Source organism: Ascaphus truei, chromosome 2 (genome assembly GCF_040206685.1).
Source record: "Ascaphus truei isolate aAscTru1 chromosome 2, aAscTru1.hap1, whole genome shotgun sequence".
Lineage (NCBI taxonomy): Eukaryota > Metazoa > Chordata > Amphibia > Anura > Ascaphidae > Ascaphus > Ascaphus truei.
The window spans coordinates 56,342,600-56,486,778 of NC_134484.1; the positions used below are offsets into that span (position 1 = coordinate 56,342,600).

General features: G+C 44.1%; 1 protein-coding gene across 1 annotated transcript; it reads right to left on the reverse strand.

The window, feature by feature from the left end:
• Window positions 1-40,288: 40,288 nt before the first annotated feature.
• TRHR (thyrotropin releasing hormone receptor) lies at window positions 40,289-100,831 on the reverse strand. Its single transcript, XM_075582458.1, has 3 exons — window positions 100,397-100,831; window positions 98,937-99,805; window positions 40,289-45,622 (listed from the first exon to the last, which is right to left on the reverse strand). The coding sequence occupies exons 2-3, from the start codon at window positions 99,723-99,725 to the stop codon at window positions 45,197-45,199; spliced, it is 1,215 nt and encodes a 404-aa protein (XP_075438573.1). The 5' UTR covers window positions 99,726-99,805; window positions 100,397-100,831; the 3' UTR covers window positions 40,289-45,196.
• Between the last annotated feature and the right edge of the window lie 43,348 nt (window positions 100,832-144,179).

Genomic DNA, 144,179 nt, shown 5'->3' on the forward strand with positions numbered 1-144,179 from the left:
TGATTTATCTCAGGTATTAAAATCTAGACCAATGATGGTATGTCGCCGGGCTAGAAGCATAAAAGATAGGGTGGTCCACAGCCATTATCAGACTCCAACAACTAGGACTTGGCTGGGACCTAAGCCTTCTGGGACCTATACATGCGGTCGCAGTAAAGTATGTGCTTTCATCAAAGTAAACAAAGAATTTAAGGACTCAGAAAATAAGGTCACCTACAGTATACAACAAATTCTTTTATTAATTGCCTTACGACTGGGGTGGTGTACCTTATTATCTGTAGGTGTGGGCTTCAGTACGTAGGTGAGACCCATAGAGCTTTTAAAACACGCATACTTGAGAATTTGGGCTCTATTCGTAACTTACAAGATACTCCTGTGGCGAGACATGTCAATAACATGCACAAAGGGGACATAACCACCTTATGGTTTTTGGGCATTGCACATGTCCCTTGGGGCCCACGAAAGGGCAACTGGGACCGCAAGCTATTGCAATGTGAGTTCAAATGGATTCACACGTTAAATACGTTATTTCCTCATGGACTTAATGAGGGTTTTGCGGTCTCATCATTTCTTTAAAATTATTTTATTTAATGATTATTTCTCTTATTGTCATTTGGGATTAGTGGGGTTCTGGTATACAGTCTGAATTTAATATCTAGAAGGGTTCGTTTTGACTGGATATAGGCGGACCCGAAAGTGTAGTACATTCCTACACCAATACATAATCTCCACTGGCCCCCCTTTTCAAATTGTTTATTATTATTTAATTATTTTTCTTATGAAAATTATATTTATTTTTATTATTTATTTCCTCATTTATTATTCATTTTGAATTATTATCCTTCAGTTTTTATTTAGTGTATCTTATTGTTTACATATTTATTTGGTTGTGAATCCAGGTGCTACTCATTTTCCCTAGTTTGCATTACTCATGATCTATCATGTTATCGCCTTGTTTGTTCTCTATTTGTTTTCATACATTGAACATTACTTTGCCAAAATTATCTTTGTTTATGTTTGGTGAGTGTTTTGTTGTTGCTTATCCAGGCTACATAAAAGCTATATACTATGTTTAGAACATTTGTGTGGAGGAGAGTACACCCCTACCCTCTACATATTTCAGTGCAACCACTGGCTGCCGATTGACCAATGGGCTTAGCCCTCCGGGTATTTAAATGCCACACTCCCACTCGGCATTACACCCCCTTCCCCTGAGAAGAAGCGCGTTGATCTCGCAAAACGATACACATGTAACCTAATATACCCACCTTATGCTGCCGTCATGGTGGTTACCAACTCAGGTATTACTTATTAATGGTTCTCCTGGGTATGCTTCAATTTGAGCTTTGTGGAACTGTTCTGTGTTGCTATATTTATCTGCATTGTAGTTAGGTGAAGCTACTTAGCATTGCTGGTATATTTTGGACACTGCCTCCCTATATATGTATGGGGTACTTAATATAGGGTCATACTAGCACCTCATCACCTTATTTTCCATTTCGCCCACTTGGGGATCTTTTTAGTTTATAGTATATTAGTTGTTATTTTATGCATTTTGTCATATTCTAGCATGTATTAAAATTGCATATTTCTGTGTTGTGTTTGAGTTTTGGTTGTGTGGGTATTCCCATTGGTCTGCTATATTTTGATATCAGTGGTACTAGTTATTATACTCGTACTTTATGTATATTATATTACCATCTCTAATGAGTGCAACTTCTAGGGACTTTTAGTGACAATCTCTGGTCACTTATCTGTGCTGCTTTTGTTTAAAGCTCACAATTATTTTCTCCTTCTCAAGAAAAATAAAATGTCACTTTAATTTTTTTGTTTTCCGTTGGATTTCTAAGTTCGATTCATAATGCGCATGCGTGTGGAGCCAGGAAATGGAAATTTCTATACCAGCAGCCAAATCATGAAACCGTTGTCTTTGTGTTCTCATGGCTTGAGGGAGGTGTTGATAGTAGTCTCATGCCTGCCTTGTGGGGTTGGGGGGGTGGTGAGATGCAACTTAATTGGTCTGTTTTAGAGTACTGCATGGATGATCGTGAAGGATTAATAAAGAACTGTTGGAACTGTTTTAAAATGTATAAAAGTTATCACTCCCAGAGACCATGTTTGTGTGTGTGTAATATTTTGATAAACAGTATGAAAAGCAGACCAAGCCTTGCAAAAGTTGAAAGTATTGAATAGAATTCACCCCCCTCTCAATTTATGTTATTAATATTTATTTTTGGGGTTTCTTTCCCGAATTAATTACACATGCAAAGTTCAATTATACTGCAAAATGCAACATCATTGATAAAATTAAAATGTTGTGATTTTAACAATGTAAAAATTGATTGACTATGAAAACATTGGATCATATAAGGTTTTGTTTAAAGCTCACAATTATTCTCTCCTTCTGAAGAAAAATAAAATGTCACTTTAATTTTTTTTCCACGTTGGATTTCTAAGTCAGATTCACAATGCACATGCATGTAGGACCAGGGAATGGAAATTTTTATAACTGTTACAATTGATTAAATATGAACAAAATGCATCACATAATGTTTTCCATTAACCAGGAAGTGGAATAAAAGCAAGAACCATCTCGTGAAATTTTAATTGAATCGATCACATACTACTGTACATTGCATAGTGTGTTGTCCAAAATAATAGCGTGGCAAAGTTTTAAAAGCCTGAAGCTGTTAATACTGACTGTGAAAAAGTAAAAAAGGCAACGTTTAAAAAAAGCGATATTAGAGTTCCATCGAACTTCATCGTTATATTTTGACACTCGATTTCAAAGTTTTTTTCTGGAAAAAAAAATTATGGTATAAATTCCAGTAGTGCACACGCGTCAAGTAACGCTCTAGTGTGCACGTGTACAAGCATTGATATGGCAGTCATACACTTCTGTAGTGTCATTGGCAATTAAAGTTAATACTGTATAGTACATTATATTATAAACTTTGCCAACCGGGTGGAGATGAGCCAATGTCAAAGGTGTATTGTGCGTACAAGCTGGGGTCACTCATGTAGTCTGCATTATAGTTGACAGGTGCCTGCTGAAGCTGGTAATCAGGTGGGGCCAGGTAGCAAAGATTGCGGTTCACCAGGTTTTCAGTGACGGTCGGCACGTTATTGGAATAGTATTGGTAAGCCGGTGTTGGTACATTGCAGGGTCGGGAAGTACGAATCTTAAATGGATTAAACCCGACCATTCTCCTTTTGAAGTTGCCATGAGCAAACATACCGGCAAAAGCTGGGAGCACAGACCAATAACCTCTTGTAATTCCCAGAGGAGGGGCTGTGCGAAAAAAAGCAATCATCATTAGTTAAAGTTTGCCTTATCAAATGCTTCCACCCATGATGGTTCAGTGAAAATTTGAAAAAATCATTGTTCTCAATGATATAATCATATATCTCTGCTAAAGTAGCCTTCTTATCTGTTCCAGCATTAATTGCAGAAAATATTAAATATGCATAACTACAGTTTGGTTTAGTATAAGGACTTGACATGATGTTCAGTGTGCATATGTCTATTCAGCAATTGTGCGGGCATAGCAATTGAGAATAATGTACACAACATTGTGTTGAGATATTGAAATTATGAAAACGCCTACATTTGATAACGTCTTCAGCGACCAAGGTCAATTTACAATAGATCACTGTTGTAGACACTGTTTTTATCTGGTTTTTAAACACCTGCAAATTGACTACAATACATAACTGTGCTATCCACTGGATAGTTCAAAAGGAATTCACTTTTGCCATCTGGCGGATACGCGAAGAACTGCACCCAAACAAATCAGAATCCAGGTAAATCATGCAAATTAACAACGGTAAACACAGGTGTAATTGTGATTGGCAGCGTTCACGGCAGCGCTCACGGAAGAATAACGAGTGAATCCCGCGTAGAATACAGCAGACTTTACAAAAACGACTCCGAGACATGACCGGATAACGGCCGTTGCATCTGTAATTAAATAAATTATACAGATGTAGCAGCCATTGTTACTTCTGCTGGAGCATTGCAATGATACACCCACAACACGCATCAGCAATTATAAGTGGATTAGACACATACAAAAAAAAGCTATGGGGCTACTGCACCATTGCTTCCGCTGGCACATGTCAGCAGGTGCAATATTGCCGGCTACATCTGTAAGGGGTAATAACAATTTTTCTCTCCGACAATTAACTTGTAACATGATTATTTTATCCCATCTTTTTTTTTCTTCTTTTCTTCATGCCTGCCCTATAAAATGTATTTATCAGCTTTCACAATTTCTTATCTCATTCTGTGAACAGAATGAGTCTAACATACATATGAACTTGCTTTGCATTCCTTTTCTCCATTAGGAGACTTCATACACTTTCAAGCTTCATTTTCAAAAGAGGATCATGCTGTGAACATTTGGATTTCAACATAATGTAGAAATCAAGGGCAATTTAATCTTAGATAATGTACTTTATTATAGCTAGAGTAAATTATAGTTACATGCTGCACCTAACCCAGCTCAGTAGTAGGGACATGATTGTATTCATATTGAATATGTTCTTGATTGAGTTTATGGTTAATTGATTTGGCATGTATGGAGAATTTTACCTAGTACATAATGGGGTTTGAACAAAAAAGTAGTAGCATGTTGAAAGAGACACATGAAGAACTACAATTGAAGATAATTAGGTTTAGTGAAATTACTTTTTTTTTCTATTTAAGGGTAAAACAACAAGATATCACAAAGGGAATACTTATATTGAGATTATCAGTGATTCATATGTGATGGGCATAAATGGCAGTAGCACGTTTTATTTACAAATAGTCTACAAATGTCCACTTTTTAATTTTAAGGAATAAGAAATGTTTAAATAGTAAAATATGTTTGTGTTCTTAAGGCATATACATATCATACAGGTTAGAAAAAACCCTCTAAATAATATTACCCTCTTATTCAAAGCAGCAGCAAACAGCCACCCGCCTTCCCCCTCTACCACACAGTTGCCAGTAAATTGAACTTTTACATTTTACCAGGTCCTGGCACAAAAATAAATAAATATGGCTCCTGGGGGTCACCAATAGAAGGATGGAGCATCCTCTCCCCAGGACATCCCAGGTTCTTATTACAATAGCTGCCAGAGGCAAGCGTGACCGAGCATTATGTTGTTCTTACGGGCAAGTATTTTTACCAGGGAGAATTAATTGTTACCAGAAACTAGAGGGTCCCTGGAAACGGGAAGGAAATCCAGAGTAAGGTAATCACAAACCACCCTTAAAGCAGCAGGACAAGCTACCATTTTTTGGGGTGGGGGGGCGGGGTGTGGTATTTTTTTCTTCCTTTAATATGTGCATCAATAATATCCACACAGTGATAAGCAATTTGCTAAGTTGCCGATCGATCCGTTCTCTGGTGATTGATCGGTGAAGATTCAGCTCGGTGGTTCACGAAATGGCTGTCAGTCCAGCAGAAGAGGACAAAAGATGCAAAGTTCTAGATACAATTAGTGCACTGCTAGAGAGAGGGTAGGGCTCAACGGTGGTGTGCCAGAGCCTGTTTCAGAAGAGGAAGGGATGTGATTTTGTAAATGGTTGCTATAGAAACAAAAAATGCTTGGTACGTTATAATACAATAAAAAAACATTCAGAATAGTTTAAAACAATGCTACAAGTATTTCTCATAGTGCAGAACTGATTTATTTAAAAAAAAAATCACATATGTAGGTTATTGCTTGGTCTGCAGCTTTAATAAAAAAAAAAAGGAAGCTACTTTACTGTGTAAGGAAAATTAAACCATCCCAATCAAGCCCTAAAGTTCTCCTCACTAGAACATTTAGAAACTTTAAACCACAACAGTTTCTGGATGACCTTACCAACTGCCCATGGTACAGAATTGACTTAATTCCCGACCCTGATTCTGCGCTCGACTATTTCCAATCCGAATTCTTAAAACACTGTGATACCCATGCTCCACTACGCAGAATAAGAGTATGGGGGCACACCTTCTATGGGTTACAACTGACTTTATAGCACTGAGCCAGTTCAGGGATGCCTTGTGGAAAAGCTTCAAAGTAACTAGCACTACCAAGGATCTCAATCACTACAGATGCCTGCAGAACATGTGCACAAGGCAAACAAGACACGCAAAAGCACAATATTACTCAGACAATCTTTTCCAGAATACATCAAACTGTAAGGAATCGGGGAGATACCTGCCGCATCTCAGATCCCCGCTCTCCTTACAGAGCACGCATGCACCCGCGGTTCTTCTACGTGTGCCACGGAGCATGGCCCTGCTCCCGGGCATGTTGCGCACCTCTCTCGCGTGCGGCGCGTACACATGACGGCGTGCGCCGCTCTCCAGCTGCGAGTCAAGACTATCTAATCCTTGTCTGTGTCCTGAACCCTTACCTGCTTTCGCAGAGGCCGTGTCTCCGCTCCGCCACCTACCTTATCTCACCAACAGGAAGTGACTTCAAGCATACTAAAGCAAGTGACGCCATCTTGCTTTCTGGCAAATCCTGCCTTCTTCCTCCTGCCCTCTTCCTCACTCTTGCTCTCATTACCAACAGCTGATGCTGCTCCTTATATAACAGGCAGTTGCTATCTGCCCTGTGTCATGCAATATACTACTCCAGTACTCTATGCCTCCTGTTCCTGTCATCGCATGCTGTGTCGTGCCTGGATTTCCACTGAGACTTCTACTTGCTCTCCTTTGGCTTTACAGAAGACTGGGACATTACTCTTTCTATTACTGAGGTATAGTTTACTGTTGCGGGTAGTGTAGGACCTGCTGAATAGGGTTTACCTTGACGTGGTAGCAGGCTTACAATACTTTGGCCAAACCATTTAACTAAAGAATCCTTACTTTGAATTTAGTATTGCTTTTCTCTTCAGTTACTGGCACTATGCCTTTAAGGAGGCTGGACGTCCTCCAGGAAGCAACCAACTATTGTAACCTTGTGCTCTTTACTCTGCTCTACCTTCTCTTCTTACCTGTGGCATCTCACACCCTTGCTGGTGCCAGAGAGTGCGCGCGTCTCCACTCTGCTAACAGAGAACACGCGCTCAAGCAGCTGGCACAGCTGTGTCACGGAGCCTAGCTCCACTCCTCCAAATGCGCCAAATGCTTCTCTTGCACGCAGCGCACACACGTGACAACGTGCACCCTTCCCCAGCTGCGCAGCAACTTTCTCCTATCTCGTGTCTCCTGCGGCTTTTCCACCTCGCTACCGGGTCCCCCTCCTTGTCTTGGCTTGTGCGTGGGAGCACAAGCATTACACAAACCCAGATAACTTCTGGAAGGTTATCAACAACATATTCCAGCCTTCTAACCATCAACAACCAAGTAATATCACTAAGGAGGATATTACTCTGACAAACCCACTTACATTGCAAATTAATCCAATTACTACTTTGTGGGGTGTGCTACTAACTTATTAGCGAAATGCAACACAAACCACAGACATGAATCTCATCCTGGGAGTTCCCATATAGCACCCCCTCCCAACACTGCTTACAATTTTCAATTTGTCCCAGTATCCGAAGAGGAGATCACACAAGCGCTCATCAAATTAAAACTAAGCAGCCAATGTGGACCTGATTTACTACAATCTAAGTTCCTAAGACTTGGTGCCCCAGCCATTGCCAAACCAATTGCTTCCATAGTCAACTCTATTCTGTCTGTAGGCTATATCCCTAAGACCTGGAAAACTGCCAGAGTTGTCCCAATCTTCAAAAGTCGGGACAAAAACAGTCTCAAACTACAGGCCAATCTCTCTTCTCTTAATACTTTCCAAAGTCATGGAAAAATGTGTTCACTCCCAATTAAGCAATTACTATACCAAGACAAATTTCCCAAGCCAATTCCAATCTGGCTTTCGCCCCAAACACTTCACCGTAACTACTTCTGCGACACACTTTATTCGAGCAAATGACCAGTTTGTACCTGGCAGAAACCTAGAATGCGCCGCTCCTCACCTCTGGCATGCCGTGTTGCGTTTGCCTTCCCAGCCACGGTTCATGCCTGGCTGACGGGGGCCTGATCTGTTAAATAATAATGATCAGGATTTAATAGGCTGCAATGCTTCGCGTGTCCACCAGATGGCATAAATTCATGAATTGTAATGCATGTATATATATATACTGTATAACAGTTGGTTTCAGGTCTGGGGACCCCCTGCTCCCCGAGATACAGCCCCCTTTATGAGGGGTTAATTGATATCTGAATGTACTTGCAATGTATTGGCTTGGTATTGGCTATGTCTTGTGTGGGCAAGAGAAGGAAGGAAGGCGCTGGCGACGGACACTTCGTATTGATGAGGTCAGTAGTACTTTATTTATTTGTATATGCTAGTTAATGTTTTTAATAATGGGCAATTAATCTATTATCTATATCTGGATAATAGTTATTTTTCACATTATTGTACTGTAGGTGTTGGGGGGGATGGTGTATTTATTGAATGTATAGGCCAGGTTTATTTTTTTTACATTCAGGGTTGATTCCGTGGTTCTGCGTGGGACCTCTGGAGACCACATCGGGTATTCTCGGGTATCCCAAGGGTATCAGGCTGGTGGTTCCACGGGTGACACATGTGGGGATGATGATGTGTGGTCCCACTTCTGTGGGGGCACCGCGGACCCGTAGTCTGCGGGGATGACGATGTGTGGTCCCACTTCTGTGGTGGCACCGCCGACCCGTAGGTGCGGGGATGATGATGTGTGGTCCCACTTCTGTGGGGGCACCGCGGACCCATAGTGAGCACCCGTGAGTTTCCCAGACCCCCGAGGGAACCACCCGAGGCCCCGCAGACACCTGTGGGTTTGACCCGGGGCTCCCAGACATCCTTGGGCCTACCATGGGGACCCAATTGTGGCCCACGGTGACCCAAGGAGACCACCTGGGGGCCATGGTGCTGGCAGGATCCACCAGCAGGCCTCCAGAACCTGTGTAAAAAGGGCTGCTGGTAAATTGTAGGTCTGTCCAGGTGCCCTGCCAGCCCACCGGGGACTAGCGTGGGGCTGCGTTATGAACCCTGTATGTAAAAGGATAAATCTTGTATTTATGGGGGGGCACAGGGGGTGGGTAATGTATTTAATAAATATAATGCTGTTTATTGTGGGTCATTGTACTGTTTTTATTGTGGGTACTGGGGGTGGGGTGTTTCCCAACGGTATGTGGGTAGGCCTCCCTTGTGGGTACTGACTGGGTGGTTAGGCCTCACGGGGGGGGGGTTAGTGTGGGAGGCATCCCGAGTGGTGGGTAAGGGTGGGTTAACCCCTTAATGACCATAGCGGTTAATAACCGCTATGGTGATTAAGGGGTTAGGGGACATTACTTTGTATGTTTTAATTTTTGTGTCTGTTTTGCAGAAGCGGAGGGGCCATGGCCAGGATGGGGGGGTAACGGTATGTGGGTAGGGGGTGAGGGTGGTTAGACCTCACAGTATGCACATTGGGACCCCCCCTCCCCTCCCCACATTTACATACACTGCACTCACAGCAATGCAGGGAGGGAGATTTAACAGAAACATCTCTCTGCCTTCAGTGTAATCTGTTTAAAGCCCCCTCCCCCCTAATGTATGTTTCTGTTAAATCTCTCTGCCTTCAGTGTAATCTGTTTAACAGAAACATTAGGGGGGAGGGGGCTTTAAGTCTCTCTGCCTTCAGTGTAATCTGTTTAACAGAAACATTAGGGGAGAGGGGGCTTTAAATCTCTCTGCCTTCAGTGTAATCTGTTTATAGGAAACATTAGGGGGGAGGGGGCTTTAAACAGATTACACTGAAGGCAGGGAGATACAGGGGATGTACTGTACTGTATGTTGTTTATTGCAATGCTTCAATGTGTGTATAATGTATAATGTTTTTTACAATTAGATAGATGTAATCCTTGGTATTGTAAGGGTTAGCTTTGGTTTTAAATTGTGTTTTCTGGTTGGTACTTACAGTATATATTGATTTTTGTTTACTTGATTGGTTAAAATAGTTGACTTGTTTGGAAGTGTTTGTATTTACTGGTACAGTAGCTTGCAATTATATTGTTAACATTCATTTGCAGAATGTATATGGTGCATAGATTTTATGCATCATTTATACAATGTAAATGCAATGTACTGTGTGGATTGGAATGTTATGTTTTATATTGTAAGATCAGTTAGGATTATATGTATACAAGCGATTACAAGCAGTACAATCGCTGAGTGCCTTGGTTGAGCGACTGAGGGGCAAGGAGGTGCGGATTGCCGTTTTCCTGCTGCTTCACTGGAGATTGCCAGTCCTTGACGTCACATCCGGCGTCGTCACTACCGGTTTCGGCACGACGGAGACGTCATTTCCGGTCATTGCCAGCAAGGAGAAACGGAAGGAGTGCACGGCATCCAGAACACCCTGCGAACCCCCAACACGTGGCTACCAGCTCACATTGGTCTAATGCGATTTTACATCTGCCATCCTGTGAGTGTTATCTAGATTTTAATCCACCGGAGCGGCACATCAGCTATTTGTCCTACCACCTTATTTTTAGTTATAATAAATTAACTTTTATCATTAGCTTTGCTTTAGTGTTGTTTGTCTACTTGTGTCTGTTTGTCTTGTCTCCTTGTGTCAGCCAGTTTGCAATTTTATGTCTGTATAATTTGTATAGCTGTGTTGCACTAAATATCTCTTCTTTTTTTCATTTCATGTTCCACTTCCCCTGCATGAAGTCCTAACGGAGCACCCAAAGATTTAGTGACTGTAGATCATCTTGGGACTGGGACTATTTCAACTGGACATCCAGGTTTCCATTATTTTTGGACTCATTAGGCGCCGGTATTTATTTTTGTTTATCCAAACTGAGCAGTTATCCCTCTGCTGCTTCTATTCTCCCGTGGTCTGCGGAGTTTGACCGGAACATACATATATAATAAGAAGCGCAAAAAGAGAAAACACAATGAGATCATTAAAACATTTATAAACTTGACTCGATAAAACTTACATAATAAAATAGGATCCTTGTAGACCCAAACATCCACAAAAGCGAAGCATAGAAATGGGTGTCCCACGCATTGAGAGCCCACAGATCTAAGTATGGAACAAAGTCCAATAGTATTGCTAGATGTTACAACTCTCAATGGATGGAGTCCGCACCCTCGTGCAAGCAGGAGGATGATTACATCTGCCCAAGCATACGTCGTCGCGCCTACTCTCAGCTGTGTGTTTGCATCACCTCTACGCATTTTGCGTCATATGACGCTTCTTCATGAGAAACGTGAAACGCGTAGAGGTGACGCCAACACGCAGCTGGGAGTAGGCGTGACAACGTATTCTTGGGATGCACATTGATACCCTGACATCTAAAACCTATGCCAAACTACATGTACTTTATTGGCACAAATCCTCCCTATGTCTGCTGGTCAGAAAGCGTATCGAACAGCAGATGCTAATGCCAATTATCGACTATGGGGACATAGTATATGGCTTGGCACCCCTAACCCACCTTATCAAACTTGACACCCTCTACAATTATATATCTTGTTTTGTTCTCCAAGGCAACTACAACACACATCACTGCGAAATGCTCAAAGAACTAGATTGGTCATCACTAGAGTCTAGGTGCAAAGTTCACTTTTCCTGTCTTGCCTTCAAATACTTTCTGGGCAAGCTACCCGTCTATCTGAACAAACTCCTCACCCCTACCACATGCAGCACTTATCATCTGAGATCTGACTCAAAAAGACTGTTCATGGTCCCAAGGCTAATCAAAGAAGCCCCTCCTTCTCTTACTGTACACCTCAAAACTGGAACAACCTACCGGAAACTCTCACAGCCACCACCAGTGTAAGTTCTTTCAAAACTAAAGCTGTCTCACATTTTAATCTGGTCTGTAACTGTTACATACGCCTATAATATATATTATCTGTAGCTGTGCATGCAATGTCTTGTATATAATGTACTGTATAACCCTACTCACTTATGTAACTGTATTTGTAACCATGCATTATTTGTCATCTCAATTCTATGCCCAGGACATACTTGAAATCGAGAGGTAACTCTCAATGTATTACTTCCTGGTAAAACATTTTATAAATAAATAAAATACAAGGCTACTAATCTCCTGTAGGCAATCTCTATACAATTCTTCCACTTTATTAATGCTACCTATCAGTGGGAAAAATGGGAAATGAGAAAAACAAGTTAGATGATAAATAAGAGGATTAAGAAAATCTAGAGGGTCATAGAGGTTCAATTTATATTTTCTCCGATAACAGAGCATATAAACTGATTTCATGTCTACTTTGTTTATTACTGCATGTTCTTTTCAATAATAATTTACCTTTTCTTATATATATATATATATATATGATTCTAGTATTCAACAAACAGGCACGCACGGTATATGTAATGCTTATATGTGGGAGCTAGGCATTGCATGAACAAACTGAAACATATTGTATATGCCTTTTTTGATTAAAATAATACAGTATATTCTGTAGACTACAGTTTATAGCACAAGGAAAAATTGCAAGACTTCTCCACAAGTCTGTTTGAGATGTCAACGACATGCTATAATTAAAGACGATGGGGCACAATTTATGTCTTTGCTGTGTTGGCTACTGCAATGTCCAGCATACTTACAAAAAAAAGTCTTACAGCATATGCCTTTGTTGTATAGTTTATGAAAGCTGTGACTTGTACAAAAGGCTCTTGTTCACATATACTGTAACCTGTCAGCACAGTGCTATTATTTCAAATTGGGCATGATAGGAAACTCAGAGCAGCAAAACGCTTTGCATTGGTTTGTGGTTAGTATTTAGATGAGTTTTTTGTTATTTAATAATTTTATTGTGGGATATATTGGTAGGTTGTCATTTGAAGTGTTAGTTCTCAGTTAAGCAAACTAGATAACTATGAAACAGTAGGTGGTTAAAGAATTGAAGTTTGTTTTGTCACAACTTGTGAAAAAAAAGTGATTTCCCTGATCTGAGTTAGTGTATCACATAACAATCTGTTCTGCCCCGTGTCTCATCTTAGAATTATTCTAATAAAGATAATAGAAAAGTTGGTAACTCACTGACTTTAGTGACTGTTTTGCTATTCTATGTAGCTGTTCTATGTACTGTAAGTTAACTTTTCTGCATGCTCTGAGATACTGTATCAATGCATTAAGTCAAGAAGAGACACAGCAGTGTTTCAAATTTAGCACTTAATTATTATGTTACACCTCTTTAACGTAACCAAAGCTCTTGTAATATATATATATATATACATATATATATATATATATATATATATATATATATATATATATATATATATATATATAGAGAGAGAGAGAGAGAGACACTTTATCCAAACCCAGCGCTTGTAAGATATATATATATATATATATATATATATATATATATATATATATATATATATATATATATATATATATATATATCTTACAAGCGTTGGGTTTGAATAAAGTGTCAATATATATATCTATAACGTATACCTTTTAACGTAACCAAAGCTCTTGTAATATATATATATATTACAAGAGCTTTGGTTACGTTAAAAGGTATACAATATAAATACATCTATATCTATATATTGACACTTTATCCAAAACCAGCGGTGAGACGAAGAAGACACAGCACTGCATGGTAAGGGGTTGAAAAAAGTTTTAGTATAACATATTCAAAAGCATAAGCAACGTGTCGGTCCACACAGGGACCTTTGTCAGGGTTATGTACAGTCATCAATTAATAGGAAAGAATCTTCAGGCTGTGAGTCCATGTTGATTAGTTCTACTTCTTATTTGTTTTTGTCAGTACGTTCTAGTGCGGCCACTATCACCTGCTGATATTTGAATGATATATATTTTACATTGGTATCACAACCTATGCATTTTGATAACTTATTGCTCTTAACGGCGTCAGCACACACCCTTCAACATTTGACTTTGGGGGGACTGACCTCAATGACTGAGTCTAGTAGATGGAAGCTATGCAGCCAATGTGAGCTCCAAAAATTAAATGATGATGTGAGGTCTTAGGCACTTCCTCTATATTATCTCATAATCAGTCATGCTAAGTACATTCATTCTAGCTCTATAAATTCTTCCTCCTTATCTGCAGGTCTTGGTCTATTTTCTTGAAGTGCAAGCATTGCCTTAGTGTCTGCGTATCAAAAGAGCAGAAACTGCAGCCATTACTTTAAAGAAAAAGTGCTGGAAAGGAGGGGTTCCTATAGTCTATAATAGGTCTTAGGAGTGCATAATTAGGAAGGGATTTGAAATTAAAAATAGCCGTTAATGCAACTCTAAATTGGATGCTAGTATAAAACAGATGAGATTTAACCTGTAAACACATTGAGCTCCTGTAAATAAATTAAGAATAGACATGCCTTCTCTCTTCCCATCAAATCAGACCATGGCTTCCCATTGAACAATATACTTGTCTAAGGATAAATGTATGGCTTATGAAGTTTAAAAAGAATAATGCAATAAGAAAGAAAGCAGTTATTAATTTGCAAAGATGCAGTTATTCATGGTAAGTATAATTGCCTCAAAGATGTAATCACATAATTAAGTGACAAAACCACTTAGGATTTCATTTTAGATTCAGCTAATTTAGATTTAGAAGTATAAAATGACCTTTTCTTCAATAATGACATGCTTTCAAAGAGTGACTTTTGCTATAAAAGGCAGATATCTAACATTTCCAAGTTTTCACTACTTATTAAAACTACTCAAATGTTTAGTGAGACCTTCTACTAAATCCATTATCACAATAAAATAATGAATATGTGCTCTTGTTTATACATCATTTTATAGTTATAGGTCTTGGAGGAATAGTAGGTTGTGGTACCTTTTGGGGGTCAAAATTAGGGTTATTCATACTGTAAATGGAATGTTAGTATACAGAGCTTTGGAATCCTCACAGTTCTTCTACTCAAGTGTACTCACAGCATTTATACATACTTGCGTATATACAGTGTTCATGAAGAAGAGAAAAAAGGAAAAAAGCACTCTACTGTATCACTCTCACAATTATGAATGTAAAATATAATATGACAACAATTTAGAAAAACTGTAAAAAGTGTATGTATGTATGTATATACAGTGGCGACAAAAGTGTGTGAACCCCTTAAGATTTTCAAAAATTCCAAATCTAAAATGTTATTAGATCTTAATCTAAGTCCTAATAATAGATCATGATAACCTGATCAAACAAATGACACAAAAACATGATACTTTTTCAACATTTATTTATCCACAAATAATTCAACATTCAATATCCATGTGTGCAAAAGTATATAACCTTTAGATTCAGTACCTGGTGGCACCCCCTTTAGCAGCAATTACTTCAACTAAGCCTTTCATGTAACTGCTGGCCAGTCTTTCACATCGGTTTTTAGGAATTTTTCCTCATTCCTCTTTACAGAACTACTTCAACTCAGTGACATTTGAGGGCTTCCTTGCATGGACAGCTCACTTCAGGTCCTGCCACAACATCTCAATTAGGGTTTTGATCCGGACTTTGAATAGGCCATTCTAAAACATGGACGTTCTTCTTCTATTTTTATTAAATAGAGTAAGGATATAACTGTGGTGTATTATTATTATTATTATTATTATTATTATTATTAATGATTTAGCAATATCAACGTAGGTTTATTTTTAAGATGAGTGGTTAGATAGCATTCAAATCATGTGTTTATTGCATTGATTATGTGTTAGTAATGGTGTATTTCTATGTATGTATATTGGAGTATGTTGTATTGTTGTCTTAACACTGATTGAATAGGTATGGTAGCCTATAATGTTATAATGCTATTAGGAGAATGAATGAATTCGGTTGGTGGGTTTTGTTCAGAGTTCTTGTATTTTAACTGGACGTCTATGCTGTCAATCATACCTCCTGACAAAGTGTCGTATGACGCGAAACGCGTAAAAAAAAAAAAAAAAAGAAGAGGTGACGTCATACGCAGCAGAGAGACAGCGTTATCACGTTCCTCTGGGCAGCTGTGTTTGTAACTTCCCTGTGGTGTTTGTAGCGCGAGGTGCAGGGGTGGATTTTTGTTATTGGAACCTAATGAACTTTTTTACCGGAACAACAAGCCTTTTTGGGATCTGGCATTAGTGGCAACACAGCGCTCTCATCTACCCCTCCTTCGAGCTCCCCCAGTGAAGTTTGGATTCATTGTGATCCGTTTTTATGTACGTGTTATTTCATGCATATTATAAATATTAATTATTTTTAAATATTTACTAATAGTGTGTTTTCTCTTCTCTTTTGCGCCCTACTATATGTGTACGTTCTTCTTCTGCAGCCTTTTTGTAGATCTGCTTGTATGTTTAGCATCATTGGCTTGCTTCAGGACCTACTTTCACTTCAGCTTTAACTCACAGACAGAAGGCCTGATATTTTCCTCTAGAATGTTCTGATACAAAGCAGAATTCATGGTTGTGTCAATGATGGCAAGCTGCCCACTTGCTGAGGCACCAAAGCAGCCCCAAACTATCACACTCCCACCACCATGCTTGATGGTTGGGATGAGGTTCTTCTGTTTGAAGGCAGTTTAGGTTTTCTCCAACATAACGTTTCTCATTGAGGCCAAAAGGTTCTACTGTTGACTCGTCTGTCCAGAGAACATTGTTCCAGAATTCATGTGGATCATCTATGTACTCTTTAGCGAACTTCTGATTGCAGCAAGGTTCTTTTTAGAAAGCAGTAGTTTCCTCCTGGCTATCCTTCGATGAACACCATTCTTGTTCAATGTTTTTCTGATAGTTGAGTTATGAAAACTCACATCAGCCAAGGTGAAAGTGGCCTACTGTAACGGAGTGCTCACCACAAATAGGACGTGACCACGAGGCCGAGGTGGGGATTAAATAAACCGACCCCCAGCCACGTGTGCGTGTCCGGAGTGCAGATTGGTCATCATTAGCCGGGTTGGGATTGGAGAGGTATGGATCATCGTAAGTACTTGCCGTGGTCAGGAGCGGAGATGGTCGGGGTCTAGGTACAAGCCAAGGTCAGACAAGGAATGAAACAAGAACTGCGGATACAAGGTACAAAACACAGATGCAGGGATTGCAGTAAACACTTCGTATGCAATGAAGGCTTATGCTCAGCCAATTTGCCAGAGGGCTGGCTGAGATTATAAAGGAGGTTAGACCAATGAGCTGCAGGCAGGTATAGGGTAGTACTGCCCACTAGGAAGCAGCTGCCCAATTGTAGACGGGGGCGGAGTTAGGTCGCAGGTGCAGGTGATCTGAGATCAGTGGGGATTAACCCCTCATGTGGTCCTCGTGACGTGGTGCGTCACTCGTCCACGTGGGGTGCGGGGACGGGGCCTAAGCCCGATCCTTCAGGTACTCCTGTGTGTGGCGGCTGGGTGCCTGTGGGTAGCCCCCTTGGTCTGCAGTGCATCGCCCGTGTCATCACGGGGGCGGGACCTAACGCCGATCTTAGACCTACAGATCCTTGGATGTTACACTGGGGTTCTTTGTGACTTCCTGGATTATTTGCTGATTTCTTCTTGGAGAGAATTTAGTAGGATTACTGCTCCTCTGTAGAGTGAATGTGGTCTTGAACTTTTCCCATTTGTCTGACAGTGGATTGGTGGAGCCCCAAATCCTTAGAAATAGTTTTGTAAACCTTTGAAGACTGATGAGCATCAAGAACTGCTTTTCTGAGGTCTTCAGAGTTTTATTTGGATTGTGGCAGAACATGAGTCCACACACCTACTGTATATGGTGAAGACTAAACTCACAATGTTTCTGATCTTTTTATAGGGTGGGGCCTCCAAAATCCACGTATTATGATCTACCTAATTATTTAAACACTATATAATTATTTAAACACCTGATTCTAATTATCCCCCTTAATGTAACTGATAAAACCAGGGTTTCACTTACTTTTTAACATACCCAGACTCTTAATTACTCATTGTTTGTGAAATCCATACATTATTTTGTTTTAAAATACATGGAATTGGTTAATAGAAACCCTTTTGGATATTTAAGAAAAGACTGATTTTGATTCAAGAAGGTTAGCATGGAAAAACTATGGAATTTCTGTAATTATCATTGCGGTTCACAAACTTTTTCTCGTATATATATATATATATATATATATGCAAATATAGCTGTATGCTCATCTGCATGTCTTAGGCAGGTCTGCAACCCCGCCTTTCCCCATTATCACCCAGCATACAGCACTTCCACTGCAGCAAGGGATTCTGGGAAATGACATGCAAATGAGCACACAGTGTCACTTTTTGCCTCAATAACCATTTTTAACATGGTTCCCTATAGGCTTAAGCTTGCTGCATGGTCACAGCTTTGAGCACAGCCAGGGTTAAGGTGCATACCCAGAAAACCACCCACAGACAGCTGTTTCGACCTTGATGGGTCTCATCAGTGTGGGGTTGATTTTACTGGGATGCAAGAGAGGCTTATGGGATAGGCCAAACCATAATACTGAGTTAAGTTATGGTGAGTAAAAAAAGTGACAAAAACCCTCCACAGGAAAGCAAATATGCAAATATAGCTGTATGCTCATCTGCATGTCTTAGGCAGGTCTGCAACCCCGCCTTTCCCCATTATCACCCAGCATACAGCACTTCCACTGCAGCAAGGGATTCTGGGAAATGACATGCAAATGAGCACACAGCCTATAGGGAACCATGTTAAAAATGGTTATTGAGGCAAAAAGTGACACTGTGTGCTCATTTGCATGTCATTTCCCAGAATCCCTTGCTGCAGTGGAAGTGCTGTATGCTGGGTGATAATGGGGAAAGGCGGGGTTGCAGACCTGCCTAAGACATGCAGATGAGCATACAGCTATATTTGCATATTTGCTTTCCTGTGGAGGGTTTTTGTCACTTTTTTTACTCACCATAACTTAACTCTATATATATATATATATATATATATATATATATATATATATATATATATATATATATATATATATATATATATGCAAATAGATTTTACCAGATGGGGGTCCGGGAAAAAACGACACAGCACACAGCCAGGGAAATCCAGAAATGTTGTATTCAATAAAAATACATGGCACTGCATCCAACGTTTCAGTCATCAAAATGTCACCTTCCTCAGGGACGTGCAGTGTGTAAATGCTAGTGAACCACCTTATATACCCACACCTTTCATGAAAACGGAAGATCAACTAACCCCCCTTATGCCTGCAGAACCGCAGGGAGACTGGCTCACGCGTGCGCAATGACTCACAAGTAGTCTGCGCTTTTTGCGTTCCAAAATTATAGAAGGGTGAAGAGGATCGAGCGGATAACTACCGCACATGCGCGAACCTGAAACGCAAGCGTTCCAACTGCTAAGGACCCGGATTGATAACGTCAGCAAGATGGATGCCTGGATACACAGAAATGATGAGAATGTAAACTCCACAAGGATTGCTAACAGCTGTTGGGGTTATCTAACAAGAGATACAGACTGGACATTGGCTAGAAGGACTGAATCAGCACATGAATTCCATCAGCACTAATTGAACAGGTTGCATTGTGGGGGTTTGGGGCACTATTTATATGTTGTTACAAGGGAATGTACTTATGGCATTGTCACTTGATAAAGACCACTATGGTCGAAACGTCGTGTTGGCTCAATAAATGAGTTTGATTTGCTAAACCCGTTGTGCCCTATGTTCCTTTGTTCATCTCTCCTCAACTCCCCAGCATGTCTCTCTTGTTTCCCCCCCAGCATGTCTCTCTCCTTTCCCCCCAGCACATTTTTCTCTCTCCTTCCCACACCGAATCTTTATCTCTTCCCCCCACATCATGTTTCTCTCCCCTCTCCCCCCCCCCCAGCATGTCTCTCTCTCCTCTCCCCCAGCATGTCTCTCTCTCCCGCCCTCCGAGCATGTCTCTCTCCCCCCCCAGCATTACTTTCTCTTCTCCCCCACCAACTGTCTTTTCTTACACTGCTCATTTCATTCTCTCTGTTCTACCCTCATGTATTTATCTTATTTCCCCCTCATGTGTTTTTTCCTCCCTCTTCTCTCACACATGCCATTCTCTTTATTTAATCCCCCATATATTTTCCCCTGTCATCCTCTCTCTAACAACCTGAGTTTTCCCAGCTTCTTTTTCTCTTTTCCTTTTCCATTCCCACTTATATCGTTATCTTCTCCCTCTCTCTGCCTCTCTCTCTCTCTGCCTCTCTCTCTCTTTGCCTCTCGCTCTTTGCCTCTCTCTCTGCCTCTTTCCCTCTCTCTCTCTCTGCTTCTCTCTCTCTCTGCCTCTCTCTCTCTTTGCCTCACTCTCTTTGCCTCACTCTCTTTGCCTCACTCGCTTTGCCGCTCACTCTCTCTTTGCCTCTCCTTCTTTCTCTCTGCCTCCCCCTTTCTTTGCCTCTCTCTCTTTACCCCTATCTCTCTTTGCCCCTCTTACTTATTTCTCTCGTACTTCATTTTCTCTTTCTGTCACTTATTTTGTGTCTTCTTCCCTTTCATGTCTGTTTTTACCCCTGTGATTTAACCCTTCCCCTGTCTGTCCCTCTCACCTTTCCCAGCCTGTCTCTCAGGCTGTAGCTCCAGCACATTGCTCAACTTGAGGCCCCGCCCACCTACAGAGGCTCTACAGAGGAGTGGGATCCCCCCTCTGTCCTTCCGGCTGTATCTCAGGGTCCTGCCCCCTGACCCAGGCCCCGCCCACCTGCAGAGGAAGGGATTTCCCTTCCTTCCTACTGCATCTCCCGCAATTTGCCACCGACAGGGTGGGGGGGGGGGGGGGGTGAGGAAGGGGTGGATAGGCCCCCCAAGAGCGCGGGCCCCCGGCTGCCCGGGCTATAGCTACGCCCCTGCCAGAGAGTCTTTCAAAATAGCAATACTACATTCCCCCCTCTTTTCTTTTTTCTATATGTAAAGCATGTACCAATGTATAATTCTACATTCTTACCTAAGCTGGCAATCGTTTGGTGCTTCTGTTATAAATCTGTCAACATCCTTATGGTGTGATTAACATAATGTGGGCTTCAGTCAGTGTAAATCAGCAGCTACAATATATCCTTATATTACTAAGGTAACATCTATTTTTCAGCTCAAACTGCTGGGAATATTGGCAACAAATTATCCCAAACAAGAAAGTGTTGCAAAGGTCATGCACGGCTAAATCCTGCTAAAGAAATCAAAGGATGCGTTAAACTAATTAAAAATGGCTGTAAGAGTTGAATAATAAAAAAGTGCTGTAAGTATTATCTAATACTACAGAACTGATTTATTTGAAAAATATATATATACATTTTTATGTTTTGCTGCTTTAAGCAGCATACAGTATTTATCAGAGACTGAGTACACCAGCTGCCTGGCAGCTTGCAGCATCCTCCACTCTCATCGGCACTTTAGAGCCCCACTCCGCGTAGTCCATTGCCTTGGTAATGTGGTTGGATGACTAGCTGTTGCTGTAATAAATCATTAGTGATCATCATTAGATATACATGTAAATGGTAAAAATGAGATAGGACACCCCGTACTTTCTATTTTTTCTACTTTATCTTCCCCAATTTCTATCCTCGCTTGTTTATGTAGCCCCCTGCAAACAGCACAGGCTATACCTATCTTTCTTCTGCTGTGGTAAGTCCTGTTAAGATCAGGCACCAGTAATTATCCTGGGTTTTCCCCCTTAATAGCCCTATCCTGAATGATAGACGCAGGCCTGGACTCTGCTGCAGGCGTGAGCACGAGGGGAGGTCTTGTTGACATCACGAGGGGCGGGGCTAGCTCTATATTTAGCAGCCAACTCCGGTGAGTAGTGAGTTCTTCGTTCGAGATTAGTCAGAGTCTGGAGTTGCCGGTTAGTTATGCCGGGAGTATGCAGTGCCGCTAACAGGCCATGAGTCAAGAAATCCTGCGGATCGGTCCGAGGATTTGGAGGAGCCTACAGTTTCCCCTGCGCAGAGTGCAAGGTGAAAGCAGAGCGGAAAGAATCAGCGTCCTTTAGTAGAGCTGATAGAGTTATAGACTTGGTGGACCAATGCCCTCACCCCACTGCCAGGGGTGATGGGGAGATTCCAAGACCCACGGCGAGGCTAACCTCGGGGGTGGGTCACGGGGTATTGAAGCCCTAGCTCAGACCATCCTGCCGGAAGAGTGACTTGGAGGGAAGGAGAGGAGGAATTATCTGGGCGAAGGCGAGCGGCGTATAACCCGTTCTGGCTATTGTGTTGCGGCTGTTGGAAGCCCTTATCGTTGGGATATTGTTGCTTTGTCAAATAAAGAGACTATTCTTCATCCGTAAAGACTGTGTGTGACTTGGAAAGTACTACCCTGGGACCCAAGGGGTTCTTCTATACCGGTCCTGTCCCATATTCCTGGGAGTATAGAAGATGGAGGCGCTGCACCACTAAGAGATCATGGAGGCTACCACCCCAGAAGCCCGGTCCTGGCTCCCCCACAACATCGCAGGAAGCTCAGGCCCTCCTGTTCCTCACAGGTACGCACCACACCACATGTAATCTGCCCTCATGCACCCTAGACACCACCGTAGAGTCTGGGGGAGGGGGGGAAGCAGGGTTACATTTAGATATTGCTTTCTTTTTACCATAAGCCAATACAACATTCAATATTTCTTATATAAAGTATTACATAGAAATAGTGTAGTAACATATTTAATTTTCTATATTCATTAGCAGGGTAAATCTCCACTCTGTATCAGGCAAAATAATAGCTTTTTTTTCTTCTTCTAGCAACCTACCAGTAACAATATGAAAGTTGTGCCCTTTAAATATGGTGAATAACAGAGAAAGCACGCGTCAAGTTAACATTCTGAAATCTCAACCTGTCTGCTCTGACATTAGTTTAATTAAAGTTAAAGATAATTGATGTGCTTAGCATGAACAAAAGAAAGCAAATACTGTACAACATTTGTCCATATTTTGTAGTCTTAATTTGTTAGATTTAAAAGAACATTAGAAATGTAGCGCTGTTTCCCCCACCCTAAGGGAGATGTGGTGGCTACTGAGTGTGTGGTTCGGCTTACAGGAGGCCTCACCTCCGCTGCTTGGAGCCTGGGGTGTACCTGATCCGTCTCGTGACAGCGCCTCCACCTATGAGGGATCCTAGCTATACTAAATAACTCTGTCACAGGACAATATACCCAGTAACACACACCAGAGTACAGTACACGGTATTTACTAGGCACTGACTTAGAACACACATATAATATGCAACAACACCTTACAAGACGTATATTGGTATACTACCCACACAGTATTCCTACAGTACTTGGGTGCAGGGGCACCAGTGTCCCGGTGTCCAGCCCACAATAGGCACTCCCATCCCAAATGTGTGTAACAGTGATATCCACAATCAGTGTTAACGTTGGTGCACTTGTAGAGTGGGTATACCTGCCGGGTGCTCCAACAACTGGTAACACCAATGGAAGACAAGGGGCCGTCTGGTCCCACGCAGTTGCCATCAGCGATGAGTCTGACTCCATGTGGGGTGGTATCCACCTTGAGGGTCCCACCATAACAGTCTCTTTATGCATTGGTGGTCTGGTCCCAGACAACAGGCTGCATCTGCTGCGCGGTGTCCATTGCGGTGTCCCTGACACCAATTAGATAATGGGGCAGTGTCCCTGTCTAAGGGCCTATCCCGGTAGCAGCCACAACCTAAAGGGGAGTTGGGGCCTAGCTGTGGCCTAAAAGGGAGTCTCTGGCCTAGTGCAGGGACCACAGACACCCTGCACATACACCCTTACCCTTCTGTGCCCCAGCTCTGACTGACTAGCGGGGTCCAAGCATGCCAAATGTATCAATGTTGTCCAGGGGGAAGGCTGCAGCCCTATTGGCTGTGCTGGCTCACATGCCCGGCAGCTCTGGTGCATTATGGGGCATGTAGTTCCCTTGCGGACCTCTGTTTGTAATGGCCGCCGCTTCAGGATGTCCACTGCGCATGAGCATGGTGAACCAACATGGCTGGCACAACTATTGGGCCACTGCACATGCGCTAGACGTACTGCGCATGCACACTCACTCACAACATGACGGCTCCCTGCAAAGGGAGCCACCACGGACCTTGGGTGACTCGCTCGTCTCTCCATACTCCCCACCTCACTCCTGTAGCCTTCCTGACCAGTTGCACTCTCCCCGGCCGCAGCGGGGGTAATCGGGGCCTACGGGGGAATCCAAGGTGAAGGGCGGGGGGACCAGGGGGACCCAGGCTACATAAATAATCTGACAGATAGATTTATGCTATTTGTCATAAGGTATGTATTCATTAATTTAAAATAGGAGAAATAAACAACATTAGAATGAAAAATCTATAGACATGTTTGAGTACGATTTTAAACCGAGTGTAATTATTTTTTATTAGCTTTTTTGTTTCTTCTTTTGGGTGGGCTCAAATGTCAAAAACCTTTTGTACCAGCACAGCAGTAGTTTTGGTCCCATACTTACTAAGTAATCTTTTGCCAGAAATCATCTTCTTGCGCTGGAAGACACCATACAGCCCATAGATTTTAATAGATTGTGAGATATCTTCCAGTGCTGGAAGATGCCTTATAGTAGAAGACTGCTTTTCAAATACTATGGCCCGTGTGTGTGTGTGTGTGTGTGTGTGTGTGTATGTATGTATGTATGTATGTATGAATGTATTTATGTATGTATGTATGTATGGTAGGGGAGACAGGTGAGAGATGCAGGAAGGCCGGACAACAGGAGGTTACAGTAGTCAAGACGGGAGAGAATGAGGTCGAGCAACAGAAGAAAAGGCGTATATTTGTGATATTGTGGAGGAAAAAGCGACAGGTTTTAGAAACACTCTGAATGTGAGAGGAGAATGTGAGAGAGGAGTCAAGTGTGAACCCTAGGCAGCATGCTTGGGCTACTAGGTGAATGATCATACTTCCAACAGTAATGTGGAAGGAGGTAGTAGGGCCAGGTTTGGGAAGAAGTATGAGGAGCTCTGTTTTTGCCATGTTAAGTTTAAGGCGGCGGAGGGCCATCCAGGATGATTTAGCAGAGAGACATTCATAAACTTTGGTTTGTACAGTAGGAGTAAGGTCGGGGGTTGAAAAGTAAATTTGTGTGTCGTCAGCATAGAGGTGATATTTAAACCCAAGAGATGTGATTAGGTCACCTAGAGAAAGTGTGTACAGAGAAAAGAGAAGAGGTCCCAGGACAGAGCCCTGGGATACCCCCATGGAGAGATCGATATAGAGGAGGAGGTGTTAGCAGAAGAGACACTGAAAGTACGATGGGAGAGGTAAGAGGAGATCCAGGATTGAGCTTTGTTATGAAAACCAAGAGTATGGAGAATGTGAAGGAGAAGAGGGTGGTCCATGGTGTCAAATGCTGCAGATAGGTCGAGTAATATGAGCAGAGTGTAATGACCTCTGTCTTTGGCAGCATGGAGGTAATTTGTTATTTTAGTGAGGGCTGTTTCAGTCGAGTGACCAGTGCGGAAGCCAGATTGTAGAGGGTTTAGGAGAGAATAGGTGTTGAGAAAATGGAGCAAGCGAGAGAATACAAGACTTTCAAGGAGTGAAAAGGCAAAAGACAGGAGGGAGACAGGTCCATAGTTAGAAAGACAGGTAGGGTCAAGCTTGCTGATTTTGAGTAATGGTATAACTGTTTCATGCTTGAAGGAGGATGCAAAGGTATCAAAGTAGAGGGAGAATTAAAAATGTGTGTGAGCGTAAGGATTATAGTAGGAGCAAGAGGTTTTAGGAGATGGGAGGGAATGGGGTCAAGAGGGCAAGTGGTAAAGAGAGAAGAGGAGATCAACAATGACACATCCTCCATTGAGACAGTGGAAAAAGATTCAAGGAAGACAGGAGGAGAGTTAGGAAGTGGTGTAGGATGGGAGGAGGAAACAGAGGGGATGTTCTGATGTATGGATTCCACCTTTTCCTTAAAATAGTCAGCAAAGTCCTGAGGTAAGATGGAGGAAGAAGAGGCAGCTGAGGGTGGTTTGAGTAGAGAGTCAAAGACAAAGAAGAGTCGCCGTGGGTTAGACTTGTGCGTGTTGATTAATGAAGAAAAGTAGGTTTGTTTAGCCTGAGAGAGGGCAGAGTTAAAACAGGATAGCATAAATTTGTAGTGAAGGAAGTCTGCGAGAGTGTGAGATTTCCTCCAGAGGCAATCAGAGGAACGAGTGGCGGAATGCAGCATGCACGTGTGGGAATTTACCCAGGGTCTGGGGTTAGAAAGGTGAGAGGCAGAGAGAAAGCGGGGCATATAGATCAAGAGAGGTGGCTAAAGCAGAATTGTAGTTCCTGACCAGGTTTTTAGAGTCTGTAGCAGAACTGAGAGAGGAGTGGGAGGAGAAGGAGGAGCGTAAAGTGGACTCAAAGGCTGGTAGGTTAATAGAGCACAGTTTTCTGTAGAACCGTGGGGTAGATGGAGGTGAGAAGGGGAGAATTGAGAGAGAGAATGAGATGAGGGAATGGTAAGAGAGGGGACAGGGGGAAATGCAGAAATCAGAGAGAGAAAGGTTTTTAGTGAAAACCAGGTCTAGGTAGTGGCCATCCTTGTTGGTGCTGGCTGCAGTCCACTGTTGAAGGCCAAAAGAAGAGGTTAGAGAGAGAAGGTGGGAAGCCCAAGGGAGAGAGGGGTCATCAATGTGGCAGTTGAAGTCCCCAAGGAGAAGAACAGGGGAGTCTGAGGAGAGAAAGAAAGAGAGCCAGGATTCAAAGTGAGAGAGAAAGGCAGAAGGGGGATGAGTAGAGGTAGGTGGGCGATAGATGACTGCCACGTGAACAGGGAGAGGATCGAAGATCTGGACAGTGTGCGCCTCAAAGGAGGGAAAAGCAAGAGAGGGAGGAGTAGGAAGGGTACGGTAACGGCAGAGAGAGGAGAGCAGGAGCCCCACGCCTCCACCCCTGCTATCAGGGCGCAAAGTGTGCGAGAAAGAAAGGCCACCATGAGCGGGCAGCTTCCAGAGCAGAGTCAGACTGAGTGAGCCAGGTCTCAGTTATAGCAAATATGAACAGAGAGTGAGAGAGAAAGAAGTCATGCACAGAGAGAAACTTGTTAGAAAGGGAGCGAGCATTCCAAATGGTACAGGCGAAAGGGAGAGAGGAGGGAGGGTGGCAGGGGATGGGTATGAGGTTGGAGGGGTTTACACCAGAAGGAGTAGAAGTTGCATTTGGCAGATGAGGGCGAGAGCATGTAGAAATAAGACAGGGACCAGGATTGGGAGAGATATCCCCAGAAACAAGGAAAAGCATGGATAGAAAGAGAATGTGTGAGGATGATTTGTAGGGGTGTAATTTAGTGCAGGAGATATTGCTGTTTAGTGTTAGAGGGCACAGGTAAGAAAGGAGTTCATGTGAACTGAGAAGTGGTGAAGGTAGGAGAGATGGAGATATATGAATAGAGTTAGAGACATAATGAGGCTGGTAGAAAGGAGTGCATAGTTTGAAAAGAAGCGAGGCCATAGCATATATAAATAGTAAAGCCAGCATCACAGCAATAGTAAAGTTCTGAGATGTGGAGTCTGGGATAGATAATATCCTCCTTTCCAGCGTAGTTCAAATTCAGGAATCAGGACCAGTAGGTGTTGTCCACTTGTTCACTTCTTTTGAACTTCCTTTTGGGGAAGGGATGTTACCCCTGCTCAGCTGATACTAATATTGGTATATGCTATACCCAGGATAGTACAATGGTAAGAACAGAGAGTAAAAGAACCTGGTAAACTGAAAGCACTCAAGTACCTATATGTATTGATTATATTATTAAAAAATATTTTTTATTAGTAATCGTAAACTAACAGGGTATAAATAGAAGCACAACGAGTGCTGAATAGTATAGGTCAGTAGTATAGATATACAAAACAAAGAGTGATGTTTCACCTACAGTAGGTAGTAATCAAGGGTGAATATCAGTCATAATGGACTGGCATCCGCTTGATTGTAACTAACTTAGTTTCTATATAGAGATGTGTTTTGCTTTGTTTGCACCACTCAAATTACATGATCATAGGAATGGCAAGTTCACGGGCATGATCTTACCCATATATTGCCGCTTGGGCAGCTAGGGTGATTTTACTCAATGCAAGAGAGTAATTAAAGTAATTTCCTGACCTTAGTGCCTGTACTACAATATAATTTAAAGAGTTGGTGGTGTGACAACAGTTAGTGTTCACTGTGGTCAACTTATAAAATTACCAATTGTTTAAAAGAGTGGAATTAATGGAGTCTCAGATCCCTAATACACTCGCACTCAGTCAGAATATGCTGGTCCATTGAATGTCTGATCAGGACATAAAAGTATGAACCACTATATAGTAAATGTTAGCTCGAATAGCTAGATGTTAGACTTGATAAGCATGGCTAGTTTTGTAGATCGTTACTGTCTGAGAGTTTGCGTCCCAGAACCACCTCCTAATGTAATTCTTGGTCTATTCCCACATGTCCTTCCTTAATAGAGTTAGGATATAGTTGTTGACATATTCATCAAATAGATAAATTGACATCTGCACTACAAAACAGAAAATATATTTTCAATCCTTGGTACAGAATAATAACCTTCTTATAGTAGCTGATTGCAAGGTATAGCCTTATTTCAGCAGTGTTAACTCGCTACAAAGTTTGTAGCTACAGTATTGGAAGAGAATATTTGTCTCAAGCTGTTTGAACTGCCAGCCGTTGCTTGCTACAGTGTATGCAGCTATTGCATTGAGAGCTGTCAGGTGTGAGACTGTCAGTTCTAACACACAAATACACTAAATATTTGAAATACTATAATCAATACATATAGGTACTCGAGTGCTTTCCGTTTACCTGGTTCTTTTACTCTCTGTTCTTACTATAATAAAAAAAAAGAGTTGTTAATTTTCTGAAATATGTACTGTATAAGCTGTTTAGTCAAGCATTTTTACACATATATTTTGTCACATCATTGCACAAATCTCTTGCATTCAAATTTGAAATGATTTTGGAGGCATCACAATTCATAAGAATAAGAAATATGGAAGAGTGCATATTTACATACTGCACCAAGCAGGCTTAATATAAAAATATACCATTTTATACTAGGTTTTCTTCATTTTATTTAGTGGAATAATGTGAAAAAGGGTCGTATTGTTTATGTATTGTTTCTATTTCACCCGTTCAAGCCCATGAGTGTAAGTGGGTTTAAAAACATTGCAAACCCCTTTGTGATGTTTTCATTGTTGTAGTTTTTAATACATTTGAAAAAGATAAGACCATAGGCTTTTGAACTGGACTAGTAATTACATACAAATACAAGCTAGCTTTTGCTGGGATATATTAACCATTTTCCAGACTTGTAAACTAAGTTTATTGTGCTGAAACCAACATTTATTAATATTTATTCATACAAAGCCCCATATAGAATACATAGAACAGTGAATAGAAAAAGAGGTTACAAATAGAGAAAACATTTGCAAAGAACCATATGCGTAAGGAACATTGGAAATTCACCATTGAATACAAAATCATTAATATATTAATCTTCAAAAGAAACAACAAATGGGAACATATTTTTTTTCTTGCAAATTGAGAAATAGACTTTGGTCAAAGTACTGGGAGATTCACAAATTACTTCGAGCATTCAACGCCCTTGAAGAGCAAATTGGGACCGATACATATTTCTGCTCTTATAGTTAATATAAAAATAGGGAAGAGAAAGAAAATAAGCAGCATGACACCTTTTATTGAACAAACAAAAGTTAACAGTGTACAAACTTTTAAACCTCGCCGCAGGGTTATTCCTCAGGTGTAAAAGTTGTACAGCAAGTCAGAAATGATATACAATGGGGAGTACAGTATGATGATTTGCAGTGTGAGTAGGGAAAGGAAAGGCAGTATTGGAAAATATGTTGTTTATAGTTATATGTGGAAAATGTCAAAAGGAGGATAGTCATGCATCCCTCCTTTGACAATTTACACACATACTGTAACTACAAACAACATACATACAGTATTTGTGTGTGTGTACACACACACATACATATATGTGTGTGTGTGTGTTTGTAGTTTTGTAGTTACAGTATGTGTGTAAATTGTCAAAGGATGGATACATGACTATCATCCTTTTGACATTTTACACATATAACTATAAACAACACACAAATATATATATATATATATCTATATATAGATATATATATATATATATATATATATATTGTTTATAGTTATATGTGTAAAATGTCAAAAGGAGGACTGCCAGGGACCCCTGCTGTGTTAATCCTATGGGTTATTAGTCAATGCAGAAATGCCTTAAACAAGCCCAGCACATACCCAGCACATACCCAGCACATACCCAGCACATACCCAGCACATACCCAGCACATACCCAAAATGTAACCGGGTAGTTTAAGGCAAGCTTTAGAATATTCGTGGTCTCGTTATATATATATATATATTTTAATGACATTTTATACTAATATTTTTCCCTTTCCTTGTTTCACATTAATAAGGGACAAAGGTGGCTGAAATATTTATTTATTTTTGCCTATAGTTATTTTTTGTTGTTAGTTTATAATAAAAAGTTAATTGACCAAAGTCACAAGCAAATGCCACTCAGAGTCAATTCAGAATATCCTGCTTTAGCTCTAACCCAATCAATTAATATTTTATATAAATATACCTTTGTAACAAGTAACCAGCAGAAAAGAGGAACAGTAAAGTCAAAAAACACATTTTCTTTACAATTCAAATCTACATGTAGAAAACAACAGTAGAAAAGGACAGTAGTTGAGCAGGAAGTAGTATTTTAATATAAATATCACAATGGTGTAATTTTCCAATATCCTTTTTAATGTTTAAAGCCGATTGTCATTGATAAAGTTTAGCTAGCATATTGGAGCACTATTCTCAGCACAATGGATGTGCTAGCAAGTGGCAGATAAAAGCATGTGGCTGTCATACTCTGTAATATAAAGGTACAGGAGGAAAGCAGATCGATTGCAGCTAATTACAAAGACAACATAAAAAAGAAAATAGGTCACTGTGAAAATTAAACATGCTTCAATTCTATAATGGAATCCAGAACTCAGAGACACCTGAGTATCTATATACATGAAATGATTTGACCCTATAGCATTTTGTGAAAAAATATAGTAAAGGAAGTGGTTATTTGTGAAAAGACACCGGTTCAGAGGACTTACAGCCCAAAATGTCAAGATGTTGCAGAGATAATTGCTTCTCTCGGTGCCACAGTTCTGACATCTATTGCCTTTTCTGACAGTTAGTCATGCAACTACTTCTCCACAGCTTTTAGAGCGTTTTCTTTTAATTGTCTTACTACAGTATTTGTGTGTAATTTCTATTTGGGAATAGAGACCCTGTTAGCAATTAGCATAGCATGAATGCTCACATACTGCTGTTCCTACTGAGGATTACAGTATACAGGGTTAACATAGCGTTACAGTTGGCCAGGTGTAAGAGTTTAATATATCACCCTAACCCTAACATATAACCCTAATACTAACCCCTGACCCTAGTCCAATTTAAAATTGCAGCCCAAACCTAATGCTATGTTACCGATGACTAGAGACGGGCGAAAATGTCAAAATCCGTTTCCCAGAATTTCCCGAGCTTTCCATTCAAAATCCGTTCCACGGTGTAAAACGCGTTGACGGATTGTTCCAGTTTCAATCCGTTTGGATTATTAAAAAACCACCATTGGATACAATCCGCTGGTGGATTTTAGCAATACAATCAGTGGATTCTGCAATTCGCTGGTGGATTTTAAGAATCCAATCTGCAGATTCAGCAATCTGCAGATTCAGCAATCTGCGCGCGGATTGGGGAATCCGCGGATTGGATTGTTAATGATGAAAACCAAATCCGGAAAAGGCGAATCGTCCTTTTTCAAATTGATCCGCAGACCAAAGGAACTGGCTGATCCACAGTGGATCCAAATCCGCCCCAAAAATTCACGCATCTCTACCGATGACTTATCTCTGAATAGAAGTTATGTAAACAATTACAATAATTGTGCAACCTTTAAAGCACTTTAAGATAAATAAAAGTTTTTTGGTGATGCAGTAATTGTGTTTTTGCATGCCATGGCCCACAATAACAGGAGCTATATCTGTGTATACTGTATGTATCCCCTCTTTGACACTTAACACTTGCACCTACCATTACTGTTGTAAATGAAACCTCATATGTTTTTGTACGTGTTAAGCATGTATTTAGTAATGTGTAAAAGAAGGGGTTAAAAAAGTGTACACTGGAAACTATGGGGGATATTTAGCAATCATGACAAGTGGAGCATTGCTCCAAAAGCAGGTGCAAATTGCATCATTTTGACTCTATCACTGCGTCACTGTATCAATGTGCTTTGCTCCACTTGTGCCAGTAAGTGTTTTTGAGAGGGGAGGACAAGATAGGAGGAAGGTAATATTAGAAAGGGAGTACAGTATTATAAAGAGGTATATCTGCACCTAAAACTGGTCTAGTTTTCTTTTTTCTTTGTATCAAAAACATTTGCCAAGTCCGAGATGGCTGCATCACATTTTACAAACAAGATTAACACGCTTCATGCACATGGTGCTGGGGGGATTATTTTTAAATTGCTGCTTGTTTTTGAGCAAATGGCTTATGTACGATAACAATAAACTTGCTATATCCATTCTTAACGTAATTTAATTAAATATTGAGAACAGGTGCCTGAAATATCCAATAGCTTTTTGATTCCTACAGTGACAAACTTGTGCTATCAATTTGTTTTTATTTATATGTTTTAAATATAAAAACCGGACTTTTCATGAATGTGCAGCAATACATTAATTTAATATGTATGTGAATTGTTAATAATTTTTTTTATTTCTAAAGTTGGTAAATATTTGAATGTTTTTTTTTTCATTTTTATATAGAATAACCAGTTTAAAAAAAAACCGTTATATATTAAGATTATATTCATATTAAGATAATTCAGTATTAGAACACTAAAAAACGAATTAATTTGTTATTTACGGTGCAACATGTATCCATCTATGCATCATTGTTTTATTATTTAGAAGAACTTCTCATGGAGAGAAAGATGCGTCGCACAGCACAAAAATAGATGAAGGCTGATGTGGGATAAAAATAAGCTTTATTTGCACAAGGTGCAAGCGAGTCCTCTTTACGCGTTTCGGCCTGGAAGGCCTTTGTCAAAAGAGTAATTCGCTTGCATCACAAGACATCCAGTTATACACCAGCAAACCTATGACAGCTGGGTCTAGAAGACTTACTTTATCTTTCACCAGCAGGACTATGCTATATTCTGAGCGCCTGGACGGTTAATCAGATGATTCACCCGTTTGTATTGTTTTATTATTTGTCAGCTTTTGTAAACATTAAATTGGTATAGAATAAAGATGTGCAAACTATTCATAAGCCTTATTGGTTCAGCAAGAAAGTCACCTTCAATACACAAGTCTTTAACAAGTTGCCCTAATGCTAAAAGTCAATGGACAACTCATGTTCAATTCATTTTGAATGAATTTCAATCCAACTGAAAAATAAAATAAATATAAAAGTCACTTAAACTGCTATTTCATCACATTATTTATTTATTTATTTTAAGCTGTTTTGCAGGTTTTTCAAACTGTTTGGGAATTTTGTTTGAAATTGCAACGAAGCAAATCTTGGAATGTTCACACGTCTCTGAAATAGAACCAGCCTGTATGCTGTATTTTGTAAGACTGTAGATTGTGTTAAAGCAGGAACAGAGGCTCTGGGAAATGACAATTCTAACAGAGGACCAGAAAACAGTTAGGGTTGCCAGGTTACAGATACTCAGCAATAGTGGATGGGTGGACGTTCAGAGATGGTGAGTTTTCCACGAAGCTACAGTAAGGAGCTGAAAAATTAGAACATCCTATAGTGCACAGAAAAGCTCACCTGTCTTTCCTTTATGTTTGAAAAATCATGTGTATTAGGCTATGTATAAACTATGACTTGTTGTATAACTACTTTTGCCTAATAAAAACGTTTGAAAAAATAAATAAAAATAAAGAGAAGCTCAGCAATTTAAACCAAGTCATATTACAATTTGCAGTCATTTTTTAGGCAATCAGAAAATAAATCTGAGACTTTTGAAAGGCAAACAGTTTCAGCTGTCACCGCAAAATACTAGGATCTATAGACACTGAGCAGAGCTTGTCATTGTACAATAATTTAAGTGCACAATGTGATAGATTGGCCCAAATAACCAAGGTTATATTGGAGTGGTGTCTCAACAAAACCGAAAGTGCAGTAAGACCCCTGAGAAATAATTGGAAAATATTTTATATGCTTAAATTACCATATTTCCCATGTGGCTCAGATGTGCTCAAAGGTGGAGTATAGATTAATCTATTTGGAGGTATATAATTTAGAGCCCTATTTCCCCAAACTAAGGGGGGTAAGAGGTCAGTTGCCGGTGCATTGCAGCAAATTGGAGCAAAAAGCACATGCAAATGAGATGTCAAACCATGCGATTATTATGCATAGATAGTTCTTAATGAATAAGGAAAAAAGCCAGAGGTTTCATTTTAGATTTGCAGTACAAACGATGCTGGGTCATCCCTTAAGGTTGCAGGTAAGGATATTTCACCAGCAACAAAGGAAAATGTTCTTTACCGTAAGTGCCGTTAAAATGTGGAATTCATTAACCATGGAGACTATGATGGCAGATACAATACTGTAGATATCTTTAAAAAAAAGGTTGGACATGTTTTTAGAAAAGAAAGGAATACAGGGATATTTATTTTTCCCCTTATAGGAGAGGATTGGATATTGTTTCACTGGGATCAATATACTGTACATACACATATAGGATAAGTATCTGTCGTCTAAAGTTTACAAATGTTGAACTCAATGGACATATGTCTTTTTTCAAGCTCATCTACTACTGAATGTAACTATGTAACTACGTAAGCTTCTAGAGCAGCGGTGCGCAAACTGGTGGGGCGCGCCCCCAGGGGGCCGGAGATTTTTTTAGGGGGGCGCAGTGGTTGCAGGGACCCTGCGCTCTTCCCCATGGCATTTCAATTAAATGCCGGGGGATCGCGTGAGGCCTCCGCAGCCCAGTACTTACCCAGATTCAGACGGCTACTGACGCGTCGCCATGGCAACGCAGCATCAAATGACACAGCAGTGTCATGTGAACCCACGGCGTCATTTGACACAGGGAACGGAGGTAAGGGGGGCGCGAGCACCGGGGGCAGCGGGCACAGGGGGGGGGGGGCAGCTGTAAAAGTTTGTGCGTCCCTGTTATAGAGGACCAACATGACAGTTCATCATAGATGAAATTATAGTGTGCAGAGCTTTCAAAATCTCTGCACTATAATGTATATCTACGTTGAACTCTTATGTTAGTCCACTAAAAGATAGAGGAGTACACAGTAATTACCAAGCTGTCAGGCATTTCATAAAGCTGGGGTTAAGGTGTGTGTATAGTATGTGCAAATTACACATACTTAACTGTCTTGGTAAGGAAACAGAAAGAAGAGGCAAGTAGAGCAGCTGCTTGACTAGGAATTTCTGGCTTGGTGGTGATTGTTAGTTAGAGCCTCTAACTAACAATCTACGAATTCGGGAAAGTTGTATCCAATAACTCCTTGTATCACCGAGCGACTCCCAGATGCTGCACTCGGGTTGGGGTGAAGGAAAAAGTATAGTAGAAGTAGCAAGGTAGTGAATACATGAATATAAGAGTACAGTAGCCCATTGCTGTTATCTCAAATGAATCTATAGAACATTCCTGGAAATGCAACTATTGTGTAGTCTCTATATGAGCATAAGATTTCAAACAATACTTTGCAAGTTTTGCCTACTAATTTTGACAAGTTTGTATGTTATTAAGAAATCATTCTCTAGAAAAGCATTCTGCTGGACCAATGTTTCACAGAATAAAACTGGAGAAAACAGTTGATTAATTATTCACAAACGATATACTGTATACACTAACGATACAGTAAATAAATAGATTTCAATGCATTCCTTATTTTCTCAGATAATCAATTTAGTAAAAGAGAGGTGAGACTTTTTTCCGCAGAAGTTCGTGAATCAGGCAAAATGTGCTGATTTTTTTAAACAATAATTTTGTGAAAATGGCAACCTTACCTAAATATTGACCAAACTTTAAAAATTAGTTAACTTTGCACATTGCAAATGAGCATCAGGTCACAGCACCTTTTATCTACTGCCATCTTTGCAAAATTCTAGCACAAGTCGCAACATTTTATGGTAATCTTGTGAAAATGTTGCATTTTGTGCGTTCCCAAGGAATGTGAACTTCTCAAAAATGTAGCACAAAATGCAAATTAAAGAAGAAAAACGCCCAAAATTTGTTTGTGACGCATGTTAGAAAACATTTGCACATCTCTGCTTAATAGTACGTTAAATATTACTTTCACTTAGTGGACCAATTGCTCGAGTAAAAATACAGCTATCAGGAACAGTAGCAATTTCTAGGTTGACTGTGTTCAGGTTCTGTACAGTATTCCCCTTGTCACTATTTTGACTGACATCCTATAGGAGTTAAACAGACATGCAGGCCACTTACTGTACTTAAACACAATCTCGAAAATATAATATTCAATGATTATTACCATAAATATTGTCTTCAAGATTCCATGTGACATTTATGTAAAATGTACAGTTCTGCAATTATTTTGAATAATTTAATTAGAAATGTTTTTCCAGGAACTAATACATTGAGAGTTACCTCTGGTTTTCAGGTATGTCCAGGACACAGAGGATTAATTCAATAATTATTAATTTCCTTATAGTAGTTCAAGATGGAAAACTACATTCAGTATGAATATTGAGTACTATCCAGGGCCGGTTCAAACATTAGGCCAACTAGGCAGCTGCCACTAGTTTGCTTAGTGAGGGGATTTCCCCTATCTCCAAGAGAAGGGCTGTTGCTAGGGGGCTGAGCAGTTTCTTCCATCCTCATTGGCTGCATTACCCAGCAGCAGAATGTCGGAGAGAGGGGTGGAAGAGAATGATGGATAGAGGGGGAGAGAGAATGACAGAGAGAAGGGGAGGGGGGGGGGGCTAGAGAATGATAGAGAGAAGGGGGGGGGAGATAATGACAGAGAGAGAGGGGAAAGAATGCGGGGAAGGGAGAGAGGGGGAGTGTGTATGAATTAATCTATTAGGTATAACATTTTAATTTTCAGTTAGATATAAAAGAAAATCTGAAAGTTACTGTGTGAGGGGGAAAGGCGGAAGGGGAGGGGGAAAGGGTGGGGGAAAGGGTGAGGGGGAAAAGGGGAAGGGCAAGCTGTAGGTTCGCCTAGGGTGCCAAATAGCCTTGCACAGACCCTGGTACGATCGCTTATCATCCTTGTATCATATGTTTAATATATTTAGCCATATCTTATTATATTTCTATGTATATTTTTGCTATCAAGTCATTTTCAGTGGCACTATATTTCTGTTACAGCTTTTTTCAGTACACACACCGTTGCAATCTGGTTGTTGAAATCTAGAGAGACACTAAAGCAGATTTGATGGGCTATATCTGCAATATGTATGTAGAATTCTAACTCTATAAAATACTTTTAAGGAACTCTCCTTCACAAAAAAGAAAGAATTTGATGGGCGCAAAATTCAAATTTTAAATGCGTTATATGACACTTTAAATGATTATACATGTAACACATATTCCCCCGCCCCTCCCAATCACAGATAGGGACCATGTGGGGAAATCTACATATGTTATCAGTGTGGTGCAATACCTGATAGGCTCACAGGAGGCCTGAACCTCTGCCACTGGGAGCCTGGGGTGTATCCTTTAACGTACTGCTTACAGCGCCTCCAACTGTGCAGGGATTCTAGTGTGTAGAATAACCCCTTACACAGGAACCACATACAGTAAGTACTTACACCAGGGCATGGATAAAACAGTTTACTATATGCACTCCAACATAACACATCATTACATAACATTGCATTGGCTGCAAGGGGCACCTATCCCCTTCGTAGGCCCTTGGCCTCTCTGCCCCCAATAGTAACCCAACCATACAGTGCCCACATTGATTGGGTGCTCGGCACCAGTGTCCCAGTGTCCTGGACCCCCACCCAGATGTGTGGCAGCGCTGCTCACGTGTGTATAGTTGGGGCACTTATAGATACCTGCCCGGGCACACGTCCGTGCCCGGGTGTAACGATCTTCAAAAAGGGTCTGACGCAGGAACAGGAATCCGCCTCTGCGGTGTCCCACCTCTGTGTGAGGTGTCTCCCTCGGGGAGCGTCTCACCCACAGAATGTTTCTCACGGTAGAGCCTGTCTGAGCCCAGACGCAGGCCGCGATCACCGCGTGCAACTGGCATCGGTGATATCACATAACACTGGGCATTATAGAAAGCAACCCCCCTCGCACTGAAGGGGCCTCTCTTGAAGCGGCCGGCGCAACTCCTGAAGCTACACTGCACAGACGCGAGCTTTCGCGCATGCGCGAACGCGTCCAATATGGCGGCGCCTGTCTGCAGATGCCGCCGGGAGCTCCCGGCAATGCGCTCACCCACGCAGCTCCCTGGCAAAGCACAGGGGTACCCGCTACTTCGCGCAGGTGAGGGACACTAGGGGGGACCCTGTTACATACTGTACACATAGCAATGCAATGGTATACACTCACAATAGCAATGCAATGGTATACACTCACAATAGCAATGCAATGGTATACACTCACAATAGCAATGCAATGGTATGCACTCACAATAGCAATGCAATGGTATACACTCACAATAGCAATGCAATGGTATGCACTCACAATAGCAATGCAATGGTATACACTCACAATAGCAATGCAATGGTATGCACTCACAATAGCAATGCAATGGTATGCACTCACAATAGCAATGCAATGGTATGCACTCACAATAGCAATGCAATGGTATACACTCACAATAGCAATGCAATGGTATACACTCACAATAGCAATGCAATGGTATGCACTCGCACAAACAAATAATAAAAAAATGCTAAAACTGAATGAATTCAGAAAATAATAATAAGGTATAATTGCCTGAAAGAGTCTCATCAGTTTTACTTCTCTTGCATCAGCTGTGGGCTGGATCTCCAAAAATGTGAGGGCAACGCTTTCCCTGGGTGTCTGCTGGGCTGTTCATCCTTGATGAAACCCCACTAAGTGGAGAAACATTGGAGGTAGCTGTAGCAGGCACAGATTGCGGCAAGTCTCTGTAATCCACTCTCTGCCTGCACCAAGTGAAGAGACATTGGGAGCTATACACACCGGCTGGATCATCAAGAAAGTCGCGTCACTTCCGGTCAGTGAGAGATTTAATTAGACTGAACAGCCCAGCAGACACATCTATGGGACACTTTTCTTGTAGTCTAAAACCAGATATTCATGGGACAGAATCATTGTTGGGTCATTATAAAGATGCTATAACTTAAATTCTACAGTTTATGTTTGCATACTTCTACCTATATGTAGCCCTGGTCTCCAGCGGCTCCTGGAGACCCCCCTCCTTTGGAGCAGCGCGGTAGCGGGTGCCGCCATTGCCAGTGACGGACCCGACGGCTGCTTCCAAGGGTGGGAGCTGGAGCAGGGAGCAGCGCGTCTCTTCCTGTATGCGGCCGGTGGCCGGGGACGCGATCGGGCCATTGCAAAGGCCGCGGTCACGTCGCTAGGGTCCCGGCGGCTCGCGGAGCAGGGCGCCGCCATTGCGAGGTGCGTTGCGCATGCGCAGGGGTTGGGAGCGCCGGAAGGCCCACAGATAGCTCGCGTATGCACAGATAGGAGCCCGCGAAACCCTAGCCTACAAGGGAAGCCTCAAGAGAGGGACTACGAGTCCCATGAGCCAAAGCATACCCCACGTGATGCCAGGGAGCCAATAGGGCTTAGGATCTCCCTGCAGAGAGGCTTACTTGTTACATTTTGCGCGCTGGAGAACGGCAGTTGGAGCTGGGGAGCTGTAGGGGAAGGAAGGGTGCAGGGAGCGAGTGACGCTCCTGCACCAAGTAAGGTCCACCATATCCCAGGTAAGCCCCAACTCCCCACCAGGTTAGTGGGTAATTGCTATGGGACGGCCCAAGATAGGGACCCTGCCCTTAGTGAGAGTGTGGTGCTGTCTTGTCAGAGTCACGGCGGTCAGTGCTGTGAGGTCTGACAAGAAGGCACAGGGTTTGTGCAGCACGGCTGCTGCACGCACCCAGATGGTTGCAGTGCGTTGCTGCAGGCGCTGGGAGTATTGATCAGTTAGAGTCAGGACCGGGAAGAGCTAGGGGAACGGAGTAGGCCAGTAACCTCTTAGGTCCCAGATAGGTCCTCACTCCCCAGTTTGTGGTGCTACAGGGACAGGCCCTAGGTTAGGGATCCTGTCACAGTAGCATTAGAGTTAGATAGAGACACAGTGGACGCTGCGTTTCCTGCTCAAGTCTGTGCCACAGAGACTCCAGGGTGGGATCGCCTTGGCGGATCCCGGACAACGAACCACAGGATCAGACGGAGATCACCAAGCGGTAGATCCGTTGTGAAGTCGTTGCAGGCCCGAGCACTGGAGTGCTCGGCAGGTAACTCTGATCTACACGTGCACCAACAGGCCTAGTAGTTTCCTTAGTGACTGCGCAGTCACACATATCCGCCCTCTATAGAGTGCTGGACATTGTGTGGGGGATTACTGGACACGGGGTGGGATCACCCGGTGAAGGTGGGAGAGTTATATGTGTCAGGTTACTCAGTGTCTCCGCTAGAGAGGGACACCCGATATTGTGTGTATGGTTATTGGTTCATATGCTCACCACTAAAGGTATTTGGTTATTATACATACAGTGTATGTGGTTATTGTATGTGTCCTGCGAGGAACAATTCCTGCTCTGCTAGGAACCATCGCAGGTGGAGGCGCTGCACCGAGTACAGGATTACTCTTGATATAATTGCCCCAGGTTCCCCGTGGCGGAAGCTCAGCCCTCCTTTGAGCCAAGCAGGTAAAGCACCACACCTGGTAACACTAAGTTACCTGCACCCACACTATATCTGCGATTGGGTGGGGTGGAATATCCGTTACATATAGTATAGTGACATAGATCTTAACGTTCTGATTGGAAATATTTCTCATCTACTGTAGCTTGGAATAGAGGTTTGGAAATGAATTAGCAGAAAGTCTCAGTATATTGTAAAGGCACATTCTAGTGCTGAAGAAGAGATCAACTTACAGAAGTTCAAATAAATGGGACTAAAATCTTCAATAGTACAGTGGTTTCACAGCAATTTGAATGAGACGTTAGTTGTCCCTGTGATTTTCTTTGTGATATTGTATAGTGTTAGACTTCACAGTTTGCCTTTTTTTTTTAAAATAACTATTCTGCTTGGCACAGTCTAAATTATATGTGTGGTTATAATGTTAAATAGATTTCACAGTGTACATTTTTCAAGACTATATTATAGTGAATTGAAGAATGCAACTACAGTATGGGCTAGCATTAGGAGTACAGCTAAGGTATACATTTGATAGCACAATTCTTTTAACTTATTTGTATTTTTTTTTGTTTGTTCTCTACAGTACTTCTATCATGCATGATTATTTTTTGTTGATGCTATGCATACTTCTGCCACTTGATATGCTTCCTCGACCTGACAGCATAGCTACTTCAGTAAGACGTCTATGCCCAGGGTGGATGGTTTGTTTTGCCTAGAACAAAGCACTGTTCCAATTCTCTCAACTCTGGTTCATAAGCTACGCTATACATGATGAAGGTTTATTATTTTTAGCATTATTAATATATATCTCAGTAGAAGGGGAAAGTGTTACACTCTGTGAAAGGTGCAATGTTTCCAATTGGTTAAAATTAAAATACTTTCTTCATAAATAGTGGGATATGTATAAAGCGTTGCTACAGTATAAAGGATTTTGAAGTAAATCAGGAGCACAGAAGAATAACAAGTTAATGCACCAGATAGGCATCTCTGGCAGCAAAAGATAATAAGAAGTAATTTTAAGAATTTATTGGTAATGAACAAGTAGCGAATAAAAAATTCAGAAAAATATGAACCCATTTCAGATGTGTGTTAAGGGTATGTCCAGATGTTACCATGTTCCAAGATGCCTTAATTGCTGATCAAATTATGGTGGAATCTCTCATAAAATGTATTAGGCTGGGGCCATAGAGGGGTTGTCAGTGCTGGACTGCACTGATGCTGAGGCTCGCCTGCTGAAATCTGCGCGATTTCATGCCCATGCAGGCGAGCCAGCGGGCGCGATCGGAGGCAGGGGGAGACTGAGGGAGGCGGGCAGTGACGTCGCTGGGCCAATCGCCCGCGACGCACCGACGTCAACGTCACGGCGCCGATGTCACGGCACCGTGACGTTGACGCTGCTCCGCGCTGATTGGATGTTTTCAGCCGACAGAGCTCTGAAAAACTTGGCTGTCGGCTGAAAAATCCAGCGCCTCAGCACGCCTGCGGACGCTCACGTGAGCCCCCTCTCAAGGCATCCTCATTGAGGATGCAGGGGCTCAGCGCTGAGCGTCCGCACGGCTCAGCACGGCCTGTCCTTCTATGGACTCGGCCTTATTCACATATTTAACGTTTTTCATCTTAGTATATCTTTCATCATAGTGCTTGAAATGTAGTCTCCATGACTTTAATGTCATGCTGTGTGTATGCATATATATATACTGTATACTGAGGGGAATAGATACATTGCGTGCGCTAGGAGCATGTGAGTCGGAGCTGGGGTAGGGTGTGTAGGTGCAGGAGTCCGTGACCTCTGCACTAGGCCAGAGACTCCCTTAGGCCCCAGCTAGGCCCCGAGTCCCCTCAGCTTGTGGTCGCTGCAGGGACAGGCCCAGTAGTTGGGGACATTGCCCCTGTAGCACCAGTGTGAGGGACACAGCCAGAAGGAAATATTGTTACTTTATTCTTTAAAAGCAGTAGTGTGCCACTCTCACACACCTACTTCCATCTTTCCTTTGTGGCGCTACCGGGTGCTGGAGTACCCGACAGGTATCATCAAGTGCACCAACTTTACACAGGGTGGTTGTGAGCAGCGCTGTCTCACACATTTGGGTGGGTTGCTACTTGTGGACACAGGGTCGTTGGGTGTCCAAAGGCCCCTCAGTACTTTGGGGGAATAATCCATCAGGTGTGGACATTGCGTTGGAGGACACTGTGAGGTTACGGCCGTGCGTGGCCTAGTTATTGGGGATGGTATATTGTTATTCTTCTTATGCATGCAGTACACTGTTGTTATTATTATCATCATCATCATATCATTATCCTCGTGTGTATTACAGCATGGGGTCCTGTAATGGGGTTATCCAACATAGTAGGATCCCATACAGGTGGAGGCGCTGTCACCAGATGGATCGGGCACACCCCAGGCTCCCAGCAGAAGAGGCTCAGGCCTCCTGTGAGTCGCTGGTAACGCACCACATACACCGTAGCCACCATATCTCTCAGGGGTGGGGGAAAGTGTGTTACACATATTAACTACATCATTAAGTGATTTAACTTTAATCTTGATTCACTTAACCACTGTGTACGATAGTTAAACTGAAGAAAATAAATGGCATTGTTCAATATCCCATAATGTAGATAAACCCAGCAAAAATAAATAAATAAACAAACAAAAAATTGATTAAAATGTAATGTTCTATAGTGTGCCCTATAAAATATCAAAAACATATAAGACTGTACTGTACATTTGCATCCAACCACAAGCAAAAGCTCAGTGAGACATACTGTACAATTCCACGTGAACTGTTACCCATATTCAACGAAGCAAATTACAAAAAGTTTTTCCTAGCATTTATGTATTACAGATCAATAAATCAATCTCATTTCACTGCTGAAATTCAGCACTGTGAAGTACAGTTGTAGAAGAAGAGCACGTTAAAAAAGTTCCTTACAAACATTTAAATAAATGCACAATATAAAACAAAAGTAACCATTTTCACTTGACTTTGAGAAAGCCACTCACAAGTGATCACCTATCACATGTACTGTATATACAGATATATATCCATTTAACTATCTCTATATATGTACAAAATATGCATACTTTTTTACATCTTACATATACAGTATATACAAACAAATCTAGTGTGAATAATGTTTAATGACATAATGTACAAGAGCACCTTCTAGTATGGAACATGATGCTGCTTGTACTGTACTGTCTAATCTCAGCAGTATTAGCACATGGAACACTGAGAAGACTATATGTATGTAACTCATTTTAGTCTACTGGGAAATATCTTCTTGGACACGAGTACAGTACTGTATATGTGAGTATCCTAGCTGGAGGTTCGGGTTGTTGCACATGATCTGGTTATATAAAATATTAAATCCACACTACTCCTAACATAATGAAAAGGATAGGAAATGGGAATCTATAAAGTATTATCCCTTTTTTTTCTTAAAGACTTTTATGACCCAATAATTATTTATGAGAAGACTGTGTACCTATTACAGGCATACCCCGGTTTAAGGACACTCACTTTAAGTACACTGGCGAGTAAGAACATATCGCCCAATAGACAAACGGCAGCTCACGCATGCGCCTCTCGGCACGTCCTGAACAGCAATACCGGCTCCCTACCTGTACCGAAGCTGTGCGCAAGCGGGGGGAGACTATAGAGCCTGTTACAAATGCGTTATTTACATCAGTTATGCACGTATATGACAATTGCAGTACAGTACATGCATCGATAAGTGAAAAAAAAGGTAGTGCTTCACTAAGTACATTTTCACTTTACATACATGCTCCGGTCCCATTGCGTACGTTAATGCGGGGTATGCCTGTATTTTGTTTGGCTAATTGATGTTTTTATTTACATTAAATCAAAATACATTATTTAATTAAAAACCTCCATTGTTTTAACACTGAACATGGGTTTGTATATTTCAGTTGCTTTAAGAAATAGCCTGAAAAAAAGCACCTTTAGATGCCATTATCATTTGTTTATTAACATCTCAATTATTTTAAATACCAGAAAAAACACAGTGCATTTGGACCATATTTACTAAGCACTCTTCTGCTATAAGATACCTTCTGGTTCTGTTATACCTTACATCCAAGTCAATAAGCTGTAAGGTGTCTTCCACCGCGAAAAGTGTTTTGTGACAGAAGATTGCTTTGTCAATATGTGCCTGTATCATCCAATGGAAGGATGTTTGTAGATCGTTTTCGTGTTTGTTACTTAACTATAATAGTTTTGTTCCCTAGTCTTTTATATTACGTTACCACTTTGGTCAACAGTTGTAGTACCTACCCAGCAAAGTGATTTCATTGACACTTACATTTTGTCACACTGTGTTTTGTATCAATTATTTAGCTATGATCTGCTGAATGTGACATCAGAGGGTAAACATGTATCATCAAAGGACATTTTTGTTTCAGACAAATATGTGTCTGTGACAGTAATGTCCTCCAGCTCAGTGCTAAAATGATCAGGACTTCCTCCGTTGGATGACTCTTTGATAGCACTGTAGTTAAGTGCCACACTGTAGTTGGTTGGTTTCTCTGACCGCTTCTTGCTGCACTTGCAGAGTTTTTGGAAAGCAGCTCTGAATTTCTGTGACATAAGATTGTAAATCACTGGGTTGATAGCACTGTTTAAGTAAATGCAAATTCTACAGAATAACAGGAACCAATTTTCAAGGTAAGGATGGGACAGGAAAGAATTCACAACAACCAGTGTTCTGTAGGGCATCCATAAAAAGGCAAACAGGATTACGACCACTGCCAACATTTTGGTGACCTGTGGAGAAAAAACAAAGATATACAATAAAAAAACAGCAAAGGCATTTCAAGAGCATTTGCTAGCCATGTTTCAGAAAGTATTACTCTGTGCATATTTCTCTCAATTGCTGTACAGTAGGTATGATTTACAGTTTGTTGAGTCACTTAATGTATATTTTTCCTGGTGGTCTTTTGATAATTTGTTCAAATACAGTAAATGGCCTGTAAGTCTTTACGTGTTCGTTCACATAAAAAAAGTTAAGGAATACATTGTTTCATTGGAAAAACAATATTTATTTCATAAAGTGGGCAATGCTAACTCTTAATACCCTGAAAATGCCACCCCCCTTTATTGTGAACCACTCATTTCCGAAGCCATTTATTGTCTTTTATAACTACAGTATGACAGATTGGTTTTGCCAAAACTTTAATGTGTAATATGGTCTATGGACTCTGAAGCATTGTACTTTTGTCCTTTTGTATGTGTCTATTATTCACAAAAACATAAAAGTTACCTAAAGTTGGAATTATGACATGTACTTTATATTTTCCATGTAGCTGTCTTGGAGATGATGACCCTATTACACAGTACTATCAATGTTTAGAGTTGATAGGATTCATGTCTTTGACCAGAAAAAGTAAAATAGAGTCATAATATCAAACATAATTAGCATCAAGCGCTATCTTTGGACATACACCTACAGTTCACGTACACCAATGTCTGAAATCATCAATTAATAGTACAGTTAAACTCATCAATACAACCTTTATATCCATATAATGTTAATAATATCCAGCTGACTTCTCAAAATGTCCTACAGTATAGACAAAATTTATTGTTGGACCATTTTGTATTAGGAATCAGTCTACAGTGTAATTCAAAGTACTTATAGTAGATTAGACTTGAGTTTGGGAAATATAATGAACATCTTTGAGTAGATAAACAAATATCAACACTTTTTAGGTAACAATAATGTAAAATAAATATAAATACATTTTTCTTTATTCATGTATTGTGTAAGGTAAGTTATACAGTACCCACATATCCGGAAATGCATCTTGTTTTGTTATTACAGAGGGGGAGTGGAATGACTAGAAGGTCATAATGTGTGCACCTTGCACTATACTAATGTGAAAGGAGGAAAAAACCTAAATGATATAACCTGTGTGATATAGGAACAAAAACTGCAATAAAGTGTATAAGTGGTGCTGGCAGGGAAAAGGTTAATGTTGATCAAAAAGATAAAGAAAAGCTCCCTGTACGCCGCACTAGAGATCACCTATATCTATGTTAAAACTTAATATTTATTAGTAAACAGTTAGAATTTGTTTATTGCAGCAGTAATGTGAACCAAAGTAATTAAAATAATGAAATAAAAACGGAGAGGTGAACTGTGTACCTAATAGAAATGACAGTGTAGAACAAAAACTACTATTGTCAATTAGAGTGTCCCACCAATATATAATTATACTAGAGGTGGTAGTGATTAAGCTACAATATTCTGTCATATGAAACCTACTCCTAGATGGTAGTGAGGGGTTTAACCTGAATTGATATGTACGCTTGGTTTGACAAGTAGATACAGTAATAGATCAGGTATACATACACATTTGTGCCAGACCGTCAGGTTCAATATTTAGTGAGCCTGTGGGTCTGTCATGGTGAGCAATAGCAGTTGATGCAAGATCACAAAGTATGTGTCTTGTACTGTGAACCATGAACCATAATAGTTAAGGAGTAGTCAGAGTGTTGTGCTTCCTAATGAAGTCTCCGAAACACTCTGAAAGGAATAGGCAACAGACCTCTCCGATATAGCCAGCGTACTAGGTGGTAACGCTTAGCTTGCCCTACATATGTTTCACCTTGTTATTAGAAAGCAAACTGTAGGTGTGAAGGATAGGTATCAGCCATTTGTGGATGTTACAATCCGAAAAACACCAACCTTCTCATCTCCTGTATCCTACAGTATGTTTCCACTTGCCCTTCTTATAGATCAGTGTTTCCCAATCTGTGCGCCGTGGCACCCTGGTGTGCCGTGGCTTGCCTAAAGGGGTACCGCGATTAGCCTCCCCACCATCCCTCCCCACCATCACTGCTTCATGCAGGCCGGGCCGCAGGGGATTGGCTGCAGGCAGAGAGGAAGCCGGGGGTGGGGCTTCCGCTTTGTGCAGAGCACACGGTGAGTGTGTGTGTCTGCCTCCCTGCTCCTGCCTCCTCTGTCTGCGTGGTGTCCCGTCCCCTTCTGCCCCGGGTGATAGGAGAAGGTAGGGGAGTGATAGGAGAAGGTGGGGGGGGAGGGAGAGAGGTGTGTACATTTGCCTGTCCAGTGACTGTGTGCAGGGAGCGCCTGCACGGATCGCATGCCTTTCCCCCCCACCCTCCCTCCCCCCAGTCACTCACATCCGTCGCTGTCTCTGCTCTCTACTGCTCTCCAATGTGTGTATCTGTGTGTGTGTTTGTGTGCAGGGAGCTGCCTGCACGGATCTCCTGCCTTTCCTCCCTCCCTGAGAGAGTGTCTGAGAGAGTGAGAGAGAGTGTGTCTGAGAGAGTGAGAGAGAGAGAGAGAGTGTGTCTGAGAGAGTGCGAGAGAGAGAGTGTGTCTGAGAGAGTGAGAGAGAGAGAGTGTGTCTGAGAGAGTGAGAGAGAGAGTGTCTGAGAGAGAGAGAGAGAGTGTGTCTGAGAGAGTGAGAGAGAGTGTGTCTGAGAGAGTGAGAGAGAGAGAGTGTGTCTGAGAGTGTGAGAGAGTCTGTCTGAGAGAGTGAGAGTGTCTGTCTGAGAGAGTGAGAGTGTCTGTCTGAGAGAGTGAGAGTGTCTGTCTGAGAGAGTGAGAGTGTCTGTCTGAGAGAGTGAGAGTGTCTGTCTGAGAGAGTGAGAGAGAGAGAGTGTGTCTGAGAGAGAGAGAGAGAGAGTGTGTGTGTCTGAGAGAGTGAGAGAGAGTGTGTGTGTGTCTGAGAGAGTGAGAGAGAGAGTGTGTCTGAGAGCGTGAGAGAGTCTGTCTGAGAGAGTGAGAGTGTCTGAGAGAGTGAGAGTGTCTGTCTGAGAGAGTGAGAGTGTCTGTCTGAGAGAGTTAGAGCATCTGTGAGAGAGAGTGAGAGTGTCTGTCTGAGAGAGTGAGAGTGTCTGTCTGAGAGAGTGAGAGTGTCTGTCTGAGAGAGTGAGAGTGTCTGTCTGAGGGAGTGAGAGTATCTGTCTGAGAGAGTGAGAGTGTCTGTCTGAGAGAGTGAGAGTGTCTGTCTGAGAGAGTGAGCGTGTCTGTCTGAGAGAGTGAGCGTGTCTGTCTGAGAGAGTGAGCGTGTCTGTCTGAGAGAGTGTGAGCGTCTGTCTGAGAGAGTGAGATTGTCTGTCTGAGAGAGTGAGAGTGTCTGTCTGAGAGAGTGAGAGTGTCTGTCTGAGAGAGTGAGAGTGTCTGTCTGAGAGAGTGAGAGTGTCTGTCTGAGAGAGTGAGAGTGTCTGTCTGAGAGAGTGAGAGTGTCTGTCTGAGAGAGTGAGAGTGTCTGTCTGAGAGAGTGAGAGTGTCTGTCTGAGAGCGTGAGAGTGTCTGTCTGAGAGAGTGAGAGAGAGTGTGTCTGAGAGAGTGAGAGAGAGAGTGTGTCTGAGAGTGTGAGAGAGTCTGTCTGAGAGAGTGAGAGTGTCTGAGAGAGTGAGAGTGTCTGAGAGAGTGAGAGTGTCTGTCTGAGAGAGTGAGAGTGTCTGTCTGAGAGAATTAGAGTGTCTGTCTGAGAGAGTGAGAGTGTCTGAGAGAGTGAGAGTGTCTGTCTGAGAGAGTGAGTGTCTGTCTGAGAGAGTGAGTGTCTGTCTGAGAGAGTGAGAGTGTCTGTCTGAGAGAGTGAGAGTGTCTGTCTGAGAGAGTGACAGAGAGAGTGTGTGTGTCTGAGAGAGTGAAAGAGAGTGTGTCTGAGAGAGTGAGAGAGAGAGTGTGTCTGAGAGAGTGAGAGAGAGTGTGTCTGAGAGAGTGAGAGAGAGAGTGTGTCTGAGAGCGTGCGAGAGTCTGTCTGAGAGAGTGAGAGTGTCTGAGAGAGTGAGAGTGTCTGTCTGAGAGAGTGAGAGTGTCTGTCTGAGAGAGTGAGAGTGTCTGTCTGAGAGAGTGAGAGAGAGAGTGTGTCTGAGAGAGAGAGAGAGAGAGAGTGTGTGTCTGAGAGAGTGAGAGAGAGTGTCTGAGAGAGTGTGTCTGAGAGTGTAAGAGAGTCTGTCTGAGAGAGTGAGAGTGTCTGAGAGAGTGAGAGTGTCTGTCTGAGAGAGTGAGAGTGTCTGTCTGAGAGAGTGAGTGTGTCTGTCTGAGAGAGTGAGTGTCTGTCTGAGAGAGTGAGAGTGTCTGTCTGAGAGAGTGAGTGTGTCTGTCTGAGAGAGTGAGTGTCTGTCTGAGAGAGTGAGTGTCTGTCTGAGAGAGTGAGAGTGTCTGTCTGAGAGAGTGAGAGTGTCTGTCTGAGAGAGTGAGAGTATCTGTCTGAGGGAGTGAGAGTGTCTGTCTGAGAGAGTGAGAGTGTCTGTTTGAGAGAGTGAGAGTGTCTGTCTGAGAGAGTGAGAGTGTCTGTCTGAGAGAGTGAGCGTGTCTGCCTGAGAGAGTGAGCGTGTCTGTCTGAGAGAGTGAGCGTGTCTGTCTGAGAGAGTGAGAGTGTCTGTCTGAGAGAGTGAGAGTGTCTGTCTGAGAGAGTGAGAGTGTCTGTCTGAGAGAGTGAGAGTGTCTGTCTGAGAGAGTGAGCGTGTCTGTCTGAGAGAGTGAGCGTGTCTGTCTGAGAGAGTGAGAGTGTCTGTCTGAGAGAGTGAGAGTGTCTGTCTGAGAGAGTGAGAGTGTCTGTCTGAGAGAGTGAGAGTGTCTGTCTGAGAGAGTGAGTGTCTGTCTGAGAGAGTGAGTGTCTGTCTGAGAGAGTGAGAGTGTCTGTCTGAGAGAGTGAGAGTGTCTGTCTGAGAGAGTGACAGAGAGAGTGTGTGTGTCTGAGAGAGTGAAAGAGAGTGTCTGAGAGAGTGAGAGAGAGAGTGTGTCTGAGAGAGTGAGAGAGAGTGTGTCTGAGAGAGTGAGAGAGAGAGTGTGTCTGAGAGCGTGCGAGAGTCTGTCTGAGAGAGTGAGAGTGTCTGAGAGAGTGAGAGTGTCTGTCTGAGAGAGTGAGAGTGTCTTTCTGAGAGAGTGAGAGTGTCTGTCTGAGAGAGTGAGAGAGAGAGAGTGTGTCTGAGAGAGAGAGAGAGAGAGAGTGTGTGTCTGAGAGAGTGAGAGAGAGTGTCTGAGAGAGTGTGTCTGAGAGTGTAAGAGAGTCTGTCTGAGAGAGTGAGAGTGTCTGAGAGAGTGAGAGTGTCTGTCTGAGAGAGTGAGAGTGTCTGTCTGAGAGAGTGAGTGTGTCTGTCTGAGAGAGTGAGTGTCTGTCTGAGAGAGTGAGAGTGTCTGTCTGAGAGAGTGAGTGTGTCTGTCTGAGAGAGTGAGTGTCTGTCTGAGAGAGTGAGTGTCTGTCTGAGAGAGTGAGAGTGTCTGTCTGAGAGAGTGAGAGTGTCTGTCTGAGAGAGTGAGAGTATCTGTCTGAGGGAGTGAGAGTGTCTGTCTGAGAGAGTGAGAGTGTCTGTTTGAGAGAGTGAGAGTGTCTGTCTGAGAGAGTGAGAGTGTCTGTCTGAGAGAGTGAGCGTGTCTGCCTGAGAGAGTGAGCGTGTCTGTCTGAGAGAGTGAGCGTGTCTGTCTGAGAGAGTGAGAGTGTCTGTCTGAGAGAGTGAGAGTGTCTGTCTGAGAGAGTGAGAGTGTCTGTCTGAGAGAGTGAGAGTGTCTGTCTGAGAGAGTGAGCGTGTCTGTCTGAGAGAGTGAGCGTGTCTGTCTGAGAGAGTGAGAGTGTCTGTCTGAGAGAGTGAGAGTGTCTGTCTGAGAGAGTGAGAGTGTCTGTCTGAGAGAGTGAGAGTGTCTGTCTGAGAGAGTGAGAGTGTCTGTCTGAGAGAGTGAGAGTGTCTGTCTGAGAGAGTGAGAGTGTCTGTCTGAGAGAGTGAAAGTGTCTGTCTGAGAGCGTGAGAGAATCTGTCTGAGAGAGTGAGAGTGTCTGAGAGAGTGAGAGTGTCTGAGAGAGTGAGAGTGTCTGTCTGAGAGAGTGAGAGTGTCTGTCTGAGAGAGTTAGAGTGTCTGTCTGAGAGAGTGAGAGTGTCTGTCTGAGAGAGTGAGAGTGTCTGTCTGAGAGAGTGAGTGTCTGTCTGAGAGAGTGAGTGTCTGTCTGAGAGAGTGAGAGTGTCTGTCTGAGAGAGTGAGAGTGTCTGTCTGAGAGATTGAGAGTGAGAGAGAGTGTGTGTGTGTGTCTGAGAGAGTGAGAGAGAGTGTGTCTGAGAGAGTGAGAGAGAGAGTGTGTCTGAGAGCGTGAGAGAGTCTGTCTGAGAGAGTGAGAGTGTCTGAGAGAGTGAGAGTGTCTGTCTGAGAGAGTTAGAGTGTCTGTCTGAGAGAGTGAGTGTGTCTGTCTGAGAGAGTTAGCGTGTCTGTCTGAGAGAGTGAGAGTGTCTATCTGAGAGAGTGAGAGTGTCTGTCTGAGAGAGTGAGAGTGTCTGTCTGAGAGAGTGAGAGTGTCTGTCTGAGAGAGTGAGAGTGTCTGTCTGAGAGAGTGAGTGTCTGTCTGAGAGAGTGAGAGTGTCTGTCTGAGAGAGTGAGAGTGTCTGTCTGAGAGAGTGAGAGTGTCTGTTTGAGAGAGTGAGAGTGTCTGTCTGAGAGAGTGAGAGTGTCTTTCTGAGAGAGTGAAAGTGTCTGTCTGAGAGAGTGAGAGTGTCTGTCTGTGAGAGAGAGTGTCCGTCTGTCTGTGAGAGAGAGTGTCCGTCTGTCTGTGAGAAAGTGTCCGTCTGTCTGTGAGAAAGTGTCCGTCTGAGAGAGGTCTGAGAGAGAGAGGTCTGAGAGAGAGAGAGAGAGAGAGAGAGAGAGGTCAGAGAGAGTGAGAGAGAGAGTGAGAGAGAGAGGTATGTGAGAGAGAGAGAGGAGTGAGAGAGAGAGGTATGTGAGAGAGAGAGAGGTCTGAGAGAGTGAGAGAGGTCTGAGAGAGTGAGAGAGGTCTGAGCGAGTGAGAGAGAGGTCTGAGCAAGTGAGAGAGAGAGGTCTGAGCAAGTGAGAGAGAGAGGTCTGAGAGAGTGAGAGAGATAGGTCTGAGAGAGTGAGAGAGAGAGGTCTGAGAGAGAGAGGTCTGAGAGAGAGAGGTCTGAGAGAGAGAGAGAGAGAGAGAGGTCTGAGAGAGAGAGAGAGGTCTGAGAGAGAGATCTAAGAGAGAGAGAGAGGTCTGAGAGAGAGGTCTGAGAGAGAGGTCTGAGAGAGAGAGAGAGAGAGGTCTGAGAGAGAGAGGGAGGTCTGAGAGAGAGAGGTCTGAGAGAGAGAGGTCTGAGAGAGAGAGAGGTCTGAGAGAGAGAGAGGTCTGAGAGAGAGGTCTGATATAGAGAGAGGTCTGAGAGATAGAGAGAGGTCTGAGAGAGAGAGAGAGAGAGGTCTGAGAGAGAGAGAGGTCTGAGAGAGAGAGGTCTGAGAGAGAGAGAGGTCTGAGAGAGAGAGAGGTCTGAGAGAGAGAGAGAGGTCTGAGAGAGAGAGAGACAGACAGAGAGAGAGAGAGAGAGAGAGGTCTGAGAGAGAGAGGTCTGGGAGAGAGAGAGGTCTGGGAGAGAGAGAGAGGTCTGGGAGAGAGAGAGAGGTCTGGGAGAGAGAGAGGTCTGAGAGAGAAAGAGGTCTGAGAGAGAGGTCTGAGAGAGAGAGAGGTCTGAGAGAGAGAGAGGTCTGAGAGAGAGAGTGAGGTCTGAGAGAGAGAGTGAGGTCTGAGAGAGAAAGTGAGGTCTGAGAGAGAGTGAGGTCTGAGAGAGAGAGTGAGGTCTGAGAGGGAGAGTGAGGTCTGAGAGAGAGAGTGAGGTCTGAGAGAGAGAGTGAGGTCTGAGAGAGTGAGGTCTGAGAGAGAGAGAGAGTGAGGTCTGAGAGAGAGAGAGAGAGTGAGGTTTGAGAGAGAGAGAGAGTGAGGTCTGAGAGAGAGAGAGTGAGGTCAGAGATTGAGAGTGTGTGAGTGTCTGAGAGAGACACCAACTGCGCACTGCAACTGTTAGGTATGTATATACACCTTTGTTTTTACTTTGGGCGCCGCGGAAAAATCCTGATCGCCTTGGGGAGCCTTGAACCGAAAAAGTTTGGGAACCACTGTTATAGATTGTTATTTCCTTGGGGCAGGGTCTCTTCGAACACAATAGATTGCAGGCCTAACCTTACATTTGCCCATAATCATATATTATCTCTAACTGTCCATGAAATGTTAGTAAATTGAATGTACAACCTCTGTTCATTTCATGTAGCCATGTATTGTCATCATAACTCTGTGCCCAGGACATACTTGAAAACGAGAGGTACAGTACTGTAACTCTCAATGTATTATTTCCTGGTCATTTTTAAAAAAAATTAATAAATAAAATACTATTTTATCCCATTTACAACCCATGTTTGTATAGAGAACAGTATTAACAACAAAAAGAAGCATATTAGGCAACGTATGTCTTTATTGAAGCTTGTTTGGCAGATTAGTGAGAGCTCACCTAAAGTACTGTGTTCAGTTTTGGAGGCCATACCTCCATCAGGACATCAAATAGACATGCAGAAGTGAGGAAAACCTCAAAAAAGGTGCTACAAAAACCTTGGACTGAAGCAATGAGCCAGGAGAGACAATCATGCATCCTTGAAGGCACACAGGGTGTCGAGAGTCCGTAAGCACGACTGAGGCTGCTGCAGGATATAAATCCAAATAATCCACAATATGCAGGGACAGACGGATAATCGGGAAAAGCCATCAAATAGACAGAAAGCAATTGTCCTTCATTGTGGCTTGACACTTAAACATCAGGTGTCAGCCATGAGCAAATCCTTATTCTTTCATCTTAAAGAATATAGCCAGGATTAAGAAATTGTCTCCTTCACAGTAAAACCCATATTTTGGGTTCTGCACGAACTTTATAAAGTCAATCAAAGTGAACTTAAGTGGTGAGACAGAATTGCATGGCTCCACGTGATTTTTTTAAATAACAAAATGTGTGAGAATTTTTTGCAGGTTTGCGAAGAAATAGAACATTTTGTGTGATAATTAACAGGCCATGCTTTGACACTTTCGCCCACCTCTACTGTTAACCCGTATTGATATTTTTCTTAATTTCTGTTGTATTAATGTATCTAATCATGTAAATTGCATTATTGTGAGAATTGAAGTTGTGTCTCTATTCAGCTTTGTTGTTGTCTGGTTACCCTTGAGAATTTAAAGATGGTCCCGGTTGCATATTCATTATCCATAAAGAAAGTTCCCTTGGTGTGACAAAATGCATAGGGCACTTTGAGAGAGCGAAGAGTTAAACTCTCTCAGTGCTCCCTAGTTTCAGGTTCAATGAACTCCTGATTGAGGGTTTAAAAGGCAGAAAGGAAATGCCTGTCAGTGTTCCTGCTCTAGCAAGAGTGCTGGGTCACAGGAGGATTAACTGTGACCAACTGGACCCCAAAAACCAGTGTAGCCAGGTCCCCCAGGCTCACCCTTATCTCCGCTGCAATGGGAGAATAAGGGAAGGTTGCAGAGTGTGCAGGGAGCGCTCCGGAGCACCGGAGGCTCCGCGGCGGCCCGAGCAATAGGGCGCCGCCATTTGAGTACTGGTGCATGCGCAGTGAGCCCGTTGGCGACAGCGACCGAGGAAAGGTTGTGCATGCGCAGTAGGAGTGTAGGAGCCCGCGAAGTATGGGCCAATTGCAGGGGGCGTAGCGCAGGGGACTACGAGTCCCAGGAGCCTCAGCGAGACCAGGTGACACCAGGGAGTCTATAGGCGACAGGATTTGCGGTAGGAAGAGTTAGGAGGTTGCGCAGGGGAGCACGTTAGTCAGAGAAGACTGGGAAGGGGAAGGAGAAGGAGCTCTGCATGTAGAGAGGCAAGTAGCCTCTACACTAGGCCTCATACCCCCGGCCCAGTTACCCCCTGAGTCAGAATTAGCGGAGTTTATACAGGGACAGGCCCTAGTCTAGGCACCTGTCACATTAGAGAGAGAGAGAGAGCAGTGTCCAGACCCAAAGACTGTCGCAGTACCATTACAGAGGTTTGGGATCAGACCTCTTCAGCAGCAGCAGCAGCAGGCAACCGGGTGGGATCGCCCCGGAAGGTGCCTCAGAAAGACCTACGTCGTCGGATCCTTTGCGATGTCTGTTTGCAGGTCCGAGCGCTGAAGCGCTCGGCAGGTAACATCCACAAGTGCACCAACTATAAATCAGTACATAAGTGGCTGCACAGTCACACACACATACCTTACTGTGGGGGTGGGGTCGTGGTGTGGGGGAATTGGACACGGTGTGGGTACACGGTGAGGGGTCGCGTCCTGCGAGATGCGTTAGTACTGTGTCTCGCCAAAGAGGGACACTTCATGAATGACATGCATGGTTATGGTTACCTTTAGTAAAGTCACTGTTTCTTTTATATGCTGTGTGCTTAATATTGCATTATTGTCCTGTGAGGAACCACTCCCGCTCTGCTGGGAGCCATCACAGGTGGAGGCGCTGCACTTGGTAAGAGATTATCGGTACACATATGTATTGCCCAGGGCTCTCCGTGGCAGAGGCTTAGGCCCTGCGAGCCAACAGGTTAGACAGCATTGGTAGCACACTGTATTCAGCAGGAAGCAGGGCAACATTTGGAGGCGCTGCTGAGATCAGACCTGGGGTGCCCCCGATTCCAAATTCATACAGCCCTCTGACCAGAATGACTCTCCCCTCGCGTCAGAGCGTGAGCGAATGGGCGCGGCAGATGCAGACGCCCGCCCGCCGTGTGGTGGCCGTGAATCAAGTCCCTATGGCCTTACCTTTAGAGACATTACAAACTACCCTAAGGCAACTACCAGGATTCTCTAAAGCCTGCCTGTTGGATGTCCTAATAGACAAGGACACCAAGTGGAATACTCTGCTTGTTGACTGTCGCAGAGACTTAGTTGTTTTGGAGCCAACCGCTCCCCAGTATCTACGGCTCCCCAATTCTCCACCAGGCGGAAGTCCCTTCGTCTACCCATTAAGGGACATACCCACCGATGTGCTTGGAGGAGCTTGTCATACACCCGTATCTGCCAACTACCCAGAAAGTGACGCAGGTAGTTGCCGGTCGGAATTCAGTTGTCCTGGTTCCAGTGCATCTGAAGAAGCAGGACTGTGTAGGGATATGTTGCAAAAACTTATCGAAAAGATAGGCCAGCTGGCCCCCCCACCACGCTTACCACCCTTAGTCGAAGCACTAACCCTGGCCTCGCACTCTCAAAATTACAGGAAACTGAAGGCCTTCTCTGGAACCCTGTCCATTCCGAAGGGGGTGGATGGGATAGAAATTTGGAAAGAACACACCTGGGGTGTAATGGAGGAATGGTCCTGCACCGACGCTGTCAAACGCCAACGCATCATGGAATGTTTGAGACCCCCAGGTTCTACTCTGGTCAGTATCCACAGGGACCAACATCCTGCCTTAACCTCCCGGATGATAGTGGCATTTTTGACAGAGGCCCATGGCGTGGCAGAAGATGATGGGGCCCTATGGGCCAAGTACCATGTAATCAACTAAAACGAAGGAGAGGACTTGTCAGCCTTTATTCACCGCGTGCAGATAGCGTTGGGACCTCTGCTTCACCACAAATTCATTGTGGCCTCTCAGATGGATGAGTACCTCCGTAAACAATACCTGCGGGGCTCCAGCCCCACTCACCCCATTGCTAACATGATTCGTGATAACCTCACCCGCGGGAGCCCCCCTCCGTTCACGGGGTTATTACAGCAAGTTAAGAACACGAGGCGCATCTATTGCTCCATTCTCCTCAGAAACAAAAAAGGGTCCTCCACCTCCAAGAATAAGGGAGCTGGTGAGGAAGAAGAATGGGACTGTGAGACTGTGTGTGGATTATAGGACGTTGAATAATCGCACGGTTCCCGATCAGTATAACCTTCCCCGCATAGAAGAGATCCTGAATGCCCTCAATGGGAGTCAATGGTACAGTGTTTTGGATGTGTGTGGGGTTCTATTAATTCACCCGTATGCCGCAGGGCATTTGTGGGGCACCCGCCACCTTCCTACGACTAATGGAAAAAACATTGGGCGACATGAATCTAAGAGAATGTTTGGTGTATATGGACGACATCATAGTCTTTGGGAGAACTTTGGAGGAACATGAGACAAGACTCTTGAAGGTACTTGACCGCCTCGCCAAAGAAGGACTCAAGTTGTCCTTGGACAAATGCCGTTTCGGTAGGACTTCAGTGACCTATGTGGGACATATCGTGTCCGCTGATGGAATAGCCACTGACTCAGCCAAAATAGAAGCTGTAGTAAACTGGCCGCGACCCGATAATGTTGTAGAACTGCGCTCTTTCCTGGGGTTTTGCCGATACTATCGTAGGTTTGTGGAGGGGTATTCCCATCGTGCCAAACCACTCAACAGTCTCCTTAAAATATATCCGGAGGACACTGGACGAAAAGCGACCTCTGCCTGGCAATCATTCGATGACAAGTGGATTCCTACATGTGAGCAGGCCTTCCTGGACCTAAAACAGACTTTGACGGCTGTCCTGGTGTTAGCCTATGCGGATCCAGAGCAACCCTATACACCACCAGTACACACTCAAGTGTACCGTTCCTGCTTATTTCCGATCGTTTCTATGCTATCAAAAACGGACAGGCATCCTAAGGACACCTATTGAAGGCCCCGGTTCCTGCACATGCGCGCTACACTCCGCACCACGCTACCACACGTGGAGGACAGGAGAGTGAACAGAGACAGCCCCAGCGCGCGGGTCTGATCTCTCAGAACTGAGATTACCCTTCATACTTCCTATGTGATGCCCTACTCCTGTGATAGACACCAGAATCGGGGATTATTAAAGAAATTTTATATGTAAGTTACTAATTTTATTATTTGTTGCTAATACAATATCTATCTCTCATCTTGGTGCGCTTTTGTGTTTTTTCTTGTTTTGCCTATATCCTACATGTGGACGCTAGTCTCAGCGGACTTGGTGCGGTGTTACATCAGAAGGACCCAGCGGGGCTTCGACATGTAGCTTACATCAGCCGCAGTCTGACAACAAGTGAACACAACTATTCGGTGCATAAGTTACAATTCCTCGCCTTAAAATGGCCTATAGTGGACAAGCTCCACGACTACCTCTATGGAGTTACTTTCGAAGTACGGACGGACAATAATCCCCTTACGTACATTATGACTTCGGCCAAACTGGATGTGGCTGGCCATCATTGGTTGGCAGCGCTTTTCAACTATAACTTTACCCTGAAGTACAAACCGAGCCCTTTGAATGTGGGAGCCGATGCTCTATCCAGAAGACCGGGGTTGGATGCCACCCCCGCCGATGACCAATGGGAAGAGATTCCTGGATTTGGGATGCGGGCCATGTGCTGTACTGCGGCCATCGTTGATGATCAAGTGGCGTTCTCCGAACTAAGAGTGGCGGACTCTCTAGGGTGTGCATCCAAAGCCATCCTGGCTGCGTACTGTGACCGCAGCGGAATGCACATTACTCCTGACAAGATTATATCCTGGAGAGATATGGTGCGGTACCAGGTTCGTAAATAGGCCCCTAGTGATGTGCGGGCATCCTTATGAGAGAAGCGGACAAGTTTGAAATACGGGATAATCTACTGTATAGAGTCGTGGATTACCATAATCACCCAAGTAGATGACAGCTGGTCCTCCCTAAGATGCTACAACATTTGGTACTAAGGTCATTACATGATGAGCATGGTCATCTCGGTATCGATAAAACTTTTGGACTCGTGAGAGATAGATTCTTCTGGCCAAAAATGAGAGAGGCAGTGGGCAGCCCAATGGGGCATCTGAAAAGCTCGGGCCCCATGGACTTAGTGTGTATGGACTTCCTGTGCATTGAGCCGGATAGCCGGGGAATATGTAACGTACTGGTCATCACAGATCATTATACTCGATACGCCCAAGCCTTTCCGACCAAGGACCAGAGAGCCATCACGGTAGCCAAGGTTCTTTGGGAGAAATACTTCATGCATTACGGCCTTCCCAACAGACTACATTCTGATCAAGGCAGAGACTTTGAGAGCAGATTAATACGGGAATCATTAAAGATTCTTAATATAACTAAATCACGGACCACTTCGTACCACCCTGAAGGAGATGCTCTGCCCAAGCGGTTCAATCGTACCTTACTGGACATGTTGAGGACCCTAACTGGGGTGCAAAAGACAGAGTGGAGCCGGCACGTAGAAACGTTGGTACACGCTTATAATTGCACTAGACACGAATCTACTGGATTCTCTCCTTACTTCCTGATGTTCGGGAGAGAAGCCCGGCTACCGGTGGATATACGGTTGAGGGTCTCCACGGACGGAGTTCACAATGCCAATCATTTCAAATGTGTTAAGCGGCTGCAGGAGAATTTGCAACGTGCCTATCAGCAAGCTGAGAGATCTATGGAAAAATTGAATGCTGGAAATAAGAGACGCTATGACCACAAGGTCAAACAACGGGACATTCAGCCCGGTGATGCTGTACTTCTCCGCAACTTGGGAGTACCGGGAAAACATAATCTAGCTGACCGATGGCGAGAGGGTATCTATGAAGTAGAGTCTCAGATGCCTGTCCTCCCGGTCTACCGTATCAAGACTCAGAGGGCCGGGTAAAGGTTTGGCATAGGAACCATTTGCTGCCTATCCCACAGGTGGGAGAGGATGAACCAGAGATATCCGCTTCTCCATTGGACGGGGAAACAAACCCGGGTGAGGGGGGCCTAGAGACTGATAATGATACTGTCTCTGAAGATTCCCAAGAGGGACCCTCTCAAAGGGGCCCTCGAACTCAACGAGCATCTCCCGGAGGAGCTGCGGGTAAAGGGCTCGGTAACCAAACATCTAATGCAGTGGTCCCCGAGAATTCATCTTTGGACCCACAGAGTCCATGTTTTGTGCCTTCCAATGACTGTACAGGGACTGTGATCCCCTCAAGGGAAGAGGCTGAGCCTCAGGACTATAGCAGTCATTCTCCCGAAGGAGTGACCGAAGAACAGCTCCGAAGGAGTCAGAGAGTCAGACAACCTCCAATGAGGATGACCTATGATCAGTTCGGGGCACCTCAATATGAGTCTCAGCAGTGGGCTCGCAGTAGGGTGAATCGGTTATCGTTATGTTCAGTGAGATGTACAATCTTATATAGAGTATGATATGTATCGTTATATGTATTTCATGCATTTTTATTATATAACCTGTGTGCATAGTTTGATCAGTTATTGTTATGATATTCCAAGCGGGTACGTTAGATTCCATGGGGGGGGGGAGGATGTAGCCAGGTCCCCCAGGCTCACCCTTATCTCCGCTGCAATGGGAGAATAAGGGAAGGTTGCAGAGTGTGCAGGGAGCGCTCCGGAGCACCGGAGGCTCCGCGGCGTCCCGAGCAATAGGGCATCGCCATTTTGAGTACTGGCGCATGCGCAGTGAGCCCGTTGACGATGGCAACTGAGGAAAGGTCGTGCATGCGCAGTAGGAGTGTAGGAGCCCGCAAAGTATAGGCCAATTGCAGGGGGCGTAGCGCAGGGGACTACGAGTCCCAGGAGCCTCAGCGAGACCAGGTGACACCAGGGAGCCTATAGGGCGACAGGATTTGTGGTAGGAATATTTTGGAGGTTGCGCAGGGGAGCACGTTAGTCAGAGAAGACTGGGAAGGAAAATGAGGTCTGCGTGTAGAGAGGTAAGTAGCCTCTACACTAGGCCTCATATCCCCGGCCCAGTTACCCCCTGAGTCAGAGTTAGCGGAGTTAATACAGGGACAGGCCCTAGTCTAGGCACCTGTCACATTAGAGAGAGAGAGAGAGAGCAGTGTCCAGACCCAAAGACTGTCGCAGTACCATTACAGAGGTTTGGAATCAGACCTCTTCAGCAGCAGCAGCAGCAGCAGCAGCAGGCAACCGGGTGGGATCGCCCCGGAAGGTGCCACAGAAAGACCTACGTCGTCGGATCCTTTGCGAAGTCTGTTTGCAGGTCCGAGCGCCGGAGCACTCGGCAGGTAACATCCACAAGTGCACCAACTATAAATCAGTACATAAGTGGCTGCGTAGTCACACACACATACCTTACTTTGGGGGTGGTGTGGGGGAATTGGACACGGTGTGGGTACACGGTGAGGGGTCGCGTCCTGCGAGATGCGTTAGTACTGTGTCTCGCCAAAGAGGGACACTTCATGAATGACATGCATGGTTATGGTTACCTTTAGTAAAGTCACTGTTTCTTTTATATGCTGTGTGTGTAGTATTGCATTATTGTCCTGTGAGGAACCACTCCCGCTCTGCTGGGAGCCATCACAGGTGGAGGCGGTGCACTTGGTAAGAGATTATCGGTACACATATGTATTGCCCAGGGCTCTCCGTGGCGGAGGCTTAGGCCCTGCGAGCCAACAGGTTAGACAGCATTGGTATTCAGCAGGAGGCAGGGCTACACCAGCAACAGGTCCAAGTCTGCAGGGACCAAGGCTTCTTGTTCAAAGAGTGATTTGCCTGGGTAACGCAGGTTCCCCAAAGCCCTGCACCACAGAGAAGCCTGCAAGATACAGGGCAGGAGTGGACTAGAGGAACCTCCTGAGAGCAGCAGGACTGCAACGCTAGCAACTAAAGATTGCGTGGAGAAACCGGAGACGCTGGACCAGCAGTTTCAGATAAGGACTTTTATATGGATCCCAGATATATCTTGTGTGTTCTTAGACTGGTAACTGGACTTTAGCCAGCCAGATGGTTAGTTAGGTCCCTGTCCTGTGTAGTACGTCTCAGAGAGTGTAGAGCGGGTTACAGGTACACAATAATGGCAGCAATAAAGGCAATTTGCCGTGCTCATGGAGATGGGGGAGATCCTGTACTACCCCAGAGGAATCACGGAGCAGAAGGGATGCAAACAGGCACACGGTCTTGCAAATCCAATTCCAACATTTCGACTGCATAAGCAGTCTTTGTCAAAGTAAGTGTAAATCTCACCAAGGTGGAGTAGGCTTTCTTTAATCTACCTATAGAAGTGCCAGCACTCACTGTCTATTAGTATAATGATCTACTAAATGCAGATGTCATCAAGATAAATGAATTTAATAACACTATAAACACGTGACTAGCTGACAAGCAGTGTGAACAACCCAAACGGGAATTCCCATAAGGGAAAGGACCGGTGCACTGCTTCTCACATAGAAAAAGTGTGGGATGTAATAATCAAAAGGGTTTATTTATAAAAACATGGACAAAAAAGTACTGATATACACTCTAACGCGTTTCACACGCAGGGTTTTGCTACACTTGAGAGTGTGCTATTTTTACTTTTATTTTTGATAACAAATGTAAACACAGATTTACGCCATGTGGCACGCGCCCTTTTTTCTTTTTCCAAATATACATAGATAAATATGTATATAATAATAATAGCATGTTCTTGTATAGCGCTGCTAGTTTTATGAACTGCTTTACAGAGACATTTTGCAGGCAGAGGTCCCTGCCCCATGGAGCTTACAATCTATGTTCAAGGAGCCGACACCGGGAATTTAACCAGCATCCCCTGCTTCAAACTCTCAGTTCCAGTCAGTGTCTTTACTCACTGAGCCACTCCCTCTCCCAAAGAGTTCTCTTGTGTCAGGGTAGTGACATGAAGCTGCGGTCTCGGTTTAAGCCACTGCTAAGTGTCCCGAACAAAGTGTAAATAAGCCTGTCACGGGAGACCAGTTTATTTACACCTTTTTACTGGGATCATTCATTGAGCAAAACAAGGTAGAGAAATAAATTGTAATTTATTCGGCATAAATTCGCTTACACACAATGAAACACAAAATACAGACGGAAAGACACACTTACTTTTGGGCTGGGGTTGAAAATAAGACTTTCCTAGGTGCAGGGAACTCTTTGGGAGAGTTTTACCGTGCCCGGGACTTAGCCCGGAATCTCTTGGAACCCAAATCGGCATAAAATTCCATATGCCACCGCTACGTTCTTTTCTGAGAACTTGGAATTTATATGCCACTCACCACCAATGAGAGAGCCAGAAAGTGCCATGTTAAGACAGCTGCAAGCAATAAAAATGCGGACGACAGAACACCATACAACCACTGCACTCCCACCTACTCACACATGCTGGTCAATGGGGAATGGCTTTATCTAACCAATCAGCACACTCGTGTCAGCTACCATGGGAACAATAAACAAAATAGCCACCGCGCATTGACACCGCACATAGCAAAATCGCCCTCCTGTAGCCTAGGCAACATAGACTACTGCGCATGTGCGGGGGCCGAAATGTAAACAAACCAACGGCACGACACTAGGATTTTATGTCCCAAGTCACCAGCAAAGACACAAGAGTAACTGTATAATATGGTTAAAACTCATGTCACCATACCCCACTCAAACCTCAAATTACCCATTCAAACACGAGCACTAGAAACATGTTCCTCATAAAGCAACCACTGTTAAATACATTACTAAGGACAGGGTGCTAAGTGAAGAGAGAAAACGGACCAGCATAACCCACAGGTGAGACAGGTGGAAATACATATAACAGAGGTGTGAAATAAAATCATGCACAGTGAAACATTAAAAACATAGATGAATCAGACAGCAGGAAGACATGCCATATTAGAGAAAAAAACATATCATAGGAAGCATCTCAACTTCAAGTCCTCATTGAGGCCACAGGGTGCAACAGTTCTCAGCTCAAAAATCAGCCTAGCCTCCTGTTGTAACAGGAGCTTGCCTCTATCCCCACCACGGGGATACTTGTAGCGCCTTCCTGATAGTAGAGCGATGGATTGCCATCCGCTCCTTCAACATCCTAATAGTCTTACCGATATAATATAACCCACAGGGGCATTTGCTAAAATAAACTACGTACTTTGACTCGCAGTTCAGCACTTGCTTGATTTTTATCGATACCCCACTGTGTAGATGATTGAATGTTGGGCCCTATTGTACAAACTGGCAGTGCGTACAGCCATGACATCGGTAGGGTTATGGTCAGCGCAAGAATGTCCAGGATAGATCTCAATATAAAAGACAATGAAATATGCAAAATAGTATAATACTTGACTGAAAACAGGGGATTATCCCCTGAACATGAAAGTAATCCACACCAATTGGGGGGTGACACTAAATATATATTAAACAGGTACTCACACGGCCATGTGTGAGCCACTTCACATAGATGGGGTCTTTAGGGTCATATATATAGACCCTCTCCTCTGTTGATCACCCAGTTGGACCAAGTAGGGGTATTTGTGAGTGGATGGCGTCACTCCCGTAGTCCCAAGTAAGGAAAATGGGCAAAGCCAGAGTGAATAATCAATGTAGTTTTAATGATAGCAGTAAAAAATAATAACACTCACACTTTAAAAATCACAGAACAGCTCCAGATCTCTGGGAAAGTCCTCTGCTCCACGGTGAGCTCTCGCAAGCGCGTCCAACTGCGGGACCGGTCGCCGAGGTCTCGTCTGAGGTACGGTGGTTGCTCGTGTACAAAATTACAAGCACCGGCAGGGAACTATGCATTTCGCCAAACTAATTGCTTCGTCAGGTTCCTGACATATTACACATTTTAAGCACATCATGGCCCTACTTTTATTTATTTTTTACCTTTTTAATGCAGCTGCACATATGAAGTACATATAGCCATGGCTGGTCCAGACTATCTATCTGCCTTCCTGTCATGTCATCCCTAGTAGCTTCAGGCAGTGACAGGCTACCATGTGGGGTTTACCCCCCCCCCCCACTCATGCAGCCTTCCTGAGTGGCAGGATGGAGGTGACACTGGGTCTGTGTTGCAGCCAATCATGGTGCAGATCCTATGCCCTCCCCATTTTGCATTAGGGAGGATGCCCTCCAAATTATAGAGAGAGTCCTTCCAAGCCGGGGAAGAGAGGAGTTCATCTCTGCCCCTCCTCGGTTTGGGACATGCCTACAGTCCCTCCTGGGGCTGTTTGCAGTCAAAGATCTAATAGAGCTCCAGGCCTCAACATTATCAGAAGGTCGGTACCCTCCAGAGATCTGATATCCATACTACACTACAAGGCATAAGCTGTAATGACATCTGCAGTGGTTGCCAGAATAAAGATCCCTTTTCAAATACTCCTGCCTGAGTAACAGTCAATTAGGTAGGAGTATGAAAGATATCCGTCATGGTGGGGACCGTCTTCAGGTTCAATTAAACGTACTGCGACTGGAGGTGCCGATGACACTAACTTGAGAGTCTGAGGATCACCAAAAGCCTGTCCTGTTCCCACAACATCGCGGAAGCTCATCTCTCCTGGACCCTCACAGGTAACCAGCACCACACAAACCTGTAGCCTAGGCAAGATCTCCCAGAGGTGGTGGTGGGGGGGGGGGGGGGTGAAACAGTGCTACATACATATGCTGAGTTTCCACTGCTTTTGCTGTGCCTTTCTGAAACTTGTTTAGGGAAACCGTCATAAAAATCTCTATATCTTTAATTAAACCTAAAAAGTGTGGGTAAAACCTTACATTTTGTGTCTGCTTAAACTCATGTTTAATGCTCCTTTTCCTAATTTTATATGCAACTTCCCATATGTTCCACACTGTAAGCACAATGTATAGTTGGTGCTATAACCAAATAAATAATCTCTATGTAACCCTTATCCCCCCCCCCCTAGACTCATCTGACATCTCTAGGGTGTGTGGGGGCGGATTACATGTACTGGGTGGTGCGTACCTGCGTGGAACAGGGGGGCCTGAGTCTCCCGCGGTGATGTGGGGGATCACAGGACCAGGCTTCTGGGGTGGTAGCCTCCATTCTCTTAGTGGTGGTGCAGCGCCTCCATCCTCTATACCTTCCCAGGGATGTGGGGTAGGACCCGTATAGAAGAATAGCCCCTGGTCCCAGGGTGGGTGCTCCAGAATCACACAACAGTCTTTAGTAAAAGGTAATGTCTCTCTTTATTGCTCCGAGCTGCTCCCGGCAGGAGCAGCAACAAGCAGCTGCAACAACAACAGCAATCTCCACAGCACACACGACCCTCCACTCTGTATAGGCCTTTCCTCCTCTCCTTCCCTCCAAGTGTGCACTCCGACAGGATGGACTGTGGTGGGGCCTCAATACCCCACTGCCCACCTCAGAGGGTATCCTCTGGGTGGGGGATGGATTCTCCCCATCACCCCCTCATCGGGGTGAGGGGCATTGGTCCACCTGAACTCGGCTCGCTCTCCAAATGTAATAGGCCAGAGTTCTCTCTCTCTCTTGCTTGCTCCCAAGACGGAGCTTGGTCTACTCCTCCAACTCCCAGGACAGAACAGCTCAAGAGCCGGATGAGAACCAACTGTCACTTACAGGAACTGGCTGCTAAATAGAGTCAGCCCCACCTCTCATGATGTCAGCAAGACCTCCCCTCTGTCTCACGCCTGCAGCAGAGTCAGGGGCCTGCATCTATCACTCAAGGTAGGGCATGAAGGGGGAAAACCCATGATTACTACTGGCGCCTGCCCTTAACAGGACTTACCACAGTAGGAGGAAGATATGTATAGCCTGTGCTGTTTACAGGGGGCTACATCTATATATCACACATGTGGCTATCCATTATCCTCAGTCTCAACCCCTTCATACCTCCAATATTTAGTTATTTTATTTATTTATAAAATGTTTTACCGGGAAGTAATACATTGAGAGTTACCTCTCGTTTTCAAGTATATTCTGGGCATAGAGTTAAGATGACAAATAATACATGGTTATAAATACAGTTACATAAGTGAACAGGGTATACATTATATACAAGACATAGCATACACAGTTAGAGATAATAAATATTATAAACGTATGTAGCAGTTACAGACCAGGTTAAAATGTGAGACAGCTTTAGTTTTGAAAGAATTTAGACTAGTGGCAGCTGTGAGAGTCTCTTGTGAGGTGCACGGGAAGAGGAGGAGGAGCCGCCGGAACCTTTGCTGAACCTTGTGACCATGAACAGTCTTTTGGAGTCTGATCTCAGATGATGTGTTTCATGTGGTGGGCGTGAGGAGCTTGTTCAGATAGACGAGTAGCTTGCCCAGAAAGTATTTGAAGGCAAGACAGGAAAGATTAAGTTTGCTCTTAGACTCAAGTGATGGCCAATCTACTGTAGTTCTTTGAACATTTCGCAGTGGTGAGTCTTGTGGTGTTGCATTGGAGAACAAAATGGCATATTGAATTGTAAATGGTATCAAGTTTCCAAAGGTGGGTTTGGGGTGCCGAGCCGTATACTATGTCCCCATAGTCGATAATTGGCATTAGCATCTGCTGTGCAATACACTTTCTGACTAGCAGACTTAGGGAGGATTTGTTCCTGTAAAGTACACCTAGTTTGGCATAGGTTTTGGATGTAAGGGTATCAATGTGCATCCCGATTGCAAAATATACCTTTCAAATAGAACACACTAGCTACCAGCACTCAAAGAATAGAATAAACAGAAAATCTGCTAATACACATTTGATATGCAAAATACTGTAGATCCTAACAAATGATTGCACACAATAGTAGATGTGGATACACTGATAAGTGAAGCTAAGTGAAGCTAAATCTAGCTACAGGTGTATATAGATAACTAAGGGGAAAAGATAAAAAGGAGGTAAAGGGATGGGGAAAACAAGGTGAAGGAAAGTAAAAAATAGGGAGGAGGGAAAAAGGGGGAAAAAGAGGGGAAAAATACAACGTAAAAAGGTAAGTGGAGGAGGGCAACGTTTCGGGGAGAACCCCTTCCTCTGGCCCATTCCCTATGATTTTCACGACCATAGGTACTTCCCTCTCCCTTACCCTAACCTCCAAAAACACCAAGGTTAACAACAAACACAAGCAGTAAACTGACTAAGTGACTAATCCCATGCCTAAATACTTGAGTAAATAAATGCAGTCAGACTACCATATATACAATGTAAATTCAGAGCAAGGCTGTTAGCAAATGATCAGTAATTAACAGTAGTTTAACATTGTAAGGTAATCTGCTCTCTCTTGGATGCAACAACAAGGGTAATGCTGTCAGCTGCAGTAGGCCTACTTTTCACATAGGTTTGTATGGTGTGGCTTCTGAGATATTTTGCACTGCATTCAGGGAGGCTTTTGGCAAACGGATGGTAACCATGCTCCTGCAGTACATACAAAAGGGGATGCAACAATCTCAGTAATGAAGGGATGTACTTCAGGGAGCACAGAAACTAATTGAGCACAATGTACATACTGTACATGCTTTTTGGTTGTCTCTGATAAGATCACAATGATGTTTTGGGTAAAAAAATTGGGCCAAGTTTTGTGTGGGGATGTAGCATTAAACTTTCTCCAGTGCTTGTGGGTGCAAAACTGTTTTATTAAGCATTCTGTAGTTACATTTAAAACAAATCTTCTTAGACAATTATCATGCAGTAATTATGCCTTAATAAAATGGCAGTTACTCATCTTACTCCCACATATATAAATACAAGTTTGTATAATTCTGAAGTGCTATAGAAAGAATATGATTGCACATTTCATCTTAATTATGGTCCCCCCATTCTGCGCGCACACACACACACACACACACACACACACACACACACACACACACACACACACACACACACACACACACACACACACACACACACACACACACACACACACACACACACACACACACACACACACACACACACACACAATGACTGACCCAAGGTGTTGGATTCACAACACACATCACTGCAAAATGCTCAAAGAACTAGATTGGTCATCACTTGAGTCTAGACGCAAAGTTCATCTTTCCTGTCTTGCCTTCAAATACTTTCTGGGCAAACTATCCACCTATCTGAACATGCTCCCCACCCCAAACACACGCAGCACTTATCATCTGAGATCTGACTCCAAAAGACTGTTCATGGTCCCAAGCTTCAACAAAGTATCCAGCCGCTCCTCCTTCTCTTGCTGCGCACCTCACACCTGGAACAATCTGCCGTAGACTCTCACATCCACCACCAGTCTAAATTCTTTCAAAACTAAGGCTGTCTCACATTTTAATCTAGTCTGTAACTGTTACATACGTCTATAATATATATTCTCTAACTGTGCATGCAATGTCTTGTATATAATGTATAACCTCTCTCACCCAGTGTTACTATGTATTTGTAACCCTGTATTTGACATCATAACTCTGTGCACAGGACACACTTGAAAAAGAGAGTTAACTCTCAATGTTTTACTTCCTGTTAAAAAAACATTTTATAAATAAATACATTTACAAAGGACATGTAATTACAGTATACAGTATATAGCCGGGTTTTTGTTTCAGTGCACGGACAGCTAGCCTTTGAAATTTTGATAAAAGAGACAATCTTTACTGGTGCACATAACAAAGCTTTGTACTTTGTACTTTGTACTAAATGAACTCAGAACAACTTTTCTTCACTGTTGAGTCAAACACTGAAAATTATGAATCATATTTAATGTGCACATGTAGATTGCAACCATTTTAGACATGCACATTAAATATGGTTTTACATAATCATTATATTTAATTAGGAAAATGTAAAAAGGAGAACATGGTGTTCAGTTCAGCAGCATAGTTATTCTTGTCATGAGAGAGTAATTAATGCACTTTAAATTATTTTAAAGTGTTTCCATTTTGAATGTTTCTGGTTCCATTAGTAATTCTGTCCATAGTTTTGTATAGTTCTTAGGTTTCAAAAATAAGTTAATATACTTCTATATTTTATTTTAGAATATCTTTTGTCTGTGTATTGTGTATTCATGCTCGGACTCTACATTGAACACAAAATGCTTTTAACCAGCTAATATTTTTCCTTTGCTAATTGTCGTAAAAGTAAAAGTATTATTAACCCTTTAGCTCATTTGAAATTGATAGCTCTGTGTGTTGATAATTTATATCCCTTTCCTGTAGTCAAGGAGAGGCAAACAATGGCAGGGGCGTACTTATTCGATAGTTAATTAACGAGATTATGCCACATCATCATAACTACTGTTAAAGGATGGGCCACTCTATGTAACAACCTAATTAATATAAGTCAAAGCCTCATTGGCTGAACCGCCGGCGGGGGCGTGGCCACGCCTCCGTCGCAAATGCCAATCTCAAACTCCCCTGCCTGCCTGAAAACCTGTCCGCTGGGAAAAGGTGCGCGACAAGGTAGGGACTGGGACCGGAGGAACTGGGTGGGCGGGGCATTGATCGCACAGGCGTGCGCTGTAGTAGTTAGTGGGACCGCAGCCTTAGGAGCCGCTTCCGTATGCGTGCGGAGGCGTGTGGAAATGCAGACGACAGGCAAGTTTAAATATATGCGCTGAGGGGAGCGGAGGAGCGGTCACGTGACAGCAAAAATCCAATGGGGATGAGGGACTAGCCCCGCCTCCCGCCCCACCTCTGCCACACCTTCACCCCGCCCCGAAAGCGCGCTCACTGCCTCACCTGTCAGGCCACAAAAAAGCACCAGCTTCTGCAGGCGAGGCAGAGCAGGAGCGCGGCCCGAGGCACCATGCCCGAGTCGTTAGGCCTCAGGCATGATCATCGCTTAGGCGCTGACCCGTGCTGAGGCGCGCTGCTGCTCAGCTCTGAGCCCCTGCAGCCGCAATGAGAGCGGCTTTAGCAGGGACTTGCGCACGCTTCCGCACGCCTGCGGAAGCGTGTCTTAAGAAATCTTTAGTTTCTTAGCTTGCCGGAGCGCAGGGCCGGTCATGTGAGCGGTTCGCCAAATGAGCCCCCAGACACGCCCCCGACGCGCCCCCGGACGGCGCGCTGTCTAAGGCGTGCGCGAGCCCCTACTACAGTGCACGCCTGTGCGATCAATGCCCCGCCCACCCAGTTCCTCCGGTCCCAGTCCCTACCTTGTCGCGCACCTTTCCCCAGCGGTGCGCGACAGGTTTTCAGGCAGGCAGGGGAGTTTGAGATTGGCATTTGCGACGGAGGCGTGGCCACGCCCCCGCCGGTGGTTTAGCCCATGAGGGTGAACCAGCCGCGGGACGTCATGACCACGCCCCCGCAAACCTACCACCACGGCCCCTCCAGTCGCAAACGTTCTCTCTCCCCTCAAACCGCAGATCGCGGTCTAGCGCTGTGCATGCACCGCCCCCCCGCCGGGCGCGTGCCACAGTGCTGACTGGGGACTCAGCCTAAAGCCGCACTGATTACAGATACAGGGGGTATAGAATGTCAATAGGAGAGTGTTCTGTCTTTTTTTTCCATTTTATTTCCTACTGAGTGCGAATAGCCGTGTGACTATTTGCACTCAACTGAAATAAGTGCAAATAGCCGAGCTGCTATGAACACTGTAATGTCAATAGGCTTCTATGCCTTTATTCACTAGAAAAGCATCAGAAAGTCTCATACCTCAGTGGTAATGGTCCAGGCCATTAACAGAGTGGACCAGGGTTTGATTCCTGGCTGGGATGTTTATTTTTTTCCCATTTTATTTCCTACTGAGTGCGAATAGCCGTGCGGCTATTTGCACTCAACTGTGAATAGCCGTGCGGCTATTTGCACTCAACTGAGAATATCCACTACCAAGAAAAGGTCCTGGCTCCCTGTTCTATTAGTGCTCAACACCTCAGCCCTGAGGTTCTAGCACCCTGAGATACAAGGTAACCACTGAGCATCACCTGCACACACAAGAAATCTCACTTTAGAAGATAGGGAAACACATTGGTGTGGTTCCTCTTCTGTTGGCCGGGGGTAGAGATGTTACAGCTGCAAAATATTTCTGTGTATGAAAATTGGAACTTGTACTGGTATGAAACAAACATAACATTTTTTTATAACTATAGATTTAAATAGGTTTTATATAGTACTAGCTGAGAACCCGGCGTTGCCCGGGCGAGGAAGGGCAGGGGGCATGGAGTGGAAGGGGGGTGGGGAGGAGGGGCGTGGAAGGGGGGTGGGGAGGAGGGGCGTGGAAGGGCGGGGGGGGGGGTTCATGGGGCGGGAGGGCAAAGGGCAGGGGGGCAAAGGGCAGGGAGGGGCAGGGGGCAAAGGGCAGGGAGGGGCAGGGGGGCAAAGGGCAGGGAGGAGCGGGGGGGCAAAGGGCAGGGAGGGGCGGGGGGCAAAGGGCAGGGAGGGGCAAAGGGCAGGGGGCAGGGAGGGGCGGGGGGCAAAGGGCAGGGGGGCAGGCAGGGGCGGGGGGGAGCAGGGGGGCAGGGAGGGGTGGGGAGGCAAAGGGCAGGGAGGGGCAAAGGGTGGGGGGGCAGGGAGGGTAGGGGGGCAGTGGGCAGCGGGAGTCAGGGACACATTAAATAACACATTCCCCTGCGTTTACTCACCTTGCACACGGCCGCGCTCCTCTTCGTCCGGGTACCGGCCGCCCTCCTCCTCAACCTTGGGCTCCACAGCGGAGAGGCTGAGACGCTCCGGTGAGGAGGTGGTGTGCCTTTCGCGGGGAGAGGCGGAGACAGCCGGAGGAGCGCCCTCGGGGACGGGGAGCGGCCTGTGTGAGGGGAGAGCCGCACAGTGCGTGCTCTGTGTGTGGGAGGGGGGGGGGTGAGCGGGTGGGGGGTGAGGGAGAGCGCCGGGTGAGGGAGTGGCCTATGGGTGGTGAGAGCCGTGGTGAGGTGAGAGTCCCCCGCTGTGTCCCGGGCGCCCGCTCCGCTCCCCCGCTGACTGTAGCGGCGCCAGGAGAGGGGGGAGGAAAAAGCGCGGGAGACCCGGGGAGAGGAGGAGGTGCGCGCGGGTCCCGATGAGTGGCGTGCACTGAGGCTGTGATGAGTTGGATTGCAGACTGATGTTCGGGGAGGAAGCGGCGGAGCCTCCGGGACCGGTGGGTAAGAGACCGGGAGATGTGCTGTTAACATTGTGAGCCCCACGTCCCGGGTTATACATGCTGCTAATGTATATAACACCCCCCCCCCCCTACCCCTAAGTAAGTGTGTGTGTGTGTGTTGGACCTTTGGCCCGTCACTCCGCCTCAGGCCAATGAGAGGTGTGCGGGGGCGGGCGGGCCAAGGGAGCCATCTCATTGGCCTGAGGCGGAGTGACGTGCCAAAGCTCCAATGCGATTGCCGCTAGGGACAGAGGACACGCAGACAGGCATACACTGCTTTCAGAAATATATAGTAGATTATTCAAACATGAAATACAGTTTAAAAAATCTATTAAAGGGCAAAATCACTAATTTTCCCATTTACCAAGTATTTCACTAAACTCCAGTATTGTAACTGTTACATACTGTAGGCCCATAGCATATACAATTGTGTGAAAAAGAAAGTACACACTTTGAATTCTACGGTTTTACATACTGCTGCAGCCGAGTTTATTCGAGCATTTGCCCGTTCTCGGCCGCAGCAGTAGCCTGGCGCGCGCCGGAGGGTGACGGGCGCGCGCCGAAGCAGCGGAAGAGCGCCCTCCGATCGGGGCGCTCTCCCTCCCGCTGCCGGGTCCGCCGGGTCCCCCGGAACCCCCTGCTGACGTCCCCCACATCGCGGGACACCAGGGCTCCCTCGGGGAGCCCTGGACGCGCGTGCAGGGGGCGCACGCTCCCGATGACGTGTGACCGCGCGTCGGTGACGCGCGGCACGCCGAGGGGCGGCCACTAGCAAGCCGGGAAATCTCCCGGCTTGCGGATCTGGCCGCAGTGCAATAAACTGTGTCGCCAGTGTATCAGGACATAATAACAATCATCTGTTCCTTAGCAGGTCTAATAATTAGGTAAATACAACCTCAGATGAACAACAACACATGACATATTACACTGTCATGATTTATTTATTTCAGGTGTGTGTTAACACAATGCCAAGGAGGAAAGACATCAGCAATTATCTTAGAGAAGCAATTGTTGCTGCCCATCAATCTGGGAAGGGTTATAAGGCCATTTCCAAACATTTTAAAGTCCATCATTCTACAGTGAGAAAGATTATTCAAAAGTGGAAAACATTCAAGACAGTTGCCAATCTTCCCATGAGTGGGCGTCCCAGCAAATTCACCCCAAGGTCAGACCTTTCAATGCTCAGAGAAATTGCAAAATACCCAAAAGTTATATCTCAGAATCTACAGGCCTCAGTTAGCATGTTAAATGTTAAAGTTCATGACAGTACAATTAGAAAAAGACTGAACAAGTATGGTTTGTTTGGAAGGGTTGCCAGGAGAAAGCATCTTCTCGCTAAAAAGAACATGGCAGCACGGCTTAGCTTTGCAAAGTTGCATCTAAATAAACCACAAGACTTCTGGAACAATGTCCTTTGGACAGACGAGACCAAAGTTGAGATGTTTGGACATAATGCACAGCGCCATGTTTGGTGAAAACCAAACACAGCATATCAGCACAAACATCTCATACCAACTGTCAACACCGTGGGGGAGGGGTGATGATTTGGGCTTGTTTTGCAGCCAGAGGACCTGGGAACCTTGCAGTCATTGAGTCGACCATGAACTCCTCTGTATACCAAAGTATTGTACAGTCAAATGTGAGGCCATCTGTCCGACAGCTAAAGCTTGGCCGAAATTGGATCATGCAACAGGACAATAATCCCAAGCACACCAGCAAATCTACAACAGAATGGCTGAAAAAGAAAAGAATCAAGGTGTTGCAATGGCCCTGTCAAAGTCCAGACTTCATCCCGATTGAAATGCTGTGGCTGGACCTTAAGAGATCTGTGCATAAACAAATGCTCACAAACCCTAATGAACTGAAGCAACGTTGTAAAGAAGAGTGGGCCAAAATTCCCCTGTAATAGGCATATGTTTTGATATATTAACCCTTTCACATAACATTAAGTAATAATCCCCGAAGAACAGGGCATTACTGGCCAATAATGCCCTGGGTGGAAGAGTTGAAGGCCTGAGGCGAAGCCGAGGGACTTTAACCCAGCCAGGGTATTATTGGCCAGTAATGCCCTGTTCTTCGGGGCTTATTACTATTATAGGCTAAATGTAGACTTTTTCAGAAAAAATTAGACAATTTTGAAAAGAAATATAAAACTCGGAACTACGCTGATGCACCTGTGTAGGATAAAGAAGTAAAGTAGCAAATAAGAGGGGAGAAAGGTGGAAGGGGTAAGTGGGGGGGGGGGGGAGAAGTGAGGTGAGGGGGGAGAAGAGTGGTGAGGGGGGGAGAAGAGTGGTGAGGGGGGGAGGAGAGGTGAGGGGAGGAGGAGAGGTGAGGGGGGAGAAGAGAGGTGAGGGGGAGGAGAGGTGAGGGGGCAAGGGAGGAGGAGAGGCAAGGGTGTGGGAGAAGAGATAGGTGAGTGGGGATTCAGGGAGATGGTGGAGGATGGGAGAGGTGGGGGGGAGCAAGGCGAGGGGGGGATCGAGGTGAGGTGGGAGCGAGGTGAGGGGGGAAGCAAGGTGAGGGGGGAAGCGAGGTGAGGGGGGAAGCAAACGCGATGAGAGAGAGGTGAGGGGGGAGGTGGGGGGGAGGGAAGTGAGGGGGGAGAGGTGAGGGAGAGGGGAGGGGCAGAGGTGAGGGGTTGAGGTGACGGGTAGGGGGGGTGTTGAGGGGGGAAAGAGATGAGAAGTAGGGGGGGAGAAGAGGGGAGGTATTGAGGGGGTTAAGGGATGAGAAGTGGGGGGGGTAGAAGAGGGTAGGGGGAGAGGTGGGTGAAGGGGAGAATGGGAAGAGAAGTGGGGATGGGGACAGTGATTTTAACTACAAACTAAAAAAAAAAAACAGATAAAAATGACCTTAGCAAAAGCTATGCAAGTGGTGGAGGAAATATTACTTTGTTGCAAGTAACAAAGTTACTACTGTATTTGGGACCCGCCAGCTTCTGACAGCAATAGCAGGGGAGGGAGGGGAGAGGAGGGAGGGGAGAGGAGGGAGGGGAGGGAGGGGAGAGGAGGGAGGGGAGGGAGGGGAGAGGAGGGAGGGGAGGGGAGGGAGGGGAGAGGAGGGAGGGGAGGGAGGGGAGAAGGGGAGAGGAGGGAGGGGAGGGAGGGGGAGGGAGAGAGTCTACATGTGCTGTGTGAGAGAACCTGCATGTGCTGTTTGTGAGAGCCTGCATGTGCTGTGTGAGAGTGCCTGCATGTGCTTTGTGAGAGAGCCTGCATGTGCTGTGTGAGAGTGCCTGCAAGTGCTGTGTGAGAGAGCCTGCATGTGCTGTGTGAGAGAGCCTGCATGTGCTGTGTGAGAGTGCCTGCAAGTGCTGTGTGAGAGAGCCAGTGTGAGAGTGCCTGCATGTGCTGTGTGGTAGAGCCTGTGTTGCCGTGCTGTGAGAGGAGAGGAACAGAGATGCCGCGCTCCCCCTGCATCTCTGAAAGCTGAGTTGGCAGGGTGCCAAAAATTCCGGGCATTACTGAATGAAAAATTCTAACCAATCAGAGGGCAGGGATTTCAGTAATGCCCGGATTTTTACTGCATTAGTCTATCATTCAAGTTATTGCTGCTAAAGGTGGTTCTACGAGCTATTGAATCATAAGGTATACTTCGTTTTTCACACATGGCGTCTCCATTTTGGCTTTATTTAAAAAAAATAATAATGGCACGGTGTAATATGTCATGTGTTGTTGTTTATCTGAGGTTGTATTTACCTCATTTTAAGACCTGCTAAGGAACAGATGATTGTTATTATGTCATGATATGTAAAACCATGGAATTCAAAGAGGGTGTACATTCTTTTTCAGACCACTGTATTATCTTTAACTGTTCATGAAATGTCTGTAAATGTAAATATAATTTATAACCCTATTCAATTAATGTACAGTAACCATGTATTGTTATCATAACTGTGCCAAGGACATACTTGAAAACGAGAGGTAAGTCTCAATGTATCACTTCATTGAAAAAACATTTTAGAAATAAAATAAATGAATGGTTCATTACTATTATGAAAATAAAGTGATTCATTGACTTAATACTCTATAGTTAAGTAGCTATTTAAGAATGTGAAAAAATCCTTAAAAAAACAATGCAATTTCCTAGATTACCAAGTGCAATCACCGATCGGCATGTAAAACATGTATTCTGAAGATTTTAGCTCTGGGTTCGCGTTTTAGGTCACGCTCATTGAGCCAGTGCGGGATTTCCTAAAGGCAAAACATGGTATTATAAGGGGGTGTTCACAATCTTCCCTAGCCGCAGCAATTAAAAATGCAAAGTTGTAAATCCTTAGGTACTTTATATATAGTAAAACAAAAAAGCAAAAACAAATGTTACAAGGGGCGCTCCTATTTTAAACCAAACTGTTACAGTAAAAAATATATATATACTGTATGTATGTGAATAAATAATGAAAAGGTGCTTAAAAACATTCAAAATTGTAAAATATTTAGAAATCAAGCAATGTGTACTTCAAATGCGATTTCAACATTTTGTTTTAAGTGAATGCATATACATTCAAAGTGAGTAAATAATTAAGCACAGGTTGCTGCTCAAACCCTCCCAAGAAATGTTCCAACAGTTCTTTTTAAGTGTATTTTCTTCCACATCAGGAGAACGCAACTCAGTGGTTTAGAAAAGAAAATAGAAAATAAATACAATATAGTGTAATGGGTTTTCAACAGGCTGAAAAATGTGGCCTGGGGGCTACTGGTCACATCTTCCCGATAATATTAAAGCATCTCCAAAACGGTGGCAAAACTTTCAGTACACTGTATGTTGAACCGTGTGGAAAAGAGAAGGCTAACTAGTGCAGACGGTAAACAAAAATTCTTTATAGGATGAACACCCTTAGAAATGCACACTTACAAGATGTAAGGTCTTTAAGGCACATAAACAGCGCCAACGACTGGGGTAGGGTCGAAGGCATCTCACTCTCACCGCCTCTCATTACTCAGATGATAGCATCTCTCCGTTGAGTCCTCACACTACCGGGTACAGCTCCCGGATGATCTTTCACCAAAGTGCAACACAGCACACAAGAACGAGCATTTCTCTCTCTCCCTCAGGTGCAGACTGCTCTCGCTCAACACGTTTCACAGCTGCAACGGCTGACGAAGCCATTGCAGTGTTGAGCTTGGAAGCTGGGCTGCCATAAGAGCCTGGAAGCTGGGCTGATGCCTGGAGACTAGAGGGAGAGTCTCCAGACTGAAGTTGCTTGCCATTTTCTTATGTCATACAATATGTTTATTTATTTGGCAAGTGGGAAAGCCACCCAACTGCAGATACGGTACGCACCTCTATGGATAAATAACAGTACAGCATCCCATATCAGGGATAGGGGACTAGTACCTAGTGCTCGTTGGCACAAATGATAAGTACACACATTGTCCCATAAATTGCTGACTTAGTAAAGAAGAACCCACAGGGTAACTCACTGTTGAAGTTCAATGATCTTCAGTGTGGTCCTATTGCGGTGTATTCCAATGGCGTGCAGTCCACCAAACAGGATAAACAGAGAAAGTAGAGAAAAAATGGCAGTGCACTGCCAAAAAAGCAGGAGGAGGCTCTCAGGTAAAACACCTTGATAAAGGGAACACGGTCTGAAACGCGTAGGTGTGTTAACTGTGCTGCTGCTATAGGGGTCCTGCCTGATATTTTTATGGAATACAAATACTTTTTTTTACCTGTGAGCCTCCTCCTGCTTTTTTGGCAGTGCACTGCCATTTTTTCTCTACTTTCAGAACAGACGGGACAGGTAAATGTGACATGAGGGGTTAATGTATCCCTGCAACCTACACAGAGTCTCTAGTATAAGGGGGGTTGCTCAGGTAGATGCCCAGGTAAGTTATAAAGCTATAAGGGCTAGAATTGTGTGTAAAACATTAAAGTTAGTTTCTATAGTGTGGCCAGGTATAAGGTTTATAGGATGAGGGAGTATATTCATCTTATTATATCCCTGTCACTAGAGAGAGAAACTTATACAATTTTACACAAAACATCAGACACAGGGAAAAGTATATTTTATTAAATGTTTACATTAATACATATATATGCTGTAACCTGTGAATGAACTGTGGGTTAAATATGAAAGTCCCAAGGTTTATGTTTTTAGTAAAGTAGTGTTCAGAGGGGGTCATCCAGTATGGATAAAAATCCATTTGCATAGGAGACAGAGTGGCTACTCCGCCCTCTAAGCTTCAGAGGCAACCCAGGATATGGAAGTGTTAAACCATTTTTTAGCAAGGAAGGGAAAGGAAGCAACCATCCTGGCACGCTGTCCCCATTCCCAGACTTTGTGGCACTGAGCCGGCAGGAGGCCTTGCATGACAAGTGGGTGAAGCTGGTGTTTGTCCCACATGCCCAGTTGCTATGCTGAAGCTCCCAGTGCCAGGCTAGGAAGGAGGGGAAAGGATAAGCCATCCTGCCACGCTGTCACCTTTCCCAGACTTTGCGGCATCGAGCCGGAAGGAGGCCTTGCATGACAAGTGGGTGAAGATGGTGTTTGTCGCACATGCCCAGTTGCTATGCTGAAGCTCCCAGTGCCAGGCTAGGAAGGAGGGGAAAGGATAAGCCATCCTGCCACGCTGTCACCCTTCCCAGACTTTGCGGCATTGAGCCGGCAGGAGGCCTTGCATGACAAGTGGGTGAAGCTGGGGTTTGTCGCACATGCCCAGTTGCTATGCTGAAGCTCCCAGTGCCAGGCTACACAGTTCTGGCAAGAAACTGAGTGGCTCAGCCTGGTTGCTAGGGAGATCGCTCAGGCGTTTTAATTGGGCTGCAGGTTTTCTGGGAATGAACCCCAGAGGTATTATAAATCCTGACACAGCTCAGATTGCTCAGATTCAATGTGTGTTCCAAGAAGTCCAAGCTCTGAGTAAGTCATCTAAGATTCTCAGAGGCTAAGTGTCCAATTACAAGTCTCCAGCAGGAAGAGGCTACTTGAAGGAAAATCTGCCTGTATTGTTTTGCAACTAGGAAAGGTAATTGTGTTACCCCAGATTCCCAAAGTAAGTGTGTCTTTCTTCTGTATTTTGTGTAATATTGTGTGTTTGCCATTTAAGTGAATAAATGACAATTTATTTCATCACTCGTTTAGCTCAATTAAATGATCCTGGTAAAAGGGTGTATTTTGTCTAGTCTCCTGTGACAATAAAAGCAAAATTAAGCAAAAGGAGTGCTTGCTCCACGGTATAATACTGTTTTAATAAAAAAAATATATGGTATAGAAACAGCATGCCGCATGTAGTTGATGATTCACTGATTCAAGCAGGGAAATTATTCCCAATAGATAGAGCTGGTCCAGTTGTATGTCTCCATCCAGAGAGTCTTTCCACTCTTGCCTACGTCTCTTAGGGGGCAACAATCAATAACTCATTCTCACAATAATGTATTGAGATCACTCAGGGTCTGTTTCGATAAGAGGGCCCCACAGGTAGTGCTCACACAGCTGTAGGTCTCCCCACATTTGTCAGCATCTCTCGGGGGTGCAGCAGCCAGTAGCTCACACTCACACTCGTTTTGAGATCTCCCCACGCGTGTCGTAATCTCCCTAGGGACAGCAATTGGTAGCTCAGACTCATTACAGATCTCAGTTGGAAACATTCCCATGCTTGTTGACGTCTCTCTAAGTACAGCGATTGGTGTCTCAAATTCAATAAATTTGGGAGCGGGACCAAGCTCAAATAAATGTGATCAAACCACTCAGTCTTTCCAATAGGATGCACCCTATGCATTTTGTCGCTCAAGACAACTTCCTCACTCCGTCTGTATATATATTTGTATATATATATTATATCCCATCACGTATATATATATATATTTGTATATATATTATATCCCCTCACGCGTGTGTGTGTGTGTGTGTGTGTGTGTGTGTATATATATATATATATATCTGCTGGAGTAGTGCAGCAAGTGTAGGTTCCAGGACGCAAACAGTCAAATTCCTCCTGGCCAGCAGCTAGTTACAGGTGTAGCTAAGTAGCAGAGAACTCCTGAAGGAACAGGAGTTTTAAAAGGCGCACAGAACTAGCACTCAGAGGTTGCTTTCCCCAGAGAAGGGGGGGGAGAGAGAGACTTCTCCCCGGCTAGGAAGAGCTGGCTGGAGCAGTCACCTAGGACTGCTGTGGAAGAAGGGTGGTCCCGTCCAGGACATTGGAGCTACAGAAGGATTTTCTGGACACTCATGGGGCTGAGCCCCACCCCCCCAACAAATCAGATAAGGACTTTTGATATTTGATATCTGTAAACTGGACTGTGGGTTTTTGGGCTGATAACCAGCTTAGCTGGAGGCAACCAGTTAGAAAGGTCTGGAGTAATGTTTAGTCTGTCTCCAAAGAAGAGTACTGTAGGTGTTTCATTTATGATTTTCTTTTCTTAAAGGGAATGGTAGGCCTATTGTTTAGTTACTATTGTGCAGTATTGTGCCGTAATAAAAACCCTGTTCAACAAGCCTCAAGGTTTCCTGCCTTAATCTGGGGCAAAAGATCCCGCAACGTGATGGAGGCATCACAATACACACACACACACACACACACACACACACACACACACACACACACACACACACACACACACACACACACACACACACACACACACACACACACACACACACACACACACACACACACACACACACACACACACTATATCCCCTCACTCCCCCTGTATATGTGTGTGTGTGTACAGTACACATACACAAGCAGGACTGCCTCGTCTTCATGTTCTGGGGTTCATGAAGAAGCTGCTAGAAGATAAACCTATATGTAAACATCATATCAATCGTACTTCAGTAACTGCCCCTCATTTCAATCTTACCTCAGTAACTGCCCCTCATAGCCATTTTACCTCAGTAACTTCCCCTCATATATATTTCCAGTAATGAAACTTAATAACTATTTTACCTCAGTAATTGTCCTTGATATCTTTTTTGCCTCAGTAACTGCCCCCTTATATCTGTTTTACTTAAGTAACGGCCCTTCATATCTATTTTACCTCATTAACTGCCTTTCACATCAATTTTACCTCTGTAACTGCCCTCATATCTTTTCAAGTATCAATTTTACCTCAAAACTGACCCCTCACATCTATTTTACCTCAGTAATTACTCTTAATATCTTTTTTTTGCCTCAGTAACTGCACCCTCATATCTATTTTACCTCACTCACTGCCCCTCATCTATTTTACTTCATGAACTGCCCTTAATATATATTTTACCTTAGCAAATACCCTCTCATATCTACTTTACTTTAGTTACTGCCACTCATACCTATCTCACCTTGGTAACACCCCCTTATATCTCTTTTACTTTAGTAACTGCTCATATCTATTTTACCTCAGTAACTGTCCGTCATATCTATCTTACTTTGGTAACTGCCCATCGCTGTCAGGAGCCAATTGCCTGATGTACAGAGTGAGCAGAGTGAGGAGACCCAGAGTGAGGAGCAGAGGATGTGCAGTACGGATGGATCCATTGGCCATTAGATCCAAAGGGGATCTGTAGTCTGAACCCGCCGAGTGAAGAGAGAGATGGGACTGTGAAGACTTCAGATTCCCCCACATGTCTGGAGTTGATGGTGCGACCCAGGACATTTTTTTTTATCTATTAACTTTAAATTACTCCAAAACACCTTATCTTTTTAAAAACCAACCACCCTTAAGCCACTAACTCCACACCAAATTTCATACAAATCCATTATTTCCTCTTTAAGTTACAGTGGCCTAAAACATCTCATGTTAGACTGTCGGCTCCAAACTTTTAACAAACCTAATTTTGTTTACTTTTAACTCTACAACAACTGAACAGATTGTGCTCTGAGAGAGTCATGAGCAACTGAAAAAAGGGGCTTTAATAGAAGTCTCGATCAAACCTCAACTATGGTTGCACATCCATAATAATTATATTTAATATATGTATTATAGTTTCCTTAATATCACTGTTACTATTTGTGGTTTTATTACGAAATGAGTCAGTTATACACAAATGTTCACATACTGTACACAGTATACAATAAAGAAAATGCTGATAATGGTAAATTGTTTAAAAAAGAACACGCAAATACACATACACACATCTACATATATCGTGCCACAGGTCTGTGTGGATTTCTCAACTCCTTTCCCTTTGGTTAGGGGGTATCCGCTGGGTGGAAGGAGCGGAAGCGGAGATGTCCGATTATTTGTCTTATCTTGGACGATCTCGTTGTTGATCACCTTCAGGAGATTTTTCTCTTCCCTTGGTGAAGTTGGCTTATCGTCTTTTGTCGTCTGGACTACTGAACATCCTAGGTCATTGTAACATTCCCCTGATGTGAAGATGTTTTTGTGGTTCTAAGGAGTAAGACCTCACTGTTGTCTCCGTCAGTCCTGTGCAGCTTCTGAGTTTGTAGGGTGAGGCATCGTCTTGTGTGTTGAACAAGCTAAAGAACTATGACTTCACTATGACTTCACTAATGATCTGTTGCTTTGATCATCGATGATTGCTTACATCTTAATAGCCCTCTCAGGTTGTCCCTTGGGGTATACTATGACAAGGCATATTTTAGAGCATGACCTTTGGTCATGTCCTTCTACGCAAACCTCGGTGCACTGGGATGTGACAGATGTTGACTTTTCTCCTCCCTCCTCCCGCCATATTTTGCCATGGAGGAAGGGTTGTTGAGTTGGTCAAGTGACAGCACCTCTGGATGGAGAGATGATACATTCTTGTCACTGGTGCAAACTGCACATTTGATGGCTTCTTTACAGTCTTTGGATAGATGAGTTATGGAAGCGCAGCACCTGAAGCAAACTCCAAACTCTGTAAGTAAGTTCTTGCGTTCCTCTATGGGCTTCATCCTAAACCCATTACACTTGTCAAGTGGGTTTGGCTTCTTGTGTATGGGACATTCTATGTTTGGGTCCCCGGTTTCCCTCCTTGGAGTGGTAGAATGATTGGGACATGTAGACGTTTTAGGAGACATATTTGTCCTGTGGACAGAGATAGGTGTTCTGGTGCTACCATATCTTGTCACTGGTCCTTCATTCTTTAGGTTGCTTGCGCTGGGTGAGGTTGGTGTACCTAGGGTGAAGCTGGGATCATTTTTCATCCAGGCTGCTTCGCGAATAAAGCTCAAGAATAATGAGAAGAGGGGGAAGGCGACTTGCTTCTCCCTTTTGGATTTTGAACCTTGCGATGTCCATCTTTCTTGGAGGTTGTTAGGTAGCTTCTCCAGTATGGGTTTCACTCCACGAGCAGAGTCTAAGACATTGAGACCTGCTAGAGATTGGTCTGCTCTTGAAGACTCCAATTCCTGCAGCAGATCTCCGAGCTCTCGTAACTTTGAATAGTCTTTGACCGTAATTCTGGGGAAGTTGTCGACTCTCTTGAAAAGTGCATCTTCGACTGCCTCGGGCTACCATAGCACTCCTCTACCTTCTCCCATACTAAGTCAAAACCTACTTGGGGTTGTTTATGTTTGCTTCCCTGAGCCTCTTCGCATGATCCGCAGATTATTTCCCCAGCCATTTGGTTAGTGGGCCGAGTTCTGCCCTTGCAGAGAAGCTCAGACTCTTGATTGTGTCCTTGAATGTGGACTTCTATATTCTGTAATTCTCAGGGCGGTCATTGAAGTTGGTAAGTCCTGTTTGCACCATATCATGCCGTATCATGTACTTGCCAATGTCTGTTAGGCCTGATGCATCGGTGTGTTGGTCTTACGGAGGGTGTGGTCGGTCGCGTCCTGGTACAGTTCCCTGTCTGCCGTCTGTGTTTGCAGCGTTGGATTGTAAGATCGAGTGCGGTCGATCGTGTGTCTTTGACCTACAGTATGGGCGGAGTGTGTGCTTGGTGCAAAGGTGGTTGCCGGGAGGGGCCTTGCGTCGCCTCTTCCTTGGTGTGGATGTGCGATGGCTGCTGGTTAGTGTGAGGAGCTGTGTTTCTCTGTGTGGGCGTACCTGTATTGCGAGCTTGGCCTTCCTTGTCAGTGGCTGCGGCGGCTGCGGTGGCGATTGCCTGCTCCTCCTCTTCTATGCATGCTCTCTCTGACCTTATGGCTGCCTCTTTCTGACCATTATCAGCCCTAGCATGAGCAGCCTCTGCGATGGCTCGTGCCTTCTTAGCTTTCGTGCTTGCGCTAGGCACGTTGGATCGCGCTGATTTTTATGAACTTGATGAATGAATGGATGCGCTGGAGCACTGTGATGCGGTCTCCAGTGCACGGTCCTTACTCCTACTCTCGGCTTCCGCGATAGCGTTCCGCACATGGCTGTCATGTGTCAGGTTAATATTACTCTGCAAGTCTCAATCATGCAGTCTTTCCCTGGTATTAGTCCTGGTCAAGTAGGGGATATATGTCTCTGACAGCACTCGGTAGCACGAGTGGTTATGCCTTAATTGAGTTATTGCCTGCTCAAATTGCTTATCATAATTGCCAATGCTTGTAAAATTACACATTTCAAGTCCAGTTTTTCCCAGGTCTTCTCTAACTTTTCGCGGTGTGGTCAATGTCGGCTTCATATTTCTTGCGGGCCTTTTGTGTAAGTGTAACTGTCCGCTTAGGCCTGGCGTTTTCTTGCGTCTGTTGCAGTTGTGTAGCACCTCAGCATCTGAGTTGTCGCTCTCTTGAGTGGTATCTGAGTTGTCACTCTCATGTGTGGTGTCTGGTGAGGGTCTGGTGAGGTTTTGAGTTCTGCCATGCTGCAGGTATATGTAGGCCTTTAGCCAGCGTGTATGGCGTGCGATCTGTTACCTGTATAAGCGATGAATGACTGTCTCAGATGGTGCCGGTCAGTGTCCTGCAGCGGTCAGCATAGCGATAACTGGAACTTACAGGTGTCCATGGCTCTGCCCATGTCCTGGCGGATGTCCGGTGGCATGGCCCTTGGTAGCCTTTGCCATGGGGTGGAGCACAGGGGTGGGTGTGATGGCTGTACCTCACTGTGTAGCTGTGCAGAGTGTGGACTCAGGCAGGATAGGAGAGTGATATAGCTGTATATAATGCACAGATCTGTTTGGCAGTGTTGCAGCTTTTGTGTCTGAGAAACTGTTTTTAAAGCTGTAGGCTCTGTATAGCAGTTTAAAGCTGCCTGCTTTGTATAGCTGTTTAAAGCTGTATTGCAGTATCTGACCTTCCAGAAAAGCTGTTGTACTGCAGCTTGCCTCCCAGCAGTATAGCTGTAGAAACTGGAGTTTTCTGTGCTGAATCCCTAAGCAGAAGGTGTCCTTTTTACTATTCAATTGTAGCATGTGAGAAGATCCATGTAGCATAAACTCATCCCCTTTTTAAAGCATACAAAGTCCTTCCTCTATTTACACAAGTCCAGATGAGTGCGTTTTCTTTCTTGCCCCAACAAATATAGTAAGAATGTAATTAATAGTCTATTTGATATGAGAGCAGTGCCCCCTATTTGTCAGTTAAAGGGAAACTATTCTGGATTCAAGCTCACTTGTAGTATGTGAGAAGATCCATGTAGCATAAACTCATCCCCTTTTTAAAGCACACAAAGTTCTTCTATTTTCTTCAACTATTGAGTGGGGTTAACAGAAATATAAAAGTGCTTGCATGTAGTTTGTGGTAGGAAATGTCTCTTGTGAGGAGAAGTATCCTAATTGAGAGGAAGTTGCTCTTTTTATCAGGGGAAGGTAAAAAGGAATCCCTTTCTACGGGAGCAGTGGAAGATGTCTACTCACTTTGTCTGCTGTTGAAAAGAGAGAGCACACTTCCCTTTCCAGACAGGAACAAGCCCAAATGGCATACTAATTAACAGAGAAGAGCAGGGGGAGGGAGAGGGCTAAACCAATCTCAAACTATGAGCATTGGGAGGTTGCCTGGGAAACTAACTAGTGGCTGTAGAAAAGGTAATATTGTAACAGCTATGTTGCAATTACACAGCAGCACTGGATGCTTAGAACAGGGAAAACATGCAACTTTCCCTGGGGAGAACTGGCAGCCTGAGAGCAGAAAAAATACACAGAGAATATACAATCCTGTTCCAGGACAGAAACAATTCATGCACAAAAATGCTGAATTTTATGTATTCTATTATACAGGTGATCTTTCAATAAGTGATTTCTCACTTCCTTTTACTATAGACACTCCTTAAATCACAAGTTTATGTACAAAATTCGATCAAAGTGGCCTAGTCTGTAGTCTGCTTCATAGTGCCCCGTTATTATATAATTTTTACTATGCATTAAATTGTTTTTGTTTATTATTATTATATGTATATTATGTGCTGCTTCCTTACGGTTGTAAATATATTTGCAGCTGTGATGTTATACTCAGCAACTACCTGATTGGTATGACATACCCACGTGTCTGTCCAATCCGTGAGGATAAGTGGGTATTTAACCCACCGGAGCACTCTGCAATAATTATTCTCTGATGAAGTAGTGTTTTTATAGTTACGAAATGAGTAGGATTTTATTGCTGCTATTTTGATTGATGAACTGACTTTAGGTACTAAAAAGTATAGCCGTGCAGTCAATATCATGGACGTGTGGCTCTTTTTACAATGAGTACTCACATCTCCGTCCCTTGACGTAATTTTCCTTTGACGAGGTCTGCCGGCTTCTTTTGGCTGAAGTTCAGTGTGCCGTGGCTGCCTGCTCCTCACTGGGACTGTAACCTCCAGCTAGTTTGGTTTATCCGCTTGATACGCGCAACACCGGGTGACGCTGGTAGTGACACCGTATGGTGAAGTGCTGTTACACATCCTAGCGGCTTTACCTTACCTGTATTTCCGGAGAGGATTAATTCCCTGCATAACGGGGGCTGCTTCTGTGGACTGGGACACTTCCGACATATTTGTACTGAGGATTCCTTGAGCTCTTTTGTGTGGGGCCACCTACCTCGGAGACGGAGACATCCTTTGAAGATCCACATCAGGTGATCGGATGACGAGAATTCCCTGACCGGACTGGTTCCAGTGTTGGTAACATGTCTTGATACATTAAATGCCTTTTATCTTTTGATTTGATACACACAGCTTACCTACCCCATTTGTTTGAATATCGTTTTTTTACTAAACTTTATTACACTATGAGTGTTGTGCGCTGTTTTTTTGTCACCGAAAACATTAAGTCTGGCTAAATCTGCACAAGTGTTTATTAAGAGTGCTATTAATGCTATTGATGCTATGCAAAGGGAATGTTCCCTATAATGACCAAGTATAATACTTAGGTATTGACACCATGTCAATATATTTATCAACAGAAATGAAAGGCAATAATTGTTTCTTTCTGAAGCGAATGTCCTTAGGGCTAATACAGTAATTAAATTGGCGTTGCATGTAGAAATGCATATTTAAAAACGAAACACATCTTGTATTAATTGAAGAGTTCTCGCATAGTGTAAACCATATGGAAACGGCATTTTATGCCTTATATTGGTTCCGGCAGAGCAAATCTGTTTAACATGCAATTGAAGACATCTCACACATGTTGGTTTTTACATGCTGTTCAATACATTATGAGATTGCATGTCTTATGCAGAGAATTTGCCTCTCCTAGAGAGATAGGGAAGGAAAGAGAAGGAGTGAGATACAGGGAGAGGATTATATATGCAAAAAACATGCAGACATATGCAAAACTATGCAACTACTTCAAATACAGCGTGTTTGATCCTCGCCCTGAGTGGAATAGGTTAAATACGCTATCACTCGGTTGAGAAAGCTAAATGTCATCAAATAAGACAACTTTGATGTGGAAGTGCATGCAAATAAAATGCGATGCTTTGTAGAGTTCTATCTTTATAGGTAATTCTAAATTAATGTGGTGAACATTTCAGATTTTTACTGCATCCGGTTTTTGGATGACTTTCTATGGCAAAAATCAAAGTTTAATGCACATAACAAGAAGATTTTGATTTAAATCATTTGTCCACTGCTTTTCAATGTTTTCCCCTGATTTCTCTTAAAAACACAACATCAAGAAGAATCCTTGTACCCACATCTGCTCTAGTTAACTATGTATAGTAAACTTTTCCTCACCGGTGTCAGCTGCCCTGGCTCTCCCCCCATCTTCTTTGTCCGGCTGCTGGTCCTCTCGTTGCTGGAGGGCCCGGCTCTCCCCCAGCTGTGGGCCTCCCTCACTGACTATTCCACGCCAAGCCTCTGATGCTGGCGCGCAGCCCTCTATGATATTGGCGCATACCGGAAGCAAGCTGGGCCTAGATTCCGTTGTGCACCGGCATGAGAGAGAGGCTTGACGCACGTAGGATTCAGTGGCTTCGGAGTGGGACAGTCAGTGAGGGAGGCCCACTCCAGGGGACCAGCAGCCGGGCAAAGAAGTTGAGGGGAGGGCCAGAACAACAGAGGTCTGAGACCATCCCCATGGTAGGTACATTTGTATTTATTTGGTGTTTTTTTTCTTTAAATGCAGTGGGGGGGGGGGGGGGGTTGTATGTAATTGTGGGGGTGAGGAGGTTTTTTTTGTATGTATTTGCAGGGGGGAGTGTTTTGTTTGTATGTATATGGATGGGGGTGAATGTATTTGGGGAGGGGGTGTTGTATGTATTTGGGGGGTGGAAGGGTTTGTATATATTTGGGGGTGGAGATTTTTTTTGTATGTATTTTGTGAGGGGAATTGTGTGTGTACGGGGAGGGGTGGGGAGGGAATGCATGTGAGGGAGGATTGAGTGAGAGTCGGGTAATTCAGGGAGGAGGGGGAAAGTGAGAGTAGAGAGGGGGTGAGGCAGTATGAGTGAGACGGATGGGACAGTAATACATGGGAGGTGGCGGGGAAGGAATGAGTGTGAGGAGGGGGGATTGAGTGAGATTGGGGTAATTGATGGAGGGGGAGAGTGAGAGGGGGCGAGTGAGTGAGGAAGAGAGGGAGTGAGAAAGAGGGGAGAGAAACACATGGAAATAGGGGGGAATAGAGGGGGCTTTCGAGGTGTGAATTGCTGGGGCTCCCAAGACCGCAGAGACAGAGGACCCCGATCGTAACTCTTGTCCTGGGCTCTGGGAAATCTGTCTGCGGGCCCTGATTCCACCACTATATTTTAAATTGCCAATCCCTCCTAGGACCAAAGTGAACAAAATCCAGTGACATTTTTAAGGGGACTCATCTGGTCAATGAAAACTATTTATAACCAAATATGACACCTATATTAATTTTTAAAGGAATTTGATTTCCTTTGGCTACTCACTTTTGTGTGATGTTCCTGTGTATTTATCAAGTGCGTCTACAGTCAGAGCCCACCTCCCCCTAACTTTATTAGTTCTCTGATAAGGACAGGGCTGAATAAAGGCAAAGAAAGCACTTGATTGACAAGCACTTCCCTATTCAGATGCCCCTATAAAATTCAACTGTATGACTATGTGGGATTGCACTTTAATTGATCAATATAAATTAACATGCAAATAAAATTTTATCCTATCTGTTTGCATTGAGGCACTTACAACTGTATTACTATAGTTCATAATGTATTTTCTTTGTATTGTAAAATGAATGTTAATAACTACAGATGTAACAAGACTCACTGTCCCCTGTGCCATGGTCAAATTAGCAAAAGTCAGCGGTGCTGTGATTGCGCGGCAGGAGGTATGGGACCCCTGGTATTAATCCCCCCAGTGCCATGACCACTAGAGATGAGCAGACTAGCTCACACTGTTGGAGCTGATACCCAGAATAGCAGTGGTGGTGGGTTCTAGTCCTGTTGGGTCTGACATCAGTCAAGTCATTAGGTGCCATTGGCTCAGTATAGTTCTTATGGACAGCCTTTTATGAAGTGTGGTATGTGACTCGCTTAAATATACTTTCCATATTCATTAGCATATCTCCCAGGGTACCTCAGGTGTGTTCCTTTTTCAGCACACACATCTCTCTCATTTATTTGGAGAGCCCTTTTAGGGATATATATACAACTGGAGACACCACTTCATTTGAAAGTCTCTGTCTCTCTCAATTTTTTTTTTATTTGGAGGGAGGTTTAAGGGGATATTCCTCCTCCCCCTCATTTCGTATTGTTAAAACTATGACCAAGGAATTGCAATTTGTCGCTTGTATTTTCAGTGATAGAACAAAATGTCGGATTTTACTTTTTGAGACTAATCCGTGGAATTTCCACGGCTGAAAGGAACTGGCCAATTTGTGCGGATTTAAATGTGCCCATCTCTAATGACCACCACGTTCACCTGAATGTGGGTTGCAGTGGAACAGAAGACAATAAGGTTTGCTTCATTTGTATGTAATGTAACCCATGTATTCCCCCACCCTCTGGGAGATTTCACTGATACCTGTACGCACGTTGTGCTGTACCAGTGAGGCTTACAGGATTGCTGGGTGTCTGGTAATGGTAGTGGGGATGTCTTCTCACCGCTCTGCTGGGCTGATGTCAACTCCTGGACGGGAGCAGGCAGCTCCGACGCCTCGCTAAGATCCTCCGGGTCCTCTGGAAGTCCTCCACTCGGGCGTGGTTACCTCTGATGACGTTGCGGATCCAGGACGCCGCTCCCGCTCATTCCGGCTGACAGGGATTACCTCTCCGGCAATAAGGACACGACACTCCGGCCGGAGCATCGTGATGGGGCCTTCCATCTTGCCTGGTTCCACGGCAACGTTGGACACACCCCCTGGGGAAGATGACTGGGACACCTCGGTATCGCTGGCAGCGGCTTGCAGGCAGCAGTCCCGCTCCTATACCACCAGCGGAAGTGCCTAAGCCTCCTCCCGGGCGGTCATATCACCAGGTAAGTCTCTTGTAGGGTCTTGAACAGGAACACACGATTCCCTTGGAGCATCTGCTCCCGATTCTGCTGTCCAATCTGCACACCTGCAGATAGGCTGCATCCTCCATCTGTCCCGGTATGGGTGGTAGCAACACCTTGGGCTCAAGGTGAGGAGTCCTGCATCTTTTACATCTCGACTCCAGGCTCATGTCTCTGCCTGCGCAATCGCAGCTGGGGCAAATACGTTGTAGAAAGCTTTCCCCATTTATTCTCACTAACAGGAAGCCTCCTGACAGTGTATATTGGGAGATCGCACACTCTGCCATAATAGGGATGTTAAACGGGAACAGTTGTACCTAGCTCTTGCTCCTGCTCCTTGGCCTCACCACATGCAACTGAGGGCACTGTAGCTCACGTCCGGCCACGCCCCTAGTGGCAACACCAAAATCACTTGCCTCATCACCCTGGTGGATCCAGGAGTACAGGCACATTATAGATGGGCACGGCTTCGGCTTTCGAGCCCAGCCCTTACTGTGGGCGGGGCTTCAGTTTCGCGCTGAACTAAGCAAATTTCAGGGTGCAGCTTCACTTCACGCCAAGCCCTGCACAATTTTGCAATAGAAAAGCTTGCATCTTGCAAACTTCGCCACGTAGTCCTCCCATTTTTGGACAGTCCAGATATAGCACACTCAGGCTCCCTTTGCTGGGGACCGCTTTAGTAATTGCTGTAGTTCCTCAAACGGAGGTCTAGGCTGCCTGAGGTCATGCGCCCCTCCTCGGACTCTATCCGCCATACTGTGAATATCCTCTGTTTGGACCGTGATGCTATTGTCCCCTTCCGATGTTTCTGGGTCGTCAGGATCACAAAACACCCGCTCCAAGTGCCCTACACATCAATCCTTAGTAGGGCACGGTGCAAGCTGTAGTTCCCTTGGTTGTAGCCCTTGGGACACTATCCCACACCACTTCTTAGTACTTAGAACTGCACATTAGCCCCTCTGTGGAGACTACCATAGTATAGCGGCAGCTCCTCAAACAGAGGTCTTGGCCTCCTGACCGTCAGGAGTCCCTTCTAGGATGCCTGCCTGCTTACTTAGAGAAGGGGTCCACGTTGTAGATCCATCTAGCGGGAAACCCAGTCCTCAAGATCCCAAAAGGTCCCCTATTGAAACTACACACATGGGCCCTCTAATTTGCCATAACAGGAGAGTACCTCCTTTCTCTTACTGCAAAAGCCTGTCCTGATTATAATCTCAGCAGTGCCTGCAAATGTAACCCCTGGGAGATTTCACTGTTACCTTTACTCTCGTTGTGCTGTACTTGTGAGGCTTACAGATTTGTTGAGTGTCCGCTGATGGTAGTGGGGAAGACAGGACAGGCTTTTTGATATAGAGCTCACATCTCGTTCTGGGTGCAGCGCCTCCATTCCCAGCAGGCCCCATCAGTGCTGGGTGCAGTCCCTGCAGGAAAACCATCTTGCACTCCCCCTGATAAACTGCAGTCACAGGCAGGAGTATTAAAGCAGCAACTGGTCTTTATTGAGTACAGCTGTACACATCAAAAATGCCTTTCTTCTGGTCCCTGGACTCAACCCCCAGGACTTGAGGCCCCAAAGGTCTATCCCTGACTCCCATGCTCCCTGGTGGAGTATAGGGTAGTTGTTCCCTCCCGTTTGGGAGGGATCTCTCTCTCTTCCCTGAGGAAGGTGAACTCTCTAAATTTGGATCTGCAGCCCCTTTTGTACCCAGGGGAGAGTTCTAGGTCTTAGCCCCTGATAGGGCAGTACACATGCCTTAGGTACACCCCCCCTGTCACTCAAGGGAGTTGTTTACTACTGCAGCAGCAGCAAGGGCATAGATTTGAACCTAACACTGCCTGCACTGGTACCAGGGCTTATGTGTTAGTTAGGGCAGATTAGTAGCCCAGGGGATACATGGCTACAGTAACTATAGTGTATTTTAAGGCTATGTCTTAAATAAAATGTATTATTATGATCATAGACCATGTTGAGTGTAGCTTTTTCTTTTTTTCTGTAATAAATCAAACTAATAATCAAAACATTTTGCAGCATCATTAGCTCAAACTAAGAAATCCTGCTGTTGAACAGAATAGTCAAACAGCTGACGTTTTACAGGAGGTGGGAACATGGGCAGACTAGGGAGGCCGTGGTTCTTATCTTCGGTCAAAATGTATGTTTCTGTAGTAAATGTTAAGCTTAGGATTTATGAATGTCGCCCTAACTGCAATTTCAGAGAGGATTGTTGTTTAATACAACAAAAACTATTTCCGTGGGTTAAACAATGCAAACGTTTAAGGAATCAGACAGAAATTTGGAAACAATGAAGCAGTTCAAAGTTGCAGCTACTGTAAATTTGACTGGGTTATTGGGCATTTATTAGAAAATTCACAGTGGTTGGTATACTTTACCATTCGCATGTCTGCATGGGTGCATGGGATTCTGTGTACTTCACAAGAGGTGGATCGGCTGCAGCGAAAGTCCCGTGATATAGTCCCTGTGTGCCGTTTACAGGGCTTTGATTAGTCTAGACCTGGGGTGCGCAAACTTACCGTCATGCGCCCCTCTTTCTCCTCTCCCCTCCGGCTCACACCCCCCCCCCTCCCCGCGCACAGCTCTGGCCATGGAGACACGTAGTTGGAACCTAGGTAAGATAAGTTACAGAGGCCTCACGCGATCCCCGGCATTTATTTTAAATGCCTTCGGGGATACGTGGGGCCACTGTAACAGCTGCACCCCCCCCCCAGGAAAATCTAGCGCCCCCCACTTTGCACACCCCTAGTCTAGACCAGGGGTGAGCAACTGCAGTACTCAAGGGACACCAACACTCGCCAACACCGACTCGCTTGCTCCATTTTCTCAACACTTATTCTCTCCTAGACCCTCTACAATCTGGCTTCTGCACTGCTCACTCCACGGAAACAGCCCTCACTAAAATAACTGGCGACCTCCATGCTGCCAAAGACAGAGGTCATTACACTCTGCTCATATTACTCGACCTCTCTGCAGCATTTGACACCGTGGACCACCTTCTTCTCCTTCACACTCTCCATTCTATTGGTATTCGGAAAAAAGCTCTATCCAGGATCTCATCCTACCTCTCCCATCGTACTTTCAGTGTCTCTTCTGCTAACAACTCCTCCTCCTCTATTGATCTCTCTGTGGGGGTACCCCAGGGCTCTGTCCTGGGACCTCTTCTCTTTTCTCAGTACACACTCTCTCTAGGTGACCTAATAACATCTTTTGGGTTTAATTATCACCTCTATGCTGACGACACACAAATATACTTTTCAACACCCGACCTTACACCTGCTGTACAAACCAAAGTTTCTGAATGTCTCTCTGCTATATCATCCTGGATGGCCCTCCGCCGCCTTAAACTCAACATGGCTAAAACAGAGCTCCTCATACGTCCTCCCAAACCTGGCCCTACTACCTCCTTCCACATTACTGTTGGAACTACGATCATTCACCCAGTAGCCCAAGCACGCTGCGTAGGGGTCACACTCGACTCCTCTCTCACATTCGCCCCTCACATTCAAAACATTTCTAAAACCTGTCGCTTTTTGCTCCGCAATATAACAAAGGTACGCCCTTTCCTCTGTTGCTCGACTGCTAAAACTTTGACTCAGGCCCCATTCTCTCCCGTCTTGATTACTGTAACCTCCTGCTGTCCGGCCTTCCTGCCTCTCACCTGACTCCCCTACAATCTATATTAAACGCTGCTGCCAGATCACTCTACTCTTTCCTAGATCTGTCTCAGCATCTCCCCTCATGAAATCCCTCTCCTGGCTTCCGATCAAATCCCGCATCTCACACTCCATTCTTCGCCTCACTTTTAAAGCTTTACACTCTTCTGCCCCTCCTTACATCTCTGCCCTAATTTCTCGTTATGCACCATCCAGACTCTTGCGTTCTTCTCAAGGATGTCTTCTTTCTATCCCCTGTGTATCTAAAGCCCTCTCCCGCCTTAAACCTTTTTCACTGACTGCCCCACACCTCTGGAATGCCCTTCCCCTCAGTACCCGACTTGCACCCTCTCTATCCACCTTTAAGACCCACCTTAAGACACACTTGCTTAAAGAAGCATATGAATAGCACTGTGGATATTCTGAACACATGATACATAAAGCTTGGCTCCCTGCAGATGCACTTACCAGAACTCCCTCCTACTGTCTCTGTACGTTCTCCCTACCTACCAATTAGACTGTAAGCTCCTCGGGGCAGGGACTCCTCTTCCTTAATGTTACTTTTATGTCTAAAGCACTTATTCCCATGATCTGTTATTTATATTATCTGTTATTTATTTGATTACCACATGTATTACTACTGTGAAGCGCTATGTACATTAATGGCGCTATATAAATAAAGACATACAATACAATACAATACCAACAGGTCAGTTTTTCAGGATATTCTTGCTTCAGCACAGGTGGCTCAATCAGTTAATCAGTCAAAGACTGAGCCAGTGATTGAGCCACCTGTGCTGACGCAAGGATATTCTGAAAACCTGACCTGTTGGGGGCCCTTGAGGACTGGAGTTGCCCACCCCAGGTTTAGAGCTTGCTGAATACACATTCGTAAAGAAAAACCATATTGAAATGTCTCCACAGTCTGTTTCTCTGATTCCCAGCTGGTTGGCTTGGGAATGAGATTGGAAACCATTACAAGATAGAAGACAGAAGCATGGAGGATTCTTTCCCTACACATATTGTCTACTGTATCTTTCCAGATTTCCATCTTTTCTGTGGGAAAAAGGTTGAAGCAGGAGACTAATATGTCAGTGCATCCTTCAGCGTAGCATTTACAGTATTAGATAGCTCCTCCCAAAGCTGACCCTAAGTCCCCTGCCCTCTAACCTAGGGCTGAAGAAATATCCATCAATGATAGAACTGAAAAATAAACAGGGAACTCTTACATTAACCAGTGTAATGACAAAGATTAAGGACCATATTTACTAACCTATGGGGTCTATGCACCAAGGCAATTTTGGAGCAAAACTGGGGTATTTTGTACATACAAATGTATCAATGCATTTTATTCCAATTTTGACAGATATACCCTAGTTTGAAGTTTGGGGAGTGTCAGAGGGAGGATTTACAGATTATAATCTGTGCTCAATTCCTTTTGCTGTTTATTTGGCCCCCAAAAAATCCTCATCTGAAGTGGTGCAAGTGTAACATTCTGCATCAGATGTAAGAAACTGTTCTTACATACTGTATGCAGAAACTCTGCTCCAAACACAGAGCAGTCAGTCTAAACACACTGTTCTACACTACCGACACACTTTATTGCTCATCGGCCAGATCCGCAAGCCGGGAGATTTCCCGGCTTGCTAGTGGCCGCCCCTCGGCGGTCACGCGTCATCGGGAGCCTGCGCCCCCTGCACGCGCGTCCAGGGCTCCCCGAGGGAGCCCTGGTGTCCCGCGATGTGGGGGACGGCGGCAGGGGGTTCCGGGGGACCCGGCGGACCCGGCAGCGGGAGGGAGAGCGCCCCGATCGGAGGGCGCTCTTCCGCTGCTTCGGCGCGCGCCCGTCACCCTCCGGCGCGCGCCAGGCTACTGCTGCGGCCGAGAACGGGCAAATGCTCGAATAAACTCGGCCGCAGCAGTACATTAAAACATAGACCCCTGTGCAATAAGACACCTGTGCCATAAGACACTTTTATGGTGCCATAAGGTACAGTACCTTACAAATTCAAATGAATGGGCCACACTGTGTTCTAGTAAATATGACCCAATGTATACTGAGTCCCCCCCCCCCCCCCCTTTATATCATGGTTTTGTTTGTTGCTTCCAGCTATATTTTTGTACTGCTTTTTCTTCTGGTAGCAATTTAGAAATGGGTTACTATTGAAAATCACAATTTTTTTTGTATGTATTTGGGGGGCATGGGGGGAGATTGTTGTTATAAACTTAAATCTTGTCCCACAAATCAAGCATCCCAATAGCCTGCACTCATGGTTACTGTCCCACACTCAGTCACTTCTACCACCCATTGTCACCAAGCACTACCATCTACAGCACTTATTCCCTCATCTACTGTCTCTGTAAGTTCCCCATCAAAACTCTTAGATTGTAAGTTCTTCAGGGCAGGGATTTCCTTTCCTATTGTCTGATTTTGCTGCACTTATTGTATTATTATAATTCCCTGTACTGTATTCTTTGTTAAGCGCTGAGTGTTCTTTTGGCGCTATATAAATAAAGACATACAATACAATACAATAACAGAAACTAAGCATAATTAACTGTGCTTGCACCCATGTCCCAAAGTATTGAATGTGTTGTGTCTCATTCGAATAGGTTTCTAAAATGCAATAACATTTAGACTACTATTCTGGAATTGTTCAGGTAAATATACTGTACCATTTGTGGTGGCTACAGTATGCAATTGCTTAATTCCCTTGGTATAACACATTGCACACATGATCAAAAAAAGGGAAATTCAGGATGAAGCATAATGTGACAGCAGGAGTCGTTTTTGGAAAATAAACACGCAGTCTGTGAAATCTCAGGTTCATGACCAATATGTGCTACTGTATGTAAATGTGAAATAGGTATAATTTTAAACTGAATCTTGTCTGGCATATGTTCCAATTTGAATTGAACACTAGTAGAAATAATACAGTACATACTATATTTTGTTACAATTGCCCAATTGCTGAAAGATAAATACAGTAATCTAAAGGGAATAATTATTTTATCCTACATTATAACTCAGGATCATAATACTCCACAATGAGGACCAAAATGTTGATACATTTAAAAATTCTCATACTGTATGTGCCTCTAAATTGCTATTTCTAGTCCTATATAATATAACATTAAGCAGTTATTCACATTACTTTACAAGCATGAAAAATGAATTATACTGTATAGCTAATACTGCAAACACAAGGAATATCTGAAAACAAGCTATGCTGACATACTGTAGTTACTATAATGTTTTTACCTGTCTCCTAGAAGATATGGTGCTATTGGAACATCTACTGGACATCTTGGAGTTATAAGTCTTATTTTGATGAGTTGAATCATTTCTCCAGGTCTTTGAGTTTTCCTTAGGGTCTAACGGGATAGGATTCAAGAATAAAATTCGGGCAATGAGCCCATAGAGGACTGTTGCCAAAGTCATGGGTACAGCATAAAATATGCCAAAATCTATTAAGTAGATTGGAGAGTAGTAACTTCTTGGCACCTTATAACCACAGTTCACAACAGTGGCATCTTTGTATATGGTTGTGTTCAGGTCAAGCAAGAAAAACCACATCATACAATAAAGAGATGTGAAAGCCCAGACAAATACAATTATCTTTTTGGCTCTGGAAATTGTGCAAAGAAACTGTGCCTTGATAGGGTGGCATATTGCAAGGTATCTTTCAATTGTGAATGCAGTAATTGAACACGATGAAGCATTGATGCCCAGGTACTGGAGGTAAGTAATGCAGAGGCATCCAACATATCCATAGACCCATGAGCCATATACACTGTCGGTGATATTGGGAAGACCCGCTGCCACCAAGACCATGAGATCTGCTATTGCAAGGCTCACCAGATAACAGTTGGTTGGGGTTCTCATATGTTTAGTCCTCAGAACCACCAGAACCACCATCATATTGCCCACAATGCCCAGTCCACAGATTAGAACTACCAAGAACATAGTGACCACTTGATACTCTAGACCATCCCATTCTCTGTCCTGGAGCATTGTCCTATTCGGCTCAGTAAAAGTCCTGTTATCCATATTCACAGTGGCAGAACTGCTTTATAAAAGAAGAACATCCTCTGTACAAACTTTGTGATGTTCTTTAATCAATTCTCTTCCTGTGGGAAAGAGTAAATAATAGTAGATCTCAATTATATTTTAACAGAACTCTGTAACACTATGTGAAATAGTAATGTTTGTTATGCTTGGTAAACAATTGCTGAAGTTAGACTTTGCCGTTACAATATATGATATGATATGTATTCAATTAATGGATTGTTAAATATAATTTCAGATTTCACTTATAAATGTACAGTATGTTGCACATTATATTACACTGTAACCAATCAAATCAAATCTATAATTAGTTAATACTTTACACAAATGGTGTATACATTCAAATGAAATGGTGTCTCTTTAAAAAAAATAAAAAATAGTGTAATATTGTAAAAGTCATACTGGTTTATCTGGCAAAAAGTAAAAGCATTTTTATGTTGATTAAACAAAACGTTATCATGACTTGCAAAATATCTAACTTTCAGTAATGATGATCTGTAAGATAATAGATCACATCATAATCCTGTAACCCAGACATCAAAAAAACAAACAAAAAAAGGGGGACAAAGTTTACAGATCTGCTGAGATCATATTTTAAATTACACTACTAATGGCTCCTTTTCCCAGTGAAGTGTAAAATGCGTTTTTCTTACCTTTTCCTGTGAAAAATGTTCCTGTTTCAGAAATTGTGAATGGAGAGAAGACTTCCTGGTAGCTACACCTGAGTGTGAATTCTACAGCAGGTCACTCTACAACAGGTCAGCAGTAGCGCATTCCTCCTTGGAGAGCATCATGTCATTAGCGTGACATTACAGGGAGCTGCTGTACATAACATATTTTTTTTTTTTTTTTTTAGGTATTCATATGTTTGCAGATAAAATTTTCTTTTTCATTAAGCATCAGGTGTACAGCAAAACACAGAAAATATAGTAAAACATCAGTTGAAATTAGAGTTTGGAACGTACTGTACACACGCCAGTTAAAATATTAGCTAGGAGGAATCTCACAGCAACAGTTTAGTTGTGTTCCATCCTCTACTTGCACCAGTCGTCTCAAACTGAAGGGATTGAAAAAAAATCACCCTTTAGCTCTCTGTTAAGCAGCGGCAGCAGCAGCAGCAGCAGCAGCAGCAGCAGCAGCAGCTATCTGATGCAAGGTGGCTTTATAGCAGATCTTAAAAAGCACTGTGATATATTTGATCACCATAGGATCCAAAGGAAACAAACCCCATTGGCAAACGTCTGATAGTGATGTGAGACTGCTCCCTCCTCAAACCCCCCCCACCCCTTCTCCAACTTCAACATTTACCAGTCAAATGAGTATCAATGGCAAAATAAGTAAAATGAAAGCATCTGATCACATAATATAACCTACGATAAATATGATGTTTCTCATAATATAATTTTTCTTCGTGGTATTACACATTTTAGGAAAAGATTTGCATGAAAGCTGTAGCCTTTTGTCTCCAGGAAAAAAAGCACAATTTCTGAAATGGGAGAATTGTTGTTGCATGTAGTTTTTAGTTGAGCGAGAGATGAGAGAGGAGAGGCGTACTTACAAACTTACATACTTCCCTGTAGTGTCACATATTCCACAAACTGAGATACCTGGGAAATTTGCCTATTTGCATATTTTAATAATCTTAATTCCCACGTCTCTCAGGTATATTCACAGGTCTTTCTACACGTTGGAAATTAGTGACTACATTGGAAGGTACATATTGGGTACTCTACTAAATAGGATTCTCTTCTCTCTCTAGCAAAAGCCCTATTATGGGATCTGGATTGTTCGGTCTTGTGAAAAGGTGCAAATTCCTGCATAATCGAAAAACTAATTTTGCTAATTCGCTAGCCCTGTGAGGCTTGGCAAAATATTTAGCAAAAACGCAGAATCAAAATTAAAATAAAAAATTTGCAAACACCTTTGGGACAGTTTTGACACATACTAAACAGTGGCTTGGGCAGCATCAGCAGATGCTCCGACATGGTCTGGAAGAAACCATACCACCATACTTACACCTTCTTATGGAATTCCCACCATGTTTCACAGGAATGCATTTACTGTGTATGGCTTCAAGGCGTCTTCACATGGCATCTGCACCATGTGTGTAAGAAACCTTCCAAATGACACGTTCTGGATGAATTCTTAAAAAAAGGCATGCCTATTAAATGTCTCTAATTTCTCCTTTCACAAGAATGAATGTAGTACTGTCATGTGAAACAAATACCATTTGCAGACACTGCTTTAGGAGAGCAGCAAAGAGGCAATGCTAGTGCTCTGACTTCTAACGATCCACACAATTAAATTCTCTGACCAATAGGTTGCAATATGGAAAATAGCTGAAGCGCTCAAATGCAGGTATATCTCAAAATGATAACAAGCCAGACCACTGTACCAGGGTACTAACAATTGATATAGTACCTATTGTGTCATATAATGGGTACTATCCTCCTGAAGACAGGTGGTGTGTGGTGCAACCCACTCACCATCAGTCTCATTGGCAGGTTCCCCTGAAAAATATACAAGTACTCACATCCTGGTAGGGCAGGCAGGCAGGCTGTGCAGCTACTCAATGCAATACAGGGAAAAGGGAGACCAAAAAGCGCACCAGCACAAACGGAGCAGGAAGAATCCAGGACAAAAAAATGATTAAAAGGGCACTTTAATGTGGCAAAAGACCCATCCAATGCATTTCGAACGTCGCAGCGAAATGCATTGGATGGGTCTTTTGCCACATTAAAGTGCCCTTTTAATCATTTTTTTGTCCTGGATTCTTCCTGCTCCGTTTGTGCTGGTGCGCTTTTTGGTCTCCCTTTTCTCTCACCAATAGGTACTCATGGTTGCACAACACATTGTGATGACAGCAGAAAATCATGCAATCTACATATTCTGCTGTCTGGCTAGAAGCTCTGCGATTGAAAGCTTTCTTAAACTTGGCCTTAAAGTCAGAATAATTTTCCAAAGTGAACCGCACTGGTCAAGTTAGCTCAAGTGTAGCCCACATAAGGGCATCCACTGTCAGGATGAAGCCAATCTTAACTTGATCATCCAGAAACGTAGTCTGATGAAAATGAAAATTTATTTCACACTGGTTACAGAAAATGTGAAATTTGTCCGGTTTCCCATCAAAGTGGTCAGGCATGGGTATAGTCAGAACTTGAACAGCGGGGCGAGTGACATCTGTCTCTGCCTATTTAAGGCAAGGATAGTATTCTGAAGCACAGCATTTCCCATAAAGTGGTAATTGACCATGCAGGTGCTGCAGCGCATTGCGAAACTCTTGTACTGTATGTCCGCCCTTACTCTCCAGGTGGATGGAGTATTTTTCTTGGCTTCACAAACTTCCAGGATTAGGAGGGAAACACCACGGGAGAGTCTGTAATGTTTATTCACCTTGGGTTGTTGCAGGTAGCTGGAGCCAGGAATTCAGATCCGATGTGCAGAGGGGCCAGAGACAACCATGCAGAAGTGGAAGTCAGCTAATTCAAGGTCAGGGCGAGTGGCAGGCGAGTAATTGGATGAGACAAAGATCTGAGCAGGGAGCAGGAAGCAGGAAGCAGAGTAAGAGTACTAGCTTGATTCGGTACCAGGTCTTGGTAATAGTCAGCAGAAAGGCAGGGGGTTCAAAGCAGTAGTGGAACAGGATAAGCTACCTCCATGTAAGCAAATTTGTTGTGAAGTACTGGAGGACAGGGCAGGTGCCTTCATATAAGCCATGGAAAGTCATGAGATGCAATCAGCACCACTGACTGCTAAGGGTCAGCTTAGCAGGAAACAGTCCCTGTACATGGGTCCTGACACAGTGATAGCTGTAGTCCCCTCGGAGAAATACTAGTTTCTATAAAGGGTTGATTGCCTTAGGGGTTAATGGTAGGAGCTCACTCAGGTTACTCCCCTCGCTATCATGTGATGTATGATGTCAACGTAGGTATATATAGCCGCCCTTTATGTTCTAGAAGCAGGTTCTTCAGAGTTCTGGCTGCAGTCCTCACTATTGTAAATAGGTTTGTGTGTTAGGAATATATAGTAAAATATGTCCTGTCATCCTTTGTTGTTTTCCCGTTAGTAACGTGCCCCTTCTAAGCCTGTTGAAGGAATAGGAAACCGAAGATTGTTGGAGAGAGATGGCAATTGTCCTGATCTCTTAGGGTTACCCCTACCACAGCCTGACTGCCACTGTCCTCATAGGGTTGCCGAATCTGCAGCCTGTGCTCACATTGAACCTTCCCTTCTAGTAGGTTCTCATTGCATCCTAACCTCCTTGCAAGCTTTTTCCACTCCATCCTTTTCAATGGGTACTTAAGTGATGCTCCTCCCCAGAACATGAATGATGTTCAGAGTATTGTTGTTTGCCACGAGTTTTGTCAAGATGCACCATATGTCAATACACATTAAGGGGGCGATTCACGAATTAGTGAGCTTTAGCGCCCAATTTGGACATTTTTAATCCCACGATAAAAATGAAGCCAGACGCGGGATTTACTAACAAGTGAAGCGCCTTTGAATAGGTCCGGGCAAAAACATGCCCAATCGCGCAAGCTGTTTTTTCCCCCCTGCTGTCATGCTTAATAATCTAAAGCGTGATAGCTGATTGAAAAAAAAGCATCCTGTAAGAACTGCATGGAGACGCTGAGTCTCCACTCACGGCTCTTAAAGGTGATCGTACAGTATACATATACATTTTAATACTAGTGTACATATGCAGGGGGTCTCCTGAGCTGAACCTCATTGGTTCACTGTTATAGGGTGCTGGAATCCCCTGTGCTTTTAAAGCTCCCGCGTCAAGTGACCTGGGGATTTAAATCCTGCAGGGGGATAACAGCACCCTATAACGGGGCCTGTATCTCATGAAGTAAGGGGTCCCAGAGGCTGAAACCAATGCAGTTCAGCTCAGGAGACCCCCTGCTCATGTACACTGGTATAAAAACACACATATCAATAAAAAAGAATTTATTACAGTAGCAGCTATCCGCTATGGTAATGAAGCTGCATTAATATACTTTTTATTAATAGCGTAGGAGCAGGCTTCCCGAGTTGCAGACCCAGATATGAGGTGCCGGTATCTCCTCCATTTAAATGTCCAGCGTCATGTGACGCGGACGCTTAAAAAATGGGGGCGACACTGGCATCCGATGCCCCATACCGGGGCCTGTAACTCGGGAATCAGGGGGTCCCTGTGCCAGAAATCAAAGCAGTTCAGCTCAGGAGACCCCCTGCACCAGGACACTATTAAAGAAAATACATTAAAGCAGCTTCATTTACCGTAGCGGCTATCCGCTAAGGCAATGAAGGGGTTAAGGTCCAATAGCAACTTTATTGGTGGCAATTTCACCCAATAAACCTTGCAAGATGTGCTACCAACCCACCTCCTGTGCCCCCAACAACGCCCATACCACCAAACATACATTATATATATATTTTTTAAATCATAGTAATGTTACTAAAGGCCGGTGGGGGCCCTTGGGTGGTCCCCGCGGGTGTCCGTGGGTGTCCGCTGGCTTGCGGTACCAATCCTGTGCTTTAAAAAAAACAAATGGGAAATAAATATACCCCCCTTTCCCCTAACACATACACATACAGTACAGTAATAGGCAAAATTACTATTATCCAGATATGGATAATAGTGCATTTGCCCATATAAAATAAAACATTAAGCTGCATAAATAAAATAAATAAAACTTGCACTAACCCCTGCCAGGCTGCAACAATGAAGGCCGTCCTCATCCTCATCACCTTCCATGTCCTCCGTTGCTACAAACAATAAAGTACAATCAAAAACACAATCTAATGTCCCCTAACCCCTTAATTACCTTAGCGGTTAGTAACCGCTATAGTAATTAAGGGGTTACATATGAGGTTGAAAAAGACATATCCATCAAATTCAACCTATGCTAAATTTAGACAACAGATACTTTATCCTTTATCTATAATTACTTATTGATCCAGAGGAAGGCAAACAAAAAACCCCAGTGTCATATCATCCAATGATGTCTCATAAGGGGAAAAATAAATTCCTTCTCGACTCCAAGAATTGTCAATCGAATGAATCCCTGGATCAACATTCTTCCCATGTTTACTTATTTGGTATATCCCTGTATATCTTTCCTTTCTGAAAAGATATCCAACATTTTTTTTTAACAAATCTATTGTATCTGCCATCACAGTCTCCATGGGTAATGAATTCCAAATTTTAACTCCCCTTACTGTAAAGTACCCTTTCCTTTGTTGCTGGTGAAATCTCCTTTCCTCCAACCTAAAAGGATGCCCCCGAGTCCTTTTTACTACCTTTGGAATGAATAGTTCTTTTGAAAGCTCCTTGTACTGTACCCGAATATATTTGTATATAGTTATCATATCCCCTCTGAGACGCCTCTTTTCTAATGTAAATAAATCTTATTTAGCTAGCCTCTCCTCATTAGTTAGATTGTTCATCCCCTTTATTAATTTGGTGGCTCTTCTCTGCACTCTCTATAGTTCCATAATGTCTTTTCTAAGGAGTGGTGCCGATAAAATTGTTCTCCATATTCAAGGTGTTGTCTTACTAATGCTTTGTAAAGGGGCATAATTATGTTTACTTTCCTTCCATCCATTGTCCGTTTAATGCAAGATAAGATCTTGTTTGCCTTTGCAGCTACTGCACTATTGCTAAGCCTGCTGTCAACAAGCACTCCTAAATCCTTTTTCATCAATGATTCCCCTAATTTATCCCCATTCTACTACCTTACACAATTTAGTATAATCAGCAATGATGGAGACTTTGCACTCGATGCCAACCTCAAGGTCATTAATAAACAAGTTAAAAAGCAGGGGTCCCAGTACCGATCCCTGAGGTACTGCACTCACGACTTTAGCCCAACGTGAAAAAGTTCAATTTATGACAACCCTCTGTTGTCTATCCTTCAACCAGTTTTCAATTCAGGTGCATATATTATTGCTGAGTCCAATTTGCTTTATTTTGTACACCAACCTCTTGTGTGGGACCTTATCAAAAGCCTTTGCATAATCTAAGTAAACCACATCAACTGCATGACCATGGTCTAAATTCCTACTTACCGCCTCAAAGGAACAAATAAGGTTAGTTTGGCATGATCTTTTCTTTCATAAATCCATGCTGACTATTACTAATAATTTTGTTTTCCATTACTGCAGGCATTCCTGAATCGGAGGATGAGGATTAAACTACCCTCTCCCACTACCCACCCAGGAGGCCTAACCACCCTCCCCAGGCAACTACCCCACCCTTCACCCATTCATTGGTACAGTGGGTACATCATGCCCATATAATATGGGCCTGATTTACCACTATAGCAAGAAATGGTGAAGGAATAAAAAAACAGGCCCAAATAAAACATTACATTGCAAAATGAACATATTACTAATGCCAATCAAACAATTGGATGGCACAGTGGGTACATCATGCCCATATAATATGGGCAGTGGTTGACAAATCACCAAAAAATCTACTCGCCACACAAAAAAATCTACTCGCCACCTAGTACCATTCGTGTGCTGCTTGGGCCAATAGGAGCTCGCCACGATGTTAAATCCACGCGCCCGGGGCGAGCAAATGTATAGGTTTGTCGAACACTGAATATGGGCATGATTAACACTATGCCAGTCAATGGTCAACCTAAAAAAAAACAATCACAAACAAGATCCAATGCATTCAAAACAATCTCAAAATAAAAACAAATAAAGAAGTAACCCGAACAAAATTACCACAATCATTTAATCCAATCCAAAATAAAGATCAGAATAAACAATTAAAACACCAAAACAAATCATGAATAAATAAAATAAATATCTAAATAAACTGCATCATTCCAAATCAAAAGTAAAAAAATAATCCAACATTAAAAATCAAACACCAATCAATAGCCAGAAATAAACAATTTAAAACACTACATCAATATGCAATATAAATAGCAAACAAATTAAAAAACAAAGAACCAATATACATTTAAAATACATACTGTACAAGCAAGCATTTGCCAAAACAACTATGGCTTCTTACTGTATTATGTATGTATAGCCCTAAAGGGCCATACATAAATACATTTGGAATAAATATGTGAAAAAAATGCAATCACCAAAAAAATAAAAATAAAGAAAACCTGTAAAAGAAAAATAACATACATTCAATTTTTTTCCTTACATTTCGATGTCTTCACCCTCCGATTCCCGTGGTTACCGCAAGCTCTCGAACCAATTCATGAATCCAAACAGCTTCTTCTTCTTTTTTTCATTCCGCCTCTCCCTTTGGTCCATAGATGAGAGAGAGCGACTTTCAAATGTAATAGTGTCTCCATTTATATATATATATATCCCCTCAAACATCTCTCCAAATAAATGGACTGGCTTGCAGATGCGCTAATGATATCCAAAGTATATTTAGATGAGTCCCGTCCCACATTTCCTAAAATGATTTTCCTACCAGATATATAAAGTTGATAACTAAGCCTAAGGCACCAACCTAATGACTGAAATGGTCTCAGACACAACAGGACTAGAACCCACAACCACTGCTTTTCAATGGCCACATCTTTAGCAGTGTGAGCTAAAGACACTGATGGATAACAGTGCACACTGTCTACTGTTACTATACCTCTGAGGGATATCTATTTTGTTGATTGTAAACTTGAAAAGACTTTAAGCACAAAGTAATAATACAGTATGTACTGAGGGCTATGAGTTCCTGAGGCCAAGCGAGATGAAATAAAACATGTTTTCTGATACACACATAATAACAAGGTGAAGCACAGCAAATGTAGAAGATGCAGAGAGAAAGTAATATAACAAAGTGACCTGGTGACTTGAGTTAGTACTTCTAATCTTATAAAGGAAAAAGACAGTGGCCCATATTTACTAAGTCATATTCTGCCATAAGGCACCTTCGGTGCTGGAAAATATTACAGCCTATTAAAATAAACGGACTGTGAGATGTCTTCCCGCACCAAAAGGTGTCTCATGGCCGAATACTGCTTATTAAATATGCTTCTCTATCCCAGAAGAGGGTAAAGTGCTTTGTTCAAGTACAGTATGAGCACTCAATGAGATGTAGCTCTCAAAACTACTGTTAGTACAGTATACTGTGACAGTGGTGCTAGCCATCAGCTGGTTTAGGTCACATTGCTAGAGCTGTTCCCTAAATAACAGAGCTTATGTCGGTTCAACTTCTGATCCTGTTGGGTCTGACACCATATTCCAATCCTAAGGTGCCTTAGACTTGTCGATCCAATAACAGTTTGTTTTGTTTGAAGTCAGTGGTATCACTTCCTGCAGTTTGTTGAGTTGTATATATTTTAAAATGTTTCAATTCAGTATGTGTCTGGCACTCTAGCAGATGGTGCAGGGAATATTTTTGTCCCTGTTCTGTTATACCGTAGCCACCTTTGTGCATATGAGTCACGTACTGTAGCACCAAAATGAGTGCATATACCTGTAGTAGCTCTCTCTCCTCTGGTTCTTTAAAAGCGGACCACTTCAACTTCCTGGTTGACGGTTTAATGTTTCTTGTTGAGCACATGTGAGATACCTGTGAAATATGCTAATAGCTAGATTAGCGACATGTACAGTGTGAGCAGTGAGCAACTCATCAGTAGGATGTGACAGAGATGCTACCCATCAGCTGGTTTAGCTCATAATGCTGGAGTTGAGCCTAGAAAAACAGTGGTTGTGGGTTTTAATCCCGTTGGGTCTGACAGCATTCCAGTTATTAGGTTGGTGCTTTAGGCTTATCAACTTTATATAGTTGATATTGAAATCCTTTTAGGAAGTGTGGGATGGGACTCATTTAAATATACTTTGCATAGCCATTAGCATATCTCATTTCCAGGTACCTCAGGTGTGCTCCATTTTCAGCACAGACATGTCTCTCTAATTTATTTGAAGGGACTTTTGAGGGGGTACATATACAACTAGAGACACTGCTCAATTTGAAAGTCTGTCTCTGTCTGTTTCTCATATGAAATTTGAATTTGGACTCTTAAAAATACATCTGGATTGTATTCAATGGTGGATTTCAATGAATCTGCTCATCTTTTTTTAATACCCAATCCACAGATGGATTTTGGTGGGGCAGACAGATTTGGTCAAAACAATCGAACGGATTTGGACTGGTTCGCCCAACTCTACCTGTCTCCAATAGATGTGTAAAACAGAACGAGATTAAAATACTAATTTTACTCACTAACACCACATATTTAAGATAATTCACAGACAGATTTCAATCAATATAATATTGTATATATGTAAGAGTACTATAAGATGTAATTGGTATGTCTGCAATGTCCTCTTCTATACTACAGTTTCCGTGGTCACACTACTGTATGATGGTGATACAGAAGGCACAAGAAGTTGATAGGTCCTGAAATGAATGAGGCCCAAATTATAGTCTTTGAGTCTGATAGGCAGTGGTAATTATTAACCTGGTAAATAATTATCCTTTAATAAGAAAACATGTAAAGGTGTTTTTTTTTATTTAAGGCATCTAGGTGAACACTATTCAATCATTGTGTTTGTACAAAAGAATACTTTCTGTACTTTTCCTCATCGTCCAGCAGGAATTCACAAAATATTGAATGTGGAATGTTCCTTTCCATAACTAGGTCTAGCCACTAGATGGTAGGACTTCTTCTTTGAAAGATTTTTCAATTGCTGCAATGCAATACGGGAAGATATATCAATGCAGAGAAGTTTGTTTTGTACACATTGATTTCTGCTTGATTTTCTGTCAAAAATACAAAGTGATGCACAGAGACGCAGAGTTTGATACATCTCATTACAATCTGTGTATTATGTAACTCCTCCCTTACACTCCTATTGACACTCCCTAATTCGCAAGCTAAAATACATGGTGCAAAACTTGACACGGAGAGACACAAGATGAAAATTATGCAATTTGAATTAATATATCAACAACATACATCATTGTTTTTCAACCTTTTTTTTTGTTATGACCCTATACTTATATAGTGAAATTCTGAAGAATGCCAACCCTCTCTAACGGCGCGTCTGATATCAGATTCATGGAAAATTCTTCTGTATTTGGTACAATTTTCAAATAACCTGAATATTGCAGGGAACGCTTTAGGAATTCCTGAGGAACCCAAGGGTTTTCAGGAACTCCTGTTGAAAAACACTGCTCTATTTAAATACTGTGGGCATCATGCAGTAAGCAGCGAAAAAATGCATTAGCCAGATTAGCAATTAGGCATGTTTTTGGCGTGTTAAACTGGCTGTATGCTGTAAGGGGCGAATCCCTGGCGAATGAATGAGCCACCATCATTTGATGAAATGGCGTGTAACCGGTGGCGAGACGGCTGCCTGGCGAGAAACTGCTGAGAAGCCGTCCCCTGCCGAGTTTTGTTTGCAGCAGAGAGAGATCCGTTGCTCTCTTGGCGCAAACATCAGCACAATAAAAATTATTTTTTAAACCATTTTTATTCATAGTGTACATGTGCAGAGGGTCTCCGGAGCTGAACCGCATTGGTTTCAGGTCCGGGGACCCGCTGCTTCCCGAGATACAGACCCCTTTATGAAGTGCCGGTATCCCTCTGCATTTAAAGGTCCCGACCACGTGACAGCGGAATGTAAACAAAGCAGAGGGATACCGGCACCCCATAAAGGTGCCTGTATCTCGGGAAGCAGGGGGCCCCCGGACCTAAAACCAAAGCGGTTCAGCTCCGGAGACCCTCTGCACATCTACACTATGAATAAAACACACATATCAATAAAGACTCGTTCCTTACCTTAGAGGGTATCTGCTATGGTAGCGAAGCAGCATGAATATTTATTTAATAATACTGTACAGTGAGCAGGGGGTCCCCCGAGCTGAACCGCATCACTTTGTGGACCAGGGACCCCCTGCTTCCCGAGTTGCAGGCCCCGGTATGTGTGATCGGATGGGCAGTGTCGCCGCCATGTTTATAGCGTCCCATACGCTACGTGCCCGAAATAAACATGGCGTCCACACTGTAACCGATGCCCCAAACCGGGGCCTGTAACTCGGGAAGCAGGGGGTCTCTGAGCCACAAATCAATGCGGTTCAGCTCAGGCGACCCCCTGCTCCTGCACAATATTATTAAAATACATTAATGCTCCTTCATTACCATAGCGGATAGCCGCTAAGGCAATGAAGGGGTTAACGCATACTAGCATGATTATTGGGGACAAATGTCCCCAATAAACATAGCAGCAATACACAACATACAATACAGTAATGGGCAACATTACTATTATCCACAAATGGATAATAGTGCAGTTGTCCATTTAAAATACATACAGAACAATAAAGACATTAAATACATATAGCACTCACCCATGTGCGGCTGCCACGAGGAAGGCCATCCTCATCTTCATCCTGCCCATGCCCCATCCGCTTCTGCAAAACAGACACAAGAATAAAAACATCCAATGTAATGTCCCCTAACCCCTTAATCACCATAGCGGTTATTAACCGCTACAGTCATTAAGGGGTTAACCCACCATCACCCACATACCCTCCCCCACTACCCCCCCCCACCCCCTGAGGCCTAACCACCCTCACCCACTACCCACAAGGGAGTCCTACCACATACCCTTGGGGCCAAAACCCCCACCCCCCCAACACATACAGTACAACAATGTGCCAAATAACTATTATCCACATAGGGATAATACATTATTTGGCCATTATTAAACACATTAAATACCGTAGTAAAATAAAGAAAATTCTACTAACCTCATCAATAAGAAGGCCCCGTCGCCAGCATCATCCTTGTGGTCCGTTGCCAAAATAATAAATAGCCAATACATATCAATGACATTCACATACCAATGAACCCCTTAATCACCTTATCGGGTACTAACCTCAAAGGTAATTAAGGGGTGAAGCCAGCCTGCAATGGCAACACCACTTATGCATAACATCCTCAATGAATTAAAAAGCAATTTCCTAAACAAATCTCATGTAATCATTCAATCTAAAGCCTCAAATGCCACTTAAAACATTGCATTTACAGTGTATACATGTAGCATAACATGTAAGCTACATGTACACGCTGCAAATCAATGTTAACAATACAATAATCCAACTAAAATAGCATTATATCACAAGAAGTATACTATGTCATCCAATAAAGTCACCATCAATGAATTAACAGACATGAATTACATCCCTAAACAATTAAAATACCATCCATACCAATTACACAATGAACTATAGCTATCGTTACAGAGAACAAGTTCACATCATACAATATAGGACACCAACAATTACAATATACTGAAGCAACCCTCACTATAACCTACAGTACAGCATAGAAGCCCAAAAATTACATCTCTCTAATAATAAAATACATTTAGCACTCATCTATGCATAGCAGCATAGCCACAATCATTTACAATACAGTAAATCAAGCTTTAACAACACTATCATTTCTTACCCTTATTCTTGTGTCTGTTTTGCAGAAGCGGATGGGGCATGGGCAGGATGAAGATGAGGATGGCCTTCATCGTGGCAGCCGCACATGGGTGAGTGCTACATGTATTTAATGTCTTTATTGTTCTGTATGTATTTTAAATGGACACATGCACTATTATCCATTTGTAGATAATAGTCATTGTGCCCCTTACTGTATTGTATGTTAAGGGGGTATAGGTGTTGTTGGGGTCATATATATATATTTATTTAGTTAGTGTGGGGCTGTTGTGTGGTTCTTTTTTTTTATTGTGGGTAGCGGGGGTGGGTGAAGGGGGTATTAGCCCCAACGGTGGTTTGTTTAGGGCTTGCGGGTGGGTAGCGGGAGGCCTTAACCCCTTCATGACCGTAGCGGTATTAACCGCGACGGTCGTGAAGGAGTTAAGTACACCCGCAACCCCCCCGCAAGCCCTAAATAAACAACAAGGGCCAAATACCCCCTTCACCCACCCCCGCTACCCACAATAATCCTGGCACGGCTCTTTAACCCCTTCATTACCTTAGCGGTTAACCGCTAAGGTAATGAAGTGGGCTTTAAATTCATTTTTCCTGCCTCGGATGCATGCCGGGGGGGTCCGGTGCTGATATTAATGGTATCAGCTCCGGAGACCCCCGGCATCAATCCCAGCCAGGAAAAAGGCCTGAATTTTTTCTAAGTGCCGATCCGCCACTCATCCGCTGCCTCTCAGCAACAACTTGCCATCTTTTTCTTGCGTGGCTGATCCGCCAGCAAAACGCCATTCTTGAGTGGCGAATAGCTCCGCTTAGCTACTCGTCTCTACTAGAATACAGCGTGGCGGAAAATGGTTCATTTTTAGGCGGAAAGTGCCTTCTCGCCCCGCCACCGGCGAAAAAAAAAAAAAAACGCCAGCCAAACTGTCGTTTTTTTTTAATCTCGCCACTTTCTCGCCCCTTACTGAATACGGATAGGCTTTTTTGGCGGGAAAATGGCGAGAAGTGCCTTTCCGCCGCTTACTGCATGATGCCCTTATTATTGTTACGTTATGTTACAATCCTATTTCAATTCTTCATGATGGCTACAAAAATACTTATGATATCACCACCTATCATATGTACTTTCCTCTAGCTCCATTTTTTTTTTACTTGGAACTAGAGAGGGGCGACATTCTAGATGGAATTCGAATCCGACGTGGATTGGCCAGTTACTTTCATCCGCGGAATACCGTGGATCAGTCTCAAATAGGCAGGTTCGTTTATTTTACCTATTACTTAAAAATCTGTCTGACAGGTTCTGAATACGAACCTGGAAAAGGAATGCAAATCCATAAAACGGAATCCGAATCAGTCAAACCGAATCAGAATCTGTCAAACAGAATTATTATGGGAGACTTAGGGCATCATGCAGTAAGCGGCGGAAAGGCACTTCTCGACACTTTTCCGCCAAAAAAGCCTATCCGTATTCAGTAAGGGGCGAGAAAGTGGCGAGATTCAAAAACATCGCCAGTTTGGCTGGCGGTTTTTTTTTTTTTTGCCGGTGGCGGGGCGAGAAGGCACTTTCCGCCTAAAAATGAAACATTTTCCGCCACGCTGTATTCTAGTACAGCCGAGTAGCTAAGCGGAGCTATTTGCCACTGTAGAATGGCGTTTTGCTGGCGAATCAGCCACGCAAGAAAAAGATGGCAAGTTTCTGCTGAGAGGCAGTGGATGAGTGGCGGATCGGCACTTAGAAAAAATTCAGGCCTTTTTCCTGGCTGGGATTGATGCCGGGGGTCTCCGGAGCTGATACCATTAATATCAGCACTGGTTCCCCCCGGCATGCATCCGAGGCAGGAAAATTGCATTAAAGCCCACTTCATTACCTTAGCGGTTAACCGCTACGGTAATGAAGGGGTTAAAGAGCCGTGCCAGGTTTATTGTGGGTAGCGGGGGTGGGTGAAGGGGGTATTTGGCCCTTGTTGTTTGTTTAGGGCTTGCTGGGGGGTTGCGGGTGCACTTAACACCTTCACGACCGTTGCGGTTAATACCTCTACGGTCATGAAGGGGTTAAGGCCTCCCGCTACCCACCCGCAAGCCCTAAACAAACACCGTTGGGGCTAATACCCCCTTCACCCACCCCCACTACCCACAATAAAAAGAAAACACACACACCAGCCCCACACTAACTATATAAATATATATATATATATATATATATATATACATACATACATATATATATATATATATATATATATATATATATATATATATCAGGCAGAAAAAGGAAAAAGCAGCGCCTCTATTATGGTTAGTCAGTGAGGTGAAAGGACTATCTAAAATAAAATAAAAGTATATATAAACGGTGTAAACTATTAATGGTGATAAAAAAATAATTAGTAGCACAAATCAATATTAAAACTGTAAACCATAAAAATAAAATGTTTAAAATACAATAAATATATGTCAAAAAGAGAGAAAAAGAGTGTAAAAACCAGTCCTCAAAGATAAGTTTAATATTGATGTGGGTTCTGGTATAGAGGGTCTCCGGCAGCTCTCAGTGTGGACAAACCACGTCCACAGTGAATCTAGAGGAAAAAAGGGAAGAGAGAGCGCACGCCCATAGCGTAAAATAGTAAATTTAATGAGGGGAGGGGGAAGGGGGGATAAAAAATGCACTCACAAAGGTACAATAAAATCTAGCATTGTGTGATATAATCACCACCATCCGGTTAGTGTCTGCAGCGTCTTGGGGCAGTCACTGTCTTGCAGTATCAGGATGGGAGTCGGTGAGTGGGTCAAGTAATGGTAAGTGAACTAAAGAAATGTATTTAATGTAACTGTGTTTTTTTTTTGCTTTTTCATGTGTTCATTTTTTTTATGCATATCATTTCTTGCCACTGTATGTAAGTATGTATGTCTAGAGAGATATATACATACAGGGTAAGAAATGATAGTGTTGTAAAAGCTTGATTTACTGTATTGTAAATGATTGTGGCTATGCTGCTATGCATAGATGTGTGCTAAATGTATTTTATTATTAGAGAGATGTAAAGTTTGGGCTTCTATGCTGTACAGTAGGTAATGGAGAGGCTTGCGTTAGTATATTGTAATTGTTGGTGTCCTATTTTGTATGATGTGAACTTGTTCTCTGTAACGATAGCTATAGTTCATTGTGTAATTGGTATGGATGGTATTTTAATTGTTTAGGGATGTAATTCATGTCTGTTAATTCATTGATGTGACTTTATTGGATGACATAGTATACTTTTTGTGATGTCATGCTATTTTAGTTGGATTATTGTATTGTTAACATTGATTTGCAGCATGTACATCTAGCTTACATTTTATGCTACATGTATACACTGTAAATGCAATGTTTTAAGTGGCATTTGAGGCTTTAGATTGAATGATTACATGAGATTTGTTTAGGAAATTGCTTTTTAATTCATTGAGGATGTTATGCATAAGTGGTGTTGCCATTGCAGGCTGGCTTCACCCCTTAATTACCTTTGAGGTTAGTACACGATAAGGTGATTAAGGGGTTCATTAGTATGTGAATGTCATTGATATGTATTGGCTATTTATTATTTTGGCAACGGACCACAAGGATGATGCTGGCGACGGGGCCTTCTTATTGATGAGGTTAGTAGAATTTTCTTTATTTTACTACGGTATTTAATGTGTTTAAAAATGGCCAAATAATGTATTATCCCTATGTGGATAATAGTTATTTGGCACATTATTGTACTGTATGTGCTGGGGGGACGGGGGTTTTGGCCCCAAGGGTATGTGGTAGGACTCCCTTGTGGGTAGTGGGTGAGGGTGGTTCGGCCTCAGGGGGTGGGGGGGTTAGTGGGGAGGGTATGTGGGTGATGGTGGGTTAACCCCTTAATGACTGTAGCGGTTAATAACCGCTATGGTGATTAAGGGGTTAGGGGACATTACATTGGATGTTTTTATTCTTGTGTCTGTTTTGCAGAAGCGGATGGGGCATGGGCAGGATGAAGATGAGGATGGCCTTTATCGTGGCAGCCGCACATGGGTGAGTGCTATATGTATTTAATGTCTTTATTGTTCTGTATGTATTTTAAATGGACAACTGCACTATTATCCATTTGTGGATAATAGTAATGTTGCCCATTACTGTATTGCATGTTGTGTATTGCTGCTATGTTTATTGGGGGCATTTGTCCCCAATAAACATGCTAGTATGCATTAACCCCTTCATTGCCTTAGCGGCTATCCGCTATGATAATGAAGCAGCATTAATGTATTTTAATAATATTGTGCGGGATCAGGGGGCCCCCTGAGCTGAACCGCATTGATTTGTGGCTCAGAGACCCCCTGCTTCCCGAGTTACAGGCCCCGGTTTGGGGCATCGGTTACAGTGTGGACGCCATGTTTATTGCGGGCACGTAGCGTATGGGACGCTATAAACATGGCGGCGACACTGCCCATCCGATCACACATACCGGGGCCTGTAACTCAGGAAGCAGGGGGTCCCTGGTCCACAAAGTGATGCGGTTCAGCTCGGGGGACCCCTGCTATAGTATTATTAAATAAATATTCCTGCTGCTTCGCTACCGTAGCAAATACCCGCAAAGGTAAGGAACGAGTCTTTATTGATATGTGTGTTTTATTCATAGTGTAGATGTGCAGAGGGTCTCCGGAGCTGAACCGCTTTGGTTTTAGGTCCGGGGACCCCCTGCTTCCCGAGATACAGACCCCTTTATGGGGTGCCGGTATCCCTCTGCTTTGTTTACATTCCGCGTTCATGTGATCGGGACCTATAAATGCAGAGGGATACTGGTACCTCATAAAGGGGTCTGTATCTCGGGAAGCAGGGGGTCCCCGGACCGGAAACCAATGCGGTTCAGCTCCGGAGACCCCCTGCACATGTACACTATGAATAAAAATGGTTTAAAAAATCATTTTTATTGTGCTGATGTTTGCGCCGAGAGAGCAGCGGATCTCACTCTGCTGCAAACACAACTCGGCAGGGGACGGCTTCTCGGCAGTTTCTCGCCAGGCAGCCGTCCCGCCACCGGTTACACGCCATTTCATCAAATGGTGGTGGCGCATTCATTCGCCAGGGATTCGCTCCTTACAGCATACAGCCAGTTTAACACACCAAAAACATGCCTAATTGCTAAACTGGCCAATGCATTTTTTCGCGGCTTACTGCATGATGCCCTTAGTATATAAATATCAACATAAAGAAAATCGGGAATTAGGATTTAAATTGAATCCGTCAGCGGATTTTTTAACATCCGTGCCGCTGAGACCTAATGATGTATTTTGAAGAATGCAGGCGGCTTTACAATTAAGTAATCCGACGTCGGATTTCATTGCACGGATCGGATTTGATCAGGAAAGCCCGGTTCGCCCATCTCTACTTCAAACCACGTCTGCATTTGCTTTGCAAGTTGCTAGTTTGGCAGTAAAAGCTCCAAATATTCTGTCATAGTGTATTTATTGGATTATTATGGATTATTATGGATAATTAAATAATGGATGCAAATTCTGCAATTTTCTATTTTTGGGGGGCATATCAAAGTCCCCAAAAAATCCCTGCCATTCATTTATAAAAGCTTGAAAATACCACATGTAAATAGTAGCTAATGAACGCAGATACTGCATTTAAAAAAACAAAACACCCTTTTGTTAATAATGTTTGAAAAAGATCGAAAATATTGCAAAATGTAATAAAACAAAAGTGGAAAAAAATTATTAATGAACGCTAGACATAGAGATCTTTTTAGCTTTCATTTGATAAACACAGGGCATTTTACTTATGATTTACATTGCCCTATTTTATTTTCTCCACAACTTAAATTAATGCAAGAGCACTAATTACTGTGGATTAATACATATAAAGGAAATGTGGGTTTCCCAAAGTCCCTCAGGTAATTTAGAATAAATAGAAACACTTCAGAATTGGATGAGCATAATACATTTTCATGGTGACCATGTAGGATTTTCGAATCTAAAATATCACAAAGAAAACTAATTAAATATGTACAACAAGCTATGTAGGGGAAAGTTTTTTTTTTAATGGATTTAATCAGAAGTGAGTTATTTAGACTCTCCTGTCTTACTTTATAAAACGTACAATGAATTAAAGAAATATGAATAACAAATCAGTGCTTTTCATGATTATGCTGACGATGCACTGCTGTTATGTCAAAGTCAAAATGCCCAGTGCACTGTAATCAAAAGCAATTTCAACATTTACCCTCCTTTCTTCTCTGTACTGCTCCTCTCCCTCCCATGCTTACTCGGGCCCCACATCCGTACAAAAACAAAGAGAGCACATAAAGGAACTGTGGTAAGTGTATTATTATAGTTTATTTGTAAAGTGCTAACATATTCTGCAGCATTGTACAATGGAGGTACAGAGATTTGCTAATTACATTAACAAAGTTATATTCAAATACAAATAAGAACACATGCACAAACAGATACAAAGAAGTAATGTGGACCTTGTTCGCTGAGAGATTACAATCCAGAGGGAATGTGGGACAATGTTGTAAAAATAGGTAAAGTGGCAGATCATTATGGGGTGTATTATACATAAGGTGGGAGTATGGTCCAGCTAGACAGCTGATCCCATTAAGGTTTGAGGGTGGGGATGTTAGGGTTATTACATAGCATGGAGATTAGTCCAGCTGCATAGCTACTGTATTGTCCAATGGGGTTGGAGGGCGAGAGGGGGGAGTTGGATCTTAGAGGTATGTCAGATAACTCGCCTTTTCAAGGAGGCCTTTCACTGAGTTTTAAATGTATGAAATCTGGGGGAGAGTCTGATGGTACATGGTAAGGAATTCCAGAGATATGGGGCAGCATGGGAGAAGTCTTGTAGGCGGGTGTGAGAGGCAGTAAGGAAGGCAGATGTCATGAGCAGAACATAAGGGGTGTGTAGGGATATATATGGGCATGAGGTCTGAAATGTAACCATAAAGTGGGCTTGGAGGCAAAGGGAAGAAAAGAGATAGGGTGGTAGTTAGAGAGGTAGGCTGGGTCAAGAGAAGATTTTTTTAGAATGGGCATGATGAGTGCATGTTTGAAAGAAGATGGGAATGTGTAGGAGGTGAGAGAGAGGTTATAAAGGTGAGTAAAGGTGGGGCTTAGTGTGCCAGTTAGAGGGCTGAGGAGATGTGAGGGAATAGGATCAGGGGGACAGGTTGTGTTACAAGATGATGAGAGGAGCACAGAGACCTCAACCTCAATTACAGGGGAAAACTAGCTGAGTGGATTTAGGTCTGCGCGAGGACTGTAGGTTTTGTGTGTGGAGCTTGATATGAATAGATGTCATGTCTGGTTGACTGAATCTTGTCTGTGAAATGTGTGGCGAGGTCTCGGGCTGTGAGAGTAGAAGGGGGTTCAGGTATAGTTTGGGGGAGAAGCTAGATAAAGGTGGTGAATAGATGTTCAGGGTTAGAGGACAGAGTTTGTACGAGTAAAGAGAAGTAGGCTTGCTTGGCAAGGGAGAGGGTAGTGTTATAGGACGAAAGTATGACGTTATAGGGGAGGAAGTCTGCTTTAGAGCAGGATTTCCTCCAGTAACATTCCGCAGTGCGTGCTCACTTATGGAGGTTGCGGGTAATGTACAGATGTAGACAGATTTACTGTTTTTCGTACCATGAAAGGTGCAAGATTACACTTGTGTAAACACTTTATTCACCGCGGCTGGCTCGCGGGCAGGCCACCGTTAGCCAGAATAATTATTTGTGGGGTTTATTTTTGTCATTGCAATTCAGTATGTGTCTATCAAATGGCGCACTGAATATCTTTGCCCATGCACGACATTGACCTAACAAAAACTTCACACATGTTTCTATATAATATACAATGTAAAAATAGTTCTAGAAATGTCTAGCAAATAAAAATATCACATGTGAGCACATTCACATGTCTCAGACAGGTCTGCCACCCTGCTTCTCACCATTACAGTATGTCTTAGCATTCAGTGATTCCACTGCAGCCATGGATTCTGGGAGATTATATGCAAATGAGACCACTGTGTTACCTTTTACTTCAAGAAATGTCTTTATTATTAGGATGGCAGTCAGACGCCGAGGTCACATCACAGAGCCTGCCAGGACCCCACCAGTATTCCCACATTCCTGGACCAGGAGTTCCCATGGGAGCACTGGAACCCGATGGACCGCATCTAGATGATACTTATCTTTACCAGAGTAAGTGTGTGGATAAGGTTCATACAGTGCTCTAATAATTGCATACTGTGTGCGTTTATGTACCAATAATATATACTGTTGTGTTTAAACTCTCTTACTACATTATGTTTTGTAGAGGGTTACTGGCCGAGCGAACACGCTCCTCCTGCTATGGCTCAGCAATGCATATGTGCTCCATACAGTTTACATAGAACACGCATACACACAAACACAGCAGCACAGTGTAATTAATGCATCTATTTCTTCTCGATTTATTAATAAATAACAAACTCACAATTAGCTTACAGGTGAAACTGTACAACCTCCAGAAGAAGATGTCGGTTGAAGAAGTATTATTGTAAGAAGATTGCAGTATTTCACAAAGTCTCAAAGCTCTAATTTAGTCTAATAAAAATGTAATACTTTAAAAAAATTGTTTTTACTCATGTGAAGTTTTTATGGGAATAAGGGGTAGGTTACATTGCATTTAGACTAAATACTCACTAGCACCACCTATCGTTACTGCAGAGTACTACAACAGCCGCAGAAATCAATTTTTCAGGGGCGGTCGTGGTCGTGGACCCCAACATGCGAAATAAATTCCAGGGATTTACTCTTGGTTTTGCCCGGTACCGATAATATTAAGTCTGGCTACATCTGTATGTGTGCCATGATTGTGGCTTGGATTATTGGAGTGGAATGAGCCACCTTGTCCAAGGCTAATGAGATTGTACTGTCATATTGAGAAGTTGCAAGGTTGGGCCAGAAAGGGAAGAGATGGTTGAGAGAAGATATTGTAAAAAAAAAAAAAAAATGGGAGGGGGTCTAGAGCAAGTAGGTGTCGTGGAAAAATTGAGTTCACACATCACTTTTAGTGTAAGCGATTTCAATAGAGACTTTATTGTAAACAGCTGTATGCAAGAGACATTCATATACAATCAAACATGAGTCTGATCTTACAGACATGTACTAACACATATGCCCCAAGCAGTCTACTTTATACCCAAAAGAAAACGGCGTGCATACATAATTTTCTCAATGTCAGTCCATAAAACTTCATGGGTCATCCCGTTTTGTTTCTACATAACTACTAATTATATTTTGCAAACTAGACAGGGCAAAAGAAACATATGATATATGCCACTTTTCCCTCCCCAGAAACCCACAGGTGCTCGCCTTATTACTTAAGATACGAAGAAGCGAGATGGTCCACTAGAAAGGAAAATACAGACTCAGCTTTTCCAAAGTTAAAGAAACGTTCAGAGAAGAAAACTTCCTATATATATATAGGAAATTTTCTTCTCTGAACTTTTCTTTAACTTTGGAAAAGTTGAGTCTGTATTTACCTTCCTAGTGGGCCTCTCGCTTCTTCGTATCTTAAGTAATAAGGCGAGCATTATATATGTAACCCATATTCCCCCCCCCCCCCCAGACACAGATGCTATATCTAGGGTGTGTGAGGGCTGGTTACACATGCTTGAGTGGTGCGTACCTGTAGGTAACAGGAGGGCCTGAGCTTCCCGCGATGATGTTGGGGACACAGGACCAGGCTTCTGGGGTAGTTGCCTCATTCTTTAGTGGTGGTGCAGCGCCTCCATCCTCTATACCTTCCCAGGGATGTGGGGTAGGACCCGTATAGAAGAGATAACCCTGGTCCCAGGGTGGATACTCCAGAATCACACACAGTCTCGAGTAAAATCACACAGCAGCCTTGGCAGCACACAGCAGCAACAACAACAGCACACCAGGAGATCCCAAGGTGTACAGCCGTCCTCCTCTCCTTTCCTCCAAGAGGTACTCTGACAGGATGGTCTGTGAGGGGCCTCAATACCCCAATGCCCACCTCAGATGGTATCCTCTGGGTGGGGGTAGATTCTCCCCATCACCCCCTCATCGGGGTGAGGGGCATAGGTCCACCGGAGCTCTGCTCACTCTCCAAATGTACTAGGCCAGAGTTCTCTCTCTCTTGCTTGCTTCCAGGACGGAGCTTGATCTACTCCTCTCCTCCAACTCCCAGGACAGACGGGAACTAGGAAATATGGAGAACAAAAGCGCACTAGCAAAAACGGAGCAGGAAGGACCCAGAATCAAAAATAAATTAAAAGGGCACTTTAATGTGACAAAAGACCCATCCAACGTGTTTCGAACGTCACAGCGTTCTTTTTCAAGGGTAAAACACAATGTAATAACATCCATTAAATACCCTCTTACCTGTGAGCCGTTTCGCGCCAAAAAATGGAACCATGATGACGTCATGACGCAATGCATGTCATTGCGCATGCGCAGAGCGACCTAGTGCCGTTCTAAGGGCAAAAAACGTCCCACCGGCAGTGTGGCCATGTTTGTTAAGGGCAAAACATAAAAACAACAGGTAATATTATGAATCTAACCACCTTCAATGCAGTACAAGTCGCCATGGCGCCCTCACACAATGCTAATCATTGCACATGCGCAACACGGCGCTGCGATGTCAATAAACAAAAAATAGGAAAAAAGACAGAAAAAAGGACATCCTAATCCATAAAGGAAAAATATATAAACAATGGACAAGTAGCTGGCCTCTTTATCTAATCATAAAGAGAAGAATTAAAGATAAAAAACATATGACCACAATACCTAAAAACCTAAGTGTAATAATTTAAAAACATATGAATAACATAAAAAACACCAGTAATATATAATGGAACTTAAATACCAGGGAAAATATATCATAATAATAATAGACGAAGCTCTATCCTAGAGGGTGAAACGCGTAGAGGGGGAGATCGTGATGTAGCCCCAGTGTGTTTTTGTGCGAATAAAGTTTTGTTGAATTCATCCGGGAGCTGTTTGGAGTCTGTCATGCGCAGTTGCGCCGGAGCCCTTCCATCCCCTGGCTACATATAGTTATATAGTTAGACAGGCAAAATACAAATGAACTGTCCAATATGATAGGTCCCCCCTTGCTGCTATCCGTGCGAGAGCGCCTCCTCAAAACACTCCTAAAGAGGGCTCAAAGCGGAGTCAATCTAGTTTTATTTCTGGTCATTAACCCCCGGTGCGCTCTGTGTGCATATAGTTATACATATTATAATAAATTGATAATCTTATACTTCCACATTCCAACATTTGAGGCGATAAAAGCCTCACTGAAAATGTTGACTTGTATTTCCATTAACTTTTCAATTTCTTCCCTTTCTTCCCTCAATTTGGACTCATACTTTCTTCTTAAGTGACATTCTATGTTACGATTTTATTCCTTGTTGTGTAACTTCAACTGGGGAAGATGAGTGCACATACAACTCCCTAACCTAAATAACAGATGTAACATAATAATAACAAACAATATATCCGAACCACAAAAAATAAGCTGTTTAAGTCACATTGCCCAGGATGAAAATAAACTACAAAACCAAGTGGTGATAGTCCATCCTTCTTCTGCATGGAGTTGGAATGCTGCATCTCGGATATGCTGAACTAGGTCATAAATGTTACTATTGTTATCAGGTACAACATTCTTTCCCTATAATAGCACACGTCTATACCACAATAACACTGAAAAATTGGCATTTGAAGGCAGAATCTTTACATGAAGGATCTTCATCCCAAAAACCTGTCCCTGTCTATAAATACAGCATATTCCTCCTATGTGTAAAACTTGAAACTTGATCCATAGTCAGCCTCTCAACACAAATATGTATATAATACACTTCTTACTGCACCAATATAAAACATTTAGTTATTTAGTACATTCCAACTTTAATCTTTCTAAAAAAAAATATCGGATTTAACAAACCCCCCCCAAAAACTTTTTTATATGGTACTTTTAAACTTCTACAGTGATTCCGTATCTAACTTCACTCATTATCACTCATTTTTAATTAAGAATATAGTATCAGGACCTTATGACACACTTCGGAGCATAAAGCCAGCTGTCTGGGTGTTCCGCCAGCAAAACTGTTCTTGTAAAATAATGTATTCTAAATGTTAATTGCCAAAAAATTTATAACAGCAAAATAAAATAATAAAACTGGGAAACATATACCTGTACTTTTAAAACTTTACATTTGTATACTTAAAACATTATTCTACTTCAATTCTACATCATTAAATGCTATAGAGTGACACACGATATATTTCACTCCACAACATATAATGCTTCTATCTTTGACATTTAAATTGGATCCTCTGCTCAGAACAGAAAATAATTTGAAATATTGAGCAGCTCAGAGGTTTAAATGGAGCTTTGGGACATCGTCAAGGGGCAAGACACCCTTAAGATATAATTTAAATAGTGTGCATGTGAGCTTTGAGCAGCTTTCAGCAATAAATGATAAGAAGGCGACTTTATCAGAGGTATATGGCTATATCATTGACAAGTACGAATACTTCAAATTTTCAGGATGGAAGAATTTCATATTGCATAGTTTCCCAATGAATGATTACTTTATTAGAACAACCCCCACATGCAGGCAGCAAAAGAGGTTGCTGGTCACTGCACCCATCTTTTGCGGGTATGTTTGATCATGGAACCTTCAAAAAGAGAAAGATCGGGACCAAGAGGTTGAATAATTGTACTTCCCGAGCCTCCAATGTGCCACCACCGGCTAATCAGCCTGAATATCTGCCTCAATATCAATACTATTACCATTACGGTCCAACCTGCCTACCTGGCTACCTGCCCCTACCTGAGTACCAGCCTCAACTTAATTATACCTGTATGGCTCCATCTGGCTACCTGTCCCAATATCATCAGCAGGGACCAAACAGCTCTGTCAGCTTGATTCCCGACTACATGATTACTCGAGTGGCTACGCACAATACAACCCTGACATTGGGTCATCTTCACCTGGTTGACAAGGTAATGAAGGTTTATAATGCACTGTACATAAGTACCTGTACACATAGTAACTGTAATTCCCAATGACACGCAAACTGTATGCATGCCATAGCCCGTTCACGCATGCACACTTTGGTGTGCATTTGTGCATGCTTACTGCGGTACCTGTATACTTAAAGCATCATTGCCTTTTTTAAAGAAATGAAAGTGTCAAATCGACAGCCAGAAGATGATGTAGATGAAAGTCGAATACCACTGTATTTTAAACTTCCATTTTTTTACTTTTTATTTTACCAGTGTTACTATTCTAACAGTGTGGCTTTCATATTCATGCTTCTTAACCTTTACGGTACTTTCTAAATGCTTGTATTTCATGCTTGTTTTGCACAGCACATACTGTATGTGATAGATAGATTTATGTGATCACCTTTAATAAAATTTCACACTTAAAGGTTTCATGCTTTGGCTTCAAGGTTAGATAAATGAGCTGTCCCAGGCAGCTGAGAAATTCCACTTCATGGTTAATGACACGCAGGGCTGTTTTTCTCTAAATAAGGAGAGAATAAATTTGGGACTTAGAGAAAACATAATATTAACATTTGAAACAGATCAACTGTAGACAGCAAGACTATATTTCATGGTTGTTAAATGCATTATAAATACACTTGATCTTCCATGGAACGTTGCTCATGATGTTGACTAGGATTTTTCCTCCATCCATTTGCTCGTTTCATTACACAAAACAGACTCCTTTAGTCGCATCTCCCTCCCCCCACCTCGCCATTATCAACAGCTATAGTAGCTCCCCCGGCCCATAGGAATTTCACATTGGATTGTTTCACGCTTTGGCTGGAAGTTGAAAAAATGGTTAATGACACGCAGCAGGACTGTTGCATTCCATTTCACACGCATGCGCCTATGACACAGGAGCATGCCTTGAATAGCAAAAAGACATTGAACTTGTTAAAAAATAATGTTCAAACCGATAAAAACATTTTATTTATTTTTCCCTCTGAATAAGGATAGAATAAATTGCGGGACTTAGAGAAAACATAATGTGATGTATATTAGTCATACATATTTAACCAAATGTAAAAAATAAAAATCCCCAAATTTGTATTTGTCAATGCAATTGAATACTGTAGTATATTAAATATGCTTGCTTGCTGTAGTTATAATGAAATATTACACACACACACACACACACACACACACACACACACACACACACACACACACACACACACACACACACACACACACACACACACACACACACACACACACACACACACACACACACACACACACACACATACACGGTCTCAGGCAGTGATCATTTTTATGAACATTTCAAACAGATAAATAGTAGACAGCAAGACTACATTTCACGGTTGTTAAATGCATGTTAAATACACTTGATATTCCATGGAACTTCACTGAATTACAGGGTGACAACTACTGTAATGCTGTTATTACTACTACTGTAATGCTGCCATATTCATATAAGTATACAAAGATTTTGCTCCTGGCACACACTTTTTGAAAAACTGAGAAATCTCATCTCATCTTTTCATTGAGAGAGGAGGGATTAGGCCAAGTTATTGACTGTTATTATGCACACAGGACAATAGGCTAGGACATTACCCCCCCCCGCCCCCCGCCCCCCAGCTCCCAGGTGGCTTTCCGTGGAAGAGAATAAAGGAAAAGGGGGGACTACTGCAAGATTAATGTAGGCCTCTAATGATTACGCAACATCCACTCAAAATGTCTAAGCTTTTAGATACCTGATAGGTAATATTCAGATTCATACTGTAATATCAGAAAATGTACCATACTTACCTTACTACATTTTCTATCGCAAGACCTTTACGCTCTTACAGAACGGGCAAAACACTGCTAATGTGATTTATATAGTTGTTGCATCTTGCTACAGTAAGAGTGTTTTTCTCCAGAAGCTTACTGTCATTGGAAACACTCTGTAATGACGAGATAGAATTTTACAGCTACAGTAAAATAGCACTTGTGCATACAACACTATAGCATTATACAGTATTACAGTGTAGCCAGGTCACCTGTTTCCCCCTTCGTCCTCCTAGGGAGCCTCCGTGGCCAGGAGAGATGCCGGGTGCTGCCAGAGGCCAGCGGCAGACCCGACGGCCATCCCAAGGGTGGGGGCCGTTGCAGGGAGCGGTGCGCTGTCTCCGCGAGCGGGCCGGTTGCCGGGGACGCGATCGGGCCGTTGCTAAGGCCGCGGTCGCGTCTCTAAGGTCCCGGCGGCCGGCGAAGAGAGCGCCGCCATTACTCCACCACTCGCGCATGCGCAGGAGTCGCGCGAGAGTAGGGACAGTGAGAGGGATGTTGCGGCGGCCATTAGGGGTTAGTGCAGGTGTAGGAAAGGCACGCATGCGGCCCCAATGTTATTACAGGCGCCCAGGGACTACAATTCCCATAGTGCTTAGCGAGGGAAGCACCAGGTGCCTCATAGGAGCCAATAGGGCTGTAGGACTGCCAGGAGGAGAAGTGGATACATTTGGCGGGCTTGCAGCTACGTGGTCAGTCAGAGCAAGGAGCAGACAAGGGAAGGAGGTAGGGTACAGGAGCGAGGGACTCCCTGTACTAGGCCAGCACCCCCTTGGCCCAAGATAGCCCTGACTCCCCCAGTAGTGTGAGTGTTGCCAGGGACAGCCCTCAGGATAGGGAACCTGTCACTTACTTTAGTTGGCAACTGGGGGACAGAAGGGAAGATAGGGACAACTGGGGGGTTTCATAGCGGTAACCAATCCGGGGAGCCATAGCCCAGGGTCCTGTTGTAAGTTAGTGGCACGAGACAGCTGGGGGGTTCATAGCGGTAACCAGTCCGGGGAGCCATAGCCCAGGGTCCGTGTTGCGAGTGGCGAGGCGAGGGGGGGGTTCATAGCGGTAACCAATCCGGGGAGCCATTGCCCAGGCCGGCGTTGCGCGTAGTACGAGGCAACTGGGGGGGGTTCATAGCGGTAACCAGTCCGGGGATCCATGGCCCAGGGCCCGTATTATGAGTAGGGTGGGTACAAGATCTACCTATATAGGATAGGCAACCCCGAATGCCCTAGGAGATTGACCCTTAAGCCACTTAAGGATGCTGTGCTATAGGGACGGCCTGTAGTGCAGGGTGTGTCACGTTGCTGTATCGTTAGAGAGGGACTCAGCGGATGCTGCGGTTCCAGTGACGGAGTTCGGACCCACGTTGGGGGTCCACAGAGACTATCGCCAGGATAGGATCAGACGGATTCATCACGCGTCTGACCCTTTGTGAAGCGTTGCTGATCCGAGCACTGGAGTGCTCGGCAGGTATCTACAGTTCTAAGTGCACCACCGGGCCCTTAGCTTAATAGTGACTGCGCAGTCACCCACTGACTCTCTGCAAGAGTGCGGGACATTGGGTGGGGTTCTTTGGACACTGGGTGGGATCACCTAGTGTTGGGGAATCGTCCTGCGAGATGTCACGGTTAGTGTCTCCTCCTGAGAGGGACACAGGTTATGTTATGAATGTGATGTGTCGTATTACATGTTAGTAAAGTCCTTAGTTATTATACCCCATTGTGTATGTGATCATTGTGTTTGTCCTGCGAGGATCCACTCCCCCTCTGGTGGGAACCATCGCAGGTGGAGGCGCTGCACCTATTGTAAGTGGTTGTCCATAATATTGTAATTGCCCCAGGTTCCCCGTGGCGGAAGCTCAGCCCTCAGGTAACCAACAGGTAACGCACCACACACACCTGGTAACACGTATGTTCTCCGCACCCCCACTGTATATGCGATTGGGAGGGGTGGAATACCCGTTACAACAGCAAAACACTTTATCTGACACGTCCATATTTCCAGCCCAATTCGCATCTCATTATCCTAATGCTGGTCTCAGACATTGTCAGTTTATGATGCTGCAGCAGAACTGCCTTAACCGCTGCAGCACAATGTTCACATTTGCGTTGCTTATCTCATCCACAAGCCGCTTCACCGCCCTACAGTTTAAAAAAAATGAAAACCATTATGTGGACATACTGTACTATACTGTAGCAAATAAAAGATGTCAATGGATAAATCATTTAAACTAAGTTTGTGGCACTTTTAACAGTTTTTTTTAAATTAACTATCAATTCATAGGTCCAAAACGAATTTCAAAGAAAATAAGCAAAAAATCTTCTCATTTGAAATCTAGGAGTCCAAATCGATTTGTAACACCACAGAATATTACAAGCATAAGTGTATACAGTACAGTACTTACTCTGTTGTGCCCGGGGCAATCCTCTTTCCACTTTTAGTCTGTCCGTGGGCATGATAGCAGACACACTTATGTGTTACCTGGATGCCTGATCTAACTAATCAGGCTTTGATATGCATTATTCGGTTTCTTTTCTTGTACTTCTCCAGTATTCTCATGCTGAGATCCTTTTAAATAAATTTTCTGGGCATCGCTGCTTTAGAAAATAAATCAAGGAGGAATATCTATTCGATGTACAGTATATTCAATGTGCATTGGCTATCTGATTATCCTTTGAAAAAGTCACTGCTGCGTGATGAAATGCGTTAGGACGTTGGAGCTGACACTACGTCATAATAATAATAATAGCATGTTCTTGTACAGCGCTGCTATTTTTACGAAGCGCTTTACAGAGACATTTTGCAGGCACATGTCCCTGCCACATGGAGCTCACAATCTATGTTTTTGGTGCCTGATGTAAAGGGAGATAAAGTGACTTGCCCAAGGTCCCCACACAAGGAATTGAACCAGACTCCCCTGCTTCAAACTCGGTGCCAGTGACTTTACTCACTGAGCCACTCCTTCTCCCACGTCATCACGCAGGAGTCTGTGTTGGTCTGGACAGACTTGGACGGGTAGGTGCCCCGCAGAGAGGAGCTCCATGTACAAAAATCCAATATTCAGTGGCCGAGAGGAAATCGCAAGAATGGAGGATCTGCAAGGTGCAGAAGGTCCAGGATGGCGGACGGAGGCCGAGGAAGAGAACGCACCTGTCTTGTATGAGTATGAAGAACAAGCTACAGAAGAGACTTTTGTGAGCCTGTTGTGGAATGCCATGAAAGCCGTGGCTGCGTCGTGTTTGTCCTGCTTAGGCCCTTGGGGTAGTATCCCCGAGGACAGCGAGGACGACAGTATTGTTAGATGGGAGGAATGTAATTGACTTGCTAATCATTCGATATACAACCAACCAAACGTTACCTCAACTGTGAATCAAGGAGACAGTACAAACCAAGATGGCGGTTCCCGCGTTCTCGGGACACCGCGTGGGCCAGTTGCAGAAAGTCTTGCAACTTTGCAGCTTGCTGATAGTTGGCCAGAAGTGGCGCCAACGGGAAAACCCCACCCTGTTGGGGAGTGTGGCGCGAAAGCTGGAGCCGCGCCCTCATGGACTATGACTCACTCCGCCCCTGTGCTGGGTCAGCCTACAAGTCTACGAGACCTCCCCCAAGTTTCAACCAGGGAGAGTGGTTTACAGTTTCGCCAGATGCGGATGAAGAAAGCAGGAGGAGGGGTTGCCAAACCAGCCCCTGCACTCCAGTTGCGAGGAGCCAGTGAGCAGTACAGACCATTAGGGAGAGTACCTCCACTAGTGAATATGGCCTGTGTACCCGATCAAACTGAACAGAGTCCGTTGATCACTACGCATCCCTACTCGGCTCCAGGAGGCTTCCTGATCCTCCGGGTAGAGGGTGTAGAGACTGTGGGGTGTCTCTGCCTGCAGTGCAGACTGCCGGGCGGAGCCGTGGGCACTGCTGCCAGATGCCCTCATTGTGGATTGCAATATCTATGGCCCATGCCGACCTTTGTGCCTGTGCAAGCTGTAGAGACAAAGGATGATGTCCCCATGTTGGCAGCGGAGCTTCCTGGTGCATTGTGGAAAGAAACCACGGGTCCCGAAGAACAGGGACCAGTGCCGGTTCTCAAGAAGGAAAAGCACAGTCATCGACGGGGTGACAAGAGAGGGGCACACCGCCGATCACCTAGCGGGATGCCCCGACCTAATGCGAAGCTAGAGTCCTCGGACGAGGAGTGCGCAAGGCTATCGGATGTGCTAGATTTGTTACCGGAGTACCATACCAGCGGTATGCTTCGGCGAGCGGCCATCCCTTGTGGTGTGGAGACACGGAGTCGAGTGTCACCCGTACCACGGCAGCCCGAGCAGCGGAGTCCCACTGACGTGGTGACCAGCGGTTCGGACGGAGGTCGATCCACCCCGACACTACGGAGTAGTAAGTCGAAGCCGTGTGTATCGCAGGCTCCGGGGGTGGTGATCAAGGAAGAGCAGAGCCAGGCCCAGGCGGGATCACGCAGGAGCAGGGCATTGCCTGATGTCCTTGTGGAAGAAGAGGTCCCAATTGGGGACCCAACCCAAGATGGCGGCGAGGCACGTGCGTGCACGGAGATCGTTTCCGGTGACATGAGCGGGGTCGAGTGGGAGATGATCGCGTCTCTACGATCGAGCAGTGGAAGCCGGTCGCCTACCTCGAGGAAGAATGGGCGATCGATCCAGAGAGTGAAGAGTCCAGGTACCGTTGAAGCGGAGAGACTTTGTGGCAGAGCTGAGCCAGGTAGTGCTGAGGAGCAGGTCGTAGCCCTGCACATACCAACTGTCCGGCCCTATCCCCAAACCCCATCCAAACCCAAAGCTAGTCCCAAGGCCTTAGCTAAAGTTCTTGCCCCAGTCGTTTTCACGTTTGGGTCATCTTCTAGTTTAGGGATGTCACGGGATTCCCGGGTCACTTCCGAGGAACCGACTGGGAGCCTGGACTGGGGAACGTCCGATGATGGATCGGTGGGAGGAGGGAGGATTTCACGACAAGTGTCGGTGTCAAGTGACTGTCCCAGCGCTATGAGCGTCACTATTGGGAACAAGTCGCGGGACAGGGGGCTTGCGGTGCCATCTGAGGGTACCTCGGGGGTATCTTCTGGGAGGCCCGAAGAAGAGGAATCCTTAGAGTCAGTTCAGGATGAGCTCAGGGAAACTAGATGGTGGGCGCCTTCGTATGAAGGATATGTAGCCTGAATTGATCGAACCCGATTTATTCTAGAAAGAGATGGAGTGGTGGACCACTGGTGGGCTAAAGGCGAGTTTGACGATGCGGCTTACCTGAAGGAGTTGCAGGCTAGGTGGGGTAAGATTAGGCGAGGCCTAATTACACCAAAGGGTCCAGAGGGATTAGATAGTCCAGTGGATCCAGACGAGCCCCTGTCATGGGTGTTACCGGGGAGGGCTGGCCATGCTAAATTGACCCGGTCCTGTCGCGCAGAACAGGCTATTGCAGCCAAATATAAGCGGTCTCATGGGCTTGAGTACCCATACGTCCCAGAACCCCTGATGAGAGAAATCGAGCACCACAGGGATAGGTGGCTCCGTGAGGATATTGAATATTACATTGTCAATAAAGGGGGTGTCATTACGGGTGCCCAAGCTGAGCAAAGGGTTTCTCAGTTGATGAGGGTGTGGACTTTCGGGCGCAGCGTTTACATGCACAAGGTAGTGTACAGTAATGAGCGTGGTCTACCACAGGAGTACAGTGTCACGGTGACAGATGCAGCAGGAAGGGAGGTGAAAAATCCAGACCCTCGACACTACTATTAGGTTGCCTGAATAGAGAGTCTGTGTTTAGCCTAGCGCTCTCTGCTGGTCAGTGAGCGTCATACCATTGCATTATTATGTAATCCAATGATGTTTTGCATTTCTAATTTTTGTGTTCTTTTGCAGTGTTTCCTGGCGCAAGGTACACCAAATTTAGGTCCCAGCCGGGAAGGTGGGGATTCACCAGGGGGAGTATGTAGCCATGCATAATAATGGACTGCAGACATCTTCTCTGTTGGCAGTAAACCCTGGTAAGTACAGGAATGCCAGCAGTAGTTATGGAGGTTTTCCCTCACACCCTGGTGAGGTGCCCTTTGTATGGATGGGAGTGGCTGCATGCTCTGAGTCCCTGGTTAGTGACATCAGAGATGTGCCTGCCCCCTGAGGTATATAAGGCACAACACTGTCAAGTTAGGTTGTTGTTGCTGAAGTGTTTTGGCTCCTGTGAAAGGGATTGCGGGATAGCTTTGTGCTCACTAGTGCTGTAACTAGTGGCACTGGTTTCCAAATCAAGCCTATCAAAGCCACACTGTGTCCAGGGACCTGGCACAGGGGTGATCTCCCTATGGGGAGAGGGGATCCCACTCCAATTGGAAGGGCGTACCTGGCAAAGGGACAGCACGGAGAGATGTGCAGCTAAAGCTGACAGCTGCCAGGGGCAGACTATCATATCGATACCATCAATAAAGATGCCCTATTCAAAGATACCCCCACTGAGTGAGTGTGAGATTACTCAACAGTGGATGACACCACCAAGAAGGAGTTCCTCACCAGGACCATCTCCCTGCGGAGGCACAGATCCTGATGAGGTGGAGGCGCTGCACATGATATAGGTAGGACTCGCACCCACTACCTCAGCTACCTGTCTGGTTGATATCCCCACACACCATCATGCGGGAGACTCAGGAGACCTGTTGCCTGCAGGTGCACCACCATACACGATCATGTAATGGGAGCGGTTAGACCACACGGGCCAATGTGAGATTGGGTGGGTCAGACAGGAGGGAATACCCGTTACATACAGTATATAAAAGGTATGGCTTTGTAGAATACAATGCCTAAAGAATTACCTATTAGTAACCCCTTTATTGAGCAAGTTATAAATCTTTATGCTCAAGTTACCTCGAGTGTCAGATGGCGTAACCCTTAGGTAATCACACAGTACATAAATTAATGCTATAGTTATAGCTAATTATTTAGTGCTGTTGAATGGTCAGGCTAGTCTGTCATTTAGACAAGACTATTACTTTTTCAATTGCATTTATAAATGCTACGAAACGTAAAATGATCAGACTAGTCTATCATCAGAACAAAAGTGCTGTTTTTACTGTTGCATTTATAAATGCTTCAATATTACAGCTATAAAGCCTCCTGTTAGTAACCCATTAACACCAGTTAACCTTGTCAGGTAAAGATATCACTTTTACCCTGACATGTACAACATATGGCACATCCGTTGATATAAGCATGTTTGCAAGAGATAATAACTAGCACGTAATCTGTGTTGATGAAACTTTATTATATTAGTAAGTACTTGGGTTACTATATAACTAAGTCAGCTGGTTTTGGTATAGTTGATATAGAGCATCTTGTTACTTTGTGCTACAGTGATATTCCTCATGTTTATCACATAAACTCATATATACCCCGTTCATTTACTGACTGTGGCTCTCATGTGTGCCCACATGATTTGTTATCTGTCCCAAGATTCCATATAGCAGGATGTTACTGCACAGCTCTACTGACTATTAATGTTACTGTTCGTTACTACTAAAGTCTTTATCCCCCCCTCCGCTGTATTTGGGGGTATTTGGGGGTGAACACGGAGAGCTAGATATTTCCTCCGTCGACGACACCATAAGACACTCAGTGACTTCCGGGGTCACATGATATTACATAACGGCGTTGCGCACCAACGGGCGTTTCGCGTCTGATGACGCTTTCTCAAGGTGGAAACGCCCCTCGAAGAAAGAGGGGTTTTTATTCCCTGGCATTGCTATAGCAACGTCCTAATTGCTGAGGCTGCTGACTGATGTAAATTAAAGTCCCAGATCACAGTCATCAATTTTGTTGTCTCGCTAATTCAAATAAAGGCTGGTTCATACTGATTTTGACTGATGTCTAATACCTGTAGACTTATAAATATGCTGCATGTATTATATTGTTTCAATATTAGGGATATATATATTATTATTATTATTAAAGATGGGTCAGATAATATATATAATGGATGTTGTTTATCCCATGAAGCAGCCTGGACTCTTATAATTCTATCTTCACCTTGAAAGATTTGCACATTGGACTTTGATTTGGAAGAGGGGTTTTGTATATGTTTTGTTTGCATTGTTTGTCATTTATTAGTAATATCTTTATATTGCTATTTATGTTGTTACAACATTCACGTTTTTGTATTTGAATATTATTAGAATATTCATAATTTAATTAATCATTATCAATTTATAATTCACACTTGAATCTTATTTTTTATTAATTAGTATCACCTAATTGGTGCTACTATATTATACATATGTATATATGTATATACAGCTCAACCCTATTATAGCATGATCCGCTACAATGCGGATCCGCATAAAATGCGATGTGAGTGTGGCTCCCAAACTCTCACTCTTACCTTTTATTGCCCCGGCCGCCGGCACCACTATGCAGGCTGAGGACGCGACCCAGCTCCTCAAGCGGCGCCGCACGAATGTGTGTGTGTGTGTCTGGGTGTGCCTTTCTTTTACCCAAAAAGCTTTGAATAGATGCCTAAAAAAAAAAAGCAAACATCTATTCAAAGCTTTATTGGTAGCGGACACACACACACTCACTCACTCTCTATCTGGGGGGAGAGGCTGCGGGAGGTGAGGCTGCGGGTAGTTAGGCTGCGGGTGGTGAGGCTGTGGGAGGTGATGCTGTGGGAGGTGAGGCTGCAGGTGGTGATGCTGCGGGAGGTGAGGCTGCAGGTGGTGAGGCTTCGGGTAGTGAGGCTGCGGGAGGTGAGGCTGCAGGTGGGAAGGCTGCGGGAGGTGAGGCTGCGGGTGGTGAGGTTGCAGGTGGTGAGACTGCGGGAGGTGAAGCTGCAGGAGGTGAGGCTGCGGGTGGTGAGGCTGCGGGTGGTGAGGCTGCGGGTGGTGAGGCTGTGGGAGGTGAGGCTGCGGTTGGTGAGGCTGTGGGAGGTGAGCTGCAGGCATCCGTGCATCCATGTTCACCCATGGTGTCGGATCCCATGCACCCTGCTCCGGGTAAGTACTGATCACGACGGCCATTTTTCCCCCCGCGATCCCGGTTATAACACGGTCTCATTCTGTGGCCCGAGCACCGCATTATAACGGCATTCAGCTATATATGTATGTATATACCTTTACCCTGCTGCACATACGCTATAACACAAAGCATGTTTTTTCTTATAGTTATGCATATTATAATAAAATGATACTTCCACATAGGTTTATATACTGTATGTGTGTATGGAAGTAGGAAGATGCAGAGTTACTGTAGGCCAAAGCTTAGGAGGTGATGATCAGAGAGAAAGAAGGGCATGTTAGAGGAGTTACTGTATAGACAGACCAGAAGTGGGAAAAATTGGCACTCTCCCCCTGCTGAAGACGTTGATGTCCTCATCAATCTTACCGAAGCATACATACATTAAAAATAACTGCATATAACATTTCTAACATAACAATTGAAACTCTTTACTGTAGGCACCGATCAATACAGGGACATGTGAAGTCCTATATTTACAATTTCCACATAATGAAACAACTGTACACCACCAGGCTCCACATATTGCGGGCACTCCAGGGCAACATATCATAGGGTCACCCGTCTTGGTATCCCACTCACTGGCACTTCAGTGTACACCCCAGGGAAATCATACGTTAACCACCTTGGGGCTCTGGCCTCTTGTTGAGGTTGTGGAGAGTGCACCTGTGATTTTATCTGCACTCTGGCTGGTCTTTAGGATGGAGTGGGTGGAGGAAGCCATCAAAGCACATCTAGAGGCCACTGCTCTGGACCCCATGTATAGAGATCTTGATCGGGCCCAGCACTTGATAAAAGTATGGGTGGTAGGCCATAATATCCACCTAGATCATGTGGAATCTATCTTTGAATTTGGGAAGTGGAGGTGTTATTCTGCAAGGATGCCAGATGAAAAGGGTGGCATGGTTAAAAAGGCTGATCCAGCACATTACTACTGAAGGTAGCCCTTACCGTGTTATGTAAATGGTACTGTTGCATTGCCATGTATTGTTGTTGCCATGAATATACTGTACAAATGTTGTTGCATGTCATGATATGTTTATTACAGGTTGTTGCATAGTAAGGTAATGTTATACCTACTGTAGTCCAAGCGGGGACGTTGGAGTTTAACCAGGGGGAGAATATAGCCTAGCCTTCCGGCAGCTACTTCTTTTTCCTGAGCCTTTCCATGTCAGTCCTGTTAGGTGCAGGCAGTGGAAAGGTTAATTCCTTCTTTAGGCCCGGTGTGTGTGTTACAGCCTTGGGTGATGTCATCAGCATCCAAGGGCGGGTCTAGCAACTGTCAGAGAATGTCAGCCTGAGAGAGGGATACTGGTTGGTTCATCTAAGGGGAGTGAAAGCCATTCGACCTGTCTTGTTAAAGGGCAGGGTTACAATCAACAGCTCTCAGGATATAAAAGGCATTCTCCTAAATTAGCAGGAGCCCTGGAAGATTCTACCTCATCCTCGGAGGAGTGAGACCATCTAAGCCCTCCCCCTCCCAAGGAGATGGAGGAGGGGTACAGCAGGCCTGAGAAGGGTTTAAGGCCCCGCCTGTCTTCATATGAGAGAATGCAAGAAATACATGTTGGTAATTTGTAACATCTACCTGCAATATAACCAAGAAAGACAATGCTGTCTGTGACTGTCTCTGCTGTATGGAGGAATGTCAGTGGGGCTCATCCCCTGAACAACCACAGAGGATCCCTGCTGGCTGGAGGCGCTGCACCCACGGAGAACTAAGGTAAAACCTGTTCCTCCTGTCCTGCTTCTCCCCACACCACTACGGAGCACTCAGCCTCCTGTTGTCAACAGGTACTGTATACAGCCCAACACCTAGAAGTAGCGGAAGAAGGCATACCCACCCCAATCTCACTTAGGGGTAGGGGTAGATGGGTTACATACTCATAATCAGTGGTCGACAAATCACCAAAAAAATCTATTTGCCGAACAAAAAAATCTACTCGCCACCTAGTACACACGTGTGCTGCTTGGGCCAATAGGAGCTCGCCACGATGTTAAATCCACTCACCCGGGGCGTGCAAATGTATAGGTTTGTCGAACACTGCTCATAATAACTTACATTATTTAGTAGTAGAAGGAACTCTTCTTTTGTCAGCATTCCCCTAGTATATTTTGTAACTCCTTTCAAAGCTATGCTTACAGCGAGTTGTTTGCTACCAAAAGAGGTTGATATGACCTATCCTAAGGGACTTTTTTTGAAGGAACTCGCATGAAATTAGTTCTAGCACATTTCGTTGGAGATCAACAAGATCTGTCCATAGTGATTATGAAAGTGTTAGGAATTGGGGCTTGAATGCTTACTGGGAAAGACTGTGCTTTTCTGTGACATTCACATCATTATTGTTGCATAGATATAAATAACATTTTATTTGCTTGGAGTACAAAATCATGAGTTTTGGAAAGTTAAAAAATAATCAATGACTGTGATGTAATATATTTCCTAAGTGCTCTCCTTGATCAAATGGATATTTTTTCTGCCCGGACTTCCTCTGACTAATGTATTTTACGCCAACATGTTACATGTTACAACAATGCATTATGATAGAAAAAATGACTCCCTATTGTGAGTTCTTCTTTGCCACTTCACTTATTGATATTTTCCTTTTATCTCAACCATGTTAATCTTCTTGATGAAACAACATGTTTTGTATTCATGTTCATTCTAAAGAAATGTGTTGAATTACTTTATATTCATATACTGTAGGAGTACATACAGCTATCAATAATTGTATTCAACATTTTATATGGCACAAATGTAATCAACTTGATGTGACAAAATAGGACATTATGCTGACATTCACATTACAGCACATTAAGTAAAAAAGCTCAACATGCATTTGAAAATCCTTTTAACCTATTTTTTTAAATAGAACACATGACAATCAAGTACCATTTTATCAGCAACTAAAATGAACGGAAATGAAAAAGACTCAAACACAAATAATACGTACATATTTACTGTGGTATATTATTATTTTATTGTTAATAATATTTTATTCTTATACAGCACTTATGGTGTACACCATGATTGACCGTAAAGGATATTCAATTGATAAGGCAAACTAAAAGTTATGTGCTTAAACAGAACTGTATGTGCGCATAAATTACAATTAATTCTACTTGTATTGACAAAATCACAAAATACACACTATATTTTTAGTTTTTATTGCACCTCAAAAGATTATATAATTGTAACGGGTTTTCCCCCACCTTATCGCAGATTATACTATAGGGCGGAGAACATATATTGTTACCATGTGTGCGGTGCGTTACCTGCTGGCTCACAGGAGGTCTGAGCTTCCGCCACGGGAAACCTGGGGCAATTATGATACTAATGAGTAACCACTTACTCGATGCAGCGCCTCCACCTGCGAGGGCTCCCACCAGAGGGGGATTGGTTCCTCGCAGGACAATCACAATAACCATGTACATGTATGTGAGATAACCAAAGAGCTTTTAGTTGAGAACACAATAAACACAGATATATCACACTTCATATAACACGCGTCCCTCTCTAGAGAAGACACTAATCACAGCGTATCACACCACTCAACCCCTGCGCCACGGCGGATGCCAACACTTTATGCGTCACGGCGGACGCCAATACCTTATGCGCCACGGCGGACGCTAACGCTTGTACAAAGAGACCCCTCCCCATGTCCAGTAGTAACCCCAACCCAATGTCTCGCACCCCCAAGTCATAAACCAGTGTGCGTGTGTGACTGCGCAGCCACTATGTCTGTTGATAGGCCTTGTTGGTGCACGTGAGGGTGGGGGTTACCTGCCGAGCACTCCAGTGCTCGGACCTGCAACGGACTTCGCAAAGGATCCAGGCGAACTAATGCATGATATCCGGATCCACCACAGGATGATCCGTCAGGGGCGATCCCACCCTGATAATAGTCCATCTCGCTCAGCAAGACACACCGTATTCTCTATCCCTTACTATTAAGTAGCTAATGGGCAGATCCCTAACTTAGGGCCTGTCCCTACAATACTTCACTAAGATGACTCAAGGCTATCTGGGGCCTAGGGGAATTGCTGGCCTAGTGCAGAGAGTCACTGATCCTGCACCCTACCTCCTTCCCCTAGCTGCTCCGGTCACCAACTGCCTACGTGCTCTCTGGCGCGAAAATGTATAAATCTCCTCTCCAGGGAGATTCTTCAACCCTATTGGCTCCCTGGCGTCACGTGGGGTGCTGCTGAGGCTCATGGGACTTGTAGTCTCCTTCAAGAGCCTTCCCTAATGGCCTAGGGCTTCGCGGGCTTTTGTTAGCTCCCTTCTGCGCATGCACGAGCTCCCTAGGGCTGCCTGACTGCTCCCTATTCTGCTCCGGCACTCACGCGACTCTCACTGCCTCCAGTGCCTTTCCTGCGCATGCGCGAGTGCTGTGGAATGGCGGAGCCCTACTCACCGGCCGCCGGGACCCTAGCGACGCGACCGCGGCCTTAGCAACGGCCCGATCGCGTCCCCGGCAACCGGCCATAAGCAGGGGAAGACGCGCGGCTCCCTGCTCCGGCCCCCACCCTTGGAAGCAGCCGTCGCAATCTTCCACGGTGCACGCGACCATGCTGCGCAACCAGGTAAGATGGGTGACCTGGCTACATCCTCCCCCCGGTAAAATCCCCAACATTCTCGCTTGGGACACAACTCGTTAACTATGTACAGAAATTATATAATAAAAAAATGTAACAACCACATACAATCTTACTTATCTCTAGATCAAATTATACATTTCATTGAACATTACAATGACGGACTGCACTCGGCGGCTGCGAGCCCGCTGCTGAGCCTCATAATGGGGTGCCCCTACTTGATCATAGGTTACCCGGTTTGGAGGGTACCTGACTCTTTGGCTCCGTCGGAGCTGTTCTTCCGCAACCCCCTCGGGGGAGTAATGAACACAGTCCTGAGGCTCAGCCTCTTCCCTTGAGGGGATAATTGTCTCTGAACAGTCTCTGTTAGGCACAAAGCACGGGCTCTGTGCATCCAAAGGCTGGCCCGTTGGGGCCACCTTAGTAGGCATTGGCCTACGGAGCCCTTTACCCGTAGCTCCTCTGGGAGATGCCCCTTCTGTGGGGAAGTCCCTTTGAGAGGGTCCCTCCATAGGATCTTCAGAAATTTCAGAGTGGGTCTCGTTATTGACAGTCTCTTGACCCATCTCTGACGACTCGGACTCACCATTGAGCGGTGTGGCCAGTATCTCTGTCTCTTCATCTTCTACTTGTGGAATGGGGAGAAGATGATTGCGGTGCCATACCTTTACCCGGCCGTCAGTGTCTTTGATGCGATAGACCGGGAGGCCAGGCATCTGGGATTCTATTTCATACACTCCTTCTCTCCATCGGTCGGCCAATTTGTGCTTCCCCGGAACTCCCAGATTCCGAAGCAACACAGCATCCCCAGGACGAAGTTCCCGATATTTGACCTTATGGTCGTATCGCCTTTTGTTGTCAGCGTTCAACTTAGCTGTAGCCTTCTCAGCTTGTTGATAGGCCTGCTGTAAACTGTCTTTAAGTCTTTGCACGTATTTGAAATGGGTAGCATTGTGTATCCCATCCGTCAAAACTCTAAGACGTATGTCCACTGGCAGTCTTGCCTCTCGCCCAAACATGAGGAAGTAGGGGGAGAATCCCGTTGATGGTTGTAGAGATCCCCATGGCGTTCCAGGGCATACACCCGGTTGCACTCTTCTCGTAGGACCGGATCTAGGAGAGCAGTGGCTAGCGGCAGCTCGTTAGTCTCTTTCAGATACGCTCGGATCACCGCTTCTACTATGTCAGCATTGGTGCCCAAGATGATCGGGTACTTGCACCGGTCCTGGGCTCCGGACATACCAGGGCCGCCACATGCATGGGGTGTCTCTTGCCGGTATTCAGCTGGAGTATTTCCATTTGAACCCTTACAATCCCATCGATGGGGTAGTCTTCATTACTCAGCCCCCGTACGGTCACGTGATCGGCCGCTCTCAGGGTGCAGTGTCGGAGGTGCTGTTCATAGAATGGGCGGTATATGATGGTCACTTGCGACCCCGTGTCCAGTAGAGCCGACGCATAGATCCCTTCTAGTAACACCGGTATGATAGCTGCAGGGCCTACTTGGCTGTAACCTTCCCGGTTGGAGGCGTCATCCCCTGCGTCGGCATCCGCAGGGGCATCGGTGGTTCCCTGAGGGGTCTCCACTTCAGACCCGGCGGTTTGTACGCGGCATACCATCGACCGGGCAGTGTTTCTTCGATCGGGATTTTTGTCCTCAGGGCGGTCATCCCTTTCTGGGCAAGCCCGGGTGAAGTGGCCCTTTTTACTGCAGGTATAGCAAAGGGGGTCCCTTGATTCAGAGCGGTCCCTGTACGGGGGAGATGATTTACGGGTGGGTCTAGTTTTAGAGGCCGAGCCTTTAGTTGTGACTTCCTCTTCCTGGATCAGGGTGTTCTTGGCCTTGGCCCCAGCGGCCTTATCAGGGTCACGGTTGGAAGGCTCCTTAACCTTGGCGGGAGTATGCAACCGGGCGTAGGCCTCATGTTCTTTTATCTCATCCATTAACTCCTCCCAGGAAGGGGGATCCCCTCGCATCAGAGAGCGCTTCATCATGATTACAATATGATGTTCAGGTAGAGCTCCTCTCAGAAATTGCTTACGGCAATATTCATCCACTTCGGCAGCCGTAATACTTTTCCTTTTTCGCATCTCCCACAAGACTGCTTGAATTCGCTGTAGGAAATCAGATAGCTCCTCTCTGTCTTTCTGGCAAAGATTGAAATACTGCTTCATCAATTGCCCTATGTCCTCGGTTCGCCCATAAGAGTCTCTAGCATTTGATGAGCGGTGACGTCCGCGTGCTGATCTTTAGCCATCTGTATGGTGGTGGATGCGGGAGGGCGTAGGCATTCCATTATGCGTTGTCGCTAGACCAGCTCAGAGCACGTCCACTCTTCTAGAACCTGAGACATGTATTCTCTCCAGGCGTCGAACGCTTCTTCGCCTGTCGGGGTCGGCTTGGTTCCTGAAAAGATTTTTAGCTTGCGATACTGTTGCGAGGTCTGAGCTTCGGATCGGGAGGGCCCCAATTCTAGGAGGGCCTGAGCTACCATTCGGATTTCATCCCCAGGTTTAGAGGATGAGTGGGCCCTACTCAAGGGTGGACTATGGTCAGTGAGGGCG

What these genes read in the sequence shown, in the direction of transcription:
- TRHR (XM_075582458.1), bottom strand. Translation starts at nt 99,725, where the DNA reads ATGGATAACAGGACTTTTACTGAGCCGAATAGGACAATGCTCCAGGAC. An exon ending in CCATATCTTCTAGGAGACAG is followed by an intron (nt 45,623 to 98,936) that starts GTAAAAACATTA and finishes TTTTCTCCACAG; the next exon opens with GTCACCAAAATGTTGGCAGT.